The 144179-nt window shown below is 48.8% G+C and overlaps 3 protein-coding genes across 8 annotated transcripts in view; 1 reads left to right on the top strand and 2 right to left on the bottom strand.

The window, feature by feature from the left end:
* POGZ (pogo transposable element derived with ZNF domain) overlaps positions 1-14876 on the bottom strand; it is a 22314-nt gene extending 7438 nt beyond the window's left edge. Inside the window, exons 1-11 of one of the 3 annotated variants that reach the window (XM_066608872.1) lie at positions 14723-14876; positions 7852-7899; positions 6727-6859; positions 6233-6388; positions 5978-6153; positions 5565-5682; positions 5189-5488; positions 4342-4545; positions 4140-4249; positions 2677-2960; positions 2426-2580 (exon numbers count right to left, since the gene is read on the bottom strand). In XM_066608872.1, coding sequence (XP_066464969.1) covers positions 2426-2580; positions 2677-2960; positions 4140-4249; positions 4342-4545; positions 5189-5488; positions 5565-5682; positions 5978-6153; positions 6233-6388; positions 6727-6847 — 1624 coding nt within the window. In that variant the 5' untranslated portion in view covers positions 6848-6859; positions 7852-7899; positions 14723-14876. The remainder of the gene's footprint in view (positions 1-2425; positions 2581-2676; positions 2961-4139; positions 4250-4341; positions 4546-5188; positions 5489-5564; positions 5683-5977; positions 6154-6232; positions 6389-6726; positions 6860-7851; positions 7900-14722) is intronic. The other 2 variants (XM_066608874.1, XM_066608873.1) reach the window with 2 other exon arrangements.
* Positions 14877-41099: 26223 nt separating this feature from the next.
* Positions 41100-42816, bottom strand: LOC136571843 (PRELI domain-containing protein 1, mitochondrial-like). Its single transcript, XM_066572464.1, is given in 5 exon segments — positions 41100-41156; positions 41158-41481; positions 41602-41606; positions 42540-42661; positions 42707-42816. Coding segments are annotated over 5 exon segments (618 nt in total).
* A 53192-nt stretch (positions 42817-96008) lies between these two features.
* On the top strand, positions 96009-131753 carry CGN (cingulin). Of its 4 annotated transcripts, none has more exons than XM_066608868.1 (22): positions 96009-96095; positions 110674-111793; positions 111883-111965; positions 112042-112111; positions 114600-114698; positions 114811-114959; positions 116681-116819; positions 117095-117307; positions 117555-117703; positions 118324-118465; positions 119599-119811; positions 119893-120105; positions 120181-120387; positions 123283-123540; positions 123621-123791; positions 123875-124036; positions 125233-125322; positions 126457-126540; positions 127559-127677; positions 128852-128960; positions 129918-130081; positions 130841-131753. In XM_066608868.1, exons 2-22 carry the CDS (start codon positions 110690-110692, stop codon positions 130968-130970), a joined length of 4068 nt encoding a protein of 1355 aa, XP_066464965.1. In that variant the 5' UTR covers positions 96009-96095; positions 110674-110689; the 3' UTR covers positions 130971-131753. The 4 variants fall into 4 exon arrangements, with proteins under 4 accessions (XP_066464965.1, XP_066464967.1, XP_066464968.1 ...); XM_066608869.1 differs by lacking the exon at positions 96009-96095 and adding an exon at positions 106511-106661; XM_066608870.1 differs by lacking the exon at positions 117095-117307.
* The last annotated feature ends 12426 nt before the right edge of the window (positions 131754-144179 follow it).

Here is a 144179-nt window from a genome sequence, read left to right as displayed (position 1 = left end):
CTGTATTTTCTTTTTTTTTTTGTATACCCGTCTGCTCCCACGATGCAGCGGGGTCCCCTATGAAGATTGTGCCAGCACTGCAAATCCAACTCCTTTCACAGTACTGTACACGATTTGCAGAGGGGAACAATGCAGGATCGGACAAGTATAACAAAAGACATCACCCGGCCCCCGGTACGTTTTCCTGTCTTTTCAATGGCTTTTGTTGCGCACATTATCAGCATTGGGTTAAATTCTGCTAGATCTGTGCATACACACAGAATGCCGACTGTCTGCTAGAGCTGGTCTGTATTACCATTCCTTGGATACATGGATTGGGCTATTACAGAGTTCACAGAAACCTGGTTTGTCCCAAACTGAGCCGTTACAATTCAGACTGTGTACGCAGCACATCGGGATCGGTACGGCTCCTTTCACAATTCTAGGGAAATGTACCAAGCCTGGCATTTAGGAGGATCTTTCCTGGTGCATGAAGAGGAGCACGCCACTTCATGTATTAAGCGCATCCTGACACCTCTGTGTGCAGTCTCACAAATATATGCCAGGTCCGACCTGGCATACATTATACATACATCTGCCACTTTGGGGTGGCAACACCCCCTCCGAAAAGCACAGCCCAGTTTCCAAAACAGTGGCAGGGCCAGCCCAGAACGATGTTGCCATTTTCCCCCCAAAAAATACATGCTAGTGCAGAAATGTCAGGTTTTCTTTTCTAAACACTAGAAGCTGGCGTATTTATAAATGCACCCCTTAAGGCCAGTTTAGACGATTATTGCTCCAAATTCGCTCAAAAACCACCTTTTGAGCGATAACCGTTGTGTGTAACTGTACTTCCATTGTGCAGTTTTCGTTATGCCGTCGCTCATCGTTGTCTTTCAACGTGCTGAAAGACGATGAGCCTTATCAGGGATCACAGCGGAATACAGCTGATACTATTGTTTCAGCTGTATCCCACTTCCTGATCACAGGCGGGGTATGAAGAACACAGTGCTCCAGCTCTGTTCTCCATACCTGGCACGGAGCGCTCGGCTGTATAACAGCCCGGCGCTCCGTGCAGAAGACAAGCGGGGACACCCCGCTTGTCTTCTGCATCCTCCGCTGGCAGTGCAGGGTGATCTCTCTTCTTGCGCTGTAAATGCCACAACGATTATTGCTCAAAAGTCGCTACATCTTTTGAACAATAATCGTTGTGTCTAAATGGGCCTTTAGCCTTTTCTGTACATCCAAGGTTTCTACAGGGAGGATCTATGACGGAAACCATGGATGAATAGCTTTAATGGATACAGCCGCTGTAAGTGTATGTTCACACGGCCCACGAATTTCACCTATAAAACCGGTATCAAAATCCGAGGCTGCTGCAGTTTCTGGCGCAGTTCCGTACGCGCATTCAGCCCTGTCAATGGGCAAAATCCATGTATGATATTCAGACGTAGAAAATCGTATTTCTGCATCAAGGAGTGACATGTGACCTCGACATGGAAAGTTGCTGGAATTCCACATGTGGATTTTCCCCTTTGACAGTGCTGAATCTGCGCCAAAATCAGAATGCTGTGCATTTTAAACATGTTTTTTTTAAAGCGGAACGTCACTGGAAAATTCAGCTGTGTGAACATACAAGAGATGCTTTTCACAAGGTATACTTTCTTTTATTGGATGCCTCTGCGTGAAATAGCGCCACCTCCTGTGCTATTCCATGCACTGCAAAAAAATAAATTAAAAATGGACACCCTGATGGAAACCATTCAAACGGAGGCCAAGCTGGCTTCTGTTGATTGATTTGATGGGGACGGGGGAGCTTTCCACAGTGACGTCCCAATTCAGACTACAGCTAATTAATACAGAAGGATAATTGGATATCATCCACTAATGACAGTAAAGGGACTGCTAATCTCCAACTGCATCAGAATTTAGGAACTTCAGAAAAACAGATTAGCCGTAGTTTGCATTTTGACGTCACGGAGACCTGATGGACACAAGTGAAGTTTGAGCAGGTCAGTGCCTGGATGCTACATTTCCTTGCTGCACTGGCGCACTCGGCAATGATAAATGGCCAAGTTACCTGTTTGGCATTTGTTTTGCCTCTCACGGTCTACGAGCCTTCGTATATAAAGGTCGCTGTATCTTTTATCTGGGTACGTGAAGCCTGCCTACATGCGGCTCAGATCTGTACTTGTGGGGGCAGATACAGCACACAGCTACCTCATACGAGTCAGGAGCCAGGGTCTTCTCTTACAGTTCCACTGGCCTCTCTTACCGACTCCATTAGGCTGGTTTTTACGGACATGTAAATACGACCTTAGTTAGATCTTGAGATGGTGTGGAATCATTGAATGAATATCTAGCGAATCCATCCTACCTGCATGACCATTTTATAGTGGCCAGGATTTTGGGTTATACCACCACCGAGTCGGGCACCATTACTTACTAGTTGACTCGTAGGAGCTGTGCACATTCTCCAGGTGGCACTGTAACTGGAATGGCGTGGAGAACTGTCGATAGCAATGCTGGCACGTGGTGTGCCCGTCCACCTCTCCGTTTTGCTGGTCCAACTCCACGTGGTGCCGCATGTGATTCATGAACCTTAAGGAAACCAGAGACATTCAAAGTTATAGCAATGTCGTGCCAGAAGAGCAACGCCCGGCTATGGCTGTATCACCACAGTAAAGCAGCGCCCACCTGATGTTATTCTTCAGCCGCTTGGAGCAGTGCATACAGCGGAACGTCGTGGCCACTTTAGGAAGCCCTTGCATCTGGTAGGTTTGACCGATATCACGTCCATAATAGAAGTCATCCACAAGCATGATGAGCTTGCCCTGCAATGAATCGTCTGCCAAGTTCTCCTGCGGTTTTGCAGCTATGGGCACTGGCGTGCTGGCAATCTTCTCTGGAGTGGTCTGGTTGGGCAGCTCAGAATCCGATTTCCCTTTTTTGGAGAAGTCCACCAGGTCAGGGCAGCAGTACTAAAGAGAGAGATATTCAGTGAGCGATTGTTGCACCCAATCCCATCAACACGGGGACCAGAGAAGCTCCTGGCGTTAGGTGGCGGACGCGTTCATCAGTACAAATCGCAACGTGAACGGCACCAATTGTCAATGTCGTTTTTTTATCACACTGAGGTTTAATAGGGGAGGCTGGAGGGCATTAATACCACGTGGAAGACAATGGTGGTCGCCATTACCATCGCTCCAGCAGTACGAATCAGATGGATAATGGTTAGCTGGAAATGGGGCCTTCACGCACTTCAATCTGGAGCCATTTTCCATCCCACCTTCCAGGAGCCAAAACGGGTTTTTTTCTATTTTACTGGCTACATCGCCACAGACTCACAGAATGAGTCTGCAGCCGGACTAAGGCCAGAACAGTCAGGTGCCATTCTCCTGGCATCATGGCTCCCAGCATCCAAGGGGTGTTGCCAGAAGAACGGCACCTGAGTGCTTCACCCTCTGATTACCTGCAGCGGTCAGGTGGTAGCCATTCCAAAACACAGACCAGGAAGACAATGGGGCTTCAGCACTGCCCCTACTGATGTTGAGAAATGGGGTACAGAGCCTCCCTCCAATGTTACAGTTTCCCCCTTCCAGTGGAGAGGAGATTGAATGGAGCAGCGGTCAACCATGTACTCTTGCCATTTCCATCAGCCACACTGAAATGAATGGAGTGGTGCCATTCATGCTCAACTACCGCTCAATTTAAACTCCTCCTCACTGTGGGGTGCTGCGGGCTTGCAGTAAGGAAGGGGGGTGGGGGTGGAACGACACAGAACCCCTGTTTTCGGGATCAGTGAGATCCCCACCAATCAGCAGTGAGAACCCCTACCAATCAGATAAAGAAAAATATTGGTACATCCCCTTTAGTAGGCTGGGCTCCATGGCAGGCCCAGGAGCCTCCAAATCGGCCATAGGCTACCATACTGTGTTGCAGTACTGACCACAGCATCTAAGTGGTTAAAACGGCCATAGTCAAAGGTTACTCTGATTACAGTCATTGCTGGTGGGTGTCAGTTATTTCACACCCCCAACACCCGCCGGGTATGGAGCAGACTGTGTTACCTAGCCCTCTCCATACACCCCCTTCCATGACGGGTATATCAGTCGCTGATCGTTAGGGGGCTGAGCATATCAGGGGACACAGTCACTTACACACATATGGCCTCGAAGAGCTTCCAAAACCCGGAATGGAGTCTGACACCTTGGGCAGTACTTCTTGGAAGGGTCTGGGTTCTCCATCTGGGCTCCAGAGGGCGCAGCTGCTGGATAGGTGTAGAGAGCAGACATTAAGGACAGATACCCCATAGATACTCATGCTGGAGACACTACTTCACAGCTCCAAGTAAACAGATACCTTTCAGTCCTACAGACTCTAACTGAATGCCCCTCTGCAAGGTGCCAACGTTTGGGCTTGTGCCATTGTTGCCAATCGCACTGGAGATGATTAGCTGTGTGGAGTTCTGGGTGGTGGTCTGGCTACCACTGACAGCATTCACAAATTTCACCACATCGTTGGTTTCTCCGGGCCTCTTCACCGCCACCAAGCTTGAAATACTTACTGCAAGACACAAAGACAAGGCACAGTGTTACCCACCAGCTCCGGCACAGAACATGGGCCACCCAAAAAGGGGACTAATGGGTGGGAGACTCAAGAGGGGGTTCTGACCAGCTGCTAACAAGTAACTAGGACAGACATGGGAGAAGGCGAGGCGCATGAATACGGTGATGGCAGAGCATTTCATATCCGGAGGATATTTCTACAGGAGCCTCGATGATTGGAACAAGAACATAAAAAGGGAGCAAAGATTAAAGGGGTATTCGGAACTTGGGAATTCGCCCCTGAAGTTTGACGGCAGCGGCCTCACATGCACAATTCACTACAAAGGGAAGTGCCAGCGATAGCCATGTTTAAGCGCTTGGCAGTCTCCGGCAGTCCCAGTCACTTCAATGGTGATGGCCGAACACTTTAACTTGCCTATCTCTGACAGATTGAAGTGGATGGTGTGCTGCATGGCCACCACCGTCAAAACTTTGGGACTTGCACGGCCCGATTTCTCTAGATCGGTGGGGGTCCTAGCAGTCAGACCCTCACGGATCGGCAAGTTATCCCCTATTCTGTTATCTCTGGTGGATAGGGAATAACTTGCCAAGATGGGAATACCGCTTTAAGGCTAGAGGTGCAATTAGACTGAAGTACTCACCCAGCTTGGTGTTGGGATTGTTCTGGTTCTGAGAGATGGCCAGGGCCTGTGTGGGCTGCTGCACAGTGATTTGTCGGAGAGGCTGTTGGCTGGGCGCAGACGTGGTCAAGGTACTGGAGATGGGTTTGTTGACCTGGTTCTGTGGCATCGTGCTGCGTATGGTCAGCGTGGCAGGGATGACCGTGGTGAAAGTGTTTGTGGCGGGACGCACAGGGACAGTGCTGGCCGGCCGGACCTGAGTCACTTGAGAAAATACTTGAGGAACTCCAACTGCAGGCTTCATGAACTGTGTGCCCGCTGCTGGAGAGAGCAAGACAAAACTTAGGACAAGTCCGATATATAAACCGGCAACGTAGCAAAAAAAAGTCACACTTACCCGGTACGATGGTGATGGGCCGTACAGTTTGGCCTTGCTGGACATTTAGTACGATGCCCACCTGATTCATGGTGTTCACTGTGTTTTGGACTGGCCTGACATTTCGGACAGGGAAGCCCTGTGACGAGGAGAGTCGTTCTTAGAACCTGGCCCACTTTAACATAGATTATGCAGCAGATCTGACGCACACGGATCTAACCCAGTCAACGGGCATATGGGTTAAGCATTGTGGAATGGGCGTTAGGAAGTGCCATGTCCCTTTTTTCCCCGCACATGGATTTCAAGTAGTCAGTATGGTGGTGGTGGTGGTGGGGGGGGTTCTCATTAAAATTAATGGAAAGCTTAAGATGTGAATTTCATATCAAATCTGCTGTAAGCAACGCAGCGTGAGCACCGCCTAGAATATATCCTACCTGCGCCGTTATGAAGATGGGCTGTGCTGCCATGGAGTTGTTGGCGGCATGGTTGGCGTTCTGCATCACTTGCATGGGACGAAGCATAGGCTGAGTAACCATTGTGCCGAGGCCTTGGGCCGTGTTCTGGGTCAGTATGAGTGGCTGAGCGCTCGAGTGGACGATGGGCGTTGGACCTATTGTAGGAAGGCTGTTATACTGGCGAAGACACAATGAGACAACGGTTTATAGCGGGCGCCCCGCAGCACCACTTACCGCTGTTGTTTGCGATTAGGGTGACGACAGTTTTCTTGGTGTTGTCTGTATTCTGGGTGATGGTGTTGGTCACAGAGGTTGTGGTCGTATAATGACTGCCCAGGGTCTGCTGCACTATAGGCAGGGGAGCCGTCACTGGCTGGAGGTTGATGGAAACTGCAATACAACAAGAGGGCGCTGATCAATCCGCAACCCACCCAGTTACAACAAGATCATCCCGCTTCCTTCATGTGACATCTTCTAATCAGCTCGGTCTCCGTTAATCTAATCCAATAGCAATTTCGTGCCTGGGAGGCATCACAGCGACAATCCGGAACCCATTACATTATGGGAGAGCTTGGCGATTGATGCTGGCCGTAGATACGGCCCCTTTGTCTATTGTGTTCCCCGTGTGAAGTCTGATCAGTGTCATGTCCCGGCTATCACAATGGGTGTAGCTATGGCCCCCTTGGTGTCCCCACCCCCAGTCTATATTCGGATCAGGCGCCGTTTACCTGTGTTGGTTTTATCCAGGTAGCTGTAATCTTCTACGGCAGAGTCCTCAATCACGTCGCTAATCTTCTGCCACGGCTCCAGTTCCTCCTCCTCACATTCCATAAACAGATCCGTGTCCATGGCTCCTGAAAACTAAAAGGCATCAGTTTTTTACTACACGTCCCAAAATACAAAATGACAGTTTATACAATGTGCCTGCGACGTCTAAGGGGCCGGGTACTGAGGGGCCCATCTGTACCAAAGACAAACGCAAGGCAGATATAATCATCACACGGACGCATCTGAGGCCTCCGGCGTATTATAACCCTAGAGAAACCACAGATGCATAAGACAGCTGGTGGAAGGAGCAGAGCCTCACAGCAGCACAGAGGAATGCAGCCCTCCTTTTCCTGTCTTTGTCGGGTTACAACAGCCAGTAATCAGCGCCAGCTGTTGTAATTTTCTGCAGGAGAGAGAGGGATGCAGAGTCTGAAGGGGGTCCTGCAAGTAAGGAGGAGATGCCAGCAGGTTCTGTGGCCGTACAGACCGGAGCCCATTGAAACCTTTTATTTCATTAGAAGGGTTGGGCCGGTGTGACCCTGCCTCTACCTTGAGGGGCGGCAGGGACTCGGCACCACCGCTGATCATTGCATACATGCATCTGCCATGTACACGGGGCCCACGTCCACACATGGCAGACTTGCTGCAGAACTAGGGCCTGCAGAGATCACCTTCACAAGCATGCGACGGAGCTCCGAGTCATGAAAATAAGTGCAATGAATCCGCTACCTGAGGATATGCCCTAATATTACACTGAAGATTCACCCACCTCATTACATCGGATGAAAGGCACGGGTTTAGAGAGGCAAGAAGCATCTGACATCGGTGATAGAAATTGTATTTTTTGGTTGCCAAATTAAGTCAACTGAGTGAACTAAGTCAATGTGCTCTATATTCTGGCTCCCTGCAGACACCACCAGGGGGAGCGCCAGAGCTCATTGCAGACAGCTACACTCTCATGCTCCCTCTAGTGGAGAGCTCCACATACAATCTGTGTCTATACAATTGGCTCTAGACTACATAGAAATGAAAATCTACATCCCAGACGATAATTCTTAGTGCTGCGCCCGGTAACATCACATTACCTCCAAACACTGGATCTCCTCAAGGTTTCAGACTCTTCTCTCCAAGATCTAGAGAAGCACATAAAAGAAATAAAATTAAGCATCCCAGGCCTATGAGAGACATCCATATACACAGCAGGTGAGGTTATATATGTATACATGACAGTTTATATATTGATATATTTAGCAATAAAATCCTCAGCATTAAAATACAAAATGCAGAACCACCTAGAGGATGATCCTCCCGGGGCAGGGGACGCCGAGCCCCGCCAGATGCACGTCACCCGCCCGGGGCAGGGGACGCCGAGCCCCGCCAGATGCACGTCACCCGCCCGGGGCAGGGGACGCCGAGCCCCGCCAGATGCTCGTCACCCGCCCGGGGCAGGGGACGCCGAGCCCCGCCAGATGCTCGTCACCCGCCCGGGGCAGGGGACGCCGAGCCCCGCCAGATGCTCGTCACCCGCCCGGGGCAGGGGACGCCGAGCCCCGCCAGATGCACGTCACCCGCCCGGGGCAGGGGACGCCGAGCCCCGCCAGATGCACGTCACCCGCCCGGGGCAGGGGACGCCGAGCCCCGCCAGATGCACGTCACCCGCCCGGGGCAGGGGACGCCGAGCCCCGCCAGATGCTCGTCACCCGCCCGGGGCAGGGGACGCCGAGCCCCGCCAGATGCTCGTCACCCGCCCGGGGCAGGGGACGCCGAGCCCCGCCAGATGCTCGTCACCCGCCCGGGGCAGGGGACGCCGAGCCCCGCCAGATGCACGTCACCCGCCCGGGGCAGGGGACGCCGAGCCCCGCCAGATGCACGTCACCCGCCCGGAGCAGGGGACGCCGAGCCCCGCCAGATGCTCGTCACCCGCCCGGAGCAGGGGACGCCGAGCCCCGCCAGATGTTCGTCACCCGCCCGGAGCAGGGGACGCCGAGCCCCGCCAGATGTTCGTCACCCGCCCGGAGCAGGGGACGCCGAGCCCCGCCAGATGTTCGTCACCCGCCCGGAGCAGGGGACGCCGAGCCCCGCCAGATGTTCGTCACCCGCCCGGAGCAGGGGACGCCGAGCCCCGCCAGATGTTCGTCACCTGCCCGAAGCAGGGGACGCCGAGCCCCACCAGATGTACCTCATCCGCCCGGGGCAGGGGACGCGGAGGTCCTCTGGGTGTCCCCTGTACATTTTGCTTGTTTTATAGTATAAAGGAGAGTTTCTCGGACAGATATCGCACTTGCCCGTGTGAATGCACCGTTCAGGCAAAGTTATTACCAGGATTTTCGCAAGAACGGATTCACCCCCAATTCTCCTTAGGGGCGCGTTCACATCGGCGCGTTTAACAGATCCGTTTATTTTTATAACGAATCGGAGAGCAAAATGGAAACCATAGTTTGTTTCTTCAACAGATCCAGTAGACAAAATAAAACACGGATCTTTCCTGCCAGTTTCTAATCACATCCGTTTTAGCAGATGCCTTATTGTTTTCTTCCCAGCTGCGCCAAAACAGTTCCATTAACCCCTTAACGCTCCAGAAGTACATTTACGTAACAGAGGTTTGTATCGAAAAGTATCAGGAGCCGATCCCGTTCCAAACAATGTGGGTGCGGGCTCTCTGACAGCTGACACCCGTCCGCAACAACCGCGATCAGTGATGAGATCGCTGGGTGCCGTTTGGTTGCCATGGCCCCCAGGGCTGCCATTGCAGATTACCTATCCAGCCATGTCTGAGGTGTGGCTTCATAGACTGCTTCTCAAATCGCAATATAATGCAATACTGTGGTAATGCAGTATACCGTATGAGCGAGCGAACCATCACAAATTCAAATCTTCAATAGGACTAAAAAAAGAGGAAAAAAATAAGAATCTTAAAAAAAATAATTTAAAAAAAAAAAAAAAAAAAACAAGAACACCTTTTCTTGAATTTAGAATAAAAAAACTTGTTGACTTGAGTATAAGCCTAGGGTGGGTTTATACTCAAGTGCAGGTCCATGCACCATTGCATTCAATGGCGGCCCCATTGAAAGGTATGGGCTGCGTACAGCAATTTTCGGAGAAAGGCTTTAAATATAAGCCCTTCCCTGAAAATCATCCTTAATGTGTGAAAAAAAATTAAATACTCACCTCTCTGCCGCTGTCGGGGCTCAGGAGCGTCCAGCCGCTTGGTCCTCCAGCAGTGGAGTGAAGTTCTTTCAGCAGATGGTGATTGCAAATTGAATTCATTGAATGACCCAGCGCTGCTTGTGATTGGCTGAGGGCTGTGACCAATCACAGGCAGCACTCAGCTGTCATTCACTGAATGGCTGAGCGCTGGTTGCGATTTGTTGAGCGGTCAGCCAATCACATAAAGCCCTTTCAGCAAGGGCGGATTTTAAATCCCCGCTACTGAAACAACTTCACTGCACTGCCGGAGGACCAAGTGGCTGGATGCGCCTGAGCCCTGACAGTGGCTGTGAGGTATTTAATTTAATTTTTTTTTTTTTTAAACACACATTAGGGATGATTTTTCACGGACGGGCTTATATGTAAAGCCCTTCCCCGAAAATCACTGCACACAGCCCATGCCTGTCAATGGGGCCACCGGCAGCAGCGCCATGGAAAGCAATGGTGCACAGACCTGCACTCGAGTATATGCCGATGGGGGAGTTTTCAGCAAAAAAAAAATTTGCTGAAAGGGTTGGCTTATACTCGAGTATATACGAATATAATTTTATATATATCTCTTGGTGTGTCCATAGAAGTTCAATATTAAATTAACACAATAATTATCCTGCACATTGTAAGTCGTAAGAAAAAAAAAAAAAAAAAACTCCAGAATTACGCCTTTTTGATCACCGCTGTCTACAAAAATGTATTTATTTTTGAGTCATAGGTACTCCAACATAGCACCAAAAGAAACAACAGGATGTCCTACAAAAAAAAACGAGCCCAACTAAGGTGACGGGTAAAGAACGTTATGGTTGTCAGAAAATATTTAGAGATTTTTTCAAAAATATATTATTTTTCAATAGTACAGAAAAAAAGAAGCGCTGTAAATTTGGTATTGCAGTAATTATACTGACTCGTATAATAAAATTATCGAGTAGAAATGAGCGAGCGTACTCGGAAAAGCAATACTCGCTCGAGTAATTTGCTTTATCCGAGTATCGCTGTGCTCGTCCCTGAAGATTCGGGTGCCAGCACGGAGCGGGGAGCTGCAGGGGCGAGCGGGGAGGAACGGAGGGGAGATCTTTCTCTCCCTCTCTCCCGCCCGCTCCCCCCTGCTCCCCGCTGCGACTCGCCTGTCAGCCGCAGCAGCACCCGAATCTTCAGGGACGAGCACAGCGATACTCGGATAAAGTAAATTACTCGAGCGAGTAGTGCTTTTCCGAGTACGCTCGCTCATCCCTATTATCGAGTCATTGTTCCTGCGGTGCGTACGCCATAAAATCCATGAACCCCTCTCAAAAGATTGGAATTGCGTTTTTTTCACTCCACTAATTTTTTTTAGGTTTTTCCGCACATTATATGGTCCAGCAAATATCAATGCGAACTAGAACTACAGCGGCGATGGATAAATAAGAGTTGGGATATTTTTGAAACAGGAGGAAAAACGAAAATGAATAAATTAAAATAAGCGCTGCGTCTTTAAGGAGTTAAAAAGACAACAAAACGAAAACTCTGTCCAGTTCCGTCGGCCATGACTTGTCCAGGGGTCCCCAACTCCAGTCCTCAGGGACCCCCAACAGGTCCTGTTTTCCGGATATCCTATAGTAAGAGCACCTGTGGCAATATCTGAGGCACCGACAATAATTACATCACCTGTGCAACACTGAGGGAATCCTGAAAACCTGCCCTGTTGGCGGTCCCTGAGGACTGGAGCTGGGGAACACTGGACTAGGACGAAAGAAGAACAGTTCGCAGTTCACGGAATTTTTGCTTACAAAACTGAAACCGAAGCGGCGGAAATGGCGCAAAAATCAGCGGCAAGTGGGACCGAACCGTTCTTTCCCCATTTTTGCGGCTCCTCTGAGGGCCATGCAGAATGTGAACAAGTCCTTAGCGTTCCCGCGGACGGGTGTGAGGTCTCCATCCTGTCCAGATGTAAAAACTGACTGAAGGCGAAGCCCTTGAAGCGGACAGGCCTTTACCTGCTGGTCAGAACACATCGCGCAACAAACCAGGGGAGTGGCTTAGTTAAAAGGCGTGCGGCCGAAATTTTATCAAATTTACGCAAATTGTGCCAAAAGTTTGACATCGTTTTCAGCATAAACTGAGCCAACTTATAAAGTGCTTCTTGGACAGGAAAGTCTTAAAATTCAACAGCTTTATCATTAAGCCAGACCGCTGCGATAAAAGTTTGACTTGTCGGACAGTATTGGGGGCCGCTCTCACCGGCGTTACCCCGGTAACCGTTTCTCTTTTCTGTTTGTGGAGCTGCGAAATTAGAAAAAAAGGCTTTTGTTTTTCCCAGCTGATTTCCGGTCTGTGCGGGCCGCTGCGCTAGTAGATCCTTCAAAAAAGAAACAAAACGGGGCAGAAATATTTTTTTTTTTAAGCCTGTTGAAATCAGAGGAAAAAAAAAATATAATCAAATTTTAGTTCCAAACAGAGAAATGTAAAGGGTTAACGGTGGACCGACGCCCCCGAGAAGAGTAGATGTGCCACAATGTGCGATTCTCCCCCCCCCCCCCAGACTGATGGGCAGCGCGTTCTATCATTAAAAAAATAAATAAATCGCTCATTCAAGTCAATGGGTGCATCTGTTTGCTTTTAAGATGTAAAAGGGGGCAATAAACAGCAAAAAAAAAAAAGCGTTCAAACTACTACCGTGTTTCCCCAAAAATAAGACAGTTTCTTATATTAATTTTTGTTCAAAAAGGTTTAACTTTTTTACATGTAGAGCTGCCTGGACACTATTTAAATTGACTTTTTTTAATTAACTGTTAGCAGGGCTTAATTTTGGAGTAGGGCTTATATTTCAAGCATCCTCAAAAAGCCTGAAAAATCATTTTGCATCCTCAAAAATTCTGGAAAATCATGCTATGTCTTATTTTCAGGGGAACGGGGTAAAACAAAAACACAGCAAAGCACTAATAACCTATAAAGGAGAAAAAAAAATTAATTATGTAAAAATCAAAGATGAGACTTATTGCCAAGGAGAGTAAAACTAACACTAAACTGTTCTTCAACTATGTAAATAGTAAAAAGATGAATAATGAAAGTGCTGGCCCTTTAATAAATAATGTAGGAGAAATTGTAGAGGGTGATGAGAAGAAAGCAAATCTATTAAATAGTTTTTTCCCCCAGTGTATTCACAGAGGAAAATGAATGTCAGATGAGATGCAGGGCGATAAAGTAAACTCTCCACTAAATGTCTTACCCAGGAAGGAGTGCAGAGCTGTCTTAAAAAGATTAAAATAGACAAATCACTGGGTCCCGATGGAATACACCCCCGGGCTCTACGGGAATTAAGTAATGTGATTTACCTTTATTTCTTATATTTAAGGACTCTATAGTGACGGGGTCTGTTCACTGGATTGGCTTGTAGCCAATATTTAAAAAAAAAAAAAAAAGTCAAAAAGTGAACCTGGAGACTACAGGCCGGTAAGTCTGACTTCTATTGTGGGTAAAATGTTTGGCTGTCCTGGAGGACCTAAAAAAATGGCTGTATAACGGAATCAGCATGGGTTTGTGAGGGGCTTCTTTGGGCTTTACATACCATGTTAGGTCGCCTGCACATGGCAGAGCCGGAGCTCACAACGGACATGTGGAATACTGTTTTTTTTTTTTAAAAATTATATTTTTTTTATGTTTATCTTTCCTGTGCCGTTGGTAGGCGATGACACGAAATCTGAAGCCTGTCCGTAACGGACGGACCGCGGGTCAAACGGATTCTATGGACTTCAATGGAAGCCATCTCTGCAAAAATAGCGCATACTGCGATATTTCCGCCGCTCGCGAAACCGTAATCGGTTTCCGCAAACGTGCAGGAAAAAGCGATGTCCCAGCGGATGCCACAGACGGCGCACGGATTTAGAAAAAAATACTTAAGTGGGTGAAACTTAAAAAAAATAAATTAATTTACACCCAATTCCGCCATCTTTGGGGTCTTCTACGGCGCACACTGCAGCACGACTGACAGGATACGGTGATTCTGCGGGTCGCTACGGGTTTTTGCTGTACTAATATAAAATATTTTTGGAAAAACTAGTTACTTTCCGCCGTCTTCTGACTTATTTTTTTTGCGGGACGGTTTTCTGTGGGACGGCCTGTGGTTTCTGCTGGCGCCATCTGCTGGTCATCGGAGGTCAGGGACCGCCTTCCTTTTTTTTCGCTTGCTGAGGAGCAGATCGCACTCGGTTGTAAGAAAAACGTAATAAAAAGCTAATTAATTCACAGAGATTTACGAGGAGATCCGACAAATGGTGGCAACCCGCATCAATGACTTCCGGATAGAATAGCGCAGTGCGGCGCTCTGGTCCGTCCGGATGGAGAGCGGACGGGACGCATCAGTCAGTGCGCGCCAATTCGGCGGATCCGTCCGGCTGCAGAAAACGTGTCCTGCTCCCGTAGGGAGGTCCGTAGCGCCAAAGTGAAAGAGCCTCGTAGCGCCGATACACGGATGGGGTCCTGACATTGTGTACATGAGGCCCCCACACCTCACCCTCTGGGGCTCCTGCACTACTCCCCACACCCACCTGGGGGCGCTATCCACACCTCAGGTGCTGCACCGTGCCTATCCCCCAGGAGGAGAAGCCTCCGATGGGCCCTTTATTCGCCTCCTCCGAGGGCCCCAAAACACCACGCTCCTCCTCGCAAAATAGTCCCTAGAGACAACATGGCGGCGGAGAGTTACATCTCGGCCTGGCTCGCCTGAGCTTCGCGGCCATTACACCCACATCCCGCCCGTACCGGGTCCCCACATCTCACCTCGTCCTCACCCGGTTCTCCCCCCCTCGGTTGTAGGCCCGGTGATTCTCCGGGATCCTTCCGCCGCCTCTCACCCGCCACCAAGCGCACTGCGTACAAAGAGGGGCGAGCGGAGGAACACGGCACTGTCACCGCGGATGGATATCGTGACGTCATTTCCTCAGCGCGTTCTGACTGGTGGAGAGCCTGGAGCGGGCGCTGACGTCACGAAGAAACGCCCCGCCCTCGCTGCACTGCGGCTATGGCGCCTGCGCGCAAGTATCCCTCCTCCCTAAAAAGGGCGGAGCCTGCAGAATAATACCCCCCTCTGCTGAACCGCCAAATGTGTGCACGTGACAGGGCTGCCCCCTCCACCCAATAATAAAGGGACCCTTAATCACTACAACCCAAAATATCAAACCCTTCAACCATACTAGCCTGTGGGAAGGTTTCCTGCCACCCCACAACTGTACTGCACCAGGGGGTCATTTAAGGGGGTCACCTCCCAAAAATATATCTTTGTGTGGATTCAGTAACCCCAAATACAGTAATAGTAGCATTATATACCCCCAATAATTACCCCCTTGAAGAAACACCTCAGTCCAGTTTGGGGGGGTCACCCTAATCACCTTGGTCACAATGACCCGCCTAAGATGGAGTGTACCCCCAATGGTGCCACCGCCGCTCCCCTCATTGTACAAGTGGAGGGTCAGTGCTGGTGTAATATATTGGGGAGCACAAGAGAAGCTTTATCCCCCGGAGGCGTCAGACAGAAGCATGGCGGCCGCACCTAGAGCTGCAGCTGTGTGTGCTCTCGCAGTAGGTGCGGCGGCCATCTTGTTGTTGTGAGGATATCTGAGATGGCCACCGTCGCTTTTATCACTTTGGGGGGGGCGGGCGGACAAAGTGCTGAGGGTGGGCTCTATTGTAGGTTACAATGGGGGCATTTTCATTGAATGGGGGCACTTTTACTATATGGGGGCACTCAAAGCAGCACTTACTGTGTGGGGCCTACAGGGGGCATTATTTCTATCTGGGACACTATGGATGGGGAGGTTTGTAGGGAAAATGAAGGTAGGTTGTTGAATAATTGAGGCGCCAAAGATGTTTGTGTTTCAGATTCTGCAGAGTGAAGTTATGTCTGGGAGAAGTCGTCAAAACGATTTGGCCAGATGGAGAAGAAAAGGGAAAGAGAATGACTTAAGTTATAGAGGACGTCACCTGTGATCCCTGGAGGCCGCTGTAGTCTGATCACCTATACGGTCTGCAGGGTGCCTGTGTAGACTGGTATATAACCACCATGTGGTCACTGGTCGGGGGTAAGGTTGTATGATTCCATCTCTATGTGGTGGTACTATGTCACCATGGTCTGCGGGTATTATTTGTCCCTTATATAGTATTAGTCATTTGTGTCTTTATTCACATTCAGTATGACGGTATTATTTCATTACCATGTGGCGGTAATATGTCATCATGGTGTGCGGTATTATATGGCCTGTATAATAATGTTATTATTGCTAAGCTTCACTGACAGTATGGAGGTGATAATATATATATATATGGTATGCAGTATAATCTAGGGGTCTGGCGTATCATATCGGTGCTTAGCGGTTTGTTACACCTCCTGTAAGGCTGAGGGCGCACGCAGCGGGCTAGTCTTCAGCATGGCTCAGCAGGCAGTGCGTCCATACATGAACTTTTACATGCCGCTGCTAAATGTTCATGGGAGCCCTATATATATCATACCTGTTAGAGAAAATGGGTTTTTTTTGGTGGGTTGGGGTTAGAAATATAGTATTTGCACAGGCGCCCTCTACACACTGTACAGCACTAGGCCATACACAATTAGGCTCTATCGCACTAGATGTAATATGGAACGGCTTATGCCCCTAGACCAGACCTGGGCAAAGCACGGCCCGCGGGCCACATCCGGCCCGCTGAATAGCTCGGACCGGCCCGCAAAGAGTGTCCTGGTGACTCACCAATGAGTCCGGTGTCAGCAACGGGAAGCAGCGAAACTATGCACTCCGAAGCCTTGTCCATTTTGTTCACTTCTGTGCTGTGCTAATAGTTATGCAGGCCTTACTTATTCAAGCACCTCTACCAATGACGTAGGCTTGAATAACTTTATTAAACAGCACATAAGTTAACAAAATGGACAAGGCTTCGGAGTTTGTAGTTTCACTGCTTCCCGATGCTGAGTAAGTGATGCCACTGTAACTTCTGAGTGCCAGGATGCTCGTTGCGGACCTTGGGGAGTGCCAGGACAATCGTTCCACGCTCGTCATTGGTAAGTGTCAGGACTTTTCCCTTTGCATTGTAATTAGAATAATAATACTAATAATATTCCCTTTTTAATCTCTCTTCTTGGGGCAGCTCTCTGTGCCCTCTCCTAGGAGCATACTACTGTGTATTAAAAAAATCTATTTTCCGAGGTTAGCTGTTAACCCTTAAATATGGCGGCTAACATTAAAAAAAGAAAAATTGATGCAGAATGCCGAGTTTTTAACAAAGAATGGACTTCTAAATATCTATTTACTGAAACCAAAGGTAAAGCTGTGTGTTTAGTTTGTGGAGAGCAGATAGCTGTATTTAAAGATTACAATTTGCATCGCCATTATGAGACTAAACACGGAGAGAAATACAAGAACTTGACGGAGGCAGAGCGGGCACGGGTATCTGAAGATTTGCTAGCAAAACTGCAAAGTCAGCAAGGATTTTTTAAAAAGCTTCACTCATCCAGGGATGCAGCCGTAAAGACCTGCTTTGTAGTATCCTACAAAATTGCAAGAAACAGTAAGCCATTCTCTGATGGGGAGTTTGTCAAAGAATGTTTGGTGGACTCTGCAGCGCTAATTTGTCCTGAGAAAAAAGAAGCATTCGCAAAAGATAGTTAATTTCATCAGGGCAAGAGCACTAAATCACAGACAATTTGTTGCACTGTTGGAGGAGCCGTATTACAGCGCCATTCATTTTCAATGGCGGCCGTATTCTGGCCGCAAATCGGGCGGCTGGAATACGGCCCCATTAAGGCAATGTGCATGGAGCCTTCGTATGTTGGTCTGGCCCTCTAAAACCATTCCAATTTCTCATGTGGCCCCATGGGAAAATTAATTGCCCACCCCTGCCCTAGACCCTATTTATTCGTCTCTTTGCCCCTCAATCTCACACAAATAGACCTTATTCATGGTTTCTGTCATGGTGCTGATATTCAAAAAGGGTCAAAAAGTGAACCTGGAAACTACAGGCAGGTAAGTATAACTTCTCTAAGACATCGAGGGGTTTCTAAGAGATGCTATCCTGGAGCACCTTAAGGAAATAGCCATATACAACGGGGAAAACTAAGTACGCACTTATGGGTTTACATATCAGGTCATAATAAGGAACATCTTGTCCTTAGAAGGTCTTAAAATTAGGTAGCTACAATCTCAGATGAACAACAGCAGATGACAAATTACACTGTGTCATTAGCTATTTAACTAAAGGGAGGTCAAAAAGCAGAAACAGGGTGTGAAAAACTAAGTACACTCTTACTGCTTCCAAAGGAATTAAGAAGGTAAGTAGCAGCCAGGTGCTGATAATTAAATGCCCTTAAAGGGGTTGTCCCGCGCTGAAACGGGTTGGTTTTTTTTTCAATAGCCCCCCCGTTCGGCGCGAGACAAACCCGATGCAGGGATAAAAAAAACCCCTCTGCACTATTTGCAATGGGGAGAGGCGGAACGGGGGCGGGGCTAATTCCCGAAACTTAGCCCCACCCCCATCCCGCCTCCTCTCATTGCAAATAGTGCAGAGGGGCGGAGAGGAGGCAGAGAGGGGGCGGGAGCTCAGTTCCTGCTCCTGGGCTCTTCCAGCCTCCCCCCCCCTGCACACGAGGACAACGTATATCGGCTCGGCGTGAAAACCGAGCCGATATACGTTCGTGTGAATGCACCCTAAGGCAAACAAATTCCTTCTCGACTCCAATCTGGTAATCAGAATAATCTCCGGATCACCTGATCTGGACTATGATTTCTCCAGCAGGCTTTGGGGTATTTTGCCGCTTCCGAATTATATCGTGTGCACACATCGTCGACCAGAATCAGACACAAATGCTGGTCTAAAACCGGGAGAGTCTCTACAATGTGTAGAGGCTCAAGCCTTTTATTATAACACATGACAACCGCCCTTCAATGGGCGTGCAACAGATTACATCAGTAACATATAAGATTCTCATTTGTCGGATCATATAGAATCCTCCACCTCTCTGCCCACCCCCTACTAGCCAGGATGTAGGTTGGACTTCGTCCTCTATGCAGGCAACCTTAAGCAGTTTCTGTGTATGTGGCAAGTCTTATCAACATGTGCTCAGGCTGAAGGAATTCCTTTGTTGTAGAAGTTTCAGCGTGGGGGGCAGGGCTGGAGATTCATCCATGAGCACAAGCAATATATATATATATATATAACACTGTGATTTAACTCTTTCCTTATGCAGCAGAGTTCCGCATTAGGTTGAAGTCATTACAATAGCAAAATACATTTGGGTTATATTAATCGATAGACATTTTATACCAAAATAATCATCATGTCTATCACACACCGACCCTCCTGAAGTAATCAGTGATATAACATGTAATATTGCATCGCTTAAGAAAGACATTCAGGCCCTTCTTGTACTCTTATATCATATCACCATTACGGCATCCTCAGGAGAGAGTTCCATAATCTCACTGCTCTTACAGTAAAGAACCGCTTTCTATGTTGTGTAGAAACCTTCTTTCCTCTAGTTCACGTGTCAAACACAAGGCCTGCAGGCCGAATCCAGCCCGCTGCCCCGTGTTATGTGGCCCACGGCGTGCCGACGCCGCTCACCACTGCAGTGATTACCAGCTGGGGTGCCGCAGCTCCCGCTGGTAATCTCGCTGTTACCGCTGATCCCGGCGCACACTGACGTCAGTGTGCAGCCAGGATCCCCCTTCTCCTGAGTCCCCTGCTCTTCAGTTCCGCAGGAGAGGACTCGGGGAGGTTGCGTGCCGGGCTACACACTGATGTCAGTGTGCACCCGGAGATTAGCGCGAGCAGAGGAGGAGCTGACAGGAAGGAAGAGGTAAGTATATGGGTTGGGGGGACGCTGCTTATTACTGGGGGTGGCTGCTTATTACTGGGTGGGGTGCTGCTTATTACTGGGGGTGGCTGCTTATTACTGAGGGGGGTGGGCTGCTAATTACTGGAGGGGGAGGGGCTGCTTGTTACTGGGGGTGGCTGCTTATTACTGAGGGGGGTGGGCTGCTAATTACTGGGGGGGAGGGGCTGCTTATTACTGGGAGGGCTGCTTATTACTGTGGGGGGGGGGGGGGTTGCTTATTACTGGGGAGGGGGTATTATTGGGTGGGGGGGTGCTTATTACTGGGGGGTGGCTGCTTATTATGGAGGGGAGGCTGCTTATTACTGGGGGGAGGCTGCTTATTACTGGGGAGGGGGTATTATTGGGGGGGGGCTGTTTATTACTGGGGGGCGGCTGCTTATTACTGGGGGGGTGCTTATTAGTGGAGGGGGGCTGCTTATTACTGAAGGGGGGGCTTCTTATTATTATTACTGAGGTGGGGGCTTATTACTGAGGGAGCATATTATTATTACTGAGGTGGGGGCTTATTACTGAGGGGGGGCTTATTACTGAGGGGGGGGCTTATTACTGGGGGGGGGGGTTATAATTATAACGTTGCTATGGGGGTTAATATTACTAATTGGGCCACTGTGGGAGTCGTTATTTTTACTGGGGCCACTATCAGGGTCACTATTAGGGCTCATTCACATGGGTCTAATTGTATTTCGGTCGCACAAATACGCTGCGTATTTGCGCAATCGAAAATCGTTTATGCCTGTATATTTGCGTACGTAAAAAGGAACGCAGAGCCGGAGCCGCGGGAGCAGGTGAGTGCCGCGCTGGTTCCTACAGGGGCTCGGGTCGGGTCCCGCTGCGAGAATTGGTTCATCCAGTGCTGCATTGATTGGCTGAGCAGCGGTTGAAGAACCAATCAGAGCCATTGCTTCCTGGAGGTGCAAATTATGAATCCCGTAAAGACGAAGTGATGTGGTATGAATGGCCTGTGGGAAGTGTGTCAAAGCTGTGGAGAGCAGCGGGAGGGACATGGACTGAGCCTGCTAGGTAAGTCTAATAAGACCTCCCTGAAAATAAGACCTAGTGCCTATTTTGGGGCAAAAGCAATATAGGACAGGGTCTTATGTATAATAGATGATAGGAGAGATCTCTGTATCTCTCTACTGACCCGTGATATATCTATACATAGTTATTAGAGCGCTCTTTTGTTACAGTCCTGGGTTTAATAGATGTTGGAAGAGATCTCTGTACTAACGCCTAATACATCTATTCATAGTTATTACAGCGCCCCCTTGTTATAGTACTGTGTATAATAGATGATGGGAGAGATCTCTTTACTGACCCCTGATATATCTATACATAGTTATTAGAGTGCCCCTTGTTAGAGTCCTGGGTATAAATAGATAATGGGAGAGATCTCTGTACTGACCCCTGATATATCTATACATACCCTGTTTCTCTGAAAACAAGGCCTGCCCCAAAAATAAGCCCTAGTTACACTACGCACACAAAATTTTTAAAAAAGAATACATTACCTAGCAGGCTCAGTCCAGGTCCCTCACATTGCTCTCTAGAGGTTTGGCAGTCTTCAGCCGATCGTACAACATTACTTTCTGGTTACGGGATTCATAAATCCCGCCTCTAGAATGTGATGACTGTGATTGGTTCATCCAGCGTTGCCTTGATTGCCTGAGAAGTGGTCAAAGAACCAATATGCGATGGCTGTGATTGGCCGCGGCTCAGCAAATTCATAAATCTGCCTCTAGAAAGCGATGGCTGTTGATTGGTTTTTCCACAGCTGCTCAGCCAATCAATGCAGCGCTGGATAAACCAATCACAGCCATCACATTGTTTCTCCAACATAAAGGGCCCCAACAGGACATTTACTGCATAGGATCAGGTACACAATGTTGGAGAAACAGGACAAAAACTGAAAGCGAGGGTGAGATCTCACCGCCACACAATTAAAGATAGAAAGATAGAATTACCTAGCACTTTTTTTTAGTCACGGACTCAACATAGAACACATGAAAGTTCTTATACTTAAAAGCAATTTCAAATCACAAAGTCACAGAAGAATTTGGGAGTACAAACTTCTAACAACTTTTGACACTTTTAACAGAGGGTTAAATTGTTCAAAAGGATTCATGCATGACTGGGAGGCCTGGTGACCCCTCAACACTAATTTAGGGAACCTTCACATCTTTATCAGAGGACTTTTTCAGTATGTTTTTATTTCTCTACTTGTCCTATTGTATTCCTTCAAGTGCAAATTAATCACATCGCTGTCTGTGCCTTGTCATAAGTATGTGTGTATAAACATTCATGCCTTTTTGGCTCTATTTCATTATGCCTGAGGAAGAATGCTAAGAGGCTGGAAAGCTCGCAATAACATTATGTATTTTTGTTAGCTATTGAAAGGTCTTGTAGCTACAAGATTACTTGGTTCCTCTTATTCAGAACAATCACATTTTGTTCTACTGGCTAACACCGTATTAAACTTTTTTCATTATAGCTGTTAGATTTACGGCACACGTAATAATGGGAGGTTCTTAGCGCACATTTTAATGACAGTGTGTGAGCCTGTCTGTCGCAGCATCAGGGTTGTATTTAGGGTTCATGCTGCCCTTGGAATTTTTAATGTCTACATGTCCTATTGCTGAGCCAGGTTAAATCTGCCGTCCACATACTTTAGATACATGTTGAGCAAATACTCATTAAGAGCTACTGTTCCTAATTCCCCATAAGTGTGCACATTTTGCTACAGTACCCAAACCAGCTTTCTACATCATTACGATAACAGAACCAAGCTTACTACATAAATACTGTACCGAAACCAAGCTTACTACACACATACAGTACCAGAACCAAGCTTACTACACACATACAGTACCAGAACCAAGCTTACCACATATAAACATTACCAGCACCAAGCTTACTACACACATACACTACCAGAACCAAGTTTATTACATAGATACATTAACAGCACCAAGCTTACTACATAACTACAATACCAGAACCAAACTTACTACGTAGATTAAACAACAGAACCACGTTTGCTACATAGACATAGTACCTGAAGAGCGTTTACTACATAGATACAATAACAGCACCCAATTTATTACATAAAGTACAAGAACCAAGCTTACTATATAGATGCAATAACAGAGTCAAGATTACTACATAGATAAGATACCAGAACCAAGCTTACATTTGCCCCAGTCATGAAAACCTATATCCACCACCAAAAGCAGCATATAATAGGCATAGATCTGTGTCCGCTCTCATGTAGTAAATTATATCTCTATACACCGTACGAATCTCATCTAAGTTACAGATTCTGAAAATGTGCCCCAAACATCGGAGTGTTTTCAGCCATGCCAGTAGTAGCAGCCATAGCAGCGCTTCTTTCCAACACACAGAGGCGGTTTTACGTTATGTCCACACATCATGTATGGATTTGCAGGTGGATAATACGCAGTGTAGTACAGTAAATCTGGATGTGCGGGTTTCAAGTCTGCAGTAGAGATGAGCGAGCACCCAAGCCCTTATTGCGTTTTTTGGGAGGCAAAAAGGCTAAAAATTTGCAATTTGCCTCAGTTTTTTAGTGTTTTTTCACGCTTTTTTGCCGTACAGGATAAAAAGCGTGTTCAACTTACTGAACACGTTGTTACTAGAGCTGAGCGAGCACCCAAATGCTCGGGTCCGTGTTATTCGAGTCGAGCTTTTCGTAAAATTCGAAAACTCTACTCAAGTAACGAACCCCATTGGCTACAATGGGAGACTCGAGCATTTTTGTATGTGGGACGCCGGGTCCCGAGCTTTTTTTTGGTTCGTCTCTCTCCCCCTCTCTCTCTCTCCCTGCCTGCCAGACCCAAACTCTGCCATTGATGCGTGCTCTGCGTCGTGGAGGGGCCAAAACAGGCACGTCAGAGCGGGGAGGAGCCAAAAACTGGGGCGGGGCCAAACACGACGTTTGAGTAACGAGCACCATCGAGTACGCGAACGAGCATCAAGCTCGACAGAGTACGCTCGCTCAACTCTAGTCTGCAGCATGTCAATGTATGGCGGATGTTTACTACGGACTTCAGCCCTTCAGACGAGCGGATGAAGTCCACAGTGAATCCACTCCAAAGTTTGTGGCAAATCTGCATGTAAAGCTACACTGACCCTTTGCTTGGGGTCCCATCCAAGTGCTTCATCTGACCTGCTAAAAGCAGCACTCAGACACAACCCCGGGCGGCCCCAGGACTCTCATTGAAACGCTGCTGCACTTTGGTCTTTATTTCAGCAGATTTCCGTTTTACCTCTGGAATTTTAGCAAAAGAAAATAGCATACTCCACTAAACTGTTCTGTCAAACAGCCACACATGGGTGGTTTTATACATCTACTAGCTTACCCGTCGCGCATTGCTGCGAAGACAGACAGACATACATTCATTTTAATATATATAGATAACAACCAATCACAGCGCAACTTTAAATTTACCTCAGCAGTATAATACATAACAACCAATCACAGCGCAGCTTTCATGTTACCTCAGCAGTATAATATATAGCAACCAATCACAGCGCAGCTTTCATGTTACCTCAGCAGTATAAGGAATAGCAACCAATCACGGCAAAGCTTTCATGTTACCTCAGCACTATAGGAAATAGCAACGAATCACAGCACTGGTTTCAGTATACCTGAGCAGTATAAGAAATAGCAACCAATCACAGCGCAGCTTTCATTTTACCTCAGCTGTATAAGAAAAAGCAACCAATCACAGCGCAGCTTTCATGTTACCTTAGCGGTTTAAGAAATAGCAACCAATCACAGCGCAGCTTTCATTTTACCTCAGCAGTATAAGAAATAGCAAAAAATCATTAAGCAGCTTTTATGTTCCCTTTAGCAGTATAAGGAATAGCAACCAATCACAGCGCAGCTTTTATTTTACCTCAGCAGTATGAGAATTAGCAACCAATCACACTGCAGCTTTCATTTTACCTCAGCAGTATAAAAAAAATAACCAATCACAGCGCAGCTTTCATGTTACCTCAGCAGTATAAGAAATAACAACCAATCACAGCACAGCTTTCATGTTACCTCAGCAGTATAAGTAAGAACAACCAATAACAACACAGCTTTTATGTTCCCCTTAGCAGTATAAGGAATAGCAACCAATCACAGCGCAGCTTTTATTTTACCTCAGCAGTATGAGAATTAGCAACCAATCATACTGCAGCTTTCATTTTACCTCAGCGGTATAAGAAAAACAACCAATCACAGCACAGCTTTCATGTTACCTCAGCAGTATAAGTAAGAACAACCAAAAACAGCACAGCTTTTATGTTCCCTTTAGCGGTATAAGGAATAGCAACCAATGACAGCGCAGCTTTCATTTTACCTCAGCAGTATAAGAAATAACAACCAATCACAGCACAGCTTTCATTTTACCTCAGCAGTATAAGAAAGAGCAACCAATCACAGCACAGCTTTTATGTTTCCTCAGCAGTATAATATATAACAACCAATCACAGCGTAGCTTTTATGCTACCTCAGCAGTTTAGAAAGTAACAACCAATCACAGCGCAGCTTTCATGTTAACTTAGCAGTATAAGAAATAGCAACCAATCAAAGCACAGCTTTCATGTAACCTCATTAGTATAAGAAGTAGCAACCAATCACAGCGCAGCTTTCATGTTACCTCAGCAGTATAATATATAACAACCGATCACAGCGCAGCTTTCATGCTACCTCAGCAGTATAATATATAACAACCAATCACAGCGCAGCTTTCATGCTACCTCAGCAGTATAATATATAACAACCGATCACAGCGCAGCTTTCATGCTACCTCAGCAGTATAATATATAACAACCAATCACAGCGCAGCTTTCATGTTACCTCAGCGGTATAATATATAACAACCAATCACAGCGCAGCTTTCATGTTATCTCAGCAGTATAATATATAACAACCAATCACAGCGCAGCTTTCATGTTATCTCAGCGGTATAATATATAACAACCAATCACAGCTCAGCTTTCATGTTACCTCAGCAGTAATATATAACAACCAATCACAGCGCAGCTTTCATATTATCTCAGCGGTATAATATATAACAACTAGAGATGAGCGAGCACCAAAATGCTCGGGTGCTCGTTACTCGGGACGAACTTTTCGCGATGCTCGAGGGTTCGTTTCGAGTAACGAACCCCATTGAAGTCAATGGGCGACCCGAGCATTTTTGTATATCACCGATGCTCGCTAAGGTTTCCATTTGTGAAAATCTGGGCAATTCAAGAAAGTGATGGGAACGACACAGAAACGGATAGGGCAGGCAAGGGGCTACATGGTGGGCTGCATCTCAAGTTCACAGGTCCCACTATTAAGCCACAATAGCCCCCCCCCCCCCCCGCACTGTCAGCATAAAGATCGTTCTCCTCTGCCATAGCTGTAACAGCTGTGGCAGAGAAGAACGATGTTAGCCCATTGAATTCAATGGAGCCGGCAATACAGCCGCTCCATTGAAAGCAATGGGCTGCCAGCGAGCGCAGGATGAATTTTCGGCAAGGGCTTAAAAATATAAGCCCTTCCCTGAAAATCATCCTAAAATGTGTAAAAATAAAAAAAAATGTATACTCACCTTTCCGCTGAAGCCGGAGATCAGCCGCGTCCGGCCGGCAGTTCTCCTGAACTGCTCTCTGTAGTATTCAGCAGTCGGGGATTTTTAAATCCCCGCCTGCTGAATGAGCTGCCTCTGATTGGTCACAGCCTCACCAATCAGAGGCAGCTCTCAATCACACCCATTCATGAATTCATAAATGGGTGTGAGTGAGAGCTGCCCCTGATTGGTCCCTGCGCTGAGCCAATCAGAGGCAGCACTCACCCATTCATGAAAATGAGGCTCAAAGACACCTTACATTTACATATGCATTGCTTATTATAATCATTGGCTATTAAAACTCATCAGGAGCAGTGATATCAATATCTAGGCAGTTAATTAAAATTTCAAAAACCTCTATTTGGCAGTATGTGCAATTAATATATATATATATACATTCGTCTATACGTTATATAGAGGTATATATACATATAATACATAGATAGAGAGAGGTGTACACTAATTGTATATTTTCTAAAGGAACGTTTATTGGGTATTTTATACATCACAATACAAAAAGAACATAAAGAAGGTTCATCAGTAATATTTCACAGTATTAGGGTGCGTTCACACGAACGTATATCGGCTTGGTTTTCACGCTGAGCCGATATACGTCCTCCTCGTGTGCAGGGGGGAGGATGGAAGAGCCAGGGGCAGGAACTGAGGCTTCCGCCCCCTCTCTGCCTCCTCTCCGCCCCTCTGCACTATTTGCAATGAGAGGAGGCGGGATGGGGCGGGGCTAAGGTCCTCAAATTAGCCCCGCCCCCATCCCGCATCTCCCCATTGCAAATAGTGCAGAGGGGCGGAGAGGAGGCAGAGAGGGGGCGGGAGCTCAGTTCCTGCTCCTGGGCTCTTTACTCCCCGCGGGGAGTCCCCTTGTCACTGAAAACAGGGCTGTCACAGTGTTCAGTGACAGGGGACTCCCTGTGGGGAATATTGACGCACAGCATGAACCTATACATGCACACATGTCCTATGTTTTGCAGGTATTCTTGTTTGCACACCTGTAAAACATGGACATGTGAACACAGCATAGGGAACCAATGGTTCTAAATAGATGCATGGTTTTGTGCACACGTATGTACGCACATAAACACAGCCCTGTGAATGAGGCCTAAGTGTGTGACTTGGGATCAATGGAATTGCATATTCCCCTATTCAATTAGCAATTGTTAATTTGTGCTTTATAGCAAGTCACAGTAATCGTTTAGCCAATACATTGTGTTACATTGTCTTTTCCTACAGAGGTTATATACACTGTGCTAAGGGGGTATACTGGGGGGGTTATATTGATTAACATTGTTACATTTAACCCCTTCCCTCCGCAGGACATAAGGGTACGTCATGGAAGCGGGGTACTTCCCGCAACTGGACGTACCCTTACATCCTCTGGATAGTGTGAGATCAGAAGATGCGACCCCCGCTGCTAACCCCTTCCCTGACGCAATCTATGTAGATCGTGGCATGTAAAGGCTTCACAGAGGGAGCATGCTCCCTCTGTGACATCATCGGCCTCTCGTGATGTAATCGCAGAGAGCCTGTCTGGTTGTCATGGTAACAGGATGCAACCTACAGGCGTCCTGTATTACCACTGCCTATGATCACTATAACAAGCAATAAGGCATTGCAGGATAAGTCCTGTAATGCCTTATCATAGCGATCATCGGTGCAACAGTGTAAGTCCCCCAGAGGGACACAAATGGTGTAATAAAGAAGATAAAAATAATGTACAAAAAAGAAAAATGTAAAAAAAATGTAAAAAAATCCTTTTTTGTGCTTTTTCTCATATTAGTATAAAAAAATGTAAAAAAAAAAAATCCCACATATTTGGTATTGTCGGGTCTTTAACAACATCTTCAGTAAGTTGAACATGCTTTTTATCCTGTACGGCAAAAAGCATTAAAAAAAAACTAAAAAACTGAGGCAAAATGCTAATTTTTAGCCTTTTTAACTCCCAAAAAACGCACTAAGGGCTTATTCCGACATGCGTATATCGGCCGAGTTTTCACACCCGTCTGATATACGCTGTCTCTCTCTGCAGTAAGAAGAGGCGGGCTAGGTGGGACTGAGCTCCCACCCCCTCTCTGCTCCTTGCCACTATTTGCAATGGGAGGGGGGTGGAACTTCGCTCCGCCCCCCCCCCCCCCCCCGTTGCAAACGGTGGTGAGGGGCGGACAGGGGGCGGGAGCTCAGTGCACTGCTCCCGGCCCGACCCGCCTCCTTCCTCTGCAGAGAGGAACAGTGTATATCGGCAGGGCGTGAAAACCCGTCCGATATATGCACGTCTGAATAAGCACTAAAAGTGATCAAAAAAGCCGTATGTACCCCAAAATGGTACCAATAAAAACTACAACTTGTTTTGCAAAAAATAAGCCCTCACAGATCCATGGAAAAATAAAAAAGTTATTGGACTTTAACCCCTTCCCGCAACAGGACGTACCGGTACGTCCTGGGGATAGCGCGGGATCACATATGATCCCGCGCTATCCCGCAGCGGGAGCCGGCTGTCAGTCACAGCCGGCATCCCGCTGCAACAGCGGGGGGGCATCGGAGATGCATGTCCCGCTGTTAACCCCTTCCCTGCCGCGATCTAAGTAGATCGCGGCAGGGAAAGAGTTCACAGAGGGATCGCGGCTCCCTCTGTGTCTCCGGCCGGCTATCGCGATGTTATCGCGAGAGCCCGGCCTGTCACCATGGCAACAGGACGCCAGACACTGGCATCCTGTATTGCCTGTGCCTATAATCGCTGTACAAGCGATAAGGCATGGCAGAGCAGTAGCTCTGCCATGCCTTATGACAGCGATCATAGGCACAGTGCTGCAAGTCCCTCAGAGGGACTCAAATAGTGTAAAGAAAAGAAAAGAAAAACGTAAAAAAAAGAAAAATGTAAAAAAAAATATTTAAAAAACCCTTTTTTTATGCTTTTTCTAATATTAGCATAAAAAAAGGGGAAAAAAATGAAAACCCCACATATTGGGTATTGACGCGTCCGTAACGATGTGTACAAAAAGTTGAACATGCTTTTTATTTTGTACGACAAAAAGCGTAAAAAAACCCGCTAAAAAACAGAGGCAAAATGCTAATTTTTAGCATTTTGCCTCACAAAAAATGCAATAAAAGTGATCAAAAAAGCCGTACATTCCCCAAAATAGTACCAATAAAAGATACAGCTCGTCTCACAAAAAATAAGCCCTTAAAGAGCTCTGTACATAGAAAAATAAAAAAGTTACAGGACTTTGAATGCAGCTATAGAGAAAAAAAAAAGATTTCCAAAAAAAGGGGGTTTTATTGCAAAAAAGTGTAAAAACCTAAAAAAATATAACAATTTTGGTATCGTTGTTACGGTACCGACCCGCAGAAAAAATTTAGTGTGTCATTTATGCTGCATGATTAACGCTGTAAAAAAAAAGAAAAAGAAATCTATGGCAGAATTGATGCGTTTTCTCTCCCTGTTATCATAAAAAAAAAAATTTACGATATTGTCTATGTACCCAAAAGTGGCACCGATAAAAACTACAGTTCGCCACACAAAAAACAAGCCCTTATATGGCCACGTCCACGGAAAAATAAAAAAGTTATGGCTTTTGAAAAATGGAAAAATACCAAAAAATCGCTTGGTCCTCAACGCCAAAATAGGCCGTGTCATTAAGGGGTTAAATGCAGCGATTTAGAAAAAAAATAAGGATTTCTAAAAAAAAGGGGTTTTATTACAGAAAAGTGGAAAACCCTAAAAAAAATAAGAATTTTGGTATAGTTGTAATTGTACCGACCCGCAGAAAAAATGTATTGTGTAATTTATGCTGCATGAATAGCGCTGTAAAAAAAAAAATCTATGCCAGAATTGATGCATTTTCTCTTCCTGCTATCATAAAAAAATAATAAAAGTTTACAATATAGTTTATGTACCAAAAGACGGCACCAATAAGGACCACAATTCGCCACGCAAAAAACAAGCACTTATACGGCCGCATCAACAGAAAAATAAAAACGTTTTGGCTTTTGAAAAATGGAGATAAAAATCCACCAAAAATCATTGCTTCCTTAGGCCTCATGTCCACGGGGAAATTATACTTAGCCGCAAATCCGTAAAAAAAACACAAATCCGCATCCCATTAATTAAATAGCCACGGATGGTATTGTAGGTGATTTGCTCCATTTAAGGCCTCCTTCCCACGAACGGATTTCCGCCGCGTAATTCGCGGCGAAAATCCGCTGCGTTGCCCGCAGATATTAGGTTCTATTGAACCTAATAGCACAATGCTCACGATGCGTAATTCCACCGCGGAATTACGCACCGCGATTTCTCCCGTCCTCACCCGCAGCATGCTCTATTTTCTGCGGGTGAGGACGGGCTGTACGCACTGACGGCTTCCATTGCAGTCAATGAAAGCCGTCCGTTCACGCTATCTCCCGCTGTAACCTGCGGGAGATAGCGTGAAAAAACGCTTTCCCGCCCACCGCCGCGCGTCATATGACGCCATATGACGCGGCCGGCCGCGTCACGTGACACGGCCGGTGACGCGGCGGCGGTGGGCGGTGACGGGCGGTGACGCGGCGGCGGTGGGCGGGGAAGCGATTTCACGCTATCTCCCGCAGGTAAGTATAGGGGCTCTGGGGGGCGCCGTGACGGGCTTCACTGCGTAATATTACGCGGCGGACCCCGTCACGCTCGTGGGAAGGAGGCCTTAGTGTGGAACACGCATGCGGGAGCTCATAGAATTCATATCTCAATTGATCTCCTGCACGAAAAAAAAAAAAAGACAATTATAGTGCATCCGCAGCAGAAATTTGCTTGGGCCTGATTTTCCCCGTGGACATGAGGCCTAAGGGGTTAAGAAGCACTTATAGTCTTTTTGTGGGTTTCGGGCTTCTTTCACATAAGCGCATATCAGCGGGCCATTTTCACGGCCGGCCGATGTGTGCTACGTTTGGGGAGAAAAAACTGGTGAACGGGCGCACAAATCAAACGTTTGTGCGCCCGTTCATATGGCCTTGTGCACCGACCTCACCAGGCCATCTCCCAGTGTCCAGTGATGAGGGGACATGCTGTGGGGATGAAGGAATCTCCTGCTAACAGCTGTCACAGCAGCAGCAGGAGATTGTGATTCTGTCCCATTGAAAGTAATTAAAAGTGAAAGTAACACAGTGCCCCCCCTCCACCGTGCCCCCACATAATGCCCCTCTACAGTGCACCTACATAGTGCCTCTACATGGTACTCCCACAGTGACCCCCTCCCAGTGCTCCCACATAACTTAGTGCTCCCACAGTGCCCCCCAGTGACCCCACATAACATAGTGTTCCCACATAACACAGTACCCCACATAGTGCCTCCACATTGTACTTCCACAGTGATACCACATAACGCAGTGCCCCCACATGGTGCCCCCACAGTCACCCAGATAATGTCCCACATAACATAGTGTTCCAACATAACACAGTGCCCCCACAGTCCCCCACATAATGCTCCCACACAGTGCCCCCCATGGTGCACCTACATAGTGCCCCCACATAACATAGTGCTCCCACATAACAGTACCCCACATGGTGCTCCCATAGTCCCCCACATAATGCTCCCACATAGTGCCCTCCCACCAGTGATCCCACATAAAATAGTGCTCCCAAATAATACAGTGATCCCTCGTGGTGCTTCTACACAGTGTCCCCCTCATGGTGCTCCTACAATGTGCCCCCACATGGTACTCCCACAGTGCCCCCCCCCCCCCGTGCTCCCGCATAACATAGTGCTCCCATATAACAGTGACCCCCTCCCGCCACAGTGACCCCACATAACAGTGTTCCCACACGGTGCTCCCACATAACATAGTGCTCCCACATAACATAGTGCTCCCACATAGTGCCCCCCAGTGACCCCACGTAACATAGTGCTCCCACATAATATAGTGCCCCCACATAGTGTACCCACATGGTACTCCCACAGTGCCCCCCACCCTCCTTAGTGACCCCACATAACATAGTGTTCCCACAGAACATGGTGCTCCCACATAGTGCCCCCCCCCCCCCGTGACCCCACATAACATAGTGCTCCCACAGAACACGGTGCCTCCACATAGTGCTCCAACAGTCCCTCACAAGGTGCTCCAACAGTGCCCCCATATAACATAGTGCTCCCACTCACTGCCCCCAACATAGTGCCCCCACATAACATAATGCCCCCACATGGTGCCCCCTGTTCATGGCCGAGGCAGAATATCGCTAGCGATATTCCGCCGTGGGGGATGAGGGGGAAGAGCTGTCAGGTCTCTGCGGTGAGCTTATCTAATAGGTTCACCGCTGAGAATTGCGGCATGACGTGATTTAAATCCCGCAATCAGAGAATCGCTATGATTCTCCGCTTGTGGACATTGGCGCTGCGCTTTCCATAGCAACGCTATGGAAAGCTTCAGACAGTGTGACAGGAGCCCATGGTGCCCCCACATAACATACTGCTCACACGTAACATAGTGCCCCCACAATAGTAGCCCCAACAGTAATAGTGCCCCCACAGTTATTGCCCCAGCAGTGATAGTGCCCCCTAATAATTGGCACAGCAGTGATAAATATTGGGTATGTTATCACTGCTGGGGCAGTTACCCCCAACAATTGCCCCAGCAGAGATGGTGACCCCCAATAGTTGCCCCAGCAGTAGTAGTGACCCCCCCCCCTATAATTGGCCCAACAGTACTAGCGACCCCTAATAGTTGCCCTGACAAGTACACTGACAGCACCCCCTTTCTTCCCCAAAGTACACTGACAGCACCTCCCACCCCCGCGACAAGTATACAGACAGCACCAAACAAGTACTCTGACAGCACCCCTTTCTTCCCCAAGGTACACTGGCAGCACCCCCAACCCCCCCGGCGGGACAAGTACACTTACAGCACCCCCAATCCACCCTTCCCAACAAGTATACAGACAGCACCAAACAAGTACTCTGACAACACCCCTTTCTTCCCCAAGGTACACTGAGAGCACCCCCTTCATCGCCAACCCCCCCCCCCCCTCCAGGTGGGACAAGTACACTGACAGCACCCGCCCCCACTGACAAGTATACAGACAGCACGAAACTAGTACTCTGACAGCACCCCCTTTCTTACCCAAAGTACACTGACAGCACCCCGAATACCACCCCCCCCCCAACAAGTATACTGACAGCACCCCCAACCCCCCATCCTGGTGGGGCAAGTGCACTGAAAGCAATGCCCCCCCCCCCTCACCCAACAAGTATACAGACAGGACCAAACAAGTACTCTGACAACACCCCCTTTCTTCCACAAAGTACACTGACAGCACCGCCACCATCCATTGTGGGAGTGGATGGTGGTATGGGTGAGCAGGAATCTAGCTGGGTGACAGGAGGAGGGATAGAGGGAAGAGATCCAGGGAGCTGGCACACCTCAACAAACTTTGCAAAGTTGGCAGATGAGGGGAATGACATTACAGGGTCAGCAGTGCTGCAGCACGACATGCCCTCTGAACACCAGGGGGATGTCTGCTCCAATGTGAATTAAAATAGGAGCACAGGGTAGGCAAGACAGGTCCTGGTAGTGGTGGGGGACTCAATTATTAGGGGGACAGACAGGACAATCTGTCACAAAGACCAGAATCATCGAACAGTGTGTTGTCTTCCTGGTGCTAGAGTTTGACGGATTAGGTTGACGGATTACTGGGAGGGGCCGGTGAGTATCCAGCGGTCATGGTGCACGTTGGTATCAATGACACAGTTAGAGGTAGGTGGAAGGTCCTTAAAAATGATTTCAGGGAACTAGGATATAAGCTTGTGGGCAGGACCTCCAAAGTAATATCTTCTGAAATATTATCTGTACTACAAGCCACACTGGAAAGGCAGCGGGAGCTGAAGGAGGTCAACAAGTGGCTCTACCATAGGGACGGGCTGCATCTCAATGGGGAAGGGCAGCTGTGCTGCAGGAGAAGATGGCTGGAAGATTGCAGGAGTGTTTAAACTAGTGACTGGGGGGCAACCAGAAAGATAGAGGGGAAGACAGTGTAGACAATGACCATGAGCAGTTAGTACAGTTAGAACTGTCAGAATAGTTAATAGGAATACATGTAATATAAAAAAATAACCAAAACCTTTTGACCAATAAGGCGACTAACGCTAAAAGTCTGACCAATCAGGCGACTAATGCTAGAAGTCTGACCAATCAGGCGACTAACGCTGACCAATAAAGTAGACGAACTGGAAGTATTAATGTGTAAGGAAAACTAAGACCTAGTAGGAATAACTGAGACCTAGTTGGATGAAAGCTGGGACTAAGCCGTAAACTAACAGGGTTAGGCCTCCTTCACACGGGCGACAAAGTCGCGCGATTTTGTAGCATTTATGAGAAGCCCATGGTTTCCTATGGGTTCCTTCACACATGCGATGTTTTGTAGCATGCTACAAAACGACACACAAACCTCGCAGGTCCGGCGAAATGCACGCGACACGCGAGGTTTTGTAGCCCATGTTTCTCTATGGAGCCTTGCTCTCTGTTGCATCGCATCGCACGAAAACGCGGTTTGCATGCGATGCGATGCAACTTTGACAGTAGCAGATACTACAAAATCGCGGTATTGCTGCGGGAAAATCGCAGCGATATCGTACGGTGCAGCGACGCGATATCGCTGCGATTTTCTCGCAGCGATGCGGTGTCGCCCGTGTGAAGGAGGCCTAACAGTCTGTCCAGAAGGGATTGTAAATAGCGGAAAGGGGGAAGGGATTGCCTTTATGTAAAATCCTGTTAAAAGTCCACATGACGGGAAGATATATGAGAGATGAACATGTAGAGCCTCTATGGGTATAAATATATGGAGGGGAAAACAATAGTAAAATTCTCATAGAGGTTTTCTACAGATCACCAAATATAACAGAAGGCCCCGAAAATCTATTACTAAAAAAAAAATAGATGAAGCAGTAAATCCCAATGAGGTAATTATTATGGGGGACTTTAACTACCTGGATATAAACTGGGAAGCCGAAACCTGCGGATCTCATAAAAGTAACAACGTCCAGTAAACTACTAAAGATAACCGTACCGAACTTGTACGAGACCTGACTAGAGGGACTTATTAACCAACAGACCTGACAGAATAATAGGGGTGCAGGTCGGGGGGCACCTGGGAAATAGTGACCATAATATAATGCATTTCCACTTGTCCTTCAAGAGAGTTTATAGGGGAGCTACAAAACTTTAGGAAGGCCAAGTTCCATCAGCTCAGTGATGCCCTTAACCTTATAGACTGGGACAATGTCCTCAAAAATAAGAGTACGGACAATAAATGGGAAATGTTTAAAAACATCCTAATTACTTACTGGGAGCGGTTCGTACCTTACAGGAATAAAAGGCTTAGTAATAGGAGAAAACCTGCTTAATAAAGATGTAAAGGGGCAATAAACAGCAAAAAGAAAGCGTTTAACCCCTTTCCAGGACGTACGTTTATGTACTGCAGAGTCTGGGTACGTATGAAAAGAGATCATGGCATGACCTCTCCTTCATACAGCGCGGGTGTCAGCTGTTTATTGCAGCTGACACCCACGGGCAATAGCTGCAATCGGCCGTTGGGGATGTTCTAATAACTATGTATAGATATATCAGGGGTCAGTACAGAGATCTCTCCCATCATCTAATATACCCAGGACTGTAACAAGGGGGCGCTCTAGTAACCATGTACAAATATATCAGGGCTCAGTACAAAGATCTCTCCCATCATCTTTTTATACCCAGGACTGCAATAAGGGGGCGCTCTAATAACTATGTATAAATATATCAGGGCTCAGTACAAAGATCTCTCCCATCAGCTATTTATACCCAGGACTGTAAGAAGGGGGCGCTCTAATAACTGTATATTAGCTTAAAATCCATTGTTCACACCACACACAGTGTTCTCCACAAGAGCAGGAGATAAAATTGTATTCTCTCGGCAGCCCATGCAAGAAAATAGACTGCAGGTTATTATCTCACAGAAGCTAGAGATTACATTGTTTTCGCTTAGCAGCCCATGCCTGAACAATGGAGCTAATTGCAGAGCTCAGACTACCTACTGAGATCTTCAAGCCGCTCCTGGAGGCTCATTTGCACGCAAGTAAAGCTGATAAAGTACTAATGGGCATTACAAAACGATCGCTAAAACTTTCAATCGTTTGAAAGATTTTCTTAGCATGTAAATGGGCCTTTACTCAAGCGCACCTTCATACCTGTAGTGCTATTGATTGATGTGGACCTGGGTTGTACGCTCCCATCACCCCCAGATGAAGGCGGCTTTGTGCCAAAAAGTAAGTTGGATTCACTGCAGGCTTCCCCAGGTGGGTTATGTGTTCTTTTCTTGTGTTTTGCTCTGGCACTTTAGGTCTCTTGCTGTTATTTCATGCTGACATGTAGTCTTCTATGTGAAGAGGAGGCTTTCCTTTATGGCTTTGTCTTATAGTCATTGTTTGAGTATAATTATTTTTCATGTTGGCGTTATGCACAGTTTTTTTGTTCTTTGTGATGTGCAATTTCACAACAGGGTGCATTATGCCTGGGGTCACACAGGGCGGATTTGCTGCGGTTTTGCCGCGGATTGCCATTGCATATCCGCACTGCGGCAAAACCGCTGCGTTTGCAGTGCAAAGCAGCACAAAATGAGTTTTGCAAAAAAGCTGTTCTCACAGGGCGGATTTTTTCAGCACAGCCGCAGTGCAGAAATGCAACTGTGGCGCGTTTTTCAAAGACGCAGCATGTCCATTCTTCTGTCTTTTCCGCAGCGCTTTTTGTCCATAGACCTCTATGGATGCAGCAAAGTCCGCGGCAAAAAGTAAAAAACCCTGGCGGAAAAAACACTTCCGCAAGAAAATCCGCAGGAAAATCCGCAAGCCAAAATGAACCTTTGAAGCGGTTTTGCCGCAGAAGCATTTCTGCGGCAAAACCACGGCAAAATCGCAGCAAATCCGCCCTGTGTGAACCCAGCCTTAATCTATAGAATCCTCTGCAGAAGACGCTGCTCCCGTTATGTCGCGCCTACTTACCTTCATCTTTTGAGGACCTCCTGCTGTAAATTTACTAAGGGTGATCCTGATCCATATACCCACCTAGTAAGTGCTGTGTATAGAGAGAGGAATAGGAATGAGAGGTTGTGTAGACACAGCAATAATGTAATTTACTGGACTTGTTTCCTCTGGGTTCTCTAAAGGTTTTTTCCCATTTGTTTCATCATGATGAATAGTGGACAGATATCTTCCCTTCACATTCAATAAAAGTTCTGCAGCAGCCGAGGTATGTATTATAAGGAACATTGTGAACGGTAGAAGTCCGCTTTGTGTTCTGCAACCTGTATACTGGACTGTGCACTATCTCATATGAACAGCAGGTGGAGACATACTGTATTTCTTATCCGTGCTGGTGCGGAGCGCTCAGCCCTGACCATTTTAAGGTCCTTTTACACAGGTCTTGTGAACAGTAAGATGTACAGCCGAAGGGGGACGAATGATTGTAATTAGGACCCCATAAGTCAATTCTCAGCCCCTGTGAGAGAATGAAACAAGCATCAATTGACTTGCTTGTTGATCAGCACTCATTACGTAAGGCTGAGAACGTGACTCGTGTAAAAGGACCCTCACGGGACGTGACCGCAAACTGATGAAGTGGTCAGAAGATATCAGCTGTTGTAGTGTAGAGAAGTTAATGCGTGGAACCTTCTGGATGTTTCTGAATGGTCTATATAGTCTTGTGCTTCTGTGTATTGTCAATGTATTATATGTGAGTGAATATGATGTGTAATGCATAGCTGCAGCACTGAATGGGTTACAGTCTGGGTTATGTCTGGAAAAGTATCTCTTTGTATGTCATGTGACCTTGTTTTATATATGTGGATGCAAGGAGCATGAGTGGGTCTTTTCTTGTCTGATGGTCTTCTGGTCTGTCCTGAGAGGAGTCGGTCTGCACACAGACACCTTCAGTCTGTGTGTGGTTGACATGAAAGAGGCTGAAAGGATAGCGAACAAGTGGTTTGGACCCCTTATTCTTTCCCTCCTTGAAGATTAGACAAGAGCAGGAATCCTCAAGAAGTGTCAGTTCCCACTGTGCAGTGCTGGGTGCGTTCCTCAATTCCGTGAGTGTGTACCGGTAGAGATTCGGTGAGTGTTTGTGACTGTGTCCAGGAACAGAGATCCACAGATACCTTGGCCTGTGTAAGTCACTCTGTCCTCCCGTGTTTCCTCCCTGTCACACCATGTGTTCTCCTGCACTGAATACTGTCAGTGGATGTCAAGTGTGGACTGTGTTGGATTGTGTTCAAGTCAACGGCTTTACCGACCGTCCCTGGTTCTGCCTTTAAACTTCAACCCTGCGTGTGGACTTTTTATTCCGACATCCAAATGTAATTGCGGAGGACAGAACAGTGACGTCACCCGTGACAAACAACCAGGTAAACCATACAAGGTTAACCCCTTTAATAGCCTGCTCTGAGCCCCTTGGACGTGTCTCCAGTTACCCTCCGGGTGGGAGACGGTAGAGCCACTGTGACCAGGGCCTACATCTAAACCCCGCTGTCTCCTAGGCTGGGGCCCGCTCCTTGGATGTTGCACTGTGATCTAGCGAAGAACAGCTAGCTGGAGGCACCCTGCAAAAGCTGCAGTCCAATCATTTATTCTCACAATAGCTCTCTGAATTAGCGTGTAAGCTCCACTGCCGCATCTTGTGACTATGATGATGAGTAGAAGCACAAGGCACCTGGCACTGCACACACAGAATAAAGTACTGATGGCCGCCTGTACTGCAAAGAGCTATGGGGCCAAGATTGTGTAGGAAAGAAATGGTTAATTTTTGCGAACACCTACTTTGCACAAAAATTTGCATTTTATCTCTTTTTTTTCTGCATTTGTCAATTTTGGGGGGGGAAGTGGGCAGGGCTTATTGGGAGAGGAGGAGCCTAACAAGGCCCAGCAATTTTCCCCTTTACGTTTCACTCTGAAACACTGTAGCGTTACTGAGGAAGCAGTTTTACGGTCGCATATTGCGAAGTAAATGCACGCCAACATCCACATACAGATGTTCATGTAGATTTTCCCAGTTGAATTCACTCATTATCTAAAGCTGTGGTGGATTATCAGATGGCTCTGGAGTACAAAAGTTGCAAACTTTGGTGCTTGCTCAAGGAATTAGCAACTTTTAAACATTTACACCACTGAATCCTACTTTTAGGGGAAAGGGTGTGGCTTGTTGGAGGAGGTGTGGCCATCCCAGCTCCACACATTCATGTGAATTTAACCCAGAAACTAGGGATAATTATACCACAAGTCCATTCCAGAAACACAGGCCTTAATTCTTTCCAATCCACTGTCTGACCTCTGAAGACATTATGATTTAAGGCTGTACAGCTTCGATGTTGGAAGACGTCCATCGGGGTTCTCTTACTGTATATTGCCAGCCTCTCTGCTGTTGGGGCCTATCCAACGTGTCACCTCATGCAGTACTGGCTTTAGCCAGCAGATAGCGCCGTTGTATAACGGCAGAAAAAGAGTAAGCCGCCTAAGAAAACCAGGATACAAATTGGATTGGAAAGGGTTAATAAATCTCGTCATGGAGTCTCTTTTTTTTCTCTCCCCCCACTTGGCTCCTCCCCAGTGAGACTGCCAAATTCTACGCAGTTTTGTGCATTTCAACCCCTTAAAGGGGTTGTCCCGAGAAAGCAAGTGGGGGTAAGCACTTCTGTATGGCCATATTAATGCACTTTGTAATATACATCGTGCATTAATTATGAGCCATACAGAAGTTATTCACTTACCTGTTCCGTTGCTAGCGTCCCCGTCTCCATGGTGCCGTCTAATTTCAGCGTCTAATCTCCCGATTAGACGCGCTTGCGCAGAAGGGTCTTTTCCCTTCTCTTGGGTCTCGGCACGAGCGGCGTTCTGGCTCCGCCCCCTTCTACGCATCATTGCGTAGCTCCGCCCCATCACGTGTGCCGATTCCAGCCAATCAGGAGGCTGGAATCGGCAATGGACCGCACAGAGCCCACGGTGCACCATGGGAGAAGACCCGCGGTGCATCGTGGGTGAAGATCCCAGCGGCCATCTTGGTAAGGTAAGTAAGAAGTCGCCGCAGAGCAGGGATTCGGGTAAGTACTAAACTTTTTTTTTTTAACCCATCCCTTGTGTTTGTCTCGCGCCGAACGGGGGGCCTATTGAAAAAAAAAAAAAGCCGTTTTGGCGCGGGACAACCCCTTTAAGGACATAGCCTTATTTTTTCAAACCTGACATCTTTCTCTCTATGGTAATAACTTTGGAATGCTTTTTCTTATCACTGTGATTCTGAGGTTGTTTTTTCGTGACATATCTTAGTTTGTTAGTGGTAAATTTTCATCAATAATTTTGTATTTATTAAGGAAAAAACATCTAAATTAACTGAAAATTTGGAAAAATTTTCAAACTTTGACTAGCTGTCTAAGGCTGCATTCACACAAACGTATATCGGCTCGGTTTTCACGCCGAGCTGATATACGTCGTCCTCATCTGCAGGAGGGGGGAGGATGGAAGAGCCAGGAGCAGGAACTGAGCTCCCGCCCCCTCTCTGCTTCCTCTCCACCCCTCTGCACTATTTGCAATGGGGAGAGGCGGGATGGGGCGGGGCTAATTCTTGGAACTTAGCCCCGCCCCCATATTGTATTCCTATCCTTTCAGGTCACGTTACTTTTAAACCTAGTCAGGCCAAACTCCTGCATTGGTCTGCCAAAAACCGAAAACTTTTGAGGACACTCAGGTCTCTCTTCTAATCTTGGTCCAACTCTTGCTCTCTGGATTTTCACAGCATACGCAGCATTCCTCCCCAGACATGACAGCGCTGTGCTTTATGTTCCAGGTAAATGTGATCAAAGTCATCTTGCAAATATCAATTATGGAGTCTTGCAAAATGTACAAAGCATGTGCCACATTGGCTGCTAAGAAATGCTCTACCCACCTTGGCAGGCGGTTGGTCTTCGTTAACGGCTTCCTCGTCAGCAGCTTGTGGTCACTAGTTACATCACGGTGTAGAGCATCTTCAGTCAGGACATGTTTGTTCTAGGGCAGGGGTGTCAAACTCATTTTCACCGAGGGCCACATCAGGCTTATGGTGACCTTCAAAGGGCCGATTGTAAGACAGTACAGTAAGGGCTCGTTCACACCAGCGTATTTGCGTACATAATATGCAGTGAATAGAAGCCATTGATGTCACTGAGTTCAGTCACATGATGTATAGTCACACAGCAGGACCTATTTTGTTACATACCACGCATCCCAATAGGCCATTGAAGTGAATGGGCCACGCAAATACATGGTGAATGCGCAGGAAACCTGTGTATTTACTGCATATTTGCGCACCATTTCAGTGGGCCCATCTGCATTCTTTTTAGCGTGCCCAAACATGCAGGCATAAGCGATTTTTCGATTGCGTAAATACGCAGCGTATTTGTGCGACCGAAACACAATTACACCTGTGTGAACGAGCCCTAATAGTGTCGCCTCACAGTAGTAATAATGACCCTCATAGTGGCCCCAGTAAAAATAGCGATCCTCATAGTGGCCCCAGTAGTAATAGCGACCCCCACAGTGGCCCCAGTACTAATAGTGACCCCCACAGTGGCCCCAGCAGTAACAGGGTACCCCACAGTGGCCCTAGTAGTAATATTATCCCCCCCTATAGTAATATTAAACCCACTCAGTAATAATATTATCCACGTCAGTAATATTAACCCCATAGCAATATCAACCCCCCCTCAGTAATATTGCCCCATAGCAATATTAACCCTCCCACAGTAATATTACCCCATAGCAATATTAACCCCCCCCCCACAGTAGTAATAATAGTGCCACTCTAACCCATATACTTGCCTCCTCCTTACTGTCAGCGCCGCTTCCCCTCTGCTTGTGCTGAGCCCGGATGCACTCTGACATCAGTGTGTGCGCCCGACACCTTTCCTCCCTGAGTCCTCTCCTGCAGAACTGAGGAGCAGGGGACTCAGGGGAGGATGATCCCAGCTGCACACTGACGTCAGAGTGTGCGCCGGGATCAGCGCTAGCAGCATGATTACCAGCGGGGAGCTGCGGCAGCGGGCTTTGTGTTTGACACGTGCTCTAGGGGTTTGGATAACGCTGCCAAAAAGCAGCAGACACTTGGTCCAATGAGCTCTTCAGATCATTCAAGCCTATAAAATACTCCACCGCTGTTCCCAGAAGACTGACTGCACCAAGCATGGCAGGCCTAGGAAACCATCAGAGGATGGCAGTGATGTGGGGAGGAGCTCACCTTGAGATACCGTCTGAATCCAGTGTGCTGCTGTCGTACGCCCTAACGAAGGGGCCACCTTGTGCAAGGACCAAGGTCCTATCGCGGAACTTCATTGAGAGGACGTCCATGCTCACGTGACAGCGACACAAACTGATTTTTATTAAGGACTAGAGATGAGCGAGCATACTCGCTAAGGCAAACTACTGGAGCGAGTAGTGCCTTATGCGAGTACCTGCCCGCTCGTCTCTAAAGATTCGGGTGCCGGCGGGGGACGGGGAGCGGTGGGGGAGAGCGGGGAGCAACGGGGGGTAGATCTCTCTCTCCCTCTCTCCCCCCCGCTCCACCCTGCTCATTCCCGCAACTCACCGCTCTCCCCCGCCGGCGAGTATACTCGCTCATCTCTATTAAGGACCAATTCAGTTCTGTCAGAAAACTTCCAAAAATCTCCCCATTTTATAAACTGCACCCCTCTAAGTATTCAAAATCGCGTTTAGGAAGTTTATTAACCTTTTAGATATTTCACAGAAATTTTTTAAAAATGTATTAACCCCTTGAGTGGCGGGTTTCCTACCACCCTGTCGTGCCCACCAGGGCAGGTTTTTTTAAATGGTCTAATGTCATTGAATTTTAACTAATTTTGCAGTTGCGTCTCAAGAGCCATAACTTTTTCATTTTTCCATTGACATGGCCATATAAGGGCTTGTTTTTTGCGGGACAAGTTGTGATTTTTTAAACAGGGGAGGAAAAAAAGAAATGGGGAAAAAAGAAAAAAAGGGGCCATGTCATTAAGGGGTTAAATAATGCATTAACTTCCTTCTCTGGGTCATTACGACGCATAGATACCACATGTGTGATTGTATTTTTGATTTTTTACCAAGTAAAGGGAGACAAGTGTTTTTATATTTTTTTTTTAATAATTTTTTTCCTTTTTTTTTTTTTGTCCCTTTAAGGGACTTCCACAGGGACCCATCAGGACCGCCTGATCACATTCCGGGGGTCCGATTGTGACAGCCCTTTACATGCTGCAGTGACAGCCCTTTACATGCTGCAGTCACATAGACTGCAGCATGTAAAGGGTTAACACAGCAGAGATCGGAGGTTTTCTCTGATCTCTGCTGTAAGAGCTGGTACCTAGCTGTCCTCTGACAGCCAAGCACCAGCTCTCCCTGCCACAGAGATCATCGGCTTGCTTCTGACAAGCCGATGGTCTCTATGGCAACCTATAAACAAAGCAGGGGACTTAGAAGCAGGAGATTGCCGGCAGATCGGCAATATCTTCTACTGGTTTTTCAAAGCCCTTGCTTTGTTCTCTGTGGGTCTGTGCAGGCAGAGCACAGTGCCACAGCTTGTGTCATTGTGCTCTGTAGCTGCCATAGTGATACATAGCCCGGAAATCTTCCAGGCTATATCGCTATGGGCAGTGGAGCTCGTCCCGGAAAATTTCCGGGCATGCCACTCAAGGGGTTAACTTAGAAAAATTCAAATTTTTCAGCTCAGAACACTGCTCCCGGCTCTTCGAGCCTCCCCCCCTCTCCTGCAGAGAGAGACGCCGTATATCGGTTGGGCATGAAAACCCAGCCGATATACGTTCGTCTGAATGCACCCTGACACTGTTTATCGCCACATATTGTACTTCATTAAGATGGTAAAAATAGACCAATAGAATTTGTGTGTATGTATATATATATTAAAAGTGCCAAAATTGGGAAAATTTGGGAAAGAAAAGTTTTTCTTTTTTCACATTTTCAACTGTAATATGTGAAATATGTGCAAACATACTGTACAAATATTTGCTAAGATTTCTTTATTTCCATCTGTTTACTTTATTCTGGGCACACATTTGAAAAACTTTTTTTTTTTGTAGCGATGCATTACACAGAATGACCCCCAGAGTGTGCTAATCAGGCATTCTAATACCTGCGAGAGGGAAAGAAAGGGTTAATACCCTAGTTGAAGCAAGAGTTATCTACATAAGAGGCAGCTGTGCAGGAAGCTAAGGCCTCATGTCCACGGCGAAAATCAGGCCCGCCGCAGATTCTATATGTAGACATGATGCCTAAAAATAAGAATAAACTCACCTGCTCCGGGCGATGCGTGTCTCCCCTTCTCCGTGGCCGGATCTTCTTTCTTCGGCCCGGCAGATGTGCTCGGCACGCTGGCGGCGTGCCGCGCGCATGCGCCGGGCACATCCACCGGGCCGAAGAAAGAAGATCCGGCCGCGAAGAAGGGAAGAACTGCATCGCCCGGAGCAGGTGAGTTTAATTCTGGTACGGGTCTCCCGCGGATCCGGACGGCTTCCATAGAAGCCTTCGGGAGCCGTCCCCGCGGGAGGCCTGCACTAAAATGGAGCATGTCCATTTTTTTTCCCGCATGCGGATCTGCGCCTGACTGAAAAAATGACATCTGCAGGTATTTAACTACCTGCGGGTGTCTAATGCATCCCTATGAGGCGCCGATACACATGCGGGAGAAACGGTGCGGATTTAAAGCCCGTGGACATGAGGCCAAAGAGAGAGGACCAGTGCAGCAGAGCTGAGGTGCTGCAGGCTGGTGGCCTAGCAGAGGCCAGAGTCCGACAGGGGCGACAACCCTGGACTCACACCCAAGTGGGGTGCATATGGACTGTGTATATTGACGGATGATATTGCTGTGTTTTGTGATTGCGGTGATGACAAATAAAGGCTGGCAGGAGTCAGATAAAGAAATCCACATCTCCTGAGCAGTTTCTACACGTGTGGTGTACCATCTTCATGTGCAAGAGGTTGGCGATCCGCAGGCAAGTGTACCCCAACTTGCTACACCATTTAGGAGACATACAAATTTAACATTACTGATCAACTTTTCGAGGAACACTTTGTTTTCCTGCACCATGTCAAGATGGCAAAGGCTTATAGGTATCAAAATATTAGATACTGCCCCCCCTTCCCCAAATGACCCCATTTTAAAAGCTAACACACATGAATGACGACTTTCACCACAAAATGGATCCCCCTGTTTGTCCTGTGTTCAGAGACATACACACTGTGGCCCTAATCTTATGTCTGTATGTATAACAGGGCCCAAACCGAAAGGAGCATTGTTCAACTGCTTTTTTAACTTTTACGTGATCACCGTTATCCATTGGATAACGGCTATCACGTCACCGTGGACCGCTCACTGCGGCCCCCAGTCACTGCTCCAAGCTCTTGGTTACCTTTTAGTAGCCAGGAGCAAGGAGATTTTAAATTACCCGGACAATCCGCGGCTTTTGCGCATACGACCACCAATTTGGCAACAGACGAGTGTGCAGAAGCCGGGGAAGGTCCGCGGATAAATCTGGGGGCCCTAGGTACTTAATGTCATCCTTCATCATGGATATGATCTGTGAGGGGAGATGAAACTTAAACTTTTAACATTTTTTTTACTTTACATGATCACTGTTATCCATTGGATAACAGCGATCATGTGACTGGGAACCACATACAGCAGTCCCTGGTGATTTCTTTTTGCTCCTTGCTATACATGCTAACTGGGAGCAGATGGATTTTAAATGTCCCGGGGCGCGAGCCCTTCTGTGCATGCGCAGAAGACAACATAAAGTCCTGGAAGAACCAGATCGCTGCGGGACATCGCGGAGGACGTGGGTGAGTATTTTCATCTCCCCTCATGGATCCAATCCATGAGGGGATTTGAAACTTTAAGTTTATTTTACTTTTTTAACTTTTCTGTGATTGCCGCTATCCATTGGCGGTGATCATGGGCCAAGGGACATCTTCTGCTTCCGGGCTACCTTCAGGACTTGGGTAGCGCTCAGGAGTTTTGTGCAGTGGCAGCACATGCAGGGTCTCCCCCACATCCCCAGGATCACATCACTCCCATGGTTTTCTCCATATATCAAGAGGTTAGTTTACAGGATTGTCTCGTGGGTCCCTACTCTAACAAGACAACTAACCCCAGGAAACCTGCCCGCATGCAGGGCAATTATCCCGATAAGGACGACCCCACACTGGAACCTAGGGACCTACGTCGTCCTAGATGATGATAAATCCACAGCAAGACACAGTTCACTCACATGTACAGACACAGAGTAACATGACACTGTTCACACCTAGACACACTGAACATGCCCGTTTGCACCTCATGTCTGGCACCTTGCACCAACACACAGGAGCATGATACTGAACATACTGAACAAACAAGTAAAAGCCAGCAGCTTCTAGCAGAGAAGCTGGTATATATGAGCATCAGACCTGGGGAATTCTCTGGCTGGAGCAATCCACAGCCAGCCAGCACAATCAGCCTGCAAGGAGACCGAAGGAGCCGCTGGAGTATTCATCCAGCGAGGAGAAGAGGAAGAGCGGGTCCCGGAGTGGCAGAGAGAAAGATCGCCTCAGTGAGGGGTCCTGACGCTGAACTTGCAGGTGATGTCATCGCCTGCTGAAGAGGAAGACTGCTGCTGCTAAGTATATTCAGTATGTGTATGTGTAAATGTCTGTGTGTCGAGGTTGAGCAGAATTGTGTGACTGAGTGAGAGCAAGCAGTAAGTGTGTGAGCTTTTTTTTTTTTTTTTTAAACAACCCCCTCCAAAAAAAGGGAGCGTGAGTAGTTTCGAACAGGCAGAGGAGTGTGAGCGGTTGAGACCGGGCAGAGTCACGTTTGGAGTGTGATTTAGTCAATCTTCACTACTTCCGTAAGTAAATCATAGATCCCCATTAGAATGAGCTCCATGCTTAACAATTTCGTCCAGTGTGCTACTTGTGCAATGTATGCGGTCCTTAATCAGCCGATCGAGGGTGCATACTGTTCCGCAAGATGCGTGCTCATCGCACATTTGGAAGCCCAAATCCTGGTTTTAAATGAGCGACTGGCAACACTGAGATCTGTTGACAACATGGAGAGGAGTTTGCTGCTCACTGAGCAGGCACTTGCTAGGGTAGAGGCAGGGGCGGATGGTAGGTTGGGAGAGCAGGGGGTGCAGGCAGCCAGCTGGGTGACGGAAGGGGTAAAGGGAAGAGACAGAGGGAGGGTAGTCCTGAATTGGCACAACCCAACAAGTTTACAAAGTTGGCAGATGAGGGTGATGCCATTACAGAGCCAGCACCGCTGCAGCACGACATGCCCTCTGAACGTCAGGAAGATTGTGAGGGTATATGTATATATTGCCATATGTTTTTACGCTTTTATACCTGTATGCAAATTCTATGCAATGCTATAATAAAGGGGGGGGGGGGGGGGAACTTAATATGTAGCCTTAAAAATCATATCAGATATGCCAAGACTTTGCAAGGCCGAGAGAGATGTGTCCAGAAATTCAGAGATGACACAGAACCGGATGCGAAGGCCGCGTGCTTGGCTATTTTCCCAGTATCAAGATAACGACTGTTTAACTACGTATATGACTAACACTGCCCCAGGCGGAACTGCGGCCATCACATATATGGTTATGCGGTGGATTTAAGCCAATAAGACACACTTCTAATGGCGTGATAAGGGGTATAAAGCCCCATGTAATCTGTAATAAAGTGCACAGTTACTCCCGTGTGAGGAACTATACCAGACCTCCGTGTGTGGTGTTTCTTCTTTACTTCCGTCAGCGGGGCATTGGGGTGGGCCTGACTGGTGCTGTACGCAGAATTTCCCTGACAAGATGACTGCTCCAGTGAGAAGGGGAGCGCAGGGCAGGCTAGACAGGTCCTAGTGGTGGGGGACTCGATTATAAGCAGGACAGACAGGGCAATCTGCCACAAAGACATGGATCATCGAATGGTGTGTTGTCTTCCTGGCGATCGAGTTTGACATATCGCGGATCGGGTTGACAAATTACTGGGAGGGTCTGGTGATAGCAGTCATGGTGCATATTGGCACCGATGAACAAATTAGAGGTCAATGGGGGACCCTCAAAAACGATTTCAGGGATCTAGGATCCAATCTAAGAGCAAGGAACTCCAAGGTAGTTTTCTCAGAAATACTACCTGCACCTAAAGCCACACTAGAAAGGCAGCAGGATCTTAGGGAGGTAAACAAGTGGCTCCAGAGTTGGTCAAGGAAGGAGGGATTCGGGTTCCTGGAGAACTGGGCTGACTTTGTCAGCTGTGGGTTCTACCGTAGGGACGGGCTGCATCTCAATGGGGAGGGTGCAGCTGTGCTGGGGGAGAAGATGGCTAGAAGGCTGGAGGAGTATTTAAACAAGGGACTGGGGTAGGGCAAAAGGAGAAACTGGGGGGTAGACAGTGTAGATAGCGACCTGGGACCAAGTAATGGGAATGGGGGTCGAGCAGGGGCAGGGGTTAGTACAGTTAGAACTGACAGAACAGCTAATAGTACAATTAGTAGCACAATGAATATTAGGAACAATAACAACCATGCAAATTGTATGGCAACAATATTGCGGTGCCCCTCTGGAATGCGCATGTTTTCGCATGATTATTGTTCATATATAACTTACTTTTGTGTGGCCTTTTATACTACACTTTCTCGTTATGCTTGATGAATAAAAATAAAGACACCATGCTATTAGAATGCCTCTTGCCTATTTTTTAGTATACCATGCTTCATTGTTTTTTATATTTTTTTCACGTATACAAGCCTTATTGACAGATAGAGGATACATTAGTGAGTAATCTATGGTTTGGGGATTCCCCCTTTCTTTAGATGGTATCCAAGATTAAATACGTATCTGCTGGATACTATTCCCCTAATGGCTGTATACCATATTAACGAATTGGAGCCCCCTTGTTTGTACTAGGATGATAACTGCAGTTTAGACAGCAGCATCCCCAGTCTGTATATCGGGGTAACATTAGGTGATGGGTCATATACATTTCTAATGATAAAGGTGTGACTGGGTGATATGCTCATTTTATCACACCTGCAGATATTGGTTTTATATCCAAGTACCGCAGCATTATGCTGGTGGGCGGAAGCCTGCACATGCCCAGGTGTCAATCAGATCTCCGCATCATACTCATTGTTTCCTCCACACTGTTTAAATCCCGGGCGTGCGGCTGCAGTCACATGCGTGCGTGGGGAGCGTTACCTATGGCGTATAGCTTGGGGGATTACATGTACTAGAATCTGCCTATTGCTAAAATCTCGCGGTAGTGGGTGTAGTCCCGCGAGGGCGAGGTGGATGCCGTCAACGCCACAGGTTTCACTCTCATGTCAATTCCAGAGGATATGCACCATACACCTCATCATTTGTACACAGGGGATTCACCGGCGTTCCCTCCCGGCCTCCGCGAAGGGAGGCGCGAGGGCACCAGACGCAGGCGTTCTGGGCGGAGAGTCCGGCGCCGCGGAACGGCCGGCAGCCTCGCCCGCCGGGTTGAATCCTCCGGGCGGACGGCATGGGCCCCACCCGTTTACCTCTTAGCGGTTTCACGCCCTCTTGAACTCTCTCTTCAAAGTTCTTCTCAACTTTCCCTTACGGTACTTCTCTGCTATCGGTCTCGCGCCGGTATTTAGCCTTAGATGGAGTTTACCACCCGCTTTGGGCTGCATTCCCAAGCAACCCGACTCCGGGGAGAACCGGGTCTCGCCGCGCCGTGGGGCCGCTACCGGCCTAACACTGTCCGCAGGAGAGTCAGAATATCTTATGTTTTACTGTTTGGAGGAATAAAGAAGTTGGTTTTTCATTGCACCTCGTATGCGGTCATGCCTGCTCTCCATTTGGTACTACATTTGTGTCTTTGTGGATTGGACCCTCTAGAAGGTGACATTGCATGTGGCCGTCCAGCAATATTTGACACAAGAATTGTGTTGTTGGCATCCTTTGTCTTTTATTTATTGTCAGTCACTTGTTTTCTGTACTCTGGTTCCCCTCAGATTTTGGATCCATCCTCATGGAAGCAGCAGGGTTGTCCCTCTTGGTGCGGTTGTTCCGTTGCAAGGTGGGTTTTGTGTGAGGGGTTCAGTGTACCCTGCTCTGATCTCTACCTCTCATGTCTGTCTGCAGCTGTATAGCAGGCTTCTACTTCTGTTCTGGCTGCCATAGTAACAAGTGATCTCAGGTTTTCATGGACAGTCCAGGATGAATGTAACATTTTGATTTAAAAACTAAAAATTCCAATTTTTTCCAGTAATATGTGAGTTTAGCCCCAGATTTTTTATGTTTGCCAGGGGCAAAAGGAGAAAAGGTACCCCATGATGTGTTACCCAATTTCTCCAGAGCATGGAAATGCCTCATAGGAGGGTGCAAACTACTCAGAGGGGAAGAAGCACCACATGGCTTTATGTATAAGCTGTGGTGAGTACATTGGGGTAAATCGTATAAGGCCTCATGTCCACGGGGAAAATCAGGCCCGCTACGGATTCTCCATGTAGAATCCGTAGCGGGTCCCTCCTGCCCCGCGGACATGAGGCATAAAAATAAGAAATAATTCACCTCTCGCCCGCTCCGGATCTTCGCTTCGCCGCGGCTTCATCTTCTCTCCGTCGCGGCCGGATCTTCTTTCTTCGGCCCGGCGGATGCGCAGGGCACGTCGGTTGCGTGCCCCGCGCATGCGCCGGCCCGAAGAAAAAAGATCCGGCCGCGACGGAGAGAAGATGAAGCCACGGCGAAGCGAAGATCCGGGGCAGGTGAGTAAATTCCGATTTTGGTCTCCCGCGGATCCGGACGGCTTACATAGGCTTCAATAGAAGCCCGCGGGAGACCCTCACGAAAATGGAGCATGGTCCAGATTTTTTCATGCTCCATTTTTAAAAAAATCACTTTTATTGACCATCCGCGGGTATTTATCTACCCACGGGTGGTCAATGCATCCCTATGGGGTGCGGATCTCCGGGCAGGAGAAGAGTTAAAATCCGCTGCGGATTTTAATTCTTCTTTTGCCCGTGGACATGAGGCCTAACAGCGGTTCAACACAATAATAACATTACAAGTCCAGGGACGTGTGGTACACGGTGAAGCAATCTTTTATGCACAGGCCAGTTGTGGGGGACAGCTTTTACAGTGATAAATGGTGTCATTCTTTGTCCCTCATTTGTTAGACTCTGCACCTTTTTTGGGTTCATCCCTTCTTGCCAACGGAGGGAATGTCACTAGCTAAATGTTATCCTGGTACAATACATGTGGCCTCCCTTCCAGAAGTATTGGGCTTCCCCCTTCCTAGTCCCCAAATATTAGGTCCTTGGTGACCTCTTCCTGGAATTCATGAAAGGTGCCCCTCTGCACATGGATATGGCCTGTAGGCATTATACAGTGCCACCTGTCAGAAATTGGAAAATCAACGAAATCAGAATCCTCTGAAGTAGTGGTCCTTGGACGCCTTCTTGAGGGTACAGAGTCAGTGTTCACATTCGCTTGATGATGACGATCATGTCAGAAAAGTGGGGCCATCCTTCACTAACTGAGTCTGATGAAAAAACTGTGTAAGTCTCCTCCGCAACTAACCTCCTGTGGGCCGTGCTGTAGATATGTACATTTATTATATACAGAAAAAAGCACCATTTTTTATTTATTTTTTATTGGGTGGGTGACCACAGGACACTAGGCGATCACTGGGATGGGGCCCTATAAGACATTGGGTAATCAACTAGTGTGATCAATCAGTGTAGTCTAAGTGTAGTGTGGTTAGTATATTGGTGTAGTTAGTACAGTTTGATCAGGCAGTGTAGTGTGATGTGTATATAAGTGTAGTCAGTATAGTGTGATCAGGCAGTGTAGTCTTAGTGTAGTGTGGTCAGTATATTGGTGTAGTTAGTACAGTTTGATCAGGCAGTGTAGTGTGATGTGTATATTAGTGTAGTCAGTATAATGTGATCAGGCAGTGTAGTCTTAGTGTAGTGTGATCTGTACAAGGACGACCCTTTGACACAAGCGTATATCGGCTACCGTTTTCATGGCCGGCTGATATACGCTACGATGTGTGGTGTAAAAACTGGTGAACGGGCGCAAAAATCTAACGTTTGTTCACCTGTTCAGACGGCATGGGCCCCGGAACATATATGCCGAGGACGCCATGCCGTTGCCCCTTCCTCTTCCCTCACCGACTCACCACTTCTCTCCTCCCCTCTGGCTGATTGCAATGGGAGGGGGTGGGATTGGGCGGAGGAGGACACTGGGAGGGCACAGTGGGGGCATGTGCGTGGAGGGCATAGTGGAAGGGAACACTGTGGGGGGGCATGTGTATGGGGGCACTGTGGAGGGGGGCATGTGGAGGGGACACTGTGGAGGGGGACACTGGGGGGGTATGTGTACAGGGCACTGTGGGGCGGGGCACTGTGGGGAAGCACTGTGGAGCGCACTGTGGGGGGGCACTGTGGGGGGAGGCACTGTGGAGGCGACACTGTGGGTGGGGCACTGGAACGCACTGTGGAGGGGGACACTGGGGGGCACTGTGGAGGAGGCACAGTGGGGGGGGCATGTGTATTGGGCACTGTGGAGGGGACACTGGGGGGCATGTGCATGGGGGCACTGTGGGAGGGCATGTGTATGGGGGCACTGTGTGTAGGGGACACTGTGGGGTGGGGCATGTCTATTGGGGCACTGGGAGGGGGCACTGTAGAGGGGGACACTGTGGGGGGAAGGCATGTTTAGAGGGCACTGTGGCGGCATGTGTGTGAGGGCATGTTTGGTGTTGCTTTCACTTTTAATTACTTTCAGTGTGATCACTGGACACTGTGACAATGATGTGACAGCACTGCCAGTGTCCAGTGATGAGGGGACATGCCGGTGAGATGAAGGAATCTCCTGCTACAGCTGTCAGAGCAGTAGCAGGAGATCGCACTGCTCTTCCATTGCTTTGAATGGGGCCGGACGGCTGCCGGCTCCATTTAAAGCAGTGAAGGGACTCGCGGAGGTAGAGAGCTACATTGGGCTGTTACTCGCACATGGGAAAAAAAATTCAGTTTGGGTGGCGGGACAACCCCTTTAATGTAGTAAAGTGTGATCAGTCAGTGTAGTGCTAGAGTAGTATCATCCGTATTATATTGTAGTTAATACTGATCATTGTAGTTATTTTGATCAGTCAGTGTAGTGTGATCAATGTATTAGTGTAGTTAATACAGTGTGATTAGTGGAGTGTGGTCAGTCCGTGTAGTGTTACTTTAGTAGGATCAGTATATTAGTGTAGTTAGTACAGTGTGATTAGTCAGTGTAGTGTTAGTGTAGTGTGACCAGTATATTAGTGTAGTTCGTACAGTGTGATGTGTTAGTGTAGTGTGACCAGTATATTAGTGTAGCGTGATCAGTCCGTGTAGTGTATTCACTATATTAGTGTAGTTATTTAAGTGTCGCCAGTCAGTGTAGTGTGATCAGTATATAAGTGTGGTTAGTAAGTTGTCATTGGTCAGTGTAGTGATAGTGTCATATTATCAGTATATTAATGTAGATCAGTCAGTGTAGTGTTAATGTAGTGTTAGCAGTATAATAGTAGTTAGTACAGTGTGACCAATCAGTGTAATGTTAGTGTAGCATGATCAGTCAGTGAAGTGTTAGTGTAATGTGATCAATATATAAGTATAGTTCAGTGTGATCAGTCAGTGTAGTGTGATTAGTACATTAGTGTAGTTAGTGTAGTGTGGTCCGTCAGTGTAATCAGTATAATAGTGTAGTTAGTACAGTGTCATCAGTTAGTGTTGTGTGATTAGTACATTAGTGTAGTTAGTGTAGTGTGATCAGTCAGTGTAGTGTTATTGTAGTATAATCAGTATATAAGTGTAGTTAGTGCAGTGTGCCGAGTCACTCTAGTGTTAGTTTAGTGTGATAAGTAAATTAGTGTAGTGTGCTGAGTTACTGTTGTGTTAAGGCCCATTTACACCAGACAAAAAAGAAATGGTAATTGGCGATCGTTTTAGCAATAATCGGTGCGTGTAAACGTGCGTCCATCATCTGCTTTTCGGCTGATCATTAAATTCAGTCCAACATAAAAATCGTTTTATCACTTTTATCAGTAGTTCTCCAGGGGGGTGGGGGTGCTGATAGCATTGTTTCCCGTGGAGAACAAAGGATCTGAGCGCAGATAATAGCCTCGGGCTATTAGCTGCATTCAGTGAAGGCTTCATTTGCACACCTAATTGGTATTTAAGTAGCTGAGTAGCTATTTAAATACCAATTAATTTTTATGCAAAATGATCGCTCAAAGCTGTCACTCAAACTGTTGTTCAAGCGATCTTTGAGCGATCATTGGCCCATGTAAATGGGCCTTTAGTGTATTGTGATTAGTATATTAGTGTAGTGTTAGTGTAGTGTGATCAGTCAGTGTAGTATAATCAGTATAATAGTGTAGTTATTACAGTGTGGTCAGTCAGTGTAATGTTGCTGTAGTCTGATCTGTATATCGGTGTGATCATTATATAAATGTAGGTAGTACAGTGTGATTAGTCAGTGTAGTGTTAGTGTAGTGTGATCAGTATATTAGTGTAGTTAGTAAAGTGTGATCAGTATATTAGTGTAGTGTGACCAGTCAGTGTAATGTTAGTGTAGTGTGATCAGTATATTAGTGTAGTGTGACCAGTCAGTGTAGTGTTAGTGTAGTGTGATCAGTATATTAGTGTAGTGTGACCAGTCAGTGTAATGTTAGTGTAGTGTGATCAGTATATTAGTGTAGTTAGTAAAGTGTGATCAGTATATTAGTGTAGTGTGACCAGTCAGTGTAATGTTAGTGTAGTGTGATCAGTATATTAGTGTAGTGTGACCAGTCAGTGTAATGTTAGTGTAGTGTGATCAGTATATTAGTGTAGTGTGACCAGTCAGTGTAGTGTTAGTGTAGTGTGATCAGTATATTAGTGTAGTGTGACCAGTCAGTGTAATGTTAGTGTAGTGTGATCAGTATATTAGTGTAGTGTGACCAGTCAGTGTAGTGTTATTGTAGTATAATCAGTATATTAGTGTAGTGTAACCAGTCAGTGTAGTGTAAGTGTAGTGTGATCAGTATATTAGTGTAGTGTGACCAGTCAGTGTAGTCTTAGTGTAGTGTGATCAGTATATTAGTGTAGTGTAACCAGTCAGTGTAATGTTAGTGTAGTGTGATCAGTATATTAGTGTAGTGTGACCAGTCAGTGTAATGTTAGTGTAGTGTGATCAGTATATTAGTGTAGTGTGACCAGTCAGTGTAGTGTTATTGTAGTATAATCAGTATATTAGTGTAGTGTAACCAGTCAGTGTAGTGTAAGTGTAGTGTGATCAGTATATTAGTGTAGTGTGATCAGTATATTAGTGTAGTGTAACCAGTCAGTGTAGTGTTAGTGTAGTGTGATCAGTATATTAGTGTAGTGTGACCAGTCAGTGTAGTGTTATTGTAGTATAATCAGTATATTAGTGTAGTGTGACCAGTCAGTGTAGTGTAAGTGTAGTGTGATCAGTATATTAGTGTAGTGTGACCAGTCAGTGTAGTGTAAGTGTAGTGTGATCAGTATATTAGTGTAGTGTGACCAGTCAGTGTAGTGTTAGTGTAGTGTGATCAGTATATTAGTGTAGTGTAACCAGTCAGTGTAGTGTTAGTGTAGTGTGATCAGTATATTAGTGTAGTGTGACCAGTCAGTGTAATGTTAGTGTAGTGTGATCAGTATATTAGTGTAGTGTGACCAGTCAGTGTAGTGTTAGTGTAGTGTGATCAGTATATTAGTGTAGTGTGACCAGTCAGTGTAGTGTTAGTGTAGTGTGATCAGTATATTAGTGTAGTTAGTAAAGTGTGATCAGTCAGTATAGAACTGTCCCGTCGTCGCCCCATCCCAGTGATCACCAAGTGTCCTTTGGTCACCCGTCCCATGGTCACTGCAACCCAGAGATCATCCATTGTTCTGTGGTCACCAGTCCCGCAGTCACCCTATCCCAATCATCACCAAGTGTCCTGTGGTCACCCTATCCCAGTGATCACTCAGTGTCCTGTGGTCACCTGTCCCATGGTCACCGCATATACTGATTACACTACATTAACATTACACTGACTAATCATACTACACTAACTACACTAATATACTGATCACAATATGCTAATGCTACACTGACCGATCACACTTTACTAACTACACTAATTTACTGACCCCCCTACACTTCGCTTCATGACCCAGCCAGCTGTGCTACCTCCCGTGCAGGAACTCGGGAGCGCGGAGACACAGGGACGAGTGTTGGACATCGTTTGCTCGACACTCGTCCTGTGTAAATGGGCCTTAACTCTACACTGACTGATCACACTACACTAACATTACACTGACCGATCACACTTTGCTAACTACACTAATATACTGATCATACTGTGCTGACTACAGCTCAACCTGTCTACCTAGAACTGTCGTGGCGAACCTATGGTATGCGTATCGGAGTGGGTACGCAGAACCATCTCTGCTGGTACGCATGCCCGCGGCTGCTCACCATGATAGTGTTTACTGGCTGGGGTGCTGCAGCTTCCTGGCCGGTAATCACTGAGAGGCGCTGATTCCTGGTGCACACTCTGACCTCTTCTCCTTAGTTTCGCAGTGTATATCTGGGATCAGCGCCAAGAAGAGGAGGTGTGGCGCTGACTACAAGGAGGAGGTAAGTGTACTGGTTGGGTGGCTATTACTACTGGAGCTACTGAGGGGGATAATATTACTACAGGGGCTACTGAGGGGGTTAATATTATTACTGGGACTACTGTGGGGGTTAATATTACTACTGGAGATACTGAGAGAGTTAATATTACTACTGAGGCTACTAAGGGGGTCAATATTACTAATGGGGTACTGTGGGGTTAATGTTACTAAGGGGATTAATGTTAATACTGGGGCTACTGCTGGTTTAATATTGCTACTGAAGGCATTATTACTGGGGCTACTGTGGGGTTTATATTGCTACTGAGCAGGTTAATATTACTACTGGGGCCACTGTGGGTGGGGTCACTATTACTACTGATGCCACTGTGGGGGCTCACTATTACTACTGGGGCCACTGTGGGGGGGTCACTATTACTACTGGGGCCACTTTGGTGGTCACTATTACTACTAGGCCACTGTGGGGTTACTATTCTTATTGGGGCCACTGTGGGCGTCATTTTTTCTATTGGGGCCACTGTGGGGGGTCACTATTACGACTGGGGCCACTGTGGGGGGTCAGTATTACTACTGGGGCCACTGTGGGGGGGGGGGGTCACTATTACTACGGTGGGCCTTTGTAGGGAGTCACTATTACTACTGGGGCCATTGTGGGGGGTCACTATTACTACTGGGGCCACTGTGGGGGGGGGGTCACTATTACTCGTGAGGCCACTCTGTTTATGGCAGCATACCTCAAACTGACTTAGGATATGTTTACACGTGGCGGAAATGCTGCAGAATATCCACAGCAGAAATTTCTGTGGCAAATTCGCAGCATTTCCACATCCAAAAAAACGGTCAAAATCTGCAGCATTTCTCTCAAGCGTATTGGAACTATTTGTAATAGGCTTCTCAAAGCAAAATGTACAAAAATGTAAAAGCAATAAGATAAAAGTCCTTTTAGGGCTGTGATGGCGATCTTTTTAAAGACTGAGTGCCGAAACTGCAACCCAAAACACACTTTTTTAACCCCTTAGGCCTCATGTCCACGGGGAAAATCAGGCCCGCTACGGATTCTCCATGGAGAATCCGTAGTGGGTCCCTCCTGCCCCGCGGACATGGGCGCTGAAAAGAAGGATTAATAAGAATAACTTACCCGCAGCGGACCGGGCACCTCTTCTCTTCTTCGCGTCCGGATCTTCTTTCTTCGGCCGTCGGATGTCCTCGGCACGGCTGCGGCGTGCCGCGCGCATGCGCCGGGTACATCCGCCGGGCTGAAGCAAGAAGATCCAGCCGTGAAGAAGAGAAGAGGTGCCCGGTCCGCTGCGGGTAAGTTATTCTTATTTTAGGTCTCCCGCGGATCCGGACGGCTTCCATAGGCTTCAATAGAAGCCTGCGGGAGCCCCGCACGAAAATGGAGCATGTCACATTTTTTTTCATGCTCTATTTTTTTTTTATTCCCTTTTATTGACCATACGCGGGTATCTATCTACCCGCGGGTGGTCAATGCATCCCTATGGGGTGCGGATCCGCGGGCGGGAGAAGAGTTAAAATCCGCTGCGGATTTTAATTCTTCTTTTGCCCGTGGACATGAGGCCTTCATGACACGGCCTATTTTGTTTAGCCTTAAGGATGCAAGGATTTTTGGCGGATTTTCTTCTCCATTTATCAAAAGTCATAATTTTTTTTAGTTTCCCGTCGACGCAGTCAAATAAGGGCGTGTTTTTTGCGTGGCGAACTGTAGTTTTTATCGGTGCCATTTTTGGATACATAGATTATATTGTAAAACTTTTATTTTTTTTTATGATAGCAGGGAGAGAAAACGCATCAATTCTGCCACAGATTTTTTTTTTTTTTTTACAGCGTTAATCATGCAGCATAAATAGGACATTCCTTTTTTTCTGAGACTCAGTACGGTTACAACGATACCAAAATTCTTTTTTTTTTTTTAGGTTTTTCCACTTTTCTGTAATAAAAACCCTTTTTTTGGAAATGTTTTTTTTCTAAATCGCTGCATTCAAAGTCCTGTAACTTTTTTATCTTTCTATGTACGGAGCTCTGTGAGGGCTTATTATTTGCGAGACGAGCTGTAGTTTTTATTGGTATCATTTTGGGGTACATACGGCTTTTTGATCACTTTTATTGCATTTTTAGGGAGGCAAAATGCTAACAATTTGCACTTTGCCTCAGTTTTTTAGTGCTTTTTTTTACGCTATTTTCCGTGCACACTCAAAAACATGTGCAGCTTATTGTACGCGTCTTTACGGACGCGACAATACCAAATATGTGGAGTTTTAATTTTTTTAACCTTTTTTTATGCTAATATGATAAAAGCATAAAAAAGGGTTTATTTAACTTTTTTTTAACATTTTTTTTTAATTCATTTTTTTAATCTTTTTTTTTATACAACTTGTGTCCCCCTGGGGGACTTTGACCACAGTACTGCCCATCGCTGTGATAAGGCATGGCAGGGCTATTGCCCTGCCATGCCTTATCGCTTATACAGCGATAATAGGCATTGGCAATACAGGACGCCAGTGTCTGGTGTGCTGTTGCCATGGCGACAGGCCGAGCTCTCGCGATGACATCGCAAGAGCCGTCCGAAGACACAGAGGGAGCGCGCTCCCTCTGTGAACTCTTTCCCTGCCGCGATCTACTTAGATTGCGGCAGGGAAGGGGTTAACAGCAGGGGGCGCATCTCCGATGCCCCCCCCCCCCCCCCCGACGCTGGCTGTGACTGACAGCCAGCTCCCGCTGTGGGACTATCCCCAGGACGTAAGTTTTCGTCCTGTTGCGGAAAGGGGTTAAAGTGCCAACACGTCAGGGGGCAGGGCTTATCACGACATGATTTTTACCTCCATCGTTATAAAAAGGACAGGGCCACTTTAGTGCAGCGTCACTCTTCGAGTCATGCTGGTCAGGTGAGGCTATTTCAGGCCGCTAGGAACCGGAAGCCGGGGAGCTCTGATAGCGGCCTGAAGTAGCCTCACCTCCGCCTTCGGAGGAGGTGAGGGGGAGCACCACATAGTATGAAATCAGCTGCTGATACACACCAATCATACGGCACTGCTCTAGCTAGGAAAAGAAACACACAACGTACCTCCCTGTCTATTTTGAAGCGGCCCTGTCCTTCTTATAATGACGGAGGTAAAAACCATACATCCTAATAAGCCCCGCCCCTTAGGTGTTGGCACTTTGCGATTAAAAAAGTGGATTTGGGGTTGCAGTTTGGGCACTCGGTCCATCACTGCCCTAGAAGGACCTATATCTTATTGTTTATACATTTCTGTTTTGAGAAGCCTATTACACATAGTTCCAATCCGCTTGAGAGAATTCTTCCAGACAACTAAGATTCTAATATTCTTGTTTTAGGTTTTCTAACCAATGATAAGAAATGAATTATAATTAGAGATGAGCGAGTATACTCGCTAAGGCACATTACTCGAGCGAGTAGTGCCTTAGCCGAGTATCTCCCCGCTTGTCTCTAAAGATTCGGGGACCGGCAGGGAACGGGGAGCAGCGGGGAGGAACGGAGGGGAGATCTCTCTCTCCCCCCCGCTCCCTGCCGCAACTCACCTGTCACCCGCGCCGGCCCCCGAATCTTCAGAGACGAGCGGGGAGATACTCGGCTAAGGCACTACTCGCTTGAGTAATGTGCCTTAGTGAGTTTACTCGCCCATCTCTAATTCTAATTATTACAAGTGAGGCGTTTTCTAACCTCACAGTAAATGTTTTTTCTAGATATACTTCAGCTTGTCACTGGAAGAAAGGGGATGACTTCCTATCACATCCAATGCGCTGATCAGTGAGTCAGTGCTGACTGACCAATCACAGTAATTGCTGGGGCAGGCCTGCTGGGTCACTACATGTCAACTGGCCCCCACTCAACCATCTCCAATTTTGCTGAAAATTTACATGAATGTACATATATGTTTGAAACTCGGTTCTGTAAGGTTTTAGCTCCAGCTATCATATACCTGGAGCACCACAGCCCTTTGTGTGGAGGTCCAACAAACCACACGGCGTCAACCATAAATATTTTGCAAAGTTTGACATGTGGCCATTGCAGAACCATGGTAGCTGTGATGGTGAAATTCAACATACTAGCACAACTTGTGCCAGTGAACACGAAAAATTTACTATCAACACTCACACAACAATATGTGACTCCCAATTTAACCTCAAAGTGGCTTCAAAATTACATTGCGTAATGCGACAACTAATATTCAATGCCATGCAGTGATTAACATGTTCATTTTATGTTAACGATCTTGTTATCCATTCCTAAAAATGTAATATACTGTAACTGCTTTATGTATTTTATTTATTCAAGTTTGAACATTTGCAAAAATTGTGTTGTAATCCATTTTGAAAGAAAAATCATTATATAAAGAATAGCTTGAAATTAATTGACTTGTCAACTGCTGACTAGAGATGAGCGAACCTACTCGGCCACGCCCCTTTTTTGCCCGAATACCGCGATTTTCGAGTACTTCCATACTCGGGCGAAAAAATTCGGGGGCACCGTGGGTGAGCGGGGGGTTGCAGCAGGGAGTGGGGGGAGAGAGAGAGGGCTCCCCCCTGTTCCCCGCTGCTACCCCCCGCACCGCCACGCCTCCCCCCGGCGCCCCCCGAATCTTTTCACCCGAGTACTGAAGTACGATGTATATTACAAAGTGCATTAATATGGCCATACAGAAGTGTATGACCCCACTTGCTGCCACGAGACAACCCCTTTAAATTCAAGTCTAATATCAATTGGGATCTCTCCTCTGAAATTTCAGTGGGTCAACTACAGTTACAGCATATTACGTTTTTAGGAATGGATAACAAGATACTCCGAAAATGGAATAAATCTCGTAGGGGGCTTTTTGTGTCAGTGCAGAATATGAAACACCTAGAGCAGAGATAACAGTCTGGCCTGGTGACCCTCTAACATCAATTTAGAGACCATAAAACTTTCAAATCCCTTTTCACTGGACTAATTAAGTATTTACTGTTCTGCTCATCCCTTTCTGTGATTTATCTAAGTGCTAATTAATCAAACCATGTCTGTGCCTTCCTATTGTGTTGTGGAATTATTTTTAAGTCCAAATTAATCACAACATGTTTGTGCCCTTTCATGTGATAATGTGTATATTTATTTATATAAATGCATCTTCAGATCTGTTCCATTAAGCCCGAGGAAGAACCCTGAAAATCTTTGAAAGCTCGCTATAACATCATGTATTTTTGTTAGCCATTTAAAGGTATCATATCTACAAGATTACTTGGTTTTTCTTACTGAGAACAATCACAGTAATCGTACTGACCCACAGAATAAAGTTATCATGTCATTTTTGCTGCAGTGTGTACCCCGTAGAAACAAGACACACCAAAAGATGCAACTTTTATTTTTTCCATTTCACTGCAATTTTTTTTTCATATATTTTCAGCACATTATATGGTACATTACATAGTACCACTGAAAAATACAATGTTGCGATCGTGACCAAAGTGGACTGGGTACACAAACAGGTTTCAAGCAACTGACCCTGTTCTACATGGGAGGTTGGCATAGCCCTACCTAAGCAGGGACATTGCCCCAATAAGGGCAGCCCAGCGGTCTTCGGATCTCGGCCCTAGCTGATCCTAGGAGCCACGCACTGTACAGGATACATACACATGACAGGGACTGTACAACAGGATACACAGCATACAGCAGCCACAATGCAAACACTAAGAGCAGATGATAAGCTGAATATAAATACCAGGTATTAGTTGACGTTTTGTACAAGACATGAAAGCTAACAGGCCATTTCACGGCTTCTGGTTATACCGCTAGTCCCTACACTAACCAGGAGTCCAGCAGAACCGGACAGAGTTCACACAGCACGCTGCAACAGGACAGGACACAGATAGCAGGTCATACAGCAAGCTAACACAAAACTGACAGAATATAAACGAACAAACGACATGAACCAGCAAGACACAGATCACACAGCAAGCTTCAACAGACAAGGATTCATGACTGCTCACCCTGAACTCTAACACAGACTGACCAAGAGCTGGGTTTATATGGGCTGAAGGCTAAAGGGAATTGGCTGCTGGAGATTACCACACCCAGCCAGCTCAATTAACCCTCAACCACCTGTAGCTGTGCTGCTAGGAAGCCTAGAACTACAGATCCCAGCAGCACACGTAACATACAACTTGTCCTGCAAAAAAAAAAAAAAAAAAACAACCCTCAGACAGCTATGTTGATATTTAAATGAAAGAGTTATGATTTTTTAAAAAGGGGAGGAAAAAATGAAAATGGGGAAAAAAAGGCTACGTCCGTAAGGGGTTAATTGGGACTGTGCTGCTCCGCTATGAAGTTGTGTTGTATTGCTACATCATGAGTAATGGGACTGCTAGCTTTTATGTAGATTGTACGGAGATGAGGATAATTATACGGCGCTGACAGCCACCCAGACGTGACGAGATGCTGCAGTTATTACAGGGTATTACACTGACTACTTCTTGATAAGCACTTCTGTGCGATTGTTACAGATTTACAGCATTAAAGGGGTTGTCCCGCGGCAGCAAGTGGGTCTATACACTTCTGTATGGCCATATTAATGCACTTTGTAATGTACATTGTGCATTAATTATGAGCCATACAGAAGTTATCAAAAGTTTTTCACTTACCTGCTCCGTTGCTGGCGTCCTCGTCTCCATGGTTGCCGTCTAATTTTCGCCGTCTAATGGCCAAATTAGACGCGCTTGCGCAGTCCGGGTCTTCTGCTTTCTCAATGGGGCTCCGTGTAGCTCCGCCCCGTCACGTGCCGATTCCAGCCAATCAGGAGGCTGGAATCGGCAATGGACCGCACAGAAGCCCTGCGGTCCACCGAGGGAGAAGATGCCGGCGGCCATCTTCACCGGGTAAGTAAGAAGTCACCGGAGCGCGGGGATTAAGGTAAGCGCTGTCCGGTGTTCTTTTTTAACCCCTGCATCGGGGTTGTCTCACGCCGAACGGGGGGGGGGGGGGTTGAAAAAAAAAAAAAATTTTTGTAATGAAAATATCCGATTCCATAAGTATTCACACCTAGAGATGTAAAATTTCTGGAAATTTTAAAGCCTTGAGAAAAAACTTTTTTCCCCTGTTTTTTTTCCGGAAAGAAAATTAAAATTTTGGAAGAATTGATAAATTCAGTGTGGAGTAGTTTTACAAATTGCAAGAACCCTTTCCAATCCACTGTCTGACGTCTAAAGACATTCTGATTGAAGTCTGTACAGTTCTGATGTCGGAAAACGTCCGGCAGGGTATTCTTACTGTAGATTAGTGGCCGCTCTGTTGTCGGGGGCCTCCTCAGCATGTCCTATACCGCAGTACTGGCTCTAGCCAGCAGATGGCGCCATTGTATAATGGCAGAAAGAGAAAGTCCCCTAGGAAACCCTGAATCCAAATTTGGATTGCAAAGGGTTATAAAAGTATTATGCTTGCAATAAAACAGAATAGCACCTCCCTGTTCATCAAAGCTACAAAAAAAAAAAAAGATTTGCCCCTTAGCACCAAAAGCAAATAATGTTAAAGGGGTTGTCCGGCCTTGACAAGTGTATGTATGCACTTTGTAATATACTGTGTGCTTTGTATATGAGCCATACAGAAGATATATACTTGCCTGAACCTGGGTGGAGCCAGGAGAGACTGCTTTTCAGTTCAATATGTCCTGCTGTCATCGGGAGCGCGCACACAGAGGGGGCAGGCACAGGGCATTGTGGGATTGCAGCACAATGGCGCATCTCTGAAGTTTCCTTTCAACATCAGTTTACAAAGTAAGAAAACAACATTACAGCTAATATACCTGACATTTTGTACCCATGTATGCTGTGTTTTAGAATAGTTAGTAAAAGGAAAGCATTATTCTAAAAAAATGTCCCCCAGCATGGCCGGACAACCCTTTAGGCCGCATGCCCACTAGGAAATTCGGGCCCATGCAGATTCTCCATGCAGAATCCCGCAGCGGGTCTCTCGTTTCCCGTGGACAGGAGGCCTGCAAACTGATTTTTCTTAACTGTCTGAACGCAGCGGATCTTCCCTCCGTCGCGACCGGATCTTTTTTCGGCGGAAGTGTGCCGTGCACATGCGCCGTGCACTTTTTTTTTTTGTTTAACTCCTGCTCTCCCGCACTTCCGTGCCGGAGAGAAGAAATTCAGCTGCGGGTGTGCCGTGGATACGGATGGCTTCCATAGGCTTCTTTGGAAGCCTGCGGGAGACCCGCAGAAAATGGAGCATGCTGCGGGTGTTTTCCCGCACATGTGATCCGCCCGGCAGGGAAAAAGGACATCTGCAGGTATTTACTTACCTGCGGGTGTCCAATGCATCCTTATGGCCGCGGAAAACGCGTACGGGACACCCGGACAGATTTTGTAATTATAATTGTCCAGTGGACATGAGGCCTTAAGGGACACCTCACTATTTAAGCTCCATAGAAGATCTACCCTTTGAGGAACAGAAGACACAACATATACATGCAGTTTATTCTCATTTTCCGTTTCTTCTTCCTCTTTCACAGGTCAGTTTGGGTTTTGACCATATCCTCTCACATGCAGCAGAAGATGCAGGAATCTGCAGTAAGCGAGATGCAAGCGGTGTAAGGGGATGTGCGGTGCAGAGACCTTGCCTCCATGTGGCCGGAGGGATATGCTTTGCAGAATGCATTCCGGGCCCAAATCTCCGAAGATGCTCTGTATTCTGCAATATTTGACAGTACTTTTCCGACATCAAGTCCTAAGTGCGCAGCTTGTTTCGGCATCCAGTCAAGGGCAGCAGCTTATCCCCATCACTCACACCGCTGCCTTTAAATCTTGGATCCAGTAGATTTGCAGCAGCATGTATTGGATGGCAACATCATTCTTCCTGTCTCTTAATAAAATCTTTCACTTAGCTTTCTTCAGCAGTTGTAATTGGAGATGCACTTAGGTTTTCAAAAACAGATGTTTTTATCATAGCCATGTGGTCGGGAATTTCTGACAAAAGTGCAGCATCTGATTCAGATGAACGGATTGTTGAAAAAATGGTGTTAAAATCTGTAGGGAGTTCTGCAGCTGAAGGCAAAACACGTCCTCATTAAGCGCAGCGTTCCTTGGGAATTTTAAGATCCTCCGTTATTACTGCTGCTTGAAGAGCTTCTTTGTTTTTCGGTAAACTTTCAGGGATCAGCGCTCCACCCTGACGTGTTTTACTACAGAGCTTCACTGTCACTATGTTATTCTGTGCTTCTTGAAGACTGCGGTCACAACATGAGTAGCTCTTCTATAAATCCTTTGAAGGGTGTCCAGCTTCATGAAGTCCATGAGATGCCCATCCTATTGCAGTAATATGTGGGTACTTGTCCATTATGATTTCCCATGCAGCTTTCATATTACTTGCATTGTCAGTCAGCAAACCAAATACTTTACCACTCGCAACTGTCTCCAAAACTGCACATATTTCCCCGCTGATATACTCTGCACTCTGCTCTCCAGTTTCAGTGCTTCCATAAAACACTGGGTGAGGTGTTATCACAAAGTTGATGATTCCTTCTCCCCGAACATTTGGCCATCCATCTGTAAGTACTGCAAGACATAGCGCTTCACGGATTTTTCCCTGTACTAACTCCATCACACGCTCACATTCTGACTTCACAAGGGGCTCAAGGAATGTCTGCTTGGCAAAGGGGAGGGGTGTCGTCTTTCCTTAAGGAGACACCTAGGAGGTGAGTGAGTCAAGAGGAGCATAGTCTCTCCCCAAGAAGAGTACCCATAAGGCGTGTGGAGACACCTAGGAGGTGAGTGAGGAGACATACAAGGCCATACATGCTCCTCTGGGTAATACATACGAAAAGGATAGATGGAAGAAGACCTCTGCAGCGCCACTTATTGGATGGCAGCATTCCTTCAATTCAATATATGACTCTTTAAACAAGTCTTTAAAACAATGATTGGGAATAGGAAAGCAAGTTTATCATTGTTTTAGAGACTTGTTTAAAGAGTCGTACATTGATTTGAAGGAATGCTGCCATCCAATAGGTGGCGCTGTCAAGGTACTGTTCCATCTTCTTTATTTGCATGCTTGGAAAATGATATGGTCATGATAATTTAAAGCTTCCTTTTCAGTTATTGACAATGCTGATCTAGAAGCATATATTGCTCTCGTCATTTTACCTATAAATGAAGGTATTGTGTATTTTTGTGAGGCCGGGGTTTGCAGCACTTCTTTACTTGAAGATGCGGCTTGTGAAAAACACTAGGTAATGATCCAGAAGCAGCAGAAATAGTGTTTCTGGAATTAGAACTCTGGAAGGAAAATCTCCTTGCCCTTTCGGTCTGGTCCTCATCATTTAATTCCATAACGCATTTTAATGTCTTTATGTCTGCAAGACTATATTCTGTCATCCTTGTAAGATTTGGAAATAATAATAATAATCTTTATTTGTATAGTGCCAACATAGACAGGGGGATACAGAAAGACAAAAGTACAAACATTACAGAACCACGGTTACATAGTAATCAATTGATGGGAACAATAGGGGTGAGGGTCCTGCTCCAACGAGCTTACATACTACGAATAGTGGGGTGATACAGAAGGTAAAGGGGCTGGAGATGTGCACGGTATGGCGAGGTGGAGAGTGAGGGATGATATACACATAGACAATGGTCAGACATTTAGCCGTGTGACGGCAGAATCGTTAGGACTGCAGGAGCGGTTTATGATGGCTAGCAGGGATTGCAGTCAGTAGGTCTGGGAGCATGTTATCAGGCGGAGTACAGAGGGGTTTGTTTAGGGAATGCGGTATGCCTCCCTGAAGAGGTGCGTTTTTAGAGCACGCCTGAAGTTCTGCGAGTCCTGGATTGCTCGGGTAGCCTTTGGTAGTGCGTTCCAGAGGACCGGTGGAAAAGAATATTTCTTCTCACAATACTTGCAAATTGCAGCTTTGCTCTCAGCAGACGTTGCTCTGTGGAAATGTTTCCAAACTCGAGATGTTGGTCTCACCATTTTACTGAGTGGAGGATAAAACCCTATATACTGACCGGACTATAGGTAAACGTTCTGCTGTGATGGCGGAGAACATGAATAGAAGTCACTTAATGGTTACAAAAGAGAAACTAATCTGTCAGACAAACGTACTCTCTTACCTGTCAGTTAAGGTCTGAGGAGAGGAGAGAAACGATCATCTCCTGTACACCAATTACTCAACTGCAGGAGGTGCGAGCAGGTACACAAGTAACCTAAACTAGAGGCTTTTCCCTGCAGTGCCCCCTAATGGCACAAATGCATATTTCTCTTATTTGAGAACTGCATTGAGAGAACTTGTAATAATTTAAGACTTTACAAAATGTCTCGAAAATCTTTCATTAACCCCTTCCCACTCTAGGACATACATAGCCCGACGCTGCAGGACGTAAATGTATGAAGAGAGGTCGCTGTTCTGACAGCGGCATTTAAACCCCCTGAATGGTGTTCGTGGTTCCCGTACGCCCCCATCCCAACCACACAAACTGAGATCGCAGGGAGACATGCGGGTGTGATGGCAGCTGGGGGCCTGTGGGGTGGCTTGATAGGCTGCCTGTCAGCTTGCAGTGTGATGTCATGCTATGGCATGACATCATACTGCAGGAGCGATCAAAGCGTCGCTAGTTGTGGTTCTTTCTGGGGACTTACAAAAAAGTAAAAATAAGAACAATAAAGTTTGATTAATTGTGAAAAAAAAAGTTTTATCACCCCTGTTTTGTCATATCTCTAATAAAAAAAAAATCTAACTCATAAAACAAAAATATATATTTGGTATTTGCTGCGTCCGTAAAAGTCCGATATATCAAAGTAGCGCATTATTTACCCCATTCAGTAAACGTTGTCCGGAAAAAAAAAAGCGCCAGAAATGCACTTTTTTAGTCACGCTGTCTCCCAGAAAAAATGCAATAAAAAGCGATCAATAAGCCCTCGCACAACGACATCGACAGAAAAATAAAAAGGTTATTGCGCGCAGAAGATGGTGACAGAGAGTAACTGAAAAAAATTAAATGTCTTTAAAAAAAATAATAGTACAGCAATAAAAAAAAACTATACAAGTATCATACTGACCCATAGAATAAAGTTATCGTCGCTTTTGTTGCAGTTTGTGCGCCGTAGAAACAAGACGCACCGAAAGATGGAGGAATGTCATTGTTTTTTTTCATTTTACTCCACTTAGGCCTCATGTCCACGGGCAAAAGAAGAATTAAAATCCGCAGCAGATTTTAACTCTTCTCCTGCCCGCGGATCCGCACCCCATAGGGATGCATTGACCACCCGCGGGTAGATAAATACCCGCGGATGGTCAATAAAAGGGATTTTTTTAAAAATGCAGCATGAAAAAATCTGGACCATGCTCCATTTTCGTGCGGGTCTCCCGCGGGGACGGCTCCTGCGGGCTTCTATTGAAGCCTATGGAAGCCGTCCGGATCCGCGGGAGACAAAAATCGGAATTTACTCACCCGCTCCGTTTCTTCTCTCAGTCGCGGCCGGATCTTTTTTCTTCGGGCCGGCGCATGCGCGGGGCACGTCACCGACGTCATCCTGCGCATCCGCCGGGCCGAAGAAAGAGGATCCGGCCGCGACGCAGAGAAGATGACGCCGCAGCGAAGGAAGTATCCGGAGCGTGCGAGAGGTAAGTTTATTCTGATTTATTCTTCTTTTCAGCGCTCATGTCCGCGGGGCAGGAGGGACCCGCTGCAGATTCTCCATGGAGAATCCGGAGCGGGCCTGATTTTCCCCGTGGACATGAGGCCTTAGAATTCTTTACACGTTTTTCAGTATATTATATGGTACTTTAAATAGCACTATTGAAAACTACAACTCGTCCCGCAAAAAACAGGCCTTCATACACCGATGGATATGTCGATGGATAAATAAAGGAGGTACGATTTTTTTAAAAAGGGGGAGGAAAAAATGAAGATGGAAAAAAAAAAGGCAGCGTCATTAAGGGGTTAAGGACCTCATGGTATATAGTTTGAATACCGTGTCATAGATATATTATTTATCACTGGAAAAGAACATATTCTACACACTTTTTTTTCAATTTTTCAGGAACAAACATAGCTTTGAAAAAAAACCTAATTTTTCAGGGGTTTTTTCCAGGCCTTCCTATCTCTATTCATACCCCTGTCTTCAGTACTTAGTTAAAGCCCATTTGGCAGTGATTCCATTGTTCTTGGGGATGATGCCACAAGGTTAACACCTCTGGATTTGGAGATTTTCTGCCCTCTGTCAGGTTGGATGAGTGCTGTCTGTGGACAGCCATTGTCAGATCTCTCTCTCTCAAGATGTTCCATTGGGTTCAGGGCTCTGGCTGGTACACTCAAGGACATTCACAGAGTTGACCCCAAGCCCCTCGGTGCTGTCTTGGCTGTGGTCTAAAGGTCATTGTCCTGTAGGTAGGTGACCCTTCTGCCCGGTCTGAGGTCCCTTGCTTGCGCTCTGAATCAGGTTGTCATTATCTCTGTACTTTGCTCCATTCAGATTTCCATCCACCCTGACCAGTCTCCCCTCCCCAAGCATGATGTTCCACCACCAGGCTTCACTATGGGGATGGTATTGGATAGGTGATGAGCGGCTCCTGGTCTCCATCCACCCTGAACAGTTTCCCCTCTCCCAGCATGAAGCTCCACCACCAGGCTTCCCTGTGGGGATGGTATTGGGCAGGTGATGAGCAGCGCCTGGTTTCCAAGCAGCCTGACTACTCTCCCCTCCCCCAGCATGATGCTCCACCACCAAGATTCACTGTAGGGATGGTATTGGCAGGTGAGAAGCAGCGACTGGTTTCCTCCAGATAGCTTAGAACCCAAAAAGTTCCATCTTGGTGTCATCAGAGCAAAGATTCTTGTTTCCCGCAGTCTGAAGGTCCTTTACGGTCTTTTTGGTAACTCCGGGGGCTTCCCTGTGTCTTACTGAGGAGGCTTCTTTCTGGCCCCTCAGCCATAAAGCCCAGATTGGTGGAGGCTACAGTGAGGGTTGACGTTCTGGAAGTTTCTCCCATTTGCACACAGGGCCTTTGGAGCTCAGCCAGAGTGACCATTGGGTTCTTGGTCTCCTCTCTTACCGAGGACCTTCGCCCCCTTAGTTAGGTGGGTCGGTGGCTCTAGGAAGAGTCCTGGTTGTTCTTCCATGTAAGTATTATGGGGGCCGCTGCACTCTTGGGAACTTTCAGTGCAGCAGAGATGTGTTTGTATCATTCTCCAGATGTTGAGCCTCCACACAATCCTGTCTCTGAGCTCTACAGGCAGTTCTTCCTCATGGCTTGGTTTGGGCTTTGATATGCATTGTGAGCTGTGAAACCTTCTATGGATAGAGAGGTGGGTATTTTATCATCTAGATTTACCCCAGGTGACTCCAATCAATATGTAGAAACATTTCAGAGATTATCAAGACATGAGAGGCCCTTAGAGCTACAAGTGTCATGCCAAAGGGCATGAAGATTTATGTGAAAGCAAAATGGTGTTTTTTCATTTTAAAAATTTACAAAGATTTCTCCCGTTCTGTTGTCACTTCATCATTATTGGGTGCTGAGTGCAGAATGATGGAAACACAGGGCCACAACGTAACATGTAAAAACACAAGAGGGGTCTGAAGACTTTGCACATAGTGCTGTATCTAGATGATGGGCTAGTGAAAGCATCCTCGCTAGATCTGCTTCTTCTACAAGCTTCTTTCAAATCAGGACTCCCAATCAATGAGGATCATCTCCCCTATGTCCTTCCAGCACAGGGGTTACATGAGAGCGACGTCATCCGTCACTTTTGGGCTGTCACCTCTTGGTGTAAAGAACATAGTACTGGAAGTCGAGATCCTGTCGATCCAGTCCTTCATCTCTGTACGTGCATGGCTGGTGGCCGTGCCATGGGCAAGCTCTCATACGAGGAGGTTATAGCATAACACATACTGGAACATCAGCCTCGGTGGTCTGGACAAAGGGATGCTCGTTCTTCCAGACCCCAAGATACGGAAAGAGCTGAGGGCAGGCACGCTTGTACTCCTCCACTCCTGGCCTTTCCTGCAGGACCAGGTCGTGGTCATTCAGTTGCTGGCAGCCCAAAGCCAAACCGGTGTGTGGAAGAGTGCCTGACAGGTTACCGACTTCCCACCCAGGTCTCTGCATAGCCACTCGTGGTCAGGGCTAGAGATATGACTGCCCCTCAGTCACACAACGATACGAAGGACCTTTATGTTTCTCATGGTCAGAAATCATCTTTAATTCTAGTTACCACCAGAACCCCCAACCAGATCCAGAGAGTGGAAGGAGCAGTGTGAGGATCCATGGCCGCCTCTGTAGCCCACCCGCACTGTGCCCACCGTCGTCCTCCAGACTCTACTATAGATCGTTTATTATTGGGCGGTGGCTGATGCTAGCGAATACTGATAGACGTCATCAGCCCTCCTGCCGCTGCTCCCTGCTGCTGAGGGGGCTTTTATTGTGGAGCGGCACCACTGCTGACAGTTCTTGGGTTGGTCAACCACAGCGCCCCTCATGATGGGACCCGCTGAGCTACACAGTGAATGCAGAGGCAAGGCGTATGGCAATGCCACAATTACACATCTAATCTCAGCCCAACTGTCTCGTATTCAGCGGGACAGTCCTAAGTTGTGGAGGCTGTCCCAACATCCCAGGAGCCGAACATACTACCTGTGTATGGAGCAGAGTGAAACAGCCATTACTAGGGGCACACAAGGGCATTATTACAGAGGAGGGGCATTATTAGTGAGTGGAGGAGTACAGGGGCATTATTACTGATGGAGGGCACAAAGGGGCATTACTGATGGGAGGCAAATAAGGCCACTGTGACTGATGGGGGCACACAAGGCAATTATTACTGAGGGAGCATTATTACTGACGGGACACACAGAGGCATTATTACTGATGGGGGCATTATTAGTGAGTGGAGGAGTGCAGGGGCATTATTACTGATGAGGGCAGACAAGGGCATTATCACTGATGGGGCAAAGCGGGGCATTAATACTGATAGCGGGCACACAAGGACATTATTACTGTTGGGGGCACACAGGGGCATTATGATAGATATGGGGCAGACAGGGGCATTATATCTGATGGCGGCACACAAGGAAAATATTACTATTGTGGGCACACAGGGGCATTATGACTGGGGGGCACACATGGGCCTTATTACTGATGGGGGCACACAAAGACATTATTACTGATGGGGCACACAAAGCCATTATTACTGATGGGGGCACACAGGGGCATTATTACTGATGGGGGCACACAGGGGCATTATGACTGATGGGGGTACACAAATGCATTATGACTGATGGAGGGGGGTGACACAGGGGCATTATGACTGTTGGGGGCACACAAGGACATTATTACTGTTGGGGGTACACAGGGCATTATGACTGATAGGGGCACACAAGTGCATTATGACTGAGGGGTCACACAGGGGCATTATTACTGATGGGGGCACACAAGGACATTATTACTGTTGGGGGCACACAGGGGCGTTATAATAATAATAATAATCTTTATTTGTATAGCGCCAACATATTCCGCAGCGCTTACATAGACAGGGGGGATACAGAAAGACAAAGTACAAAAATTACAGAACCACGGTTACATCGTAGTCAATTGATGGAAACAGTAGGGGTGCGGGTCCTGCTCCAACGAGCTTACATACTACAAGTAATGGGGTGATACAGAAGGTAAAATGGCTGGAGGTGTGCACAGTATCGCGTGATGGAGAGTGAGGGATGCTATACACACAGACAACAGTCAGACATTTAGCTATGCGACGGCAAGATCAATATGACTGCAGGAGCGGTTTATGATGGCTAGCAGGGATTGCAGTCAGTAGGTCAGGGAGCATGTTATCAGGCGGAGTACAGAGGGGTTTGTTCAGGGTATGCGGTATGCCTCCCTGAAGAGGTGCATTTTTAGAGCACGCCTGAAGTTCTGCGAGTCCTGGATTGCTCGGGTATCCTTTGGTAGTGCGTTCCAGAGGACCGGTGCTGCTCTGGAGAAGTCTTGGAGGCGGGAATGAGAAGTTCGAATTAAAGGGGCACTCGGTCTGGTTTCGTTAGCAGAGCGGAGAGCCCGGGCTGGGTGATGGATTGAGATGAGGGAGGCAATGTAGGGGGGCGCTGCGCTGTGGAGGGCTTTGTGGATGAAGGTAGTGAGTTTAAATTGAATTCTGTATTTAACAGGCAGCCAGTGCAGTGACCGGCACAGGGCAGAGGTGTCCGAGTAGCGGCTGGACAGGAAGATGAGCCTGGCTGCCGCATTCAGGATGGATTGGAGAGGGTAGAGTCTGGTGCAGGGGAGGCCGATCAGCAACGAGTTGCAATAATCGAGCCGGGAGTGGATGAGGGCAACAGTAAGCGTTTTTAACGTGTCCACAGTGAGAAAAGAGCGGATTCTTGCGATGTTCTTGAGGTGCAGCTGACATGTTCGGGCCAGAGATTGGATGTAGGGGGTAAATGAGAGATTGGAGTCGAATATGACCCGAAGGCAGCGGGCATGTTGTCTAGCAGTTATGGTGGCGCCACACACTGAGATGATGGAGATGTCAGGAGGAGGGCAGTTAGTGGAGGGTGGAAACACCAGTAAGTCAGTTTTAGAGAGGTTTAGTTTTAGGTAGAGAGAGGACATAGTGTTAGAGACAGCGGACAGACAGTTGGTGATGTTTTGGAGTAAAGGTGCAGAGATGTCACAGGAAGAGGTGTATAGCTGGGTGTCGTCAGCATAGAGGTAGTATTGGAGGCCAAATCTCCTGATGGTTTGTCCAATAGGGGTTGTGAAGATCAGGGGTCCCCAACCACCGGGCCGCGCCGTTGGATGTTTAGCGCCGGTCTGCGGCACCGCCGGGAAATTTTGCTCTAAACACAAGGCCCGCGGGCCGAATCCGGCCCGCTGCCTTGTGTTTTGTGGCCCGCGGCGTGCGGACGCCGCTCACCACTGAAGCGATTACCAGCGGGGGCGCCGCAGCTCCCCGCTGGTAATCGCGCTGATCCCGGCGCACACTGACGTCTGTGCAGCCAGGATTCTCCTCCCCGAGTCCCCTGCTCATTAGTTCCGCAAGAGAGGACTCGGGCAGGAAGCGTTCCGGGCTGACGTCAGGGCAAGCAGAGAGAGAGCTACAGCAGGGAGGAGGTAAGTATATGGGTTGGGGGGGCTACTTACTACTAGGGGGGCTGCCTATTACGGGGGGGGGGACCTGCTTATTACTGGGGGGGTGGGGGCTACTTATTACAGGGTAAGGGGCTGCTTATTACTGGGGGGGGATACTTATTACAGGGGAAGGGGCTGCCTATTACTGGGGGGGGCTGCCTATTACGGGGGGGGGGGCTGCCTATTACTGGGGGGGGGTATTACTGGGGGGTGGGGGCTACTTATTACAGGGTAAGGGGCTGCCTATTACTGGGGGGGGGCTGCCTATTACAGGGGGGGTGGGGGCTACTTATTACTGGGGGGGCTGCTTATTACTGGGGGGGGACTTCTTATTACTGGGGGGGTTGCTTACTGTGGGGGCTGCTTATTACTGGGGGGGCTACTTATTACAGGGGAGGGACCTGCTTATTACGGGGGGGGAGGGACCTGCTTATTACAGGGGGGTCGGACTTGCTTATTACTGGGGGGGATGGTTATTACTGGGGGGGCTACTTATTACTGGGGGGGAGCTACTTATTATAGGGGGAGGGGCTGCTAATTACTGAGAGGTGGGGGCTGTCTATTACTGGGGAGGGGGGAGATAAATTATATGCTGCCCTATGTGTGTGCTGGGGGGGGGGGATAGATTATATACTGCCCTATGTGTGTACTGCCAGTACATTCTAAATGTCATAATTAAATAAGAATGGACTAAACTCCAACCCCCTTCATAACCCCGCCCTATATAACCAAAGCCCCGCCCATGTCCTGCCCAACCCTGCCGGGCCTTGTAAAAATGGTCTTGCTGGAAGCCGGTCCCTGGTGCCAAAAAGGTTGGGGACCACTGGTGTAGATAGAGAAAAGAAAGGGGCCGAGGACCGAGCCCTGGGGGACCCCAACAGCAAAGGGAAGAGGAGGGGAGGTAGAGCCAGCAAAGGAGACACTGAAAGAATGGTCAGATAGGTAGGAGGAGAACCAGGAGAGAGCAGTGTCCTTTAGGCCAATGGAGCGTAGCATACTGAGGAGGAGTTTGTGGTCAACAGTGTCAAATGCTGCGGAGAGGTCGAGGAGGATCAGTAGGGAGTAATCGCCCCTTGATTTGGCTGTCAGTAGGTCATTGGATACCCTTGTAAGGGCAGTTTCTGTCATGTGTTGAGGTCGGAAGCCAGACTGTAGGGCTGTGATGGCGAACCTATGACACGCGTGTCAGCACTGACACGCCTAGCCATAGTCGCTGACACGCGGCCACTCCCCCGTTAATGAATACCGGTAAGGGCCGCGGCTCCCCTGCCGGTATTCATTAACCAGCACTAATAACCAGCGCTGATCCCGGCGCACACTGTGATGTCAGTGTGCACCAGGATCCTTCTCCCCCCGTCCCCCGATGTCTCTTACCTGTTGGTTCCGCGGGAGCGTCCGGGGGGAGAAGGTGTCCTGCAACACACTGACGTCACAGTGTGTTCGGGAGATCATCGGTGCTGGAGGGCGCTGGGCACAGGAGGAGCGGAGCATTCACGAGGTAAGTACATGGGTTCTGGGGGGGGGCGGCATCTGTGTGGGGGGCATGTAATGCTGGGCGCCGCTGTGTGGGGGGCATGTAATGCTGGGGGCCGCTGTGTGGGGGACAGGTAATGCTGGGGGCCGCTGTGTGGGGGGCATGTAATGCTGGGGGCCGCTGTGTGGGGGGCAGGTAATGCTGGGGGCCGCTGTGTGGGGGGCAGGTAATTCTGGGGGCCGCTGTGTGGGGGGCAGGTAATTCTGGGGGCCGCTGTGTGGAGGGCATGTAATGCTGGGGGCCGCTGTGTGGGGGACAGGTAATGCTGGGGGCCGCTGTTTGGGGGGCATGTAATGCTGGGGGCCGCTGTGTGGGGGGCAGGTAATTCTGTGGGCCGCTGTGTGGAGGGCATGCAATGCTGGGGGCCGCTGTGTGGGGGGGCATTCAATGCTGGGGGCCGCTGTGTGAGGGGCATGTAATGCTGGGGGCCGCTGTGTGAGGGGCATGTAATGCTGGGGGCCGCTGTGTGAGGGGCATGTAATGCTGGGGGCCGCTGTGTGAGGGGCATGTAATGCTGGGGGCCGCTGTGTGGGGGACAGGTAATGCTCGACGCTGCTGTGTGGGGGACAGGTAATGCTGGGGGCCGCTGTGTGGGGCAGGTAATGCTGGGGGCCGCTGTGTGGGGGACAGGTAATGCTGGGGGCCGCTGTGTGAGGGGCATGTAATGCTGGGGGCCGCTGTGTGGGGGGCATGTAATGCTGGGGGCCGCTGTGTGGGGGGCATGTAATGCTGGGGGCCGCTGTGTGGGGGGCAGGTAATGCTGGGGGCCGCTGTGTGGGGGGCAGGTAATGCTGGGGGCCGCTGTGTGGGGGGCAGGTAATGCTGGGGGCCGCTGTGTGGGGGGCAGGTAATGCTGGGGGCCGCTGTGTGGGGGGCAGGTAATGCTGGGGGCCGCTGTGTGGGGCAGGTAATCCTGGGGGCCGCTGTGTGGGGGACAGGTAATGCTGGGGGCCGCTGTGTGAGGGGCATGTAATGCTGGGGGCCGCTGTGTGGGGGGCAGGTAATGCTGGGGGGCGCTGTGTGGGGGGCAGGTAATGCTGGGGGCCGCTGTGTGGGGGGCAGGTAATGCTGGGGGCCGCTGTGTGGGGGGCAGGTAAAGCTGGGGGCTGCTGTGTGGGGGGCAGGTAATGCTGGGGGCCGCTGTGTGGGGGGCAGGTAATGCTGAGGGCCGCTGTGTGGGGGGCATGTAATGTTGGGGGCCGCTGTGTGGGGGGCAGGTAATGCTGGGGGCCGCTGTGTACGGGGCAGGTAATGCTGGGGGGCGCTGTCGCTGCTGGGGGCCGCTGTCGCTGCTGGGGGGCGCTGTCGCTGCTGGGGGCCACTGTGGCGGGCGCTGTCGCCGCTGGGGGCTCATCATTACTGACATAAGTGAGGGGGTGGCAGCGAGAGGCGAGGGCCTGTGCTATGGGTGTTTTGGGTTTATTAAATACAGTTATACATATGTGTTATTTAAACTATAAATATCGCGAATTTATGGATTTTTTTCTCGAAGTGACACACCAGCCGAGTCATGCTCGGTTTTTTGGCGAATTTTGACACACCGAGCTCAAAAGGTTGCCCATCACTGCTGTAGGGGGTCAAGGAGAGAGTGCTCTGATAGATAGCTTACAAGGCGGGAGTAAACCAGGCGTTCTAGTAGTTTGGAGATGAAGGGGAGATTAGAGATGGGTCGGTAGTTGGCAGCATCAGTTGCGTCTAGAGTCGGCTTCTTTAGCAGTGGGGATATGATGGCGTGTTTGAAAGAAGAGGGAAAGATGCCAGAGGTCAAAGAGAGGTTGAATATAGTGGTGAGATGGGAGATGACCACTGGGGAGATGGAACGGAGGAGGTGTGAGGGGAGAGGGTCGCTAGCGCAGGTGGTGGGGCGAGCAGAGAAGAGCAATTTGGAGACTTCTTCCTCTGTCGCTGGTCTGAGTACAGACAGTGAGCAGGAACTAGATGCAGTGCTGACAAGACTAGGGTCAGGGCTAGTCTGGGATTGGGAAGTTATTTCCTGACGGATGTCATCAATTTTCTTTTTGAAGTAAGCAGCCAACTCTACAGCACTGAGATCCATCACCGGGGACTGCAGTTTAGGGCTGAGAAGGGAGTGAAAAGTATCAAAGAGTCATTTAGGGTTGTGCGATAGTGAGGAGACGAGAGAGGTGAAGTAGACTTGTTTGGCATGGTGGAGGGCGAGGTTGTAGGTTCTGAGCATGAATTTGTAGTGGAGAAAGTCTGCAGACATTTTGCTCTACAGCCGTTCAGCACGTCTAGAGCACCGCCGGATGAAGCGCGTTTGAGGCGTGAGCCAGGGTTGCCGCGTTCTACATCAGATGGCTCAGGTCCTGGGGGGTGCCGCATCATCCAGGGCATGTTTGAGAGCGGTGTTGTAGTGAGCAGCAGCCAGGTTGGGGCAGGCAAGGAGAGAGATAGTGGACAGAGAGGACTGTAGGGATTCAGCAAAGTCCTGGGTGTGAATGGCCTTAAGGTTCCTGTAGGTACTGTAGGTAGGTGGGTCTGGAGAGATGTTAGAGCGTGACTGAGAAAGAGAGGAGGTTATGATCCAAGATCGGGAGAGGAGAATTAGTGAAGTTGGAAGCAGAGCAAAGACGGAGGAAGACTGATGGAGGGCACATAGGGGCATTATAACTAATAGGGGTGCACAGGAGCATTATTACTGAGGAGGGGCACACAGGGGCATTAATACTGATGGAGCACACAGGAGCATTATTACTGATGGGGGGCAAGCAGGGGCATTATTACTGATGGAAGGCACAAAGGGGCATTATAACTGATGGGGGGCAAACAAGGCCACTGCTGCTGATGGGGGCACACAAGGCAATTATTATTGAGGGGGGCATTATTACAAATGGGGCACACAGGGGCATTAATACTGATGGGGGACACAGGGGCATTATTACTGATGGGGGCACAAAAGGGCATTATTACTGAGGGGGGTCAAACAAGGCCACTGTTTCTAATGGGGGCACACAAGACAATTATTACTGGGGGGGGATTATTACTGATGGGGGCACACAGAGGATTAATACTGATGGGGCACACAGAGTCATTATTACTGATGGGAGGCACACAGGGTCATTATTACTGATGGGGGCACACAGGGCCATTATGACTGATTTGGGTACACAAGTGCATTATGACTGATGGGGGGGGGTCACACAGGGGCATTATTACTGATGGGGGGAACGCAAGTGCATTATGACTGACAAGAGTCACACAGGGGCAATTTTATTTATGAGGGCAAAACAAGGACATTATTACTGATGGGGAGCACACAAGGGCATTATGACTGATGGGGGTCACACAGGGCATTATGACTGATGGGGGTCACACAGGGCATTATGACTGATGGGGGTCACACAGGGCATTATGACTGATGGGGGTCACACAGGGCATTATGACTGATGGGGTCACACAGGGCATTATGACTAATGGGGACACACAGGGGCATTATTACTGATGGGGGCACACAGGGGCATTATTACTGATGGGGGCACACAGGGGCATTATAACTGATGGGGGGCAAACAAGGCCACTGTTACTGATGGGGGCACACAAGGCAATTATTATTGAGGGGGGCATTATTACAAATGGGGCACACAGGGTCATTAATACTGATGGGGGACACAGGGGCATTATTACTGATGGGGGCACAAAAGGGCATTATTACTGAGGGGGGTCAAACAAGGCCACTGTTTCTAATGGGGGCACACAAGACAATTATTACTGGGGGGGCATTATTACTGATGGGGGCACACAGAGGATTAATACTGATGGGGCACACAGGGTCATTATTACTGATGGGAGGCACACAGAGTCATTATTACTGATGGGAGGCACACAGAGTCATTATTACTGATGGGGGGACACAAGGCCATTATTACTGATGGGGGCACACAGGGCCATTATTACTGATGGGGGGAATGCAAGTGCATTATGACTGACAAGAGTCACACAGGGGCAATTTTATTTATGAGGGCAAAACAAGGACATTATTACTGATGGGGAGCACACAAGGGCATTATGACTGATGGGGGTCACACAGGGCATTATGACTGATGGGGGTCACACAGGGCATTATGACTGATGGGGGTCACACAGGGCATTATGACTGATGGGGGTCACACAGGGCATTATGACTGATGGGGGTCACACAGGGCATTATGACTGATGGGGGCACACAAGGGCATTATGACTGATGGGGGTCACACAGGGCATTATGACTAATGGGGACACACAGGGGCATTATTACTGATGGGGGCACACAGGGGCATTATTACTGATGGGGACACACAAAGACATTATTACTGATGCGGGTCACACAGGGGCATTATGACTGATGGGGGTCACACAGGGGCATTATTACTGTTGGCGGCACACGGGGTCATTATTACTGTAGGGGGCACACGGGGGCATTATTATTGATGGGGCCACACGGGGTCATTATTACTGTTGGGGGCACACAGGGGCATTATTACTCTTGGAGGCACACGGGGTCATTATTACTGTTGGGGGCATTATTACTGATGGGCTCACACAAGGACATTATTACTGTTGGGGGCACACAAGGACATTATTACTGTTGGGGGCACACAAGGACATTATTACTGTTGGGGGCACACAGGGGCATTACTACTGTTGGGGGCACACAGGGGCATTATTACTGATGGGGCACACAGGGGCATTATTACTGATGGCGGTCAAACAAGGCCACTGTTTCTAATGGGGGCACACAAGACAATTATTACTGGGGGGGCATTATTACTGATGGGGGCACACAGGGGCATTAATACGGATGGGGCACACAAGGTCATTATTAGATATGAGCGAGTATATTCGCTAAAGGCAATTGCTCGAGCTGCGGGGGAGAGCGGGGAGGAACGGAGGGGAAATCTCTCTCTCCCTCTCTCCCCCCCGCTCCCTCCTGCTGACTGCCGCTACTCACCGCTCCCCCGCGCCGGCACCCGAACCTTCTGTCTCGAGCGGGCAGGTACTCGCTAAAGGCAATGCTCGCTCGAGCAATTGCCTTTAGCGAGTATACTCGCTCATCTCTAGTCATTATTACTGATGGGGGTCACACAGGGCATTATGACTAATGGGGACACACAGGGGCATTATTACTGATGGGGGCACACAGGGGCATTATTACTGATGGGGGTCACACAGGGACATTATTACTGATGGGGACACACAGGGGCATTATGACTGATTGGGGTCACACAGGGCATTATCACTAATGGGGACACACAGGGGCATTATTACTGATGGGGACACACAAAGACATTATTACTGATGCGGGTCACACAGGGGCATTATTACTGATGGGGGTCACACAGGGGCATTATTACTGATGGGGGAACACAGGGGCATTATTACTGATGGGGGCACACAGGGGCATTATTACTGATGGGGGTCACACAGGGCATTATGACTAATGGGGACACACAGGGGCATTATTACTGATGGGGGCACACAGGGGCATTATTACTGATGGGGACACACAAAGACATTATTACTGATGCGGGTCACACAGGGGCATTATTACTGATGGGGGTCACACAGGGCATTATGACTAATGGGGACACACAGGGGCATTATTACTGATGGGGGCACACAGGGGCATTATTACTGATGGGGACACACAAAGACATTATTACTGATGCGGGTCACACAGGGGCATTATGACTGATGGGGGTCACACAGGGGCATTATTACTGTTGGCGGCACACGGGGTCATTATTACTGTTGGCGGCACACGGGGGCATTATTATTGATGGGGGCACACGGGGTCATTATTACTGTTGGGGGCACACAGGGGCATTATTACTGTTGGAGGCACACGGGGTCATTATTACTGTTGGGGGCATTATTACTGATGGGCTCACACAAGGACATTATTACTGTTGGGGGCACACAAGGACATTATTACTGTTGGGGGCACACAGGGGCATTACTACTGTTGGGGGAACACAGGGGCATTATTACTGATGGGGCACACAGGGGCATTATTACTGATGGGGAACACAGGGGCATTATTACTGATGGGGGCACAAAGGGGCATTATTACTGATGGCGGTCAAACAAGGCCACTGTTTCTAATGGGGGCACACAAGACAATTATTACTGGGGGGGCATTATTACTGATGGGGGCACACAGGGGCATTAATACGGATGGGGCACACAAGGTCATTATTAGATATGAGCGAGTATATTCGCTAAAGGCAATTGCTCGAGCTGCGGGGGAGAGCGGGGAGGAACGGAGGGGAAATCTCTCTCTCCCTCTCTCCCCCCCCGCTCCCTCCTGCTGACTGCCGCTACTCACCGCTCCCCCGCGCCGGCACCCGAACCTTCTGTCTCGAGCGGGCAGGTACTCGCTAAAGGCAATGCTCGCTCTAGTCATTATTACTGATGGGGGTCACACAGGGCATTATGACTAATGGGGACACACAGGGGCATTATTACTGATGGGGGCACACAGGGGCATTATTACTGATGGGGACACACAAAGACATTATTACTGATGCGGGTCACACAGGGGCATTATGACTGATGGGGGTCACACAGGGGCATTATTACTGTTGGCGGCACACGGGGTCATTATTACTGTTGGGGGCACACGGGGGCATTATTATTGATGGGGGCACACGGGGTCATTATTACTGTTGGGGGCACACAGGGGCATTATTACTGTTGGAGGCACACGGGGTCATTATTACTGTTGGGGGCATTATTACTGATAGGCTCACACAAGGACATTATTACTGTTGGGGGCACACAAGGACATTATTACTGTTGGGGCATACAGGGGCATTACTACTGTTGGGGGCACACAGGGGCATTATTACTGATGGGGCACACAGGGGCATTATTACTGATGGGGGCACAAAGGGGCATTATTACTGATGGCGGTCAAACAGGGGCATTATGACTAATGGGGACACACAGGGGCATTATTACTGTTTCTAATGGGGGCACACAAGACAATTATTACTGGGGGGGGCATTATTACTGATGGGGGCACACAGGGGCATTATGACTGATGGGGGTACACAAGGGTATTATTACTGATTGTGGTCACACAGGGGCATTATGACTAATGGGGACACACAGGGGCATTATTACTCATGGGGGTCACACAGGGGCATTATTACTGATGGGGGCACACAAGGACATTATTACTGATGGGGGTCACACGGCGGCATTATGACTGATGGGGGTCACACAGGGGCATTATGACTGATGGGGGTCACACAGGGGCATTATGACTGATGGGGGCACACAGGGACATTATTACTGTTGGTGGCACACAGGGGTATTATTACTGATGGGGGCACACAGGGGCATTATTACTGTTGGGGGCACATGGGGGCATTATTACTGATGGGGATCACACAGGGGCATTATTACTCATGGGGGTCACACAGGGGCATTATTACTGTTGGGGGCACACAAGGGCATTATTACTGTTGGGGGCACACAAGGGCATTATTACTGTTGGGGGCACACAAGGGCATAATTACTGTTTGCGGCACACAGGGGCATTATTACTGATGGGAGCACACGGAGGCATTATTACTGTTGGGGACACAAAGGGGCATTATTACTGTTGGGGGCACAAAGGAGCATTATTACTGTTGGGGGCACAAAGGAGCATTATTACTGTTGGGGGCACACAGGGGAATTATGACAGATGGGGGCACACAGGGGCATTATGACTGTTGGGGGCACACAGGGGCATTATTACTGATGGGGGTACACGGGGGCATTATTACTGATGGGGGTACACGGGGGCATGATTACTGTTGGAGGCACACAGGGGCATTATTACTGCTGGGGGTACACGGGGGCATTATTACTGTTGGGGGCACACAGGGGCATGATTACTGTTGGGGGTACACAGAGGCATTATTACTGCTGGGGGTACACAGGGGCATTATTACTGCTGGGGGCACACAGGGGCATTATTACTGTTGGGGGCACACAGGGGCATTATTACTGTTGGGGGCACACAGGGGCATTATTACTGTTGGGGGCACACAGGGGCATTATTACTGAGGGGGGCATTATTACTGATGGGGCACACAGGGGCATTAATACTGATGGGGCACACAGGGGCATTATTACTGATGGGGGCACAATTACTGTTGGGGGCACAAAGGGGCATTATTACTGTTGGGGGCACACAGGGGCATTATGACTGATGGGGGCACACAGGGGCATTATTACTGTTGGAGACAAACAGGGGCATTATTACTGATTGGGTCACACGGGCATTATTACTGATGGGGGCACACAAGGACATTATTACTGATGGGGTCACACAGGGGCATTATTACTGATGGGGGTCACACAGGGGCATTATTACTGATGGGGGCACAATTACTGTTGGGGGCACAAAGGGCCATTATTACTGTTGTGGTCACACAGGGGCATTATGACTAATGGGGACACACAGGGGCATTATGACTAATGGGGACACACAGGGGCATTATTACTGATGGGGGCACACAAGGATATTATTACTGATGGGGTCACACGGGGGCATAATTACTGATGGGGGTCACACGGGGGCATAATTACTGATGGGGGTCACACGGGCATTATTACTGTTGGGGGCACACAGGGGCATTATTACTGATGGGGGCACACAGGGGCATTATTACTCATGGGGACACACAGGGGCATTATTACTCATGGGGGCACACAAGGACATTATTACTCATGGGGTCACACAGGGGCATTATTACTGATGGGGGCACACAAGGACATTATTACTGATGGGGGTCACAAAGGGGCATTATTACTGATGGGGGTCACACAGGGGCATTATTACTGATGGGGGCACACAAGGACATTATTACTGATGGGGGTCACACGGCGGCATTATGACTGATGGGGGTCACACAGGGGCATTATGACTGATGGGGGTCACACAGGGGCATTATGACTGATGGGGGCACACAGGGACATTATTACTGTTGGTGGCACACGGGGGCATTATTACTGATGGGGGCACACGGGGGCATTATTACTGATGGGGGCACACAAGGACATTATTACTGTTGGGGGCACATAAGGGCATTATGACTGATGAGGGTCACACAGGGGCATTATGACCAATTGGGACACAGGGGCATTATTACTCATGGGGGTCACACAGGGGCATTATTATTGTTGGGGGCACACAGGGGCATTATGACTGATGGGGGCACACAGGGGTATTATTACTGATGGGGGCATACAGGGGCATTATTACTGTTGGGGGCACATGGGGGCATTATTACTGATGGGGGTCACACAGGGGCATTATTACTGTTGGGGGCACACAAGGGCATTATGACTGATGGGGGCACACAGTGGCATTATTACTGTTTGGGGCACACAGGGGCATTATTACTGATGGGAGCACACGGAGGCATTATTACTGTTGGGGACACAAAGGGGCATTATTACTGTTGGGGTCACAAAGGAGCATTATTACTGATGGGGGCACACAGGGGCATTATGACTGTTGGGGGCACACAGGGGCATTATGACTGTTGGGGGCACACAGGGGCATTATTACTGATGGGGGTACACGGGGGCATTATTACTGTTGGGGGCACACAGGGGCATGATTACTGTTGGAGGCACACAGGGGCATTATTACTGCTGGGGGTACACGGGGGCATTATTACTGTTGGGGGCACACAGGGGCATTATTACTGAGGGGGGCATTATTACTGATGGGGCACACAGGGGCATTAATACTGATGGGGCACACAGGGGCATTATTACTGATGGGGGCACAATTACTGTTGGGGGCACAAAGGGGCATTATTACTGTTGGGGGCACACAGGGGCATTATGACTGATGGGGGCACACAGGGGCATTATTACTGTTGGAGACAAACAGGGGCATTATTACTGATTGGGTCACACGGGCATTATTACTGATGGGGGCACACAAGGACATTATTACTGATGGGGTCACACAGGGGCATTATTACTGATGGGGGTCACACAGGGGCATTATTACTGATGGGGGCACAATTACTGTTGGGGGCACAAAGGGCCATTATTACTGTTGTGGTCACACAGGGGCATTATGACTAATGGGGACACACAGGGGCATTATGACTAATGGGGACACACAGGGGCATTATTACTGATGGGGGCACACAAGGATATTATTACTGATGGGGTCACACGGGGGCATAATTACTGATGGGGGTCACACGGGGGCATAATTACTGATGGGGGTCACACGGGCATTATTACTGTTGGGGGCACACAGGGGCATTATTACTGATGGGGGCACACAGGGGCATTATTACTCATGGGGACACACAGGGGCATTATTACTCATGGGGGCACACAAGGACATTATTACTGATGGGGTCACACAGGGGCATTATTACTGATGGGGGCACACAAGGACATTATTACTGATGGGGGTCACAAAGGGGCATTATTACTGATGGGGGTCACACAGGGGCATTATTACTGATGGGGGCACACAAGGACATTATTACTGATGGGGGTCACACGGCGGCATTATGACTGATGGGGGTCACACAGGGGCATTATGACTGATGGGGGTCACACAGGGGCATTATGACTGATGGGGGCACACAGGGACATTATTACTGTTGGTGGCACACGGGGGCATTATTACTGATGGGGGCACACGGGGGCATTATTACTGATGGGGGCACACAAGGACATTATTACTGTTGGGGGCACATAAGGGCATTATGACTGATGAGGGTCACACAGGGGCATTATGACCAATTGGGACACAGGGGCATTATTACTCATGGGGGTCACACAGGGGCATTATTATTGTTGGGGGCACACAGGGGCATTATGACTGATGGGGGCACACAGGGGTATTATTACTGATGGGGGCATACAGGGGCATTATTACTGTTGGGGGCACATGGGGGCATTATTACTGATGGGGGTCACACAGGGGCATTATTACTGTTGGGGGCACACAAGGGCATTATGACTGATGGGGGCACACAGTGGCATTATTACTGTTTGGGGCACACAGGGGCATTATTACTGATGGGAGCACACGGAGGCATTATTACTGTTGGGGACACAAAGGGGCATTATTACTGTTGGGGTCACAAAGGAGCATTATTACTGATGGGGGCACACAGGGGCATTATGACTGTTGGGGGCACACAGGGGCATTATGACTGTTGGGGGCACACAGGGGCATTATTACTGATGGGGGTACACGGGGGCATTATTACTGTTGGGGGCACACAGGGGCATGATTACTGTTGGAGGCACACAGGGGCATTATTACTGCTGGGGGTACACGGGGGCATTATTACTGTTGGGGGCACACAGGGGCATGATTACTGTTGGGGGTACACAGGGGCATTATTACTGCTGGGGGTACACAGGGGCATTATTACTGCTGGGGGCACACAGGGGCATTATTACTGTTGGAGGAACACAGGGGCATTATTACTGAGGGGGGCATTATTACTGATGGGGCACACAGGGGCATTAATACTGATGGGGCACACAGGGGCATTATTACTGATGGGGGCACAATTACTGTTGGGGGCACAAAGGGGCATTATTACTGTTGGGGGCACACAGGGGCATTATTACTGCTGGGGGCACACAGGGGCATTATTACTGTTGGAGACAAACAGGGGCATTATTACTGATTGGGGCACACGGGGGCATTATTACTGCTGGGGGCACACAGGGACATTATTACAAGGGAAACATGGGAGCATTATTACTGTTGGGGGCACACAAGGACATTATTGCTGATGGGGGGTCACACAGGGGCATTATTACTGATGGGGGTCACACAGGGGCTTTATTACTGATGGGGGTCACACAGGGGCATTATTACTGATGGGGGCACACAAGGACATTATTACTGATGGGGGTCACACGGGGGCATTATCACTGATAGGGGGTCACACAGGGGCATTATAACTGATTGGGGTCACACATGGGCATTATTACTGATGGGGGAACACAGGGGCATTATTACTGTTGGTGGCACACGGGGGCATTATTACTGTTGGTGGCACACGGGGGCATTATTACTGATAGGGGCACACAAGGACATTATTACTGTTGGGGGCACATAAGGGCATTATGACTGATTAGGGTCACACAGGGGTATTATGACTAATGGGGGCACAAAGGGGCATTATTACTCATGGGTGTCACACAGGGGCATTATTATTGTTGGGGGCACACAAGGGCATTATGACTGTTGGGGGCACACAGGGGCATTATTACTGCTGGGGGCACACAGGGGCATTATTACTGTTGGAGGAACACAGGGGCATTATTACTGAGGGGGGCATTATTACTGATGGGGCACACAGGGGCATTAATACTGATGGGGCACACAGGGGCATTATTACTGATGGGGGCACAATTACTGTTGGGGGCACAAAGGGGCATTATTACTGTTGGGGGCACACAGGGGCATTATGACTGATGGGGGCACACAGGGGCATTATTACTGTTGGAGACAAACAGGGGCATTATTACTGATTGGGGCACACGGGGGCATTATTACTGCTGGGGGCACACGGGGGCATTATTACAAGGGAAACATGGGAGCATTATTACTGTTGGGGGCACACAAGGACATTATTGCTGATGGGGGTCACACAGGGGCATTATTACTGCTGGGGGCACACGGGGGTATTATTACTGATGGGGGCACACAGGGTCATTATTACTGTTGGGGGCACACAAGGGCATTATTGCTGATGGGGGTCACACAGGGGCATTATTACTGATGGGGGCACACAAGGGCATTATGACTGATGGGGGCACACAGGAGCATTATGACTGATGGGGGCACACAGGGGCATTATGACTGATGGGGGTCACACAGGGGCATTATTACTGATGGCGGCACACGGGGTCATTATTACTGTTGGCGGCACACGGGGGCATTATTATTGATGGGGGCACACGGGGTCATTATTACTGTTGGGGGCACACAGGGGCATTATTACTGTTGGAGGCACACGGGGTCATTATTACTGTTGGGGGCATTATTACTGATGGGCTCACACAAGGACATTATTACTGTTGGGGGCACACAAGGACATTATTACTGTTGGGGGCACACAGGGGCATTACTACTGTTGGGGGAACACAGGGGCATTATTACTGATGGGGCACACAGGGGCATTATTACTGATGGGGAACACAGGGGCATTATTACTGATGGGGGCACAAAGGGGCATTATTACTGATGGCGGTCAAACAAGGCCACTGTTTCTAATGGGGGCACACAAGACAATTATTACTGGGGGGGCATTATTACTGATGGGGGCACACAGGGGCATTAATACGGATGGGGCACACAAGGTCATTATTAGATATGAGCGAGTATATTCGCTAAAGGCAATTGCTCGAGCTGCGGGGGAGAGCGGGGAGGAACGGAGGGGAAATCTCTCTCTCCCTCTCTCCCCCCCCGCTCCCTCCTGCTGACTGCCGCTACTCACCGCTCCCCCGCGCCGGCACCCGAACCTTCTGTCTCGAGCGGGCAGGTACTCGCTAAAGGCAATGCTCGCTCTAGTCATTATTACTGATGGGGGTCACACAGGGCATTATGACTAATGGGGACACACAGGGGCATTATTACTGATGGGGGCACACAGGGGCATTATTACTGATGGGGACACACAAAGACATTATTACTGATGCGGGTCACACAGGGGCATTATGACTGATGGGGGTCACACAGGGGCATTATTACTGTTGGCGGCACACGGGGTCATTATTACTGTTGGGGGCACACGGGGGCATTATTATTGATGGGGGCACACGGGGTCATTATTACTGTTGGGGGCACACAGGGGCATTATTACTGTTGGAGGCACACGGGGTCATTATTACTGTTGGGGGCATTATTACTGATAGGCTCACACAAGGACATTATTACTGTTGGGGGCACACAAGGACATTATTACTGTTGGGGCATACAGGGGCATTACTACTGTTGGGGGCACACAGGGGCATTATTACTGATGGGGCACACAGGGGCATTATTACTGATGGGGGCACAAAGGGGCATTATTACTGATGGCGGTCAAACAGGGGCATTATGACTAATGGGGACACACAGGGGCATTATTACTGTTTCTAATGGGGGCACACAAGACAATTATTACTGGGGGGGCATTATTACTGATGGGGGCACACAGGGGCATTATGACTGATGGGGGTACACAAGGGTATTATTACTGATTGTGGTCACACAGGGGCATTATGACTAATGGGGACACACAGGGGCATTATTACTCATGGGGGTCACACAGGGGCATTATTACTGATGGGGGCACACAAGGACATTATTACTGATGGGGGTCACACGGCGGCATTATGACTGATGGGGGTCACACAGGGGCATTATGACTGATGGGGGTCACACAAGGGCATTATGACTGATGGGGGCACACAGGGACATTATTACTGTTGGTGGCACACAGGGGTATTATTACTGATGGGGGCACACAGGGGCATTATTACTGTTGGGGGCACATGGGGGCATTATTACTGATGGGGATCACACAGGGGCATTATTACTCATGGGGGTCACACAGGGGCATTATTACTGTTGGGGGCACACAAGGGCATTATTACTGTTGGGGGCACACAAGGGCATAATTACTGTTTGCGGCACACAGGGGCATTATTACTGATGGGAGCACACGGAGGCATTATTACTGTTGGGGACACAAAGGGGCATTATTACTGTTGGGGTCACAAAGGAGCATTATTACTGTTGGGGGCACAAAGGAGCATTATTACTGTTGGGGGCACACAGGGGAATTATGACAGATGGGGGCACAAAGGGGCATTATGACTGTTGGGGGCACACAGGGGCATTATTACTGATGGGGGTACACGGGGGCATTATTACTGATGGGGGTACACGGCGGCATGATTACTGTTGGAGGCACACAGGGGCATTATTACTGCTGGGGGTACACGGGGGCATTATTACTGTTGGGGGCACACAGGGGCATGATTACTGCTGGGGGTACACAGGGGCATTATTACTGCTGGGGGCACACAGGGGCATGATTACTGCTGGGGGTACACAGGGGCATTATTACTGCTGGGGGCACACAGGGGCATTATTACTGTTGGGGGCACACAGGGGCATTATTACTGTTGGGGGCACACAGGGGCATTATTACTGAGGGGGGCATTATTACTGATGGGGCACACAGGGGCATTAATACTGATGGGGCACACAGGGGCATTATTACTGATGGGGGCACAATTACTGTTGGGGGCACAAAGGGGCATTATTACTGTTGGGGGCACACAGGGGCATTATGACTGATGGGGGCACACAGGGGCATTATTACTGTTGGAGACAAACAGGGGCATTATTACTGATTGGGTCACACGGGCATTATTACTGATGGGGGCACACAAGGACATTATTACTGATGGGGTCACACAGGGGCATTATTACTGATGGGGGTCACACAGGGGCATTATTACTGATGGGGGCACAATTACTGTTGGGGGCACAAAGGGCCATTATTACTGTTGTGGTCACACAGGGGCATTATGACTAATGGGGACACACAGGGGCATTATGACTAATGGGGACACACAGGGGCATTATTACTGATGGGGGCACACAAGGATATTATTACTGATGGGGTCACACGGGGGCATAATTACTGATGGGGGTCACACGGGGGCATAATTACTGATGGGGGTCACACGGGCATTATTACTGTTGGGGGCACACAGGGGCATTATTACTGATGGGGGCACACAGGGGCATTATTACTCATGGGGACACACAGGGGCATTATTACTCATGGGGGCACACAAGGACATTATTACTGATGGGGTCACACAGGGGCATTATTACTGATGGGGGCACACAAGGACATTATTACTGATGGGGGTCACAAAGGGGCATTATTACTGATGGGGGTCACACAGGGGCATTATTACTGATGGGGGCACACAAGGACATTATTACTGATGGGGGTCACACGGCGGCATTATGACTGATGGGGGTCACACAGGGGCATTATGACTGATGGGGGTCACACAGGGGCATTATGACTGATGGGGGCACACAGGGACATTATTACTGTTGGTGGCACACGGGGGCATTATTACTGATGGGGGCACACAGGGGCATTATTACTGATGGGGGCACACAAGGACATTATTACTGTTGGGGGCACATAAGGGCATTATGACTGATGAGGGTCACACAGGGGCATTATGACCAATTGGGACACAGGGGCATTATTACTCATGGGGGTCACACAGGGGCATTATTATTGTTGGGGGCACACAGGGGCATTATGACTGATGGGGGCACACAGGGGTATTATTACTGATGGGGGCATACAGGGGCATTATTACTGTTGGGGGCACATGGGGGCATTATTACTGATGGGGGTCACACAGGGGCATTATTACTGTTGGGGGCACACAAGGGCATTATGACTGATGGGGGCACACAGTGGCATTATTACTGTTTGGGGCACACAGGGGCATTATTACTGATGGGAGCACACGGAGGCATTATTACTGTTGGGGACACAAAGGGGCATTATTACTGTTGGGGTCACAAAGGAGCATTATTACTGATGGGGGCACACAGGGGCATTATGACTGTTGGGGGCACACAGGGGCATTATGACTGTTGGGGGCACACAGGGGCATTATTACTGATGGGGGTACACGGGGGCATTATTACTGTTGGGGGCACACAGGGGCATGATTACTGTTGGAGGCACACAGGGGCATTATTACTGCTGGGGGTACACGGGGGCATTATTACTGTTGGGGGCACACAGGGGCATGATTACTGTTGGGGGTACACAGGGGCATTATTACTGCTGGGGGTACACAGGGGCATTATTACTGCTGGGGGCACACAGGGGCATTATTACTGTTGGAGGAACACAGGGGCATTATTACTGAGGGGGGCATTATTACTGATGGGGCACACAGGGGCATTAATACTGATGGGGCACACAGGGGCATTATTACTGATGGGGGCACAATTACTGTTGGGGGCACAAAGGGGCATTATTACTGTTGGGGGCACACAGGGGCATTATTACTGCTGGGGGCACACAGGGGCATTATTACTGTTGGAGACAAACAGGGGCATTATTACTGATTGGGGCACACGGGGGCATTATTACTGCTGGGGGCACACAGGGACATTATTACAAGGGAAACATGGGAGCATTATTACTGTTGGGGGCACACAAGGACATTATTGCTGATGGGGGGTCACACAGGGGCATTATTACTGATGGGGGTCACACAGGGGCTTTATTACTGATGGGGGTCACACAGGGGCATTATTACTGATGGGGGCACACAAGGACATTATTACTGATGGGGGTCACACGGGGGCATTATCACTGATAGGGGGTCACACAGGGGCATTATAACTGATTGGGGTCACACATGGGCATTATTACTGATGGGGGAACACAGGGGCATTATTACTGTTGGTGGCACACGGGGGCATTATTACTGTTGGTGGCACACGGGGGCATTATTACTGATAGGGGCACACAAGGACATTATTACTGTTGGGGGCACATAAGGGCATTATGACTGATTAGGGTCACACAGGGGTATTATGACTAATGGGGGCACAAAGGGGCATTATTACTCATGGGTGTCACACAGGGGCATTATTATTGTTGGGGGCACACAAGGGCATTATGACTGTTGGGGGCACACAGGGGCATTATTACTGCTGGGGGCACACAGGGGCATTATTACTGTTGGAGGAACACAGGGGCATTATTACTGAGGGGGGCATTATTACTGATGGGGCACACAGGGGCATTAATACTGATGGGGCACACAGGGGCATTATTACTGATGGGGGCACAATTACTGTTGGGGGCACAAAGGGGCATTATTACTGTTGGGGGCACACAGGGGCATTATGACTGATGGGGGCACACAGGGGCATTATTACTGTTGGAGACAAACAGGGGCATTATTACTGATTGGGGCACACGGGGGCATTATTACTGCTGGGGGCACACGGGGGCATTATTACAAGGGAAACATGGGAGCATTATTACTGTTGGGGGCACACAAGGACATTATTGCTGATGGGGGTCACACAGGGGCATTATTACTGCTGGGGGCACACGGGGGTATTATTACTGATGGGGGCACACAGGGTCATTATTACTGTTGGGGGCACACAAGGGCATTATTGCTGATGGGGGTCACACAGGGGCATTATTACTGATGGGGGCACACAAGGGCATTATGACTGATGGGGGCACACAGGAGCATTATGACTGATGGGGGCACACAGGGGCATTATGACTGATGGGGGCACACAGGGGCATTATGACTGATGGGGGCACACAGGAGCATTATGACTGTTGGGACACACAGGGGCATTATGACTGTTGGGACACACAGGGGCATTATGACTGTTGGGACACACAGGGGCATTATGACTGCTGGGGGCACACAGGGGCATGATTACAAGGGAAACATGGGAGCATTATTACTGATGGGGGCACAGAAGGTTTCTGGCGCCTCACACGTGTGTTGCCTGCAGTAGGCGGCGCTCACTGCCCGGCGCTCCTCTTGGTCCGCTCACCCTGTAAGCTGCACACACTATGGGGATTTAACGCATGTAATACGCGGGCCACCAGCGGCCGAGGCGGAACGGGAACACACGGCGCACCGCCAGACCTGTCCCCCCGGTTCCTTGGAGTATTATTACCACCACAATCTAGGTGAATGGTTCCTGTGTTCCCATGACAACACTTCTTGTCATTTTGCTGTGTCATAGGGACAGTATGTTAATCGCCCGCAGTAATATGGGGGGTCTCCGGCGGTACCGCACTCGGTAAATACACGGATTCGGCCTCTTCTCTGTTGGTTCCCGCCATGCACGGGGACTACATATCCCAGCAGCTCCGGGACAGGACAGGTGACCGTCATCAAACCATGGTTGCTTAACAACCAGAAACATGGCGCCCGCCTGCCGCCCCTCACGTGACTCGTACCCGCTCTGCCTCAGGTTGTGCGTGAGCTCACCTTCTGTCACCGCCTCTTCTGGCCTTCCACCAATGAGAGAGGGGGGAGGGGGTACGGGCAGGGGATGGAGGAGCGGCATTGGTACCGGTGTTTTGAGGGGCGTGGTTACAGGGAGGGACGCTGCGCGGCTGGAGGTGCAGTTCAGTGTCAGGTTGGAGAAGACTGGAGCCGCAGCGGAGGACGGGGAGCCGGGCCTAACCGCGCGGTAATGTCCTGTGCTACCTATTCCTCCCGTCTCACCATGTACCCCCTGTGTATTATATACCTGCCTGTTATATACCACCCCGTCCTGTCTATTATATACCTGTCATCACATGTTATATACCTGCCTGTTATATATCCCCTGCCCTGTGTATTATATACCTGTCATCACATTATAGATCACCCTGTTCTGTGTTATATACCTGCATGATATTCTATAACACCCTGTCCTGTGTCTTATATACCTGTTACCATGTATTATATACCCCCTATCGATCTGTGCATTATATACCTGCCTGTTATATACCACCCTGTCCTATGTATTGTATACTTGCATAATATACCCCATGTCCTGTTTTATATACCTGTTACCACATATTATATACCACCCCGTCCTGTGTGTTCTATACCTGCATGTCATTATGTACCTGCCACAACATATTATATACCCCCCCAACTGTCCTGTGTATTATATACCTGTCACCATATATTATATACCCCCCACTATTTCTGTATTATATACCTGCCACGATATTATATACCCCCCCCCCCCACTGTTTTCTGTATTATATACCTGCCACGATATTATATACCCCCCCACTGTTTTCTGTATTATATACCTGCCACGATATATTATATACCCCCCACTGTTTTCTGTATTATGTACCTGCCACGATATATACCCCCCCTACTGTTTTCTGTATTATATACCTGCCACGATATATTATATACCCCCCCCCCACCGTCCTATGTATTATATACCTGTCTGCATGTATTATATAGCTCCCCCCACCGTCGTGTGTATTATATACCTGTCTGCACGTATTATATAGCTCCCCCCACCGTCGTGTGTATTATATACCTGTCTGCACGTATTATATAGCTCCCCCCACCGTCGTGTGTATTATATACCTGTCTGCACGTATTATATACCCCCCCCACACGTCATGCGTATTATATACCTGTCTGCACGTATTATATACCCCCCCCCCCCCCACACGTCATGCGTATTATATACCTGTCTGCACGTATTATATACCCCCCCCCACACGTCATGCGTATTATATACCTGTCTGCACGTATTATATACCCCCCCCCCCCACACGTCATGCGTATTATATACCTGTCTGCACGTATTACCCCCCCCCCCACGTCCTGCGTATTATATACCTGTCTGCACGTATTACCCCCCCCCCCACGTCCTGTGTATTATATACCTGTCTGCACGTATTCTACACCCCCCCCCCCACCGTCGTGTGTATTATGTACCTGTCTGCACGTATTATATACCCCCCCCCCCCTACCGTCGTGTGTATTGCATACCTGACTCCACGTATTATATACCCCCCACCGTGCTGTGTTTTTATATACCTGCCACTACGTATTATATATCCACCCACAGGACAGTGAGGGTGTATATCTGTCGCTGTATATTATATACCCCCTATCCTATGTATTACATACCTGTATATTATATACCTGTCGCCATATATTATATATTCTGTGTATTATGTCAGCCTACATTATATACCACTCAGTCCTGTGTATTATACACTGGTCATTGTATATTATACACCCCCCACCACCACTGTCCTGTGTATTATTTACCTGTTTCCACATATTATATACCCCCCATCCTATGTATTATAGACCTGTTACTGTATATTATATATTCCCCTCGTCACTGTATGCTATGTATCCCCCCCCCCCCGTCCTGTGTATTATATGCCTGTCACCGTACATTATTAATCCCTCCCATCCCTTGTCCTGAGTATAATATGCCTGTCACCGTACATTATATATTCCCCCCCTGTCCTGTGTATTATATACCTGGCACCGTATGTTATATATTCCCCATCCTGTGTGCTATAGACCTGGCACTGTATATTATATATCCCCCCACCCCGTCCTGCGTATTATATCCCTGTCAATGTATACTATATATTCCCTCCTTCTGTGTATTATATGCCTTTCACCGTATATTATATACCCCCCCTCTTCCTGTGTATTATATACCTGTCACCGTATATTATATAACCCCCCCTCTTCCTGTGTATTGTATACCTGTCACCGTATATTATATAACCCCCCCTCTTCCTGTGTATTGTATACCTGTCACCGTATAATATATAACCCCCCCTCTTCCTGTGTATTATATACCTGTCACCGTATAATATATAACCCCCCCCTCTTCCTGTGTATTATATACCTGTCACCGTATAATATATAACCCCCCCTCTTCCTGTGTATTATATACCTGTCACCGTATATTATATAACCCCTCCCCCTTCCTGTGTATTATATACCTGTCACCGTATATTATATAACCCCCCCCCTTCCTGTGTATTATATACCTGTCACCGTATATTATATAACCCCCCCCTTCCTGTGTATTATATACCTGTCACCGTATATTATATAACCCCCCCCCCTTCCTGTGTATTATATACCTGTCACCGTATATTATATAACCCCCCCTCTTCCTGTGTATTATATACCTGTCACCGTATATTATATAACCCCCCCCTCTTCCTGTGTATTGTATACCTGTCACCGTATATTATATAACCCCCCCTCTTCCTGTGTATTATATACCTGTCACCGTATAATATATAACCCCCCCCTCTTCCTGTGTATTATATACCTGTCACCGTATAATATATAACCCCCCCTCTTCCTGTGTATTATATACCTGTCACCGTATAATATATAACCCCCCCCCTCTTCCTGTGTATTATATACCTGTCACCGTATAATATATAACCCCCCCTCTTCCTGTGTATTATATACCTGTCACCGTATATTATATAACCCCTCCCCCTTCCTGTGTATTATATACCTGTCACCGTATATTATATAACCCCCCCCCTTCCTGTGTATTATATACCTGTCACCGTATATTATATAACCCCCCCCTTCCTGTGTATTATATACCTGTCACCGTATATTATATAACCCCCCCCTTCCTGTGTATTATATACCGGTCATCGTATATTATATAACACCCCCCCCCCCCCGTCCTGTGTATTATATACCGGTCATCGTATATTATATAACACCCCCCCCCCCGTCCTGTGTATTATGCCTGTCACCGTACATTATTAATTCCTCCCACCCCTTGTTCTGAGTATAATATGCCTGTCACCATACATTATATATTCCCCCCCCGTCCTGTGTATTATATACCTGGCACCGTATGTTATATATCCCCCATCCTGTGTGCTATAGACCTGGCACTGTATATTATATATCCCCCCACCCCGTCCTGCGTATTATATCCCTGTCAATGTATATTATATATTCCCACCTTCTGTGTATTATATGCCTTTCACCATATATTATATACCTGTCACCGTATATTATATAACCCCCCCCCCCTTCCTGTGTATTATATACCAGTCATCGTATATTATATAACCCTCCCTCTTCCTGTGTATTATATACCGGTCACCGTATATTATATACCTGTCACCGTGTATTATATACCCACATAACCGTATATTATATACTCCTCCCGTCCTGTGCATTATATACCTGTCACCTTATATTTCTATATCCCGCCTCCGTCCTGTGTATTATATGCCTGTTAACATATATTATATATTCCCCCCTTCTGTGTATTGTATACCTGTCACCGTATATTATATACCCCCCCCTCCGTCCTATGTATTAAATACTCTATATCACATAGCTGTATAACTTGCATTAAACTCCACACATTAGAATAAAGTTGATGACAATTGATGATTTCAAGGAGTTGGCCGAGATTGTCGCACGTTCCCAGAAAGACAGTTAATTCGCAACCGCAGCCATCGCACGTGTGGGGTCAATGAACAGCCATGGGGGTACATGTTCATGGCGCTCCTGTCCCAGCGCTGTATCAGTATGGCCGTCAGTGTGCACATGGAATTGTCCCACGGCTGCTGGCTTTAGTTTATGTTAGCGTCCAGCACTTTCCAGTTGACTGTGATGATCGTGCGCCAAATATAATGGGAACCTGGAATTAAATAGAGACCAAAGCTGTCAGCCGGTGGGCCTCGTGGGATGCTGTGTGCGCGCCGTCATCGGTCATCCAGATGGCTCCCTGGGACGGAAACTGGGAGTGAAACGCTGGCGCGCGTGACCAACCGTGCGCCGCTGCGTCTATCTGTGTAATGTGTGCAGCGTCTGACTGGCATGTAATAAGTCAGTGAGGGTAAAAAAAAAAAATGTATTATAATGGATCCCAGAAAAGCGGAAGCCATGATGTCAGCGTCACAGGAGCCTCATGGTACAGCTGTTCTTTATGGACTCTGCTGGCCAATAACAATCTGGAGGGGAGGGGCTTGTATCTCACTTTCTATAATTGTGTATATAGCACTCACTGGGGCCTCAGTGCCAAGCGGGGGCAACTAATCACCAAAAGGGGTCAGAGGAGGATGTCAGGAATTGGCACTGCACAGTCAGCAGAATGCATCACTGGGGCTCCAACTAACGTGTCCAAACGCACAAGTCGCCGCTCCTTAGCACGGATGGGCTATAACAGCAGACGATCAGTTCCAGCGCCATTTTTTTTCCAAGAGAAACAGAAAGACGAGACTCCAAGCAGTGGAAAAACATCCCCTGGTCAGATGGGTCCAGATTTCTGCAGCAACTACAAGAAGCTGCCTGTCCGCAGGGGCCGATATTCCTGCAGAACCATTTCATCACCCCGTGTAATCTACACAACGATAAATTGTTGCCATTCTGAAGGACAGAGGGGGTCCAATGTGCCACTAGATGGGGGCTAATAAAGGGGCGGTGTAGTGGCATGAGTAGTTGTCATGGGGAACACGGAGGTTCTGCTCATCTCTAGGCCTGCAATGTGTTGCAGCGGGGAACAATAGGCTGTGTTGACCTGCTGTGCGTCGGGGCTCCCGGAGAGTCATGCTGGCGTCTACACGAGACCCTCTAATTGGCGCTCCGAGAATCTTCGGTCCTCTGCTGCCTTCTGCTGGGGATATGGCCGGGAAGAGGTTAACAGCCGCTGCATGGAGGCTGCAGGACCGGCGCTTCCTCTCTCGTCGCTTCCGACAGTGAAACTAATTGCAGTGCAGTGAAACTTGCCCATCCCTGCCCCGTCCTCCTGTGTCACCGATACTGAGTGGTGTCACATAATCCGGGTGACATTCCTCGGCGCGCCGTCACCTTCCACAGATCCCAGCAGATAGTATCAGACCTCACCGATGGCTGCTCCAGCCTCATAAGTATGTGCCCCCCTGTCCAGTGGTTTTACAGTGCTGATTACCTGGCATTGCACCCTCCTTGCCCTCGCGTTGCTGGTTGTCCTGCCCGTGGCCCCCTGCTGGTGGTTCTGTGGTGGGTGATGTCCCCATCTGTGCTCTTCCATAACACATAATTGGATCCTTATATCTATGGCGGCCCACCAAGGCTCATTAGTGCGCCACGTGGGGAGCTGACTTCATCATGGGTGACGGCCGCTCATCCGCCAACTCCAAGAAAGTTGGGCGCTGTGTAAAATGTTATATAAATGTAAAGGAGGAAGGATGCCATGTGTAGATCCCCTCTAACCACATTGTATGCCCACCAGAACACAGCGGAGGGGACATTTATACAATTTACCTTATTTAGGGCCCTTCTAGACGAGCCGATTCTGGCTCATATGAGGAAGCGACGCACCGCTAGCTCGTTCGCACTCATGCGGGCTCTTTAAACAGCAAATGCATTGCTAGCTCGAACGAGATGCGTTCAGTCCCTGTATAACCGCATGAGAGCGAGCGAACAAGCACTGTATAAGGCCGCCTCCACACGGGCGACAGTCGCGTTGCTACATATCACATGTATGTGAAGCCCATGCCTTCCTATGGGTTACTTCACACACGTGATGTTTTGTAGCATGCAACAACCCGACACATAAACCAAATGAACCATCACAGCCATTCATCGAGCACTGGCTGTGATTGGCTAAGCGTCAGCCAATCACAGCCAGCGCTTCCAGGAGCCAGGGATTTTTCAATTCCTGGCCAGAAGAGAAGCACTGCTGGGACCCCGGGGGAAGCTGCAGCGGCGCCCCAGACAATGCAGGAGAGGTAATGTATACTTTTTTTGTTTTTCTCCCCCCACAGCTTATTTTTGGGGTAGGGCTTATATTTCAAGTCCCCCTCCTAACCGTAAAATTCTCGCATGTGATGCTACAAAGTCGTGCGACTTTGTAGCACTAGAAAATCGTGGTATTGCCGTGAGAAAACGTAGCGATATCACTGCGCTTTTTTTTTTTCCCCCGCGGTGATGCCGTGTCGCCCGTGTGAAGGAGGCCTAAAGCGAACGAGCAAACGATGATTTGTATGCCTGCAGAAAATAACCGGTGACTGAAAAGCGAATGATTCTCGTTCATGGTTGGCTCGCGTTTAGGCTAAACAATTAGGGTTCACTTTCGCCTGTTTCACTTAAAGCGCCCTTAGAAACTGATGTAGGCAAAAGACTGGAAAAACGAAAATCAGCTGGAGAGGGACCATCCAGTTCTTATTCTGCATCTGATGGTATGGGGTGGCATTCGTGCCTATGCAAATAAGGAAGATGGAGCAGCGCCACCTATTGGATGGCAGCATTCCTTCAAATCAATGTATGACTTTTTAACACGTCTGTAAAACAATGATTGGGAATAGGAAACCAATCCGGAATGCATACACAGACAGCTGTTTGGGGGGGGGTTAGGGGGGTTACCCCTCATCGGTGTGCAGTAGGTGTCTGGCTTGGTTGCTAAGAGGCCTGCGACGTGGGTCAAAATGGGTGTTGACTTTCCTTAAGGATGGCACCCAAGAAGTGTGTGGAGACACCTAACTGGTGAGTGGGTCGGGGAATGGTATAGTGTCTCCCCAAGGAGAGCACGCAGAGGGGGTATGAGAAGACACCTGAATAGTGAGTAATTTATGCAAATAAGGAAGATGTAACAATACCTCTGCTTCGCCACCTATGGCACGGGCAGCTTACACTATCCATGCTGAGCAGTATATAGAGGCTTTAGAACATATGACCCATTCAGACAACGTCTATTTCAGAGAAGACCTTGTAGTAAGATAATGCTAAACCCCATACTGCATCCATCACAACAACATGGCTTCCAGAAGAGTGCGGGATGAACCGGCCACCTCCAGTCCGGACCTCCCACCACGTACTGCATCCAACACGACAGCATGGCTTCTAGAAGAGTCCAGGGTGAGCTGGCCGCCTGCAGTCCGGACCTTCCACCATATACTGCATCCATCACAACAGCATGGCTTCATGGGAGAAGAGTCTGGGGTGAACAAGCGGCATGTAGTCAGGACCTTCCGCCACATACTGCTTCCATCACAGCAGCATGGCTTCTAGAAGAGTCTGGGATGAACCGGCCACCTCCAGTCCGAACCGGCCACCACATACTGCATCCATCACAGCAGCATGGCTTCTAGAAGAGTCTGGGATGAACCGGCCACCTCCAGTCCGAACCCTCCACCACATACTGCATCCAACACAACAGCATGGCTTCCAGAAGAGTCCGGGATGAACCGGCCACCGCATACTGCATCCATCACAACAGCATGGCTTCATGGGAGAAGAGTCTGGGGTCAACAAGCGGCCTGCAGTCAGGACCTTCCACCATATACTGCATCCATCACAACAGCATGGCTTCCAGAAGAAGAGTCTGGGGTGAACCGGCTGTCTGCAGTCCGGACCTTCTACCACATACTGCATCCATCACAACAGCATGGCTTCCAGAAGAGTCCGGGATGAACCGGCCACCTCCAGTCCAGACCTACCACCACATACTGCATCCACCACAACAGCATGACTTCCAGAAGAGTCAGGAATGAACCGGCCACCTCCAGTCCGGACCTTCCACCACGTACTGCATCCACCACAACAGCATGGCTTCATAGGAGAAGAGTCTGGGGTGAACAAGCGGCCTGCAGTCAGGACCTTCCGCCACATACTGCATCCATCACAACAGCATGGCTTCTAGAAGAGTCTGGTGTGAACCGGCCACCTGCAGTCCGAACCATCCACCATATACTGCATCTAGCACAATAACATGGCTTCCAGAAAAGTTCAGGGGTGAACCGGCCGCCTCCAGTCCAGACCTTCTACCACATACTGCATCCACCACAACAGCATGGCTTCCAGAAGAAGAGTCCGGGGGTGAACCGGCCGCCTGTAGTCCGAACCTTCCACCATATACTGCATCCACCACAACAGCATAGCTTCCAGAAGAAGAGTCCGGGGGTGAACCGGCCGCCTCCAGTCCGGACATTCCACGAATAGGAAACATTTAGCGCATTATGGAACAAAATATCCGGCAGAGACGACCGAGGACTGATGAGCAGCTGGAATCCGCCATCAGACAAGAATGGGACAACATTCCTTTCTCAAATCTGCAGCAATTGGTCTCCTCCCCAGAAGAGGGGATGCCACACAATGATAGACACGGCCCCGCCACAACTGTTGTAAGATGTGTTGCTGCCTAAATAGAACAATGTCCGCTTCCCTCTATTGGTGAATAATATATGGTTAGATGAGATTTCCAGATCATTAGATGTTTTTTTTTTCTTTATGGTTATTTACATTTTAGACAGCGGCCCAATGTTTTTGGAGTTGGGGTTGTTCATGTGAATGTGCTGCACCAGAAATGTACAGGAGACCCCTGCACCGCTATGGATGCTTTGATGCAGTTAATTTTGGTCAGTGACTCCTCCCACGGGCCGCGGAGGGCAGGAAGCTCCTGTCTATGTGGGGGTGCAGTGGATGCCCACTTTATAGGTTATATACATGCGGTGAGTCTCACCACAGCCGGTTAGCGCTGTACACTATAACAAGCCTATATAATCCATACTGGGCACATCCATATAAAGGGGCGTCCCCTGTAGACCTGATTGTACAGGTCACTTGGTACGAATGGATACACTGGGTGCTTCTGTCTGTAGACGATATCCATGAAACCTTAAGATGGACTGAAAGATGATACGAGGCAGGAGACAATGAATTCAATGTCACTCTCCGCTTCACAAAGCTTTCAGACAACACCATGTTGTCTCTGGGGTCCTCAGTTTTGGATCCCTCCCGGTTATGTACACTGACCTTTATATGTTTAGAAGCTAGACCGTCAGGGTAGTCCACCCATCTGCTGTTCTGCTGCCCGTCCATCTGACTTTCTTGTGGGAACCACATTTACCCTCCAACTTCATTCCCAAAGCCTTCCCTGAAAGGCGATCGTTCCATCTGCTGTCCAGTGGCTTTATTTGATTTACCTTGCTGCACTATTCACCTTGTAAGAGGGTCAGTTTTTGTGTGGGGCCCTTGACACAGACACGGGACCCCTGTAGAGGATTGTGCAGTAATGGAGACCCTGGACATTCAGTGCAACAAAAACTTATTCCAGTTGAAAGCAACAAGCATGATGGCTACAACAGTGTCACACAGCTTTGCGGTTGCGGTCTGTCAGGGGCACCCTTGGCTTTGCGGTTGCGGTCTGTCAGGGGCACCCTTGGCTTTGCGGTTGCGGTCTGTCAGGGGCACCTTTGGCTTTGCGGTTGCCGTCTGTCAGGGGCACCTTTGGCTTTGCGGTTGCCGTCTGTCAGGGGCATCTTTGGCTTTGCGGTTGCCGTCTGTCAGGGGCACCTTTGGCTTTGCGGTTGCCGTCTGTCAGGGGCACCCTTGGCTTTGCGGTTGCCGTCTGTCAGGGGCACCCTTGGCTTTGCGGTTGCCGTCTGTCAGGGGCACCCTTGGCTTTGCGGTTGCCGTCTGTCAGGGGCACCCTTGGCTTTGCGGTTGCCGTCTGTCAGGGGCACCCTTGGCTTTGCGGTTGCCGTCTGTCACAGACCTATGACTGCAACCAGCCTACCATGGACTGTGTGTCTGGTCACACGCACAGCAGGGCTAACGGGGTTTTCCTTGCCAGTAGTGCTGAAGGGGGTCCACAACATGCAGGATACAGAAGCCCTCCTCTAATCTGCAATACCCCACTCTGTACACTCGCTCCTCTGCTACATGCGCTACGCTCCGACTCTGATCACCCGGCATGCTCGCCGTCTCTGGCCCCAACTGTGGAGCCTCATCGCCTCTCTACTTCTGTCTGTAGTCGACGTGTGTGCAGACAAGCGTCCTCTCCATCGACTGTTCTTAAAGGGGCAGCGGCCTGCGCATGCAATGGTCACAGCGAGTGATATAAACATGGTGACCAGTTGGCTTCACTGGTGCAATAATACAGCCAGACAAGTCCAGTTCCCATGTAATCCATGTAAGCGGCGCTGGTCAGTGTGGTGCAGAAGCGAGCCCTTACTATTGGGTTCTCGGCTCTCCCCCGGCGCTGCTGCAGCTCATCTTCCTGCCTTGTGATGCCCGGTTATTATACTGTGTGTAATGATAGATCAGGAGCAGATAAACGCCCGGCGAGGTTAATTACACGTTTCCAGGAGGACTGGGGAGTAGTCGGAAGGAGGAGAGCCTGGGTACTACATAGTCACACTGCACCCCCGGGGACCTCTCACCCGAGTGTGGGACTCCCCCCATGGTGATCAGAAAGGGGTGCCAAGCCTGGGGGCCACATCGGACATTCTGGGTGAGTGTATCAGGCCCAAGGGGGCCACAGGTTAGATCCTGAGAGGCACAGGTGAGATCCTGGAGGGTGGGGGTGTGCTGGACCCCGGAGTACTCAGGTGGGATCTTGGGGGTCCGTCATTTCTCAGTCAGCTGATGGCATTGGGTAAGAGCCATTGCGGCTTTATCTGTTCTTTGGGCTCTGACCAGGGCCCCATGGCCATTTTTCAGGGGTTACCCTGGTGGTGAGGATAATCGTACCCCTTGGCTCTGATAGACTGATGTGTACGGGCTGCTGCGCCCTCTGATCGCCGGCGGCCGTACTTGGCAGCATTGGAGCTATTGTGTTGTGCAGGTGGAGAGGAGTTTAACCCCTGCGCTGCTGGAGGAATGCATTGTATGCTGATGTGCAGCAATGTGGAGTATTCCTCCCCTCCCCCAGCTCTCCTGTTGCAGGCTTTGGGTGGAGTATAGATATAGTGTTACTCCGCTTCCTTTATCAGCTCGGATAAGAGCGGAGAGCGCAAATTCCTTACACATTAAACCTTCACTGTGACTCACAAGGATCTGCAACCAGCGGGCGAAAGGATCTGTATAGTAGAGACGTCCCTATATGTAATGATAGGGACCCCCCTACCCATCCGGGTAGTGGAGACCCCATCATATGTTAGGGAGCACCCTGCCCATTCATGTAGTAGAGACCCCCCCCATATGTGGTGTTGGGGAGCCCCCTGCTCATCCGTGTAGTGGGTGTTCCCCCCCATATGTGTTGGGGAGCCTTCTGTCCTTCTGTCTTGTTCCTCATTCGTCGTTTCTCTCCTGCACAGGGTTACTTCTTCCTGGCACTCCGCGGTCGGCCACCTGTAGATCTGGAGTTGCGGCCGGTACATTCCTGGTTACTGTAGATCCTATAATCTGCATTGCCCGTCTCCGGGGGTGGCGCTGGATGTAACTACTCCCTGCCCAGAATGCCCAGACGTTCATACCACCATGGTGTGTATCATACACCTCCTGGAGTCCGGCAGCTCCCGCACACCACAACGGACACTGTGATTGGTGTGTCGTCGGTGGGTGGCAGCGGGTGTAATGATCGTTGGCCGCCTCACCATTTTGGGTCCAGGGAAATAACTGATGTGTGCAGTTAACCAGTGATCGGTAGAAAGTTTTCCTGGCTTCGTCCGTCCCGTCTTTACTGTTCCAGCCACAGCGCTCGTCGTCCTGACCCAAGAGCTTACACTTTCCTGATGGATGAGGGAGCGGTGTGGGCAGTTCTGGGATGTGAGGAGTTAATGCTCCACTGGCCTCTGTCAAATAAAAAGAGCAGACAAATAAGTTCCCTGCAGAGCAGCGAGCCGGCGGACGGGGCGGCTGTGACTTGTTTGCCGCTGCATAAGAAGCAGCGCGTCAGGTAAGTGTGTGGTGTACCACGAGACCTCCTGTATACACATTGGGGGCGACCTCGCTTATGGTTCACATGGCTGAGGCTCTAGGTCTGTGGTCCTGGTATAGGATTTCTGGGTGTTCTTGGCTCGTGCTGTCTGGGGTTGATTGCCTAATGTAGACTCTCTTTATTCCTCATTCTCGCCGGCCCTGTTGGCCGCCCGTCCTTGGCTCGCCGGCCCTGTTGGCCGCCCGTCCTTGGCTCGCCGGCCCTGTTGGCCGCCCGTCCTTGGCTCGCCGGCCCCATGTGAATGTCGTTGCTTCTTTCCGGAACACATTGGCGCTGCGAGCGTCTGTCGTCAGACCTCTGGTGAGGACGATTGCGGCGTGTATGCGGCAGCTCCTCGTCCTCCAGATGCCTGATCTCTGCTCTGAGGTTTGGCAGCATTGCTCATGTTGACATTTCAGGATCTTGGCTGGAGAAAGCGATATTCAACCTTCGAAGCAGTTTCACGCGGGCGGGGGAGATTTCACACTTCCTCTGTGGAGAGCGGCAGGTTAATGATTGACGGCGGCGGTAGGAATGTATGAGGTGTGCCGCTCCTTCACCTCTCCGTTGTCGTCTGTGAGCCGCTCTCCACTTACACTTGTAAGTCACACCGTCGTCCCTGCTGGGAGTCGTACTTCTCGTATCAGGATCCAGAGGCCTTACCTCTTGTTATTGGGAATCTGCAGGTGCAAAGTGCGACAGCCCGGGCGAGGCAACCTGTAATGTCTCATATCTCCAGTACTGATATAACTTCCCATATGTGATATCTGCTGCTCCTCTTATAATGCTCCAGTACTGATATGACTTCCAGAGACGACACATATGTGATATCTGCCGCTCCTCTTATAATGCTCCAGTACTGATATGACTTCCAGAGACGACACATATGTGATATCTGCCGCTCCTCTTATAATGCTCCAGTACTGATATGACTTCCAGAGACGACACGTATGTGATATCTGCCGCTCCTCTTATAATGCTCCAGTACTGATAGGACTTCCAGAGACGACACATATGTGATATCTGCTGCTCCTCTTATAATGCTCCAGTACTGATATGACTTCCAGAGACGACACATATGTGATATCTGCCGCTCCTCTTATAATGCTCCAGTACTGATATGACTTCCAGAGACGACACATATGTGATATCCGCCGCTCCTCTTATAACGTACCTGACATGTGAGTGTTATTTATACAGCACCTTTAGGATAATCTCCATTTCCTTCTGACATTTGGCTCTCTAGAAGGGCGTTCCTTACGATCTCTTGGCTGGGAGCGCTCGTTCTGCAGCTTGGCGGTTGTTTATGCACATGATGGCGGTTGTGGTAGCACTGTAGAAGTGGGTCATGTTCTTGCCGTGGACGCATGAAGCCTGCCCCGTCGCTGTACGGCGGTGCCTCACGTCTGACTTTGGCATTCATTGTACTGAAATGGATCTGCCCCATTTTTCCTTCTACATCGCCCATGGAGACCTCCGCAGGGATTGTCGCCGCTGCAGTCATTTATTTCCTAGCAGCAGCTTGCAGGATGCGGGAGAGAACGGCTTCATGTCCGCTAATACAAGTGTCAAGAATCTTGCAGCCCTCCACAGCAGACGTTCATATGGAAATCGCTCACACCTTGTAGATGCGTCCCGACTGTCGCGCCTCATTACCACCATCTATGATTTATCAAGGCTTCCCATCACCAACCGCAGCTGGCGCTAGATGGGTAGTGAATATTGCGTGGAGTTGGCTGTGCAATGAAAAGACTGACCCCACAGATATCCTCAGGGTGCTTTTGCACATGTGATATATATTTTTTTTTCCCCACATGACTTCTGTGCGTTGCAAGATAGAAAAGTTGCGCCACTTCTCATTTTGGGGTGCTTTGAACCGCCCATTCTTCCTTATGGGAGAAAAAAAAATCACATTGCGCTGACATGATGCATGATATGTTTTTGCTCCCGCAGATAATACTTGGTGATTTGCGCACACGTTTTCATGTGCATGAAGATGACAAGTGCAGCGAATCCTTTTCCTCACAAAATGTATCACAATTGCAAAAAAATTGCAGGCTTGCAAGGGCAATATCTATTCGAGTTTATCAGATCAATATCTCACTCGCCCACAAATCAGCCACGTAAATGCGGTCTAACAAAGAATGTATTCATCATAGTTGATGGGCATCATCATGGAAGACGGCTGACCCCCACATTCACACTACGTCCGAGTCTGCACTGTGGAAATCGGAAACTGCACCTGTCAGCTCATCGACATGTTGCATGCTTGGTTCCTGCATGACTCCTCCCTCATCTAGTAGCCATCACATTAGGGGTGGAGCCACAACTTTCGGGGTCTCTTGTTACATTGGTTGTGCACTGGAATAAAATTCAATATTTCCAATACTTTGCTTTTGCTTCCTGTGATGTGCGAGTCTTCTGGTTATTGTAGTGGCGCAGTGCAGATGAGCGGCCGCCACTGTCAGAGCATGTGACGCTTATCCAAAGTAGTACTTGCAAAGACATGTTAGTCTGTGTCGTTGTGTTACTGTGGCGTCGGGGTAGATCCTTGTGTGGAGTATTTCTCTGGTTCTCACCGTGTCCCGTTTTTCTCCTTTCCCAGAGACGTCCTGTGGTGAATGGAGAAACGCGTTCATGGGGACATGGCTGAGCAGCACTTACCTGTGGGCCAGGGGGTCCAGATTCGTTTCATCGATGACCTAAAAGAGAACAGGAAGCCGAGGAGCATAAGGTCCAAGCACGACTCGTACGGCGTGGCGATCCGCGTCCAGGGCATCGATGGACAACCTTTTGTGGTTCTCAACAGCGGAGACAAAACCAAATCTTCCTATGGGGTTCAGATCAAAACAAACAGCACTTATGGGAACTCTTCCCCCAACCCTGCACCTGAGTATCAGGGACTCGCCTCCAAGGCTAGCCGGACAGTCCACTCTGCTAGTCCTGAGTCAGACGTGCCAGAAAACCCCTATGGCAATAGGACGTACCCCCAAATTGGGTCTCAATACAGCAGTACCTCAGACGAAGAGCAGAACTCCAGACCCCGTGGCAAACCACGAGCCCTACAGCCAGCCCGCAGAGAGGAGCTCAGGAGGTCCCAGTCCCATGGATCTCTAGTGGATACCGAATTGGAGGAGCCCTACGGCTACGATGGACACTACAGCGAGCGTTCCTCTACTCTGGACACTACGTACTCCCAATCATCGGGCAGCCATGGAAGCCTGAAGAAGATGGACAACGGACAGGTTACAACTGGAAAATACAAGCCGGCAACTAGTCAACAACCTACCTCCTTCCCAACGTCTCTGCAAAGTAAGAACGGCCTACCGACATCGTCTTCACCGAAGCTGCTGAGTGAAGACATAGACACGAAACCGCTCTCCTCAGTGGATTCCTTAATCAATAAATTTGATACTAAGGTCCAGATGAGAGGCAGGACCAAAAGAAAGAGCCAGGCTTTGAAGGATGAGCGGAAGCGATCACAGAGCCTGGACGGACGAAGGTCTCACCATGACACTGCGGACTACAGAGAAGTACAGACCATGGAGAGGACTGTGGAGCAGGATTGGGGACAGACTAACCACTCCGACAACCGACCATCTAATAGAGCTTCCTTACTGAAGGTGGATGTCAACAAGACCTGGTTGACGAAAGAATGGTTGGCGCAGACAGTGGAAGAGCCATCGACTCAGTCACAGCAGAGAACGGTCCAGGCAGAGCTGCAGGTATCACGACCAGAACAAAACCCCAATATCTGTGTTATGCACTTGTTTCTCTCTGCGTCTGCCTGAAGGTTTGCTATTCTTGTCACTAGTTGAAGAGCACACCGGACCTCCTGAAGGACCAGCAGCAGGATGACCCCACGAGGGAGATGATCTACAGCATCCTCCGAGAAGGGTCAGTGCTGTTCAGCTCTTTATTCCATGCTGTGTGTTTATAAGTGTCTATGTTAAATGTTTCTTCATCCTCTCAGGTCTAGCGAGAGTGATGTCCTTCTACGTAAGAAGACCAGTCTGCTCCTGGAGAAGATTCAGCCCTTGCAAGTACGTGAGACGAATTATCTGAAGACCAAGTTGGCTACGGGCCGTTTTAGTTATGTATAGGAGCTCTTTTACATGGGCCAGTTCTCAGCCTATTATAATTGATAGACATCGTGTCAACCGCTGCTCGTTACTGCCATCCACATGTGGCAGAGTATCTGTACTATGGGGCAAACAATTGTTGATGTGTTCCTTCATCTCATTGCAGTTTGCATTTGTTTGCTCATTTCTTTGCTGACCGTAGTCAGATGGGCCAATAGGGAAAATGAACATTAACACGAACATTTGTGCCCTAACGTTGGCTCACGTGAAAGGCCCTTACCTTGGTCTGTCACCGAAAATTACCATCGGAAACCAAAGTTAACCAAAGGCAGACAGACGGACCAGGGTAACCAGACCATTTTCCCCTGCACAGCCGCTTCATAGCCCCTAAACTGCTGTTTTCATACAGTATACAAAGTAGTTTTAACTGGTCCGATGGGCATTTGAGTTGCAGAACTGGTCTGGACTCTTCCCATCTATCAGCTCAAACTCCACCCCCCCAACACACCTTATATATTCCCCACACTGCGCGGGTCGTATCTTCACAATTTGCCCAGGATATGTATAAGCCTGGTGGTTGCAGCTGGGAATGTGTCTGCACACGTGATGATCCTGTAAGCGTGGCACATGTACATTCAGCTCAAAGGTGCTGGAGATACGAATCAAGAGGCGCGGATTGAGCCATTGGAGGGAGGAGAGCCCGGACCAGACCTGCAACTGAACCGCCTATCAAAGCAGTTACAGCTAATTTGCATACAATATGAAAATGGCAATTTTGGGGCCGAGAAGCGGCTGTTCGGCAACTAGATGGTCTGTTTACAATGCTATGTGTAGAGGGTCTTGAAAGTCTACTACAGACCTTTTAACTATTATTTACATGTTATGGCCTTGTGTCCCCCATCATTCTGCACTGAGCACCCCATAATGATACAACAGAATGAGAGAACTTTGTACGTTTTTTTTTTTAAATGAAATACTACCATTTTGTGTTGACATAAGTATTCACACCCTCTGGTATGACCCTTGTAGCTCTGGGGGCTCCCATTTCTCTTGCTCATCTTTTAGATGTTTCTACACCTTGATTGGAGCCAGCTCTGGAAAATTCGGCCGATTTAGACATCAGTCTATATCTATATAAGGTCTCACCGCTCTCAATACAGATCAGAGCCAAAACCAAGGAGGAGGAAAAAGCTGCCCGTAGAGCTCAGAGACAGGATTGTGTGGAGGCGCAGACCTGGAGAAGCTACAAACACATCTCTGCTGCCCTGAAAGTTCCCAAGAGTGCAGTGGCCCCCATAATACTTACATGGAAGAACAACCAGGACTCTTCCTAGAGCCACTGACCCCCAAACTAAGGGGGAGAAGGGTCTTTAAGAGAGGTGACCAAGAGCCCAGCGGCCCCCATTATACTTACATGGAAGAACAAACAGGACTCTTCCTAAAACCATCGACCCTCAAACAAAGGGGGAGAAGGGTCTTGGTAAGAGAGGAGACCAAGAACCCAAGGTGACTCTGGCTGAGCTCCAAAGGTCCTGTGTGCAGATGGGAGAAACTTCCAGAAGGTCAACCATCACCGCAGATTGCACCAATCTGGGCTTTATGCCGGAGGGGCTAAAAAGAAGCCTCTTCAGTAAGACACATGGAAGCCCCCTGGAGTTACCAAAAAGACCCCAAAGGATCCTCAGACTGTGAGAAACAAGATCCTCTGCTCTGATGACACCAAGATGGAACATTATGGCCTCTAAGTGTTCTGTCTGGAGGAAACCAGGTGCCGCAAATCACCTGCCCAATACCATACCTACAGTGAAGCTTGGGGGTAGAGCATCAAGCAGGGGGAGGGGAGAGCAGTCAGGGCGAAAGGAAAGCTGAATGGAGTAAAGTACAGAGATAATGACAACCGCAGTGCTTTGTGCCAACTCTGTAAATGTCCTTGAGTGGCCCAACCAGAGCCCTGAACCCAATGGGACCATCTCTGGAGAGACCTAACAATGGTTGTCTGCAGACGGCCCCCATCCAACCTCACAGAGGGCAGAACATCTGCAAATCCAAGGGTGCAAACCTTTTGGCATCATCCCCAAGAAGACTGGAGGCTGGAATCCCTGCCAAAGGGGTTTCAACTAAGTATGGAGTACAGGGGTGTGAATAGTTACGTTAGTACAAGATAGGAGTTTGTTTAACAAAAATTACAAAGGCTTTTCCCATTTTGTTGTCACTTTGTCATTATGGGGGACTGAGTGCAGAATGATGGAGCACAAGGACACAACAGAACATGTAAGAAGGTGAGCAGGTCTGCTGACTTTTCAACACCCCCCCCCCCCCTCCTCCCTGGTGTTTTCCCCTTTGGTGAGGTTTGGTTCATGATGGTAGTTTTCTGTAACCTCAACCTATTGAGTAGCTGGGCTGCACTGGAAGCCTCGGGTGATGTTGGTGACTTGTGGTATCTCTGTAGGCCTCCCCAGGAGAGGACACCAGGACGTTGGTCTCCCAGAAGAAGGAGCTAGAGAGGAGCGTGTCAGAACTTCAGCAGCAGCTGGACGATGAGATGAAGGTAAGTGTCGTCCCGGGGCCAATAGACACTCCTGCCCTGGACATCTCCACTGTCTGTGCTGCAAGTCCACTGTCTACTTAATGGCTCTTGAACTTGGATGTGTTCTTCGCAGCAAAGAATGAGGCAAGAAGCGTCTTGTGATCGCCCAAAAGCCTCAACCCAGAGACTGGAGATCCAGCTGGAGGAGTCCATAGAAGAATGTAAGAAACTGAAGGAGCTGCTGGAGAAGAAGAAGAAGGAGCTGAACTCTGTGTCTCAGGAGTAAGTCCTACATTCAGAGTCCTGATGATGTATTTATGAGGGCTCAGCAGTTGGCATTCCGGCCGTGCAGTGCTATGCTTCCTCCCAATAATACAGTGTGTGGCGCCACCTGTAGGCACCATGTGTACTGCAGGTGACTAGATGATGCTGGACAGTGCAACTTATAAGTGGACTATGTAGGACAGAATTTGTAGTTATTTTATGTAGTATTTTATGAAATCCACCTCCCAACCCCCCAAAAATAAAAAATAACACTAATTTTACAGGCATTGAAAACTCCAATACACAAGATACCCAACTTTTATTTTGAACCATTGACACTTGTCTGGAGTGACAGTCGCAGTGGCCCGAATAGTAAGTGTCCCTCTTAGTGGCCACAGTAGTAATAGTGACCCCCATAGTGGCTTAAGTAGTAACAGTGCCCCCATTAGCGATCCCAGTAGTAATAGTCGCCCCAGTAGTAGCAGCGCCTCCGTCGTTGGCCCCAGTAGTAGCGGCGCCTCCGTCGTTGGCCCCAGTAGTAGCGGCGCCTCCGTCGTTGGCCCCAGTAGTAGCGGCGCCTCCGTCGGTGGCCCCAGTAGTAGCGGCGCCTCCGTCGGTGGCCCCAGTAGTAGCGGCGCCTCCGTCGGTGGCCCCAGTAGTAGCGGCGCCTCCGTCGGTGGCCCCAGTAGTAGCGGCGCCTCCGTCGGTGGCCCCAGTAGTAGCGGCGCCTCCGTCGGTGGCCCCAGTAGTAGCGGCGCCTCCGTCGGTGGCCCCAGTAGTAGCGGCGCCTCCGTCGGTGGCCCCAGTAGTAGCGGCGCCTCCGTCGTTGGCCCCAGTAGTAGCGGCGCCTCCGTCGGTGGCCCCAGTAGTAGCGGCGCCTCCGTCGGTGGCCCCAGTAGTAGCGGCGCCTCCGTCGGTGGCCCCAGTAGTAGCGGCGCCTCCGTCGTTGGCCCCAGTAGTAGCGGCGCCTCCGTCGTTGGCCCCAGTAGTAGCGGCGCCTCCGTCGTTGGCCCCAGTAGTAGCGGCGCCTCCGTCGTTGGCCCCAGTAGTAGCGGCGCCTCCGTCGTTGGCCCCAGTAGTAGCGGCGCCTCCGTCGGTGGCCCCAGTAGTAGCGGCGCCTCCGTCGTTGGCCCCAGTAGTAGCGGCGCCTCCGTCGTTGGCCCCAGTAGTAGCGGCGCCTCCGGCGGCGGCCCCAGTAGAAGCGGCGCCTCCGGCGGCGGCCCCAGTAGAAGCGGCGCCTCCGGCGGCGGCCCCAGTAGTAAGTGTCCCTGCTGCTGTCCTCTGGCCCAGCAGCAACCAAACGGGCATCTCACTCTTCCAGCCTGCTGCTCTGGTCTGGCTGAGACACCTGCTACTGAGTCTCTAACTGTTGACCTCTCCCTCTGAAGTCTGCTTTGAGTACAGGATGGCGTACACAGATGCCAGGTGGAGAGCTTGAGCAGTCACACACTTGGCAACGGCTGCTGCCCCCAGACTAGGGCTACAGGCTGGATGAGTGTAATGCCTGTTGGGTTGTTGGCTGGCTAGCTCGCAGTAGGCAATATTTTACCAGCCACTAATGGCCTGTATAAAGTAATTACTAGCCGGGTGTCAGCTCGCTGCCCCTCTGAGGTCCGGTAGACTGCCGCCTGAGGCAGCATTCTCAGGTCACCTCATGGTAGGGGTGTCCCTGCTTGTACCTGCGGGTGGTGCTGTGTTTGGTGTATCATCATGATTTTCTGTTGGTCGCTGCTGTGCAGGTTGATTGAAGTGCGGATGGGCAAAGAGCAAGTGGAAACTAAACTGAGGTCCCTGGAAGGGAGACTGCAAGACGCCAAGGAAGAGGTGAATCAGATGCGTTTAAAAGGAGCAACGGAAGACAAGCACTCGCTGCTTAAGGTAACTTCGGCTCCCGGGACCCCGTCCTTCTTTGCTGTTCCCTGGCTTGCTTGTGCTGCCGATATTAGAGCCTGTTTTACATCGCTGGCTAAAACAGAGCCTGTGCCTCTTTACTAATAAGTACCGCATGCCTAAAGAGCCGGTCTGGGGTCCGTACGTGGTCTGTACTGGGTCTTGTATGCCAGACCTCGGATGGTCTAATCATCCAGTCCATCAGTGTATGAAATTCCCATCTGCACATGTCCGCTCCCACCAAACTCACTCCGCCCCTCTAGGAACTGCAAGAAATGCAGGAGGAGTTGGATGCAGTTCTGCAGCTTCGGTACAAGCAGGACGATCTGTTGAGACAGAAGGAGCGAGAACTGACCGCCCTGAAGGGGGCGCTGAAAGATGAGGTGTCCAGTCATGACCAAGAGATGGAGCGTGTCAGGCAGCAATACCAGAATGACATGCAGCAAATAAGGAAAAACATGGAGGATGTTTCCCAGGTACCAGCGAGTGACGGGGATGCGGCCCGTGCCCAGTCTCTGGCATGTCCTGCGGCAGGTAGCCATGTGCCCTTCACAGCCCGTGTGTCTGGTGTGATAGACTTATCCTTGCCATCTATCCATTAACCCCCCTCTGCATCTACTGTCCGTCCTTTCCTCTATACCTGAGTGCATTGTCCATTGCTCCTGGGGTTGGGCTCTAGCTGTCCTCCGCCCTCACTGTAGTTAACCCTATGCCCTCCCACAGGACCAGCTGAGCCTGGAATCCGAGCGGCAGAAAATCAACCAGGTAGTGAGGAACCTGCAGAGAGAGCTGGAGGAGAGCAGCGAGGAGATCGGCCACTGGAAGGAAATGTTCCAGAAGAATAAGGAGGAGCTCCGCAAAGCGAAGGAGGAGTGAGTATAAGGCAGTGGTACCCCCACAGCAGTGTGGTGACTGCAGCCCTTCATATTGTGCCCCATTCACTGCAGGACTGCTGTAGTACCATCTGGGCCAACACATGGTGGATGGGGTTTTGCTTCTGGCACACCACAATTCCTTCACATCCGATGTTGAGTGTTAGATCCCCACCCATCTGATGTGGATGAGCCGTCCTGACGACTAGTCATCAATATTATACTTGAAGATCCCTTTAATGCCTACGAGTGAATCCCGAAGATACTGAGTGAGTGAAGAACGGCTTGGCGCTAGAGGCACACAGCCATAATGAGAGTTATGGCTGCAACTTGCATCAGACAGCACATGGACCCTGATCCATGCAAACAGACAAGAATAGGACATGCCATGAATCTTTTCACGTTGATCTTTACTCATGTGATATCCCCATAGACTATAACGGGGCCGTGTGCTGTCTGTGGAATTGCATGGAGAGCACACGGCCTGGAAATATGTCTGTGCGACTTTAGCCTGAGTGAGAACATCTTCTCCAAACCTCTTCCAGTTGGAGTCACTCTGCCGCTGCTAGGTCTTGGTATAGTCCGTGCTTTTCTCACCATTGTGACTTCCTTTGGTGTAGGGTCTTGCAGTTGAAGCTTGAGAAAGAGGAGTCTGAAGACGAGCTGAACGAGATGAAGACTCGCTTCTCCCTGGTGCAGTCAGAGCTGGAGCAGGTGAAGAAAGACTCTGTGCGTGGCGGCGAAGCGGAGGTCACAAAGAAGGTTTGTTATGTTCAGTCTGTTTATTGAATATTTTTGTAAGTAATACTAGGTTAGAACAAGTGATTTCCTCCCCCCCACCCTCCCCGATGTGAGAACTCCCCCCAGAACTCACATTTAATGACACCCAGATACAAAAACTCCAAAAAACATTTCTTGCGCAACATCAAAAATGCCCCCCCCCCCCTCCCACACACCTTAGAGGTGTCACTGTGGCCCCCCCTTGTCACCGGACACACGTGGAGCCTGTAGTCACATTCCTGCCGTACACATAGTAGTGGATCCTGATGGATGGATGCAATGACTTCTGGGATGCCGCAGATCAAGATTGGCATGTAGACTCTAATCGCAAGGTGTAAGATCCGGGGAATATGGAGGGACAAGGAAGAAGGCACTATCGTTGCCACCTGCACAGTCAATCCATCTGTTTGGTGATCGCCGCTCACTTCTGACATTGTGATAATTGGGAACTGCATTCTCCAGTACCCATTCCTCAGGTGATGGCGCCCTTGAACATCTCCGGAGCCTCAGGGTTACTGTTCCAGCAGCAGGCAGGAAATGACGAAAGAGAGAGCTCCTGGGGTAATAAAGTAGTGTGAACGGTGGGGTCTAATCATATGTGTCTGAAAATCCTTGACCTAGAAGGTTCAAGCCTAGTTAACACTGGTGGGAATGCAGTACTATGAAGAAGCGGCAGTGCCTTATCTACTAAAGCATCCCCGGTGCTTAGAAAATGAATAGAAAATAGTGCGGGGTGGCCCGCGGGGCCTAGAGTCTGCGGGTGGCCCCAGTGGCTGAAGTGTATGAGGCCAAGTCAGATTTGCCTCTAGAACCACCCACTGCTTTACACGTCTATGAAAGCGCCAATTGAACATGCACATTCGGATGGCTGTGGAATGATCTAGTTGGGGATCCGGTAGCCCTGATCACCCAGAGGTCTTGGAACTGGTCAAAGTTAGAAGACTGAGCCTGCTATATGTCCGCATACTAATCTACAGAAGACTAATTGTAACTAATGGAATAAATGGATTTGGGAGTCTGATAGGAAGGCTAGTTATGTCGCTGGACTGCGAGAGAACGTGACAGGGACCCGCCGGCATCTGGTGGAGTCCTCATGGTCCTCTGTGTTCCATCAGGAGCTGCAGAGGGTCCAGGAAACGGTGATGCAGCTGCTGCCGGAGAAACAAGGGCTAGAAGAGACTCTGCGCCAGCGAGACAGGGAGTTAGCAGCCTTGAAAGGCGCGTTGAAGGATGAAGTATCTGGACGCGACCACGACACGGAACAACTGCGCAAACAGTTCAGCCAAGAGATGCAACAGTCCAGGAAGGAGTATGAGGAGCACATGAAGGTAAGGAGCCGGGCGCTCAGTGTGAGCGGGCATCTGGCACTACGATAGCGTGGTGAGCGTGGTGCTTGTTGTCTCTCGCAGGAGCTGCAGAAGTTCCAGGACCAAGTGAAGCCCCTAATGCAGGAAAAGCAGCGGCTGGAAGAGATTCTGCACCAGAGGGACCGAGAACTATCTGCTCTGAAGGGGGCGCTAAAGGATGAAGTGTCTGGTCACGACCGCGAAGCAGAAAAGCTGCGCGAACAGTTCAACAGGGACCTGCAACAAACCAAGAGAGACAATGAGGAGCATCTGAAGGTGAGGAACCAAGTCCACGCTGCTCCCGGAAGACGTCACCAATGCAGCTTCTCTAAGACGTTTGTTTGTTTTTAGGTTAAGAAGAAGCTGGAGGAGGAGAAGGCTGACGCAGAACGTATGCGCCAAATGATCGAGAACACCTTACAAGAAGCTCGTGATGAGAATGATGATCTCCGCAGAAAGATTCTGGGCCTGGAGGCTCAGGTGAAGGAGCTGAAGACGTTTTGTGACGACCTCCAGAGGGCAGAGACTCGGCTCAAGGACAGAATTGGCAGGATGGAAGTAAGTGGCAACTTCTTTTACCGTCTGTCCTGCTTTCATTAACCCCTTACTGACGCCGCCTCTTTTGGGCCTAAGGATCCAATGATTTTAATCATGCGACATAAATAACATGATGGTTTTTTTTCTGCTGATCAGTACGGTTATGACGATACCAAAATTATGTATGTTTCCATCTTTGCACAAAAAACCCCACTTTTTTTGGGGGGGGGGGGGGGGATTTTTTCTTTTTCTTTTACTCTGTTTATTTTTTACATGTTTTTTGTCCCTTTTCATGTGCATTATTGCTAATCAGTGATCACAGGTCATGGCAGATCCAGATTTTGGCATCTTGTTGCTATGGCAACCCATTGGCTCTCTGTGATTATATGATGGAGCGCCCTTCCTCGGTGAACACTTGACATGCCGCGACCAACATTGATTGCGGCATGTTGGAGGTTTAGAGCGGGGGTCAGTGTTGTCACTGGTCTCTGCTGTTACAATGGGAGGCCGGCTCCTGTAGCGGATAGTGTGTGCTCAGTTCCGTAGAATGTAATTGTATGTGCACTTATGGCATGGGAAGCGGGTGAAGTGACCCTCCAGGCCATCAACAAAACTTGTCCTGGGGCTGGAGGAAGATGGGAGTTATTACCTGCTGCCCTCCTTTCTCCCTATTCGGCCATGGATCTGCTTCTTCCTCCCCCCCTCTTCATGGCCTTTCTTAATTACGGGGTGCTCACTGATCTCTGGTGGCGCGTCGGTAGTCACGCTGCAAGCTGCTCAAGGGGGCGTCGCTGGCCAATCAGAAAGCAGCCTGCAGTGTCTGACTACACGGTGTGCAGAAGTGCCACGGCCACGTTCGAATAGGCAGGTCAGTGGCTGAAAGGAGGACGGCCGGTCAGATTACTCCTCGTACTGACTGAGCCCATGGTGGTGGTGAGGACTGCAAGAATTTGTGTTTTGGGTCACCATCTTGAGAGGCTTTTTTTTCCTTCCCATTCCCACCGGCAAAGGGTTAATAAGTCCACCAAGGAGTTGTGTTTTGAGTGATGCCATTTTGGGGCACATCTAACAACACGCCCTCGTACAACTATGTTGATGGAAAAATAAAGTGATGTCATCGCATTCCGGGAGCGAAAACCTTTTCAATCCTCGATGGGTTTTGCTTTTCACGGGACGACTCAGAATCCTTAATAAAACCAATGAGTTGGAAGCCCAATAGGTTGTCATGACAACTAGATGCCAGACAATGGCATCTGGGTCTGTAATGGCCTGTGTGTGCATTTCAGTGGAGAAGTACTGCAGTGTATTTTCAGAGCAATCATGGCATTGACGGTTCAAGTCCCCTACAAGGACATAAAAAATGTAAAATTAAATACAAATAGTAAAAAAAAAAATGTAACTTTAGTATTTAAAAAAACAAAACTCTTGAGCACTTTCCTGTGTTCGTTTAACCCTTAATGAAGTGGCCCTTTTTTTTTTTTATTGCATTTTCATTTTTTCCTCCCACCTTTTTAGAATATCCTAACTCCTTATCCATGGACGTCGCTGTATGAGGGCTTCTTTTTTTGCGGGACGAGTTGTATTTTTTAATGGTACTAGTTAATGTACCATATAATGCACTGAAAAACTTTGTAAAAATTCTAAGTAGAGTAAAATGGAAAAAACGACATTCCGCCATCTTTTCGTGCGTCTTGTTTCTATGGCGCACAAACTGCAACTATTACTACGATACCAAACTTGTATAGTTTTTTTTTTTGTTTTGTTTTTTTTGCAGTACTCCTTTTTTTTCTGCCGCCATCTTCTGCATGCAAAAGGTTTTTTATTTTTCCATTGACCTAGTTGTGCGAGGGCTCGTTTTTTGCGGGACGTCCTGTAGTTTGCGTCGGTATCATTTTTAAATACATAACGACTTTTTGATCGCTTTTTATTGCATTTTTTTTCTTGGAGACAGGGTGACCAAAAAAGCGCATTTCTAATTCTTTTTTTTTTCGAACGATTTTCAATGTGTGGTGTAAAAAATGCGTCACTTTTATAGATCGGACTTTTACGGATGCAGCGATACCAAATATTTTTATTTCATTTTGATTCTTTTATTGTAAATATGGCTAAAGAGTTGTTTTGTTTTTTTAACCTTTTATTTTTTAATTAGTAAAACTTTATTGTTCTGATTTTTACCTTTTTTTTTTTTTTTTTTTACTTTTTAGTCTCCCTAGGGGACAACAACTTGTGATGCTTCGATCACTCCTGCAGTATGATGTAATGCATTACATCATACTCCGATCGGGCAGGCAGTCTATTGAGCCACACCACGGGAATGGCTTGATAGGCATTCTGCCAACATAGCCCTGGGACCTTTCAGAAGGCCCCCATCTGCCACGACACTCGCACGGCTCCCCGTGACCTCATCATGGGTGGACCGTACGGGACCCTAAAACACCATTCGGGGGATTTAAATGCTACTGTCAGAATTGACAATGGCACTTAAAGGGTTAACTGCTCCAATCAGGCATGGAAAATGTTTGTTTTTTTTTTAAAAGGAAAGTGTCCAAAAAAAGGGTTTTTTTTTCTTAAAAAAATGGTATTAATGTATGTTTTTTTTTTTTTTGTTCTATTTTTCATCTTTTTACAATTTATGTCCCTGCCCTACTCCGATTGCTCGGATAATACAATGCAGTACTTCTGTGCTGCAATATATTATCACTACTAGTGATCACAGGCCATGGCAGACCCGCACAGCACTGTCTGGCATCCCATTAGTGCTCCATGATTACATAGTGGGGAGGCTGATGACCCCACAAAGGGAACGCCATCACTCTTTGAATGCTTTACATGCCGTGATCAGCATTGCATTGTAAGGGGGTTAACAGCGGGGATCCTAAATTAACAGCGGGGATCCTAAAAGTCTTCCTATTCCAGGCTGAGCGGAAGAGGATGGAAGAGTCTCTGGGAGAAGTCGCTGACCAGGGCCAAGAGTCGGCCATAGCCAAGAGGGAGCTGGAGAATAGGCTGGACGAAGCTCAGCGGAACCTGAAGCGCCTGACGCTGGAGTACGAGGAGCTGCAGGAATGTTACCAGGACGAGATGAAGCAGAAGGACCAGCTGAAGAAGACCAAGAACGAGCTGGAGGAGCAGAAGCGGCTGCTGGACAAGTCTATGGACAAGCTGACCAGACAGGTGAGGGCCGGCAGGGAGGCGCTGCATGTGGCTGGAAAAGACGAGCGTCTGTTCTCTGACTAGTGCCGCTTCTCCCTCAGCTGGACGACATGTCCAACGAGTCTCGGGACTCCCTGGTGATGCTGCAGGCGCAGTTGGAGGAATACAAGGAGAAATCTCGCAAGGAGATCAACGACTCGCAGAAGCAAGCAAAGGAAAAAGTCGCAGAAGCGGAGAGACTGCAGATCAATGCCAGCCGCCTGCAGGAAGAGGTAACAAGCCACCACTCGGGAGCAAGGGGAATGTGTCAGCGGGGGGCGCTCTTATATGTAATCCTATGGAACTATGTCCTCAGGTGCAGCGGCTGAAGCAAGCCGTTCAGGAGACACAGGCGGAGAAGGAGAGCGCAGCGCTGGACAAGGAGCTGGTCAGTCAGAGGCTGCAGAGTCTCCAGCAGGACATAGAGTCCAAGAAACGCTTCCAAGATGACCGATCCAGACAGGTGAAACTGCTGGAGGCAAGTATCCAGCTGCAACGCCATCTGTCTATAAAGTGAGATGGGGCCCCAGCAGCACAGAGGATGTCAGCAGTAGCGTGTCGGTCGTATGGGAAGAGCAGAGTTATTGGCAGCACAGAGGATGTCAGCAGGGGCTTCCCGGTCGCGTGGGAGGAGCCTGTGCGTTAGCAGTGCAGAGAATGTCAGCAGGGGTGTGCTGGTCGTATGGGAGGAGCAGAGGCATTGGCAGCACAGAGGATGTGAGCAGTGGCGTGCCGGTCGTATGGGAGGAGCTTGGGTGTTGGCAGCACAGAGGATGTCAGCAGGAGTGTGCTGGTCGTATGGGAGGAGCAGAGGCATTGGCAGCACAGAGGATGTGAGCAGTGGCGTGCCGGTCGTATGGGAGGAGCTTGGGTGTTGGCAGCACAGAGGATGTCAGCAGGAGTGTGCTGGTCGTATGGGAGGAGCAGAGGCATTGGCAGCACAGAGGATGTGAGCAGTGGCGTGCCGGTCGTATGGGAGGAGCTTGGGTGTTGGCAGCACAGAGGATGTCAGCAGAGGTTTGCGGGTCGAATGGGAGGAGCAGGGGCGTTGGCAGCACAGAAGATCTCAGCAAGGGTGTGCTATCATATGGGATGAGTAGAGGATGTCAGCTGGAGTGTGCCAATCCTGTGGGACGGGCAGGGTCTCCAGCAGCACAGAGGGCTTCAGGAGGAGCATGCTTATTGTCTGCTGGTTTGCTTTCATCCAGGACTATTTCTTCTCCTCCAATGAGGTGTGATGTAACAAGCTGGCAGGGACTATAGCCATGCCCATATAATAACTGTAGGCCCATATAATAGCTGCAGCCCATAGCTCGTTCTGCCTGTGTAAACTTGCCAGACACCAAGGTATCCGCACGGCACTGATAGACGGGTCGGCTCTCCTCTACTAGGACAGCAGAGATGATTCGTCTCTGTGGATGAAGACTGGCAGCCAGCGGCTGTGCTGGGTCACTTATAGTAGTGTAAGCCGCCATGTTGTCCTGGGGAGCCCTGAGGACACCAGATAACTGTTGGTGACTTGTCATCCCCGCTGCTCGACGTGGAGGTGATGGTACGTCCTTCTGGATGTGCGCTGGATTCTCCGTCCGGTTTGGATCCCGTGATGAGTTCCCCTTCTGTATGATGATGATGATGATGATGATCGGGTTATTGAGGGCTGTTTCTTCTCCGCAGGACAAGGTGAAGCGTCTGGAGGTGGAGCTCGACGAGGAGAAAAGTTCTGTGGAGCTTCTGACTGATCGGGTCAACCGCAGCCGGGACCAGGTGACTGCGCCGACCGCACTGCATACAGCATGTCCTTCATGATGGGGCGGAAGTGCGGCAGCGCACCACATATTTCATTCATGACTAGCTTGGAAACCCGGAAGTAGTCCGCCGATGCCCCTGTGGGAAAGGGACAGCTTATATGTGATTTATATGCTGTTCAGTATGGAAATTGTGTGCCTTATAGTACTGCAGCATCGAGAGGAGGGCGACCCCTGGGAGAGAGGAAGGCTGCGGAGGAAGAGGAGGATGACAAGGGCAAGGCTACAAAGGACTTTACCAGAAGGGGAAGAGGGTGATGAGCGACAATTGGGAGGGCTAAAGGAAAGGCTGCGGTGGAGGAGGAGCGAGAAGATCTCATCTGAGGGAACAAGGGGAGGCTGACACCTAGAAAAGACCAGGGGGAAAGGATGATGATACCCGGGGGGTCAAGAGGAAGGCTCAAAAGGACAACTCCCAGAGTTGGTGGATGACAATTAGGAGGGATAAAGGGAGGGCTGCTGTGGATGAGGGAAAGACTGTAGAGGAGACCAACCCCTAGAGTCCCCAGAAATAGACTATTTTGACCATTTCAGTTTGCGATGGTTAACCCTTTGCAGTCCAATTTCGGATTAAGGGTTTCTAGGGGAACTTTCTCTTTCTGCCATTATACAATGGCGCCATCTGCTGGCTAGAGCCAGTACTGCAGCATGGGACATGCTGAAGAAGCCCCTGACAACAGAGCGGTTAGTAATATACAGTAAGAATACCCTGCTGGACGTCTTCCGACATCAGAGCTGTACAGCCTTCAATCAGAATGTCTTCAGACGTCAGACAGTGGATTGATAAGGGTTAATGTCTCCCAAAACGTGATTGGCCACACTGAAAAACTTGTTCCGATACTAGTGTATGATGTGATTGGCTGTATCCGGCCGGTCACGTTCAGCATACCCCTGTAATGGTTGTGGATCTACATGTAGGGCCAGCTTACAGGCACCTCCCGTGTAACTCCTTCCTCCCTGGAGTCCTGACCTCTCATTTAGTCTTCTACATCCATCTGATTTATCCACTGCACCTGAGCAGTCCGGCCGGGTCAGACAAGATGGCGCGCTCCCTTCTCGCTGCTGACACTAATATCTGTCCTCTTCTCTGCAGATGGAGCAGCTGCGAGCGGAGCTCATGCAGGAGAGGACCAGCCGGCAGAACCTGGAGTGTGATAAGATCTCGCTGGAGAGACAGGTGGGGACTTGACATCCGCCTGCAGCACGCGTCTCCACCTGAAGGTGGCAGCAGTGCTACAGAAATGTTCAGCCAGTAGTGTGCCCTCCATTACATCTGTGTGACAATCTCGTCGCAGGATATGGGTTTCCGCGCTCTTAAGAATATTACAAGTTGGCAACCATATTAACCCCTTAGTGACATGGACTGTGTTGGTCCCTAGTACCTGATGATTTTGGAGGGGGGGTGGGGGGATTTTAATCTCCACTTTTCAAAAGCCATAACTTTATTTTTGGAAGGCAGGAAGAAAAAACATAAAATCTTCTATGGGCCTGTGTGTATATGTGTTTATTTTTTGATGCACTCTAGTCTTTATTGGTATAGTTTTGGGATACACACAATTTTTAAAATCACTTTTTTTATTGCACTTTTTTGGAAAGCGAAATTAATTCAATTTATTGTTCGATTGGTTATGGATGCAACGATACCAAATGTGGGTTTATTTTTTATATATATATTTTTTTTCTTCTTTACTGCTTATTTTGTTACATTTTAATGTACCTGTAGGGGCCTTACACCTGTGATTTGGATCACTACAATAATACACTGCAGTACTTCGCGAATCATGGTGATCACAGGCCATGGCAACCCATCAGCCCTCTGCAATTACATGGCAGAGACGATAATATTAGAGGGAGCACCCTCCCTTTGTGAACCCTTTACATGCTGCAATTAACATTGTAGCATGTAAGGGGTTAACAGCAGGGATTTCTCACCAACCCTGCTGTTGGTGCAGGAGGCCATCAGTCACAGCTAGCTCTCATAGGCTCAGCTTCTGAAACCACAGCATGCATGCAACATAAATGTAGGTCTATACACAGGAATTGCTTCCCGCTTGGGATGTACATATATGCCCCGGGGTGGGAAGGGGTTACAGCATCGGGCCCCTGACTAATTCGAGACACACGTTTTACAGATGGTTGCAGGTTGTGTTGCGTAGCGCTGAGCTGATAAATACTCCGTCGCTCTTGTCTCTCAGAGTAAAGATTTAAAGAGCCGTTTGGCAGGAATGGAGGGGCAGCAGAAACCCAACGCCAATGTGTCCCAGCTGGAGGCCAAACTGCAGGAGATCCAGGATCGGCTGCAGATGGAAGAGAGGTACGGGGGTCTCTAGACTTTGTGGTGCAAAGTTCAGTAATTTATGGAGAGTATTTATTTCAAGGGTCACGAGCGATGGGTTCTTCATGTTCAACCTCCCTGGTTATGGCGCCGGAGGTGTCCTTGTAGATCACGGTGGTGCACCTGGTGATGGCGCCAGAGGCGTCCTTGTAGATCACAGTGGTGCACCTGGTTATGGTGCCAGAGGCGTCCTTGTAGATCACTGTGGTGCACCTGGTTATGGCACCGGAAGCGTCTTTGTAGATCACGGTGGTGCACATGGTGATGGCACCAGAGGCGTCTTTGTAGATCACAGTGGTGCACCTGGTTATGGCGCCAGAGGCGTCCCTGTAGATCACGGTGGTGCACCTGGTTATGGCGCCAGAGGCGTCCTTGTAGATCACGGTGGTGCATCTGGTGATGGCGCCAGAGGCGTCCCTGTAGATCACGGTGGTGCACCTGGTTATGACGCCAGAGGCGTCCTTGTAGATCACGGTGGTGCACCTGGTGATGGCGCCGAAGGTGTCCCTGTAGATCACGGTGGTGCACCTGGTTACAGCGCCGACAGAGTTCCTGTAGATCACGGTGGTGCACCTGGTTATGGCGCCGGAGGCGTCCCTGTAGATCACGGTGGTGCACCTGGTTATGGCGCCGGAGGCGTCCCTGTAGATCACGGTGGTGCACCTGGTTATGGCACCGGAGGCGTCCCTGTAGATCAGGGTGGTGCACCTGGTTATGGCGCCGGAGGCGTCCCTGTAGATCACGGTGGTGCACCTGGTTATGGCGCCGGAGGCGTCCCTGTAGATCACGGTGGTGCACCTGGTTATGGCGCCGGAGGCGTCCCTGTAGATCAGGGTGATGCACCTGGTTATGGCGCCGGAGGCGTCCCTGTAGATCAGGGTGGTGCACCTGGTTATGGCGCCGGAGGCGTCCCTGTAGATCAGGGTGGTGCACCTGGTTATGGCGCCGGAGGCGTCCCTGTAGATCAGGGTGGTGCACCTGGTTATGGCGCCGGAGGCGTCCCTGTAGATCAGGGTGGTGCACCTGGTTATGGCGCCGGAGGCGTCCCTGTAGATCAGGGTGGTGCACCTGGTTATGGCGCCGGAGGCGTCCCTGTAGATCAGGGTGGTGCACCTGGTTATGACGCTGTTTGTGATCTGTTGCTTGTTTTCAGGGAGAAAAACACATTACTGTCCTCAAATCGCAAGCTGGAGAGAAAGCTGAAAGAGCTGAACATTCAGCTGGAAGATGAGAGACTCCAAGTCAACGACCAGAAGGACCAGGTAGGTACTTGACTAATGCTTAAGGCCTCATGTCCACGGGGAAATTAAGAATTAAAATCCGCAGCGTTTATCCCGCACGCGGATCCACGCCCCATAGGGGGGCATTAGACACCTGCAGGTAGTTAAATACCTGCGGATGTCATTTTTCCCTGCAGGCGCGGGTCCCGCGTGCAGAAAAAAATCCAGACATGCTCCATTTTAGTGCGGGACTCCCGCGGGGACGGCTCCCGCAGGCTTCTATGGAAGCCGTCTGGATCCGCGCCTGAATTAAACTCACGGACGGTACGGGTCTTCCCTTCTTCGCGGCCGGATCTTCCTTCTTCGCGGCCGGCGGATGTGCCCGGCGCATGCGCGCGGCACGCAGCTGGCATGCCGAGCACATCTGCCGGGCCGAAGAAAGAAGATCCGTCCACGAAGAAGGGAAGACCCGCACCGTCCGCAGCAGGTGAGTTTATTCTTATTTTAATGCCTTTTGTCCGCGGGGCAGGAGGGACCCGCTGCGGATTCTCCATGGAGAATCCGTAGCGGGCCTGATTTTCCCCGTGGACATGAGGCCTAAAGGGGTTGCCAAGTTGTAAACTATTTATGGCAAATCGTCAGAATAGGTAATTGATGGTAGATATGGGGAGGTCTGTCAACCAGTACCCCCTCTAATCAGCTGTTTGGCAGCTGAGCTGATCTCTGCAGGAAGCAGTTCTGTTCTCTCTGTAGTGGCTTTGTATTGCAGGTTATGTTCCCATTGAAATGGGTGGGAACTTTAGCTCAGTACCCAAGTGCTCCGGCCTGGCAAATAATTGATCAGTGGTGGTCCTGGGGGATGGACTTCCGCCAATCTACTGTTGATGACCTATCCTGAGGATCTGCCATCAATAGTTTACAACCCCTTTAAAGGAAACTACAATGCCCCTCGCTCATCACAGCCCAGTAATAAGTATCATCTGCCACTTGTCTTCTCAGCTCAACCTGAGGGTGAAGGCTCTGAAGAGACAGGTGGATGAGGCCGAGGAGGAGATTGAGCGTCTAGAGGGGCTCCGGAAGAAAGCGCAGCGCGAACTGGAAGAACAACACGAGATCAGCGAGCAGCTCCAGGCCCGTCTGAAAACCATGGAGAAAGAGTCGCGGTAAGAACAGCACGCGGTCCACCGTCTCTATGAAGTGTTGTAACCCGGCGCCAGCGTCTACTGCAGGGTATCCAGAAGGGTAGCAGCGCTACTAAGCAAGGCTTACGTTGGGATTTAAAGGGAACCTGTCCGTTTTTACCATGACAGCCCTCTTTCCCACAGTTACAATGAGTATTGATAAAAGCAGAAGTTCGGAATTGATGTTTAACCCTTTCCAATCCATTGTCTGCCGTCTAAAGACATTCTAAATGAAGGCTTTACAGCTTCGATGTTGGAAGACGTCCGGCAGGGTATTCTTACTGTAGATTACTGTCCGCTCTGTTATCAGGGGCCTCTCCAGCATGTCCCATACCACAGTACTCGCTCTATCCCGCAGATGGCGCCATTGTATAATGGCAGAAAGAGAAAGCCCCCTAGGAAACCCTAAATCCAAAATTGGATTGCAACGGGTTAACACTTTCCTGCACCATGTGTGAATGAAGCAGAGCGGCGGGCCGGGTTGTCTCATTTTGTCCAAAAGTCCACCCCTACATAGAGCCGGGACCTGGGAGGGTATATACATTCCTCTGTGAATATTCTCCAGTGATTCTGACGCATAGCCTAAAGAAGGGGGAGAAGTGGAAACCCAGTGAGGGTAGAAGATGCTGCGCAGCCGCCCTTTACTTACGGTTTGAGGTCATTAGCGTTCCATCGGGAAGAATGAGGCTGGAGATGGTCCTTCCATGTTCTCTAACATTTTGCTTTCGTGTCTCTTCACAGTCGTAAGCCGCTCCGACCTGCTGTGGATGACGACGACCTCAGCTCAGATGGGGACTTTGAGGGATCGTATGATCCCAGCTCTATAGCCTCGCTCCTCACGGAGAGCAACCTTCAGACCAGTTCATGCTGACCATGTTACGGTGGACAGGACTGTGGATCCACCGAGCATTGCATTGCATCCATGTGTGTGGAGGAGCCTGGGGAGGGAGATGAGTCCTGCATGATGGGGACGGCACCTCCAGCCAGGTCTTCATTGTCTGTACCATCTCCACATCTGCTGCACTGGTGGAGAATGTAGCCCACTGTGCCTTTCCCAGCAGTATTTCCACTGCAGCCAGAGCCCTGAGTCTTTGGACACTCTGCTTATCTGTAAGCGCACTCTAGAAGCTTAGAGCCCGTCCAGCTGCGTTGGGCCCTACGTATGACCCTGTGTGCCTCAGTAGGGCCCTACACGGTGCTAGATGCCACGTATCCAGCTACATCCAACGAGTGCCTCAATACCACTGCGCGATTGACTGTGAGTAGGGAGCAGCGGAGCCTCATCTGTCTGTCCGGACTCACGTTTTCCTACCCGAGCCAAGATGTTGCATGTTTGTAATTTTGTAATGGAGCGCGTGTAATATGTACAAGCCATGAACTATGGAGCATTTATATGTGGGTGATGGGAAGCACTGCAGAATATATCTAGGTAATGAAACGCATATAATATATATCAGTCCATGTGGGGGAGCGGGCTGCATGTCTGGCTGACATCTGTGTCTGTCTGTGTCTCCCCATGAATGGATGTTGCATGGTGTTGCTGCTTCTCTCCTGACTTATTTGTATATGGGACTATGATTTTCTACCTGATCCAGGAGCGCTGCTCTGTACCGCCGTTTAATTCACTCATGAAATAAAAGAACCTCCGATTTTCTATGTGGTCTGATGGCGGCACGGTCTGCTGGGGGTTTTGCATCAGTTTTGCATAACCACGGTGTTGTTTTTTGCCTCTGTTTTTTTTTTTTTTCATTATTCACATCAAAAACCGCAACAAATCTGACAGGGAGACGGACATTATGGCAATTTTAAGGGTGAGCATGCAGCCTATCCGTTCACTAGAGGGTAGTGGTGACATGACTGAGGATGCAGCCTATCCGTTCACTAGGGGGGGAGTGGTGACATGACTGAGGATGCAGCCTATCTGTTCACTAGAGGGTAGTGGTGACATGACTGAGGATGCAGCCTATCCGTTCACCTAGAGGGCAGCGGCGACATGACTGAGGATGCAGCCTATCTGTTCACTAGAGGGCAGCGGCGACGTGACTGAGGATGCAGCCTATCTGTTCACTAGAGGGTTGTGGTGACATGACTGAGGATGCAGCCTATCCGTTCACTAGAGGGGAGCGGTGACATGACTGAGGATGCAGCCTATCTGTTCACTAGAGGGTTGTGGTGACATGACTGAGGATGCAGCCTATCCGTTCACTAGAGGGTAGTGGTGACATGACTGAGGATGCAGCCTATCTGTTCACTAGAGGGTTGTGGTGACATGACTGAGGATGCAGCCTATCCGTTCACTAGGGGGTAGTGGTGACATGACTGAGGATGCAGCCTATCTGTTCACTAGAGGGCAGCGGTGACATGACTGAGGATGCAGCCTGTCTGTTCACTAGAGGGTAGCGGCGACATGACTGAGGATGCAGCCTGTCTGTTCACTAGAGGGTAGCGGCGACATGACTGAGGATGCAGCCTGTCTGTTCACTAGAGGGTAGCGGCGACATGACTGAGGATGCAGCCTATCTGTTCACTAGAGGGTAGCGGCGACATGACTGAGGATGCAGCCTATCCGTTCACTAGGGGGTAGCGGCGACATGACTGAGGATGCAGCCTATCTGTTCACTAGAGGGTAGCGGCGACATGACTGAGGATGCAGCCTGTCTGTTCACTAGAGGGTAGCGGCGACATGACTGAGGATGCAGCCTATCTGTTCACTAGAGGGTAGCGGCGACATGACTGAGGATGCAGCCTATCCGTTCACTAGGGGGTAGCGGCGACATGACTGAGGATGCAGCCTATCCGTTCACTAGGGGGTAGCGGTGACATGACTGAGGATGCAGCCTATCCGTTCACTAGAGGGCAGCGGTGACATGACTGAAGATGCAGCCTATCTGTTCACTAGAGGGCAGCGGTGACATGACTGAGGATGCAGCCTGTCTGTTCACTAGAGGGTAGCGGCGACATGACTGAGGATGCAGCCTATCTGTTCACTAGAGGGTAGCGGCGACATGACTGAGGATGCAGCCTGTCTGTTCACTAGAGGGTAGCGGCGACATGACTGAGGATGCAGCCTATCTGTTCACTAGAGGGTGGCGGCGACACGACTGAGGATGCAGCCTATGCGTTCACTAGAGGGTGGCGGCGACACGACTGAGGATGGATAGCTTCTGAGCCCGCGTCATCTGCAGCGGGAGCTGACTGTGGCTGACAGCCAACCTCCCACTGCAACAGCAGGGAATGTTTAAACCACAAATCCCCACTGTTAACCACTTAAATGCCATGATCAATGTTGATTGTGGTATATAACGGGTTCACAGAGGGAGGGCACTCTCTCCATGACAATGTAATTATGGAGAGCCAATGGCTTGCATTGATACCCAGGCACAAAACAATGACATGCGGGTCTGCCATAGGCTATGATAGCTATAATTAGCAATAATACATTTCAGTACAGAAGTACTGCTGTGTATTATCAGTGCAACCATAGCATTGCAGGTTCAAGAACCCTACAGGGACAAAAAATGTAAAAAAAAAAAAAAAAAAGTTCAAATCACCTTTTTTTTGCAGCTTTTCCCTACTTTGTACACCACCGAGTACAGAACACATCCCCACGGAGGTTTACATGATGGCAACCTGTGTGCGAGCAGAGGTGTCAAGGGTCAAATATCACCTCTGTCCAATCAGCAGTTGCTGATAAATGCACCCAGTGTAGAGGACAGGAGCAGTGAGACGGTGTGGTATATAGTATGTGGACAGACGTATTGGGATGCAAATAGAATGGGATGGAATAAGATTTTCTTCCCATTTCTCTATCCAGTGTTGGCCCCTTTGGCCTCAATGACTGCAGTCACCCTCCTCGGCTGCTTCCACCAGATTCCCATAGATTTGTGGAGAGATTTGCCTCCATTCCTGGAGGAAAGCTTCAGCCAGTGCTGCGGGGATGAGGAGTGTGTTGGGTGTATAGACATGGCGTTCTAGTTAATTTGAAAGAAGCTCGCTGGTATTGAGCTTTGGACTTTGGGCAGCCAATGAAGTTTGCAGACGTTCTGCTCCTCCACACTGCGTGTCGTATGACATGGCGCTGTACCAGAATATTACCGCAGGGTAGGTGATTCTACGTTGTCTGGGATGTCTCTGTACCCACCGGTGTTGAAAGTGGACTTCATGATAACCAATAGCCCTAGTCTTTGCCAGCAGGGATACACCCCCCCCCCCCCCCCCCCACCCCCAATCATAACAGAACCTCCTCCAAACTTTACTGTTAGGACAATGCAGTCCTGTATAAACCGTTCTCCAGCCACCGGCCACACCTAGGTGCGGCCATCTGATGGGAAGATGGTATCCTGTGATTCAGCTGTCTACAACACTTGCATCAACTCACAGTCCGACGCTTAAAGCCCCAGCGTAGGCGCCGCTCTGATGATGTGTGGAGCCGGTCGTCCATGCAGTTCCCTATGGAGAGTTCTGGTACTAATGGATGTCCCAATGGCCTGCGAGACTCTCTGAACGAGGGCAGCTGATGTGTGTGATGTCTTCACAGCTCGCACAAGGCTTCGCTGTCCACGTTTGTCCGTACTGATTGGTTGGCGACATCCCCCCCCACCAGACCCCGTTGTCAGCTCTACACCTGGTGACCTCCCCCCACCAGACACCACTGTCAGCACTACAGCTGTTGACATCCCCCCCCTCCACCAGACCTCGCTGTCAGCCCTACACCTATTGACATCCCACCACCAGGCCCCATTGTCAGCTCTACACCTGGTGACATCTCTCCACCAGACCCAGTTATCTGCTCTACACCTATTGACACCCCCCCCCCCAACAGACCTCACTGTCAGCTCTACACCTATTGACATCCCACCACCAGGCCCCGTTGTCAGCTCTACACCTGGTAACATCTCCCCATCAGACCCAATTATCTGCTCTACACCTGGTGACATCCCACCACCACACCCCGCTGTCAGCTCTACACCTGGTGACATCCCCACCACCACACCCCGCTGTCAGCTCTACACCTGGTGACATCCCACCACCAGACCCGGTGTCAGCTCTACACCTGGTGACATCCCCCCACCAGACTCCGTTGTCAGCTCTACACCCGGTGACATCCCACCACCAGACCCAATTATCTGCTCTACACCTGGTGACATCCCACCACCAGGCCCTGCTGTCAGCTCTACACCTATTGACATCCCACCACCAGACCCCGCTGTCAGCTCTACACCTGGTGACATCCCACCACCAGACCCCGTTATCAGCTCTACAGCTGTTAACATCTGATGGTTTCTGTACTGGGATCTCCTGTGTGATGCTCTCCTCTATAGCTAATGCTCACACATCACCTGACAGCACAGGATAGTGTGGGGTTGCGGGGGGCAATGCTTTTGTCAACATAGTGTATATATAAAAGATAGGAGATGTGATATTGTATAAAAAAAAAATATATATATTTGCTATATAAAGATTCTCTATAGATATGTGTGTACACACCCCACTGCATTATGACCACCTACTCAATAACGGGCTGCTCCACCTTTTTGGTTGATCACAGCTTTCAGACATTATGGAACAGATTCCACAAGGTGGTGAACACTCTTCATGAACTTCATTCTTTTGACGGCCACAGTGGAGGATCGCTACTTCCCCAAGGTGATGCAAGGTGGTTTTGATATAAAAACACCTCGCATCCGCGATGAAATCGTATTTTGGCGATCGTGATATTGGGCCATGATTCAAATATAGCATTCGCCCATGTGAAGTTAGCCCTATAGTTTATTCTTCAAATTAACAAAGTGACTGAACAAGAATGTAATCACATCAGTATTTGGTGTGACGCGCTTCACCTTCATCATGAGTTCTAGGTACACTTAGAATTGTGAATCAGAACCAATGAGGTTGCTGGAATTGCTCCATAGTACTGAGCTTGAGAGTAAGAGGCTAATATGCAGGGGTGAGAGTGGTACAATAATGAGGGTCTGCAGGCAGCAGTGAATCATGGTGGAGAGTAGTGAAGAATGGAGGAGAGCGGCACAATAATGAGTGTCTGCAGGCAGTAGTGAAGCATGGTGAAAAGCGGTAAAATAATGAGTGTCTGCAGGCAGCGGTGAAGCATAGGCGAGAGCGGTACAATAATGAGTGTCCGCAGGCAGCAGTGAAGCATGGGCGAGAGCGGTACAATAATGAGTGGCAGCAGTGAAGCATGGGGAGAGCCGTAGAATAATGAGTATCTGCAGGCAGCAGTGAAGCAGGGGGCGAGCAGAACAATCATGAGTGTCTTCAGGCTGCAGTGAAGCATAGGGGAGAGCAGAACAATAATGAGTGTCTGCAGGCAGCAGTGAAGCATGGAGTAAGTTTCTTGTATTTTTGGGGCTGCATTTCAGCACATAGCAGGAGGGATTTAGTTCGGATTAATGGTGTCCTCAATGCTTAGAAATACATGTAGATACTTACCCATCATGTAATATCAGGCAGGCGTCTGATCAGCCCCTGATGCATTCTGCAGCAGGACAAAGACCGCAAACAATCAACCATTGTAATACCGTACTATCTTCAGCGTAAGGCCGCTTACACACGGCCAAGAAAATTGTGAAAGATTTGTGCGTTGCGAGATACACGAATATGAACTTCATTCTTTTGAATGGGCTCATATACATGAGTGTTTTTTTCCCCACATCATATTCCAGTGAGGGAAAAAATCTTGACATGTCCTATCTTTGGGCGTTCCCTTGGAAGGCATCGCACATTGTTTTCAATGGGGCCAGAAAACAACCACCACAGGTAAATCACTCGATGAGCACGATATCGCACTCGTCCGTGTGTAGGAAGCCTGAGGAAGAACAGGGAGTCCTGGAAGTGCTGATATGGCCCCACAGAGCCCTGACCTCAAATTATGAGGCCGCAGAGCGAAAAAAATAAAATCAAACAATCCCAGAGAACGGCCAGATACTTACTGATACAAGAGGGCAAATAGCTGCATCCCCTCAACATGCAGGCGGCTAAACTGCCAAATGAGGGAGCCAGTTATACCTGTGCTGGACACCGATGAAACAGCCACTCACACAGCCTAGTAATATAGAGGAGGGTGGCTGCTTGGTGTATACTCCTGCACAGAGTAGATACAAAGTGCCAGACCTTACGATACATGTGGTGCACCATGCAGACCAGCAACCTATTAAGTGGACCACATTGGTACTGCCACCCTGGGCTCCCCCCGGCGTTTAAAAGGTTTTCAGCCCAATTCAACTAATACCTCGCCTTTATTACCTATTATCCAGATGCAGTGCGGCTTTTAAACGCTGGGGGAGCCCAGTGGGCAGTACCAATGTGGACCACTTTTTGAGGTGCAAAGCAGCCCGCCAAACTATTATGGCGTCATTAATAGGTTGCTGGTCTGCGTGGTGCACTACATGTATCAGAAGGTCTGGCACTTTGCATCTACTGTGTACAGTAGTATACACCAAGCAGTCACCCCCCACTATAGTAAGGCAGTGTGAGTGGCTGTCTCATCGGTGTCCAGCACAGGTGTAATTGGCTCCCTCATTTGGCATTTAGCCGCCTGCATGTTGAGGGGATGCAGCTATCTGCCCTTTTGTATCAGTAAGTATCTGGCCGCACATTATGAGGCCTGACTAGGATTACATGAAGAGACAGAAGGATCAGAGCAAGCCGGCATCCATAGAAGATCTGTTCCAAGTCCTCCCAACAACCTCCCTGCTGAGTTCCTTCAAAAACTGTGTGCAAGTATATCTAGAACTAATGAAGGTGGAGGGCACTCACACCAGATATTGATGAGATTACATTTCACTTTAGTTCAGTCACTTTGAATTTTGTTAATTGGCAAAAATAAACTATTAACCCTTCTATTTCTGAAAGCATTCTTATGGTGCAGCAGTTTTTTCATACCTGCATAAAACTTTTGCACAGTGCTGTAGTGTTCATCATTCAACATTGTGGTAAGATGGCCAACAGTCCCAGGCCATGCCAGGAAAACACTCTCCAGACTGTGAGTCCACCACCACTTGCCTGCTGAACCCCCAATGGTGTGCCCATGGGATACGGCTTCATGCTGTTTACGCCAGATACAGACCCGGCCATCCATATGGTTCAGCAGGAAATGGGACTCATCACTACAGACGGCCTTCTGCCGGGTGTCCAAGGTCCATTGACTTTTTCCCTAGACCCATGTGAGGTCTTGTCGGTGATGACATGGGGGCAGCAGTGTCACCCTTTGGCTGCTGAACCCCAGTTGATGCAAGGTACACCACATGGTCATTGTGGAAGTTTGTCTGACTGTTGTACTTGGGATCAGTTGGTCCAATGTTGGCACATAATTGCTGAGATACCAGATGTGCCACCCGCCTCTCGCCTCTGGGGCCAACTACATGTGGCCTGCCGCTATGTGATCTTCTGCCCGATGTCTGTCCAGGGGTCACCCAGTCTTGGTGCACCCTTGACCCCGCGGTTGGGGAACAAGCGTGACTGTTTCATAAATACTGGCATTACAACTCCGGGCACCAACAAGCTGCCCGCAGTCAAAATCACTCGTCACCAGGTTTACCCACAAGTGCCAAATGTTGTCTTCTGCTGCACAGAAACCAAAGCTGTAAACACAAGATTAATTCTGGATCACTACAAACCCCAGCAATACTCAATGTTGTGCAGATAAGCATAGACTATGAGCAGGGAATGAAATCATGAAGGCACAGTTGTCAGCGGGTGTCAGCGGGGGACGGGTCTGCTCCTTGTGTTTGTAAAGCTTCTTCTACATTCCAGAAGCCTGAGCTCACTGCCCCGCCAACCTGAGCTCACCACCCAACGCCGCTGCCAAGACACAGCAAGGAGCAAGTAAGAAAGCGTAAAATAGCCTGCTGCACAATGTCTGAGAGGTCTAAAGGAAGCAAGTCCCAGCAAGATGCCGTACCCAATGTCATCATGTATCTAAGCCTACCATGTGTGATACTGTCTGCAGACTAGCATATTCATCTGAAACACAAACAGTTTGGCTGATCTTAAAGTGACCCTCTGGTTTAGAGCCCAAATTGTGCCCTGGGGCTGGAGGGGTCGTTTACCTGTGCTTCTTCTCTGCTGCCCCTCCGATCCGCCAATTCAAGATTCTGTTTTTGGCTGTCCCAGATGGCTGCAGAAACTTTCTAACTACCTAATGCAAACTGTGCACTGCTCTGATTGGTCAGCACCGATCACATGAGAAGCAGCAGCCAATCAGAGAGCAGGTATAGCTCATGGGTAGTGTAGCTGCACCAATGGACTGTGGGGATTAGGAAGTCTGAAAACAGGACCCGGAACCAGCGGACTGAAGGGATAGTAGGGAAGAAGAACTGCAGGCAATCACCAATTTTATTCCAAAAATGAAATGTTATTTTACCTTTGCTGCACAGCATTCTGGGGGATAGAGCTGCTCTATGAGAGTGCTGTACTTCACTGTAATCACTGCACCTCCCACAATGCAACACAGCAGTATGCTCTGCGCAGACAGCTAACCACAAGTGACAGAACGTGTACTGTCACCTGTGGACGCCTCCTAGAGACTCTGGTGTCATTTACATCCTCAGTCATGATACAAGGCCTGTTGAGAGGTCAAACACCGACCTGTAGGGAAGTACCCTTCCACCAGGTGGTGCTGTGGAAGTATTTTTCATCCCTTATTTGCATACTTTTTCCCAGGGAGCATTGCATGGCCTGTACGACTCCCTATACCAACTTAGTGCTCTCCACAAGGAGAAATGTTATTCTTGCTGTCTCCCCCCAAAAATAACTTCTCCACCTTCCTGACCTCTAGAACCACAGAACTGATGTAAGGAAGAGCGACCACATGTATCAGGAGGGGAAAGTCCAGGACGGAGGACTGATGGAGAGAAGACTCCATTACAATTACATTTGGTTGTAGCTTCAAGCAAGACCCCATCAGGAAGGGCCCATCCACATGGGATGATCGTGCCTCTGCGTTCACTCAGGAACGACCATCACTCAGTGAATGGAAGCGCAGGGCACCAGATTTCCCTCCGGCCGTCGTTCATAGATGATGATTACACGGGCCGATCGTCGTTTGATGTTTATGCCTTCAGAAGTGGAAGGATGAATGAATTATCGTTCGATGTTCAATTGCTGTTGGCATTTATACTGAATGGTATTGTTATAGGCGGCCCTACCATGAGGCGACCTTATCTTACCACCGCAGGACCTCAGAGGGGCGGTAAACGCCAGACAGAGAGGTCAGAGGTGACACACCGGTGGCAGTGGCCGGAGCAGAGCTATAGACACAATGAGTGAAATACTTCTCAAGTGGCTGCCCAGCTGAAGGTCCACTACAGGGCACTATTACTATGTGGGCCACTATGGGGATCCCTATTACTCCGGGGACCACTATTGGGGACACTTACTACTGGGGTCACTATGTGGGTCTCTATTACTACTGGGACCACTAATGTGGTCATTATTACTGATCGGGCCACTATAGGGGTCGCTATTACTACTGGAACAACTATGGAGGTGACTATTAATACTGGTGCTACTATGGGGTCACTATTGATACTGGAACCACTAGAAAGGTCACTATAAAAACTGGGATCACTAACAGGGTCACTATTACTTTTGGGGCCATTATAAAGGTAACTATTAATACTGGGCCTCTATGGAGGTCACTATTGCTACTGGGACTACTATAAAGCTCACTATTAATATTGGGACTACTAACAGGGTCATTATTACTATTGAGGCCATATTTGGATGAGGTCACTATGAAACACAATGGGTGAAACTATAATAACTGGGGCCACTATGACATCAAAAGAGGTATCGGGGCGCATGATGAGAACATTGTTCTTCCTCTTTACTGGTCACTGGTCAGACTACACATTGTGGACATATTGGGGCACCGGTACTCCAAAAGGACATATAAGAGCTTGAGCGGGTTCAAAGGTGGCAACAAAAGAAATAAATGGAATGTGCGGACTACAATACCCAGAGATGTAATCAAAATTAGAATTATTTAGTTTAGAAAAAAATACGGCTGAAGGGTGTTCTATTAGGTATGTATAATATATCAGAGGTCAAGAACGGGGCGCTCTAATAACTATGTATAGATATGTCAGTACAGAGATCTCTCCCATCATCTGCTTATGCCCAGAATTGTGACAAGGGGCGCTCTAATAACTATGTATAGATATATCAGGGGTCAGTACAGAGATGTCTCCCATCATCTATGTATACCCAGGACTGTAAGAAGGGGGCGCTCTAATAACTATGTATAGATATATCAGTACAGAGATCTCTCCCATCATCTGTTTATACACAGGACTGTAACAAGGGGATGCCCTAATAACTATGTATAGATATGTCAGGAGATAATTTAGAGATCTCTTCCATCATCTATTTATACCCAGGACTGTAATAAGGGGGCGCTCTAATAACTATAAATAGATATATCAGGGGACAACGCAGATCTCTCGCCCATCATCTATTTATACTCAGGACCGTAATAAGGGGGCGCTCTAATAACTATGTATAGATATATCAGGTGACAATACAGAGATCTCTCCCATTATCCATTATACACAGGACTGTAACAAGGGGGCGCTTTGAAACCTATGGGTAAAGATATCAGAAGTCACTAAAGAGATCTCTCCCATCATCTATTACATCCAGGATTGTAACAAGGGGGTGCTCTAATAATTATGTATAGATATATCTGGGGACAGTACAGAGATCTCTCCATCATCTATTTGTACACAGGACTGTGACTGTAACAAGGGGCGCTCTCCACATCTAGAGGAAAGAAAGTTTCTACACAACACAGAAGGGGGTTCTTTACTGTAAGAGCAGTGAGACTATGGAACTCTCTGCCTGAGGACGTAATGATGGAGAACTCGTTAAAAGAATATAAGAGGAGCCTGAACACCTTTCTTGAGTGTTACAATATTACACGTTATATCACTGATTACTTCAGAAGGGTTGATGATTCGGGGATTATTCCGATTACCAGATTGGAGTTGGGAAGGAATTTTTTTACCTTAAATTAGGAAAATTGGATTTTACCTCATTAGTTGTTTTTTTTTTGTGCTTTCCTCTGGATCAACATTAGGGGGAAATAAGCTGAACTAGACGGACAGAGGGCTTCTATCAGCCTAACATACTGTTTTACTGGGGGGGGGGGGTCACAATTAGGCTGGGTTACCACGGGACGGAAATCTCGCCACATGACTGGCTAATGTCGGGATTAGGAGCCGCAGGCGGATTTGCCACACAGAAATTCTGAACTGAATTTCCGCGGCAAATCCGTCCCGTGTGAAACCAGCCTTAGTATTTGGGCCACTATGGTGATCACTATTACTATTGGCACCATTAACAGGGTCACTATTACTACTGCAGCCACAAATGGGCTCACTACTACTACTGGGACCCTTAATAGGGTCACTATTACTATTGGGGCAACTAAGTGGGACACTGTTGGGGGCACTGTTAATTTCTCACATCAGACAAGTCTCAATAGTTTTAATACGTGTTGGGTATCTTGTGCATTGTCACTTTCAATGCCTGTAAAATGGGTGGTTTTTTTTGAAGGGGTGGGGCGCCACTTCACACTTTGCCTAAGGCAGCATAAAGTCTTGGGGCTCCCCTGGGGGGGGGGGGGGGGGATGATCCAGTCCTTGAGGCTGGTAGGGTGAATCTCTTCAGGTCTTGGCAGAGTTGAATGCCCTGAGACATCAAGTTATGGAGACATCTCCATTAACGCCCTCCACTCATCTGAATGAGTTGGGAAAGCATGACCTCCCTGGTCAGAACAGTATGATGGCTATTAGTGTGGCCTGGTCTTGCCTGATTTTCATTAATACTGTTGGAATCATGGAAACGAAGGAATATGTAGACCCACCTGAACCTGCACATAATGGACAGAGCGTCTACCAGCAAGGGATTGTCCAACTGATAGAGGGGAAGGAATGTTCCACCTTGGCACTGAACCTGATCTCTGGCACTACCCATCTGATAGATCATCTCAGGCCTCCACGACCATTCTCCAACATGTGTAATTTTCTGAAAGATGCTAAATTGGACTGTACAGATGGGGAAAAAGAAAAGGTGGATTACTGCTAACAAGCCGAACACACAATAACCGGCTGCCAGTAGCATCATAACCCAGTCGTATACCCAACCCATGTTAGCCCATCATCTCAAGTCCAAAGAGCCCATGAAATATCCTTTTCCTACTTAGGAGATCATGGATTTTATTGTGTCTATTCTGATTTTCTTCTTACTAAAGTCCTGTAGCTGAGGAATCTTGCTCTTCAAATGCCTAAGGACAATGAAGTCCTGCTCCTCTATATGGTGTAGGACCTCCATTTCCAAGTCTTATAGAATGGAGTCTTCTAGGATGGCATACTCTACAGGATATTTAGAACCAGGAGTCTTAGTTGGACTTTGGCAGCTCAGAAGAAATTTGGAGGTGACTGTCCAGCATCTGAACTTGGGCTTTCATATATTAGAAGTGGCTTTTGAGATTATGTCTCGAGGAGAGTCTGCAACCCCGGCAGAAAACTGTAACGGCCTTTTACACAGACTAAAGGTTCGAAACAAATGTTCATCCACTTGACCATTTTCCAGTGTAATCATATGTGGGGTCCATATTGTGAGGGATTAGCGTTTAGGATCGGTAGCAACCTGGGCATAAGCAGTCAGAGACAGTGACACATAGGATAAAGTCTTTAGTCCAGGCTTTGCCTGGGTTTATTTCCCAGCAAACAAAAGCAAAATACAGGCCTTAACATCAGGCAAACATAACGTAAATCCTGCTCGTCTGAGCACTTACTATACATGGAGCGTCCCTGTCTACACACTGGTAACACAAATGGCTCCTGCACACAGCCAGCCAGGACTCTCAGACCTGCAGAGGTCTCAGCTCTCTCCTAGGCCCTGTAGGCCCAGGCTTTATATGGCCTGGTACCAGCCTCACCTGGTACGTGGGAGTGACCATCCCACCCTTCACTTTGGTCACTCCAGGAAAAGCCGGCCTGGATTATGTGGCTTGGAGCCACTTATTTGCTACAGCGTGTTAGTAGCTTAATGCTACTAA

Source organism: Eleutherodactylus coqui, chromosome 6 (genome assembly GCF_035609145.1).
Source record: "Eleutherodactylus coqui strain aEleCoq1 chromosome 6, aEleCoq1.hap1, whole genome shotgun sequence".
Taxonomy (NCBI): domain Eukaryota; kingdom Metazoa; phylum Chordata; class Amphibia; order Anura; family Eleutherodactylidae; genus Eleutherodactylus; species Eleutherodactylus coqui.
Note: the sequence above shows the minus strand (reverse complement) of the source record. Positions and strands in the feature narration are given on the sequence as shown.

What these genes read in the sequence shown, in the direction of transcription:
- CGN (XM_066608868.1), top strand. Translation starts at nt 110,690, where the DNA reads ATGGAGAAACGCGTTCATGGGGACATGGCTGAGCAGCACTTACCTGTG. An exon ending in TCAACCGCAGCCGGGACCAG is followed by an intron (nt 125,323 to 126,456) that starts GTGACTGCGCCG and finishes TCTTCTCTGCAG; the next exon opens with ATGGAGCAGCTGCGAGCGGA. An exon ending in AGATCTCGCTGGAGAGACAG is followed by an intron (nt 126,541 to 127,558) that starts GTGGGGACTTGA and finishes CTTGTCTCTCAG; the next exon opens with AGTAAAGATTTAAAGAGCCG.